The sequence below is a fragment of the Pempheris klunzingeri genome, chromosome 21, assembly GCF_042242105.1.
Source record: "Pempheris klunzingeri isolate RE-2024b chromosome 21, fPemKlu1.hap1, whole genome shotgun sequence".
Taxonomy (NCBI): Eukaryota; Metazoa; Chordata; class Actinopteri; order Acropomatiformes; family Pempheridae; genus Pempheris; species Pempheris klunzingeri.
Window position 1 is genome coordinate 16232808 of NC_092032.1, and position 142423 is coordinate 16375230.

At 41.2% G+C, this 142423-nt stretch overlaps 9 protein-coding genes and 1 pseudogene across 10 annotated transcripts; 5 read left to right on the top strand and 5 right to left on the bottom strand.

Annotated features, from left to right (window-relative positions):
* Window positions 1–17320: 17320 nt before the first annotated feature.
* On the bottom strand, window positions 17321–21096 carry LOC139221276 (inositol monophosphatase 1-like). The gene is made up of 9 exons (XM_070853210.1): window positions 21018–21096; window positions 20237–20335; window positions 19908–20047; window positions 19679–19783; window positions 19129–19174; window positions 18924–19032; window positions 18484–18592; window positions 17674–17825; window positions 17321–17534 (listed from the first exon to the last, which is right to left on the bottom strand). Exons 2-9 carry the CDS (start codon window positions 20297–20299, stop codon window positions 17407–17409), a joined length of 852 nt encoding a protein of 283 aa, XP_070709311.1. The 5' UTR covers window positions 20300–20335; window positions 21018–21096; the 3' UTR covers window positions 17321–17406.
* Window positions 21097–24688: 3592 nt separating this feature from the next.
* Window positions 24689–30900, bottom strand: LOC139220862 (inositol monophosphatase 1-like). Its single transcript, XM_070852718.1, has 9 exons — window positions 30877–30900; window positions 30444–30559; window positions 29628–29761; window positions 28719–28823; window positions 28422–28467; window positions 28113–28221; window positions 27802–27910; window positions 26982–27133; window positions 24689–26023 (listed from the first exon to the last, which is right to left on the bottom strand). The coding sequence occupies exons 2-9, from the start codon at window positions 30504–30506 to the stop codon at window positions 25905–25907; spliced, it is 837 nt and encodes a 278-aa protein (XP_070708819.1). The 5' UTR covers window positions 30507–30559; window positions 30877–30900; the 3' UTR covers window positions 24689–25904.
* Window positions 30901–36240: 5340 nt separating this feature from the next.
* On the top strand, window positions 36241–40338 carry LOC139221290 (ADP-ribosyl cyclase/cyclic ADP-ribose hydrolase 1-like). Its single transcript, XM_070853228.1, has 9 exons — window positions 36241–36351; window positions 36458–36581; window positions 37205–37331; window positions 37431–37566; window positions 38379–38461; window positions 38582–38655; window positions 38753–38845; window positions 39400–39486; window positions 39636–40338. The coding sequence occupies exons 1-9, from the start codon at window positions 36243–36245 to the stop codon at window positions 39733–39735; spliced, it is 933 nt and encodes a 310-aa protein (XP_070709329.1). The 5' UTR covers window positions 36241–36242; the 3' UTR covers window positions 39736–40338.
* Window positions 40339–42161: 1823 nt separating this feature from the next.
* On the top strand, window positions 42162–48799 carry LOC139221252 (ADP-ribosyl cyclase/cyclic ADP-ribose hydrolase 1-like). Of its 2 annotated transcripts, none has more exons than XM_070853172.1 (8): window positions 42162–42223; window positions 43119–43269; window positions 43386–43521; window positions 44685–44767; window positions 46745–46818; window positions 47648–47731; window positions 48226–48309; window positions 48406–48799. In XM_070853172.1, exons 1-8 carry the CDS (start codon window positions 42198–42200, stop codon window positions 48461–48463), a joined length of 696 nt encoding a protein of 231 aa, XP_070709273.1. In that variant the 5' UTR covers window positions 42162–42197; the 3' UTR covers window positions 48464–48799. The 2 variants fall into 2 exon arrangements, with proteins under 2 accessions (XP_070709273.1, XP_070709274.1); XM_070853173.1 differs by having other exon boundaries at window positions 42175–42205.
* A 1430-nt stretch (window positions 48800–50229) lies between these two features.
* LOC139221426 (TNFAIP3-interacting protein 1-like) lies at window positions 50230–56708 on the top strand. Its single transcript, XM_070853352.1, has 10 exons — window positions 50230–50259; window positions 53557–53630; window positions 53740–53818; window positions 54064–54138; window positions 54232–54297; window positions 54408–54559; window positions 54652–54760; window positions 54901–54978; window positions 55198–55323; window positions 55435–56708. The coding sequence occupies exons 1-10, from the start codon at window positions 50230–50232 to the stop codon at window positions 55567–55569; spliced, it is 924 nt and encodes a 307-aa protein (XP_070709453.1). The 3' UTR covers window positions 55570–56708.
* LOC139221427 (cocaine esterase-like) lies at window positions 55580–59944 on the bottom strand (annotated as a pseudogene).
* A 445-nt stretch (window positions 59945–60389) lies between these two features.
* LOC139221184 (F-box/LRR-repeat protein 7-like) lies at window positions 60390–81301 on the bottom strand. Its single transcript, XM_070853098.1, has 4 exons — window positions 80876–81301; window positions 76972–77061; window positions 62907–63524; window positions 60390–61812 (listed from the first exon to the last, which is right to left on the bottom strand). Exons 1-4 carry the CDS (start codon window positions 80910–80912, stop codon window positions 61076–61078), a joined length of 1482 nt encoding a protein of 493 aa, XP_070709199.1. The 5' UTR covers window positions 80913–81301; the 3' UTR covers window positions 60390–61075.
* A 1376-nt stretch (window positions 81302–82677) lies between these two features.
* Window positions 82678–87626, bottom strand: med1l (mediator complex subunit 1-like). Its single transcript, XM_070853021.1, has 17 exons — window positions 87585–87626; window positions 87305–87396; window positions 86150–86225; window positions 86005–86059; window positions 85680–85806; window positions 85574–85602; window positions 85322–85393; window positions 85143–85217; window positions 84830–84906; window positions 84695–84757; window positions 84414–84531; window positions 84205–84329; window positions 83948–84063; window positions 83635–83821; window positions 83429–83524; window positions 83141–83243; window positions 82678–83035 (listed from the first exon to the last, which is right to left on the bottom strand). The coding sequence occupies exons 2-17, from the start codon at window positions 87392–87394 to the stop codon at window positions 82678–82680; spliced, it is 1767 nt and encodes a 588-aa protein (XP_070709122.1). The 5' UTR covers window positions 87395–87396; window positions 87585–87626.
* Window positions 87627–87904: 278 nt separating this feature from the next.
* Window positions 87905–94242, top strand: ralaa (v-ral simian leukemia viral oncogene homolog Aa (ras related)). The gene is made up of 5 exons (XM_070853022.1): window positions 87905–88065; window positions 89953–90193; window positions 90325–90533; window positions 90768–90942; window positions 91043–94242. The coding sequence occupies exons 2-5, from the start codon at window positions 90080–90082 to the stop codon at window positions 91163–91165; spliced, it is 621 nt and encodes a 206-aa protein (XP_070709123.1). The 5' UTR covers window positions 87905–88065; window positions 89953–90079; the 3' UTR covers window positions 91166–94242.
* A 937-nt stretch (window positions 94243–95179) lies between these two features.
* cdk13 (cyclin dependent kinase 13) lies at window positions 95180–104051 on the top strand. Its single transcript, XM_070853020.1, has 14 exons — window positions 95180–97260; window positions 97741–98304; window positions 98414–98572; window positions 98672–98811; window positions 98906–99076; window positions 99184–99373; window positions 99473–99529; window positions 99642–99743; window positions 99856–99933; window positions 100377–100493; window positions 100616–100747; window positions 100854–101050; window positions 101580–102083; window positions 102519–104051. The coding sequence occupies exons 1-14, from the start codon at window positions 96116–96118 to the stop codon at window positions 103217–103219; spliced, it is 4257 nt and encodes a 1418-aa protein (XP_070709121.1). The 5' UTR covers window positions 95180–96115; the 3' UTR covers window positions 103220–104051.
* Window positions 104052–142423: the final 38372 nt, after the last annotated feature.

The following is a 142423-nucleotide window of genomic DNA, read 5'->3' on the forward strand; positions in this document are numbered from 1 at the left end:
CATGATTTCATTAAGCCTGTGTCAATCGCTTTGTTATATATTCTTTTTATTGATTCATCAAGTTTTCTGGAATATTTTAACTTTTTGTTTTTTTTAATTTCTGGAATTTCCTCTCAGGCATTTTAATGCACTGATTCAAAATGCATATAAAACAGGTGGATGAAAACTCATTTAATGAGTTGTTAACTGTTCCACAGAGCGATTCCCCCTCTAGACCTCTCCGTGGTTTCATTTAAATAAGTGTTCTAAGCCCAAAGAGCTAAAAGTATCCAATATTTCGCAGAAAAGCAAAAATGAGAGAAATGTCTCCAAAAAAAAAAAATGAATGCAGCTTTGTGTAGCAGAACATTCCTCTTTTTTACACCGTGAATCTTTTCATGACCCTACAGATTTATTATGTGACCTTTAATGGGGCCCGAACCTCAGGTTGGGAACCACTGGACATAAACCACCCATAGTAACTATATACAGTATAATGTAGTAAACATTGGCTCCACCTCGATCAGAAACAACAATAAAAACGCTGCTTACATATTGATGGATCAGTATTAACAATCTAATATTGTCATATCTAATAATGCATCAGTCACAGGGGCTTTTACTTTTGAGGCTAAGTACATTCTGCTGTACCTTAACTTCAGTGGGATTGTGAATGCAGGACTTTTTACTTTGTGGCACTGATACTTTTACGTAAGTAAAGGATCTGAGTACTAATTTACCTTGACATCTTTTCTGGTACGTGGCCTCTACATATGTGTATGAAGCATGTTGTTGCATATAATTACAATATACAGTGGGTCCAATTCATAGCACATTGAGGTAGATATATGTTATATGCTGTGTCCATTAATTATATCCAGTAGGCTGGTTTTGTGATTAAATTTGATTAGTTAGAGTGGCTCCTGATTTATTCTCTCCCGTGTTTCCACCAGATGTCTAATAATCACAGTCACATTGCTTCCAAAGTTGCAGTGATACACCCATGCACGTCTTCTGCTATAAGATCTGTTGCCCAGATGCATGATTCACTTCAGGAATTAGTGTAATCAGCGACGCATCTGAATCAGATGTGGCATATAGCTGGTCAGGCTATGTGGATTTCTACTAATTTACAGCTTACATTGCAGTGCAAATACATAGAATTTAATTCCCTGGATTACTGACTGAACGCATCAAAATAGCATATGATGGGGATCCAATACAGCTGATGCAGATGCAGTTTGCTTCTGGGTAATATGTTGGGAAGGGGATCTTCAAAATTAATCCTAAAGTGGCATTTTGCTCATTTCTCCCTTATTTTCTTGCCAGATGTGTACAGATTGCAATGGGATGTAGTCAACATGTCGTATACAGATACCATTTGGTGGATTATATGATGCAAATGGTAATTTTTAGGAGGTGCTTGCACGTGAATTACAAAGACAAATGGATACAAAGAGAAACACATGCTTATATAGTGTCTTCTGTTGTGTATATACAGTAGCTGCACACCACTGAGGGGTAAATGAATGAAAGAATACACTGAAAGAAATGTTTATCTTAATTTGCTGAACTCAAACTGTGCAAATTTGTGGTAGAACAAACAAAGTGAATTTGCTGCAAATACAGCTGGATGTTCTGCAATAGTTGCTTTGGGGGGAAAAAAAGGCAAAAACTAATCAAAACAAATGCCATGCATTAGTTACAAGTGTCCAGACCTTGGCGGGCTTGCAGGATGTTACAGCCCAATGACTTGCTCATTTAAATTATGACCGTGCAGAACAACAACAACCCAAGACAGGCCCACAACCAAGACGCATCAGGCCACAGTCCAAAGGAAAAAAACGGTTCAGGGAACTTCAGCATATACTCCCTTAATTCTTCCTACTCACAGCAGTGCCATTTTCTTGTTAACATGACTAATATGGCTGCAGAGTTGATGATCTGATTCAGCTAAAATTAGTAGTGATCATGAGGAGTTATAGATTTCAGCCCATAAGGTGATCTCATACAATTAATGAAAAGCGGCATAAATGTTGCATGAAGAGAATGTGAAAATGGGCTGCATAAGTCTCTGCAGGAAACAGCCGTGGGTTTTTTTAAAAAAAAAAAGAAGAAAAAAAGCATGCAGTAAAGCACTACAATTCCTCTCAATTCTAAGGGTAAGCGATTTAGTGACTTTCAGCCCTTCTTACTTTAATCACTTTAAAAATGAAGCTGATTAACAGTGGTGGTAGGAGGCACACAGTGCAGCGCATTTCTCTCCCTGCACAGCCTATTCTTTGATGTTGTTGTTTTTGTTTGTTGCACCGCCCCATCATTTGAATATCACACGGAGAGGGGGCTCCTACTCGGCCACTTGCTGCGCCTTTGTTGCCGTGATTAAAGCAGGTGTCGCGCAGGGTTGTGTTTGTTAATGACAGTTTGCATTTAAATAGCTGTCACTCGTCTGTCAAGGGGAGGGAAGGAGGGGAAAATGTTTGTTTCCGGGCCTCCAACGTACTCAGAATGCATCTCTTTTACATAAGCTTAACCTAGCTTTGCAAATGAGGAGGCAAAGTTTTGCAGGAGTGTACCTGTAAAGACTCTCCACTGATGTTGGCAAGTGATGAAAGTCCAAACTTTAAAGGAAAGCAGAGCACAAGCTAACCCAGTTGGAAGTATTTGTTTACAGCATATAGACAGCACAACATAGTGATAAAAAAAAAAATGGACATAAGGGCCAAAGAGAAGGGCCTCATAATTTAAATGAACCCCTGCACCCCTTAACATCTACATATGCTGTGCAAGTGTCCCTCATTACAGATTCACCAAACTAAAAGGAATAATATGATCCTAGTCTGTGCCTTTCAAAATTGTTGCAAATAGCTACGACAAAAAAAAAAAGACAGCTTTCTGATCCGCCACCTGCTTAACATTTGGTGAGGCTCAAAAGCTGCCAAGTTAAGGTCAGAGAAAGATCATTGTCATGGTTAAAAAACAACACTGTGGCTGAAAGAATTGGGTGATGTACATGTAAACCAGTGATGTAACTGGGAATTTATTTTATCCAAGGAACTGATTACTTGATTCATCACCTCGGCCAGGTTAATGAGAGCAGTGAGGGTTACCCAGGCTGGTGAAGCTGCAGCCCAAAAAAACAAAACAAAGCAAACTACTGAAAGACGATAAAACACCTCATAGGGTTGAAGGGAACTACAGAGTCAGGTGACAATTCTCTAAGAACTATATATTTACACGTAGCTTATTATCTTAACAGTACTCTGCTTTTGATCTGCTTAATAATAATGAAAATACATTGTCGTGTTATAATTTAAAATCATTTTAAACTGAGCCAAAAGCTTCTTTGCCTTTGTTTATCATTAAGGCATTGAGCAGAGACTTATTCTACTTGCAGCTGCCACACATCTCTGTATTTCACAATAAATTTGGAAACCTAGAAGTCTCAGATTTAATGTGCTGTGCTGTGTGTCATGTTTCCTAAAGTTTTCCTGCATTTTAACACAAGGTCTGAAAACAAAACGTGGCCCACAGAGAGTGCATCATGGCACCGTGCAGCATCCTTTCAGAGGGAAGTGACAACCAGGAGGCAAACATGACATTTTCTCTTCACGAAAACAGGTGATGTTCCTGGATTGTATATAAAGTATGTTTTATAGGACACTGGAAGACAGTGGTAGGAAGAATAATGGCAAGAAAAAGTCAAAAGAGATGCCTCGCTGAGGTATTGACTCTAATCAAGGAAAGACTGGTGTAGGACCCATATGTCAAGAACAATTGCATCGTCCTTGAAAAGCAAATTCCTCTTTACAATAATGGCCCTGCAATTGCACTGTTTGATTGTTTAGCCGCCCTTGATGGGTCAGCAACAAACACTCAGTCATTCATTCATGAGCCACTTTCATCATAACAAAGTTGGTAAAACAAAGTGGAGCAGGCTAAATTGCCTTCTGGAAGTAATTAGCCATAATCATGCTGTTGCTGTAGCTATTGGTGGCATTAGCTTACCTTCGCTCTAAATCACTGTTTGTTTATAAGCACCCAAGGGTCTTGAAAATTTAAATAAAAGATAGGGCCGGAAACTTCAGAGGTGGCTTTATGGAGATGTATGGATCATTTTTAAGCAACAGAACAGAGGGACCTGAAACGGCTTTTGGTTGAAATTAGTGCACTTTTACTCACATTAGCATTGCTAGCAGCTAAAAACAACTTCTTGTGTGTATCTGACAAAAAGTAACTACCATTTCATGTGTGCATGCCTAGCATGTCTATTGAAATAATTAAAAAAAAAAAGATATATGCACCTCAAATCCTCTCCCTCCATTGTTTTCCAAATATGTATCCAGTCTAAACCTAATTCTATTTATTAGCACTGAGAAGGAAGGTTGCTCATTACACTCACCTATTGATCGTCTCATCCTGACAGAAGGGAGATTAGCAGTCAACTTTCAACACCTCAATCAATAATCATCTGCCTAATTGGGTATTAGCAACAAGAAAGTGGACTTACTTGTCACACAAACAATGAAAGAAAGACTAAAATTCAGGGTTTCCATGCAGCTGAGTTTTGGCTCTTATTCATCCGAAGCTTGCCCTCGTAGCTTTAATTTGAAATTACCAATCACTATTCCTGTTGCGGATGAGGATGTGGAGTTCTTTTTGTCTGTAGAATAAAATAATCCAGGACTTACTGAACACTGCTCCAAATCCCATAGGACATGCAGGCGCATCCCTATTAATTTGCAGACTTTCTTCTGTGGTGTTCTGTTTGGGTCCGGGGGAGTTTCATAGGCCAGTTGTGGTGTGACAATCTGCAGTAGAGAAAAACACCACATCGTGCGACCCTAAGATAATTTTAGGGTCAACATGAAATTCAAAAACAAAAGTTGTTTGGTATTTTTCAGATTTCCTCTTCACAAGGTCAGTGACACCCAAGCTGAGTGTCTTCGATTGACTCCGAAGCTACTGAAAAGCCTTTGCATTCTTTTGGTGCACATGGCATTTATCTGTAATTGATTTGTCTCAGCCACTGTGAATGCCATACAGCATGAGCACATTTGCAAACCATCTCTCTCTCTCTCTCTCTCTCTCTCTGTCTCTCTCTCCCTCTCTCTCTGTATGCCGTGCTTCCCATCTGGCTTCCCATTCAATCAGAAAAAGATTCAAGGAAAGCACCGAGTCGCACAGCTTCTCGCTCCATCTAGATAATTGTAACAAATGCTCGTTTGAAACCAAGAGTGTCTGCTTAATTTACAGACAATGCGACTCTGAAGCATTTTTGGAGGCAACAACTCTCCATCAGTATGTCCCATTCATAAACGCTAACAATGTAGCTGCACTCAAAGCCAGTTTGTAGCGAGAAAAGAGCATAATGTAACAGATGAAGATTTTCTTGCTCCCTGAAAAGCTGACAAATAAACAGAAAACAGTGATCAGAATACATTAGTTTTAATTGGAGTCTGGTCGACCAAAATTTTGTGAAATGAGCACAAAGTAGGACAAAATACATTTTCCCTCTAAAGCTTGCGATAGAAACAAGCTGTAGCTAATTTGACATTGATGGTAGAAAGTGGAGGTGTGATGGTTGTGGCTAGAGGTGGATGTAAGGAGATGCGTTACTCCCAGCTAACACATAACGCTCCCATAACATGTGCAGAATGTTCTTTTCAGGGTTTTTTTATTTGGGAACCCTCCCACAGTGCTCTAAGAATGTTGTGCAAATGTTTTTGTTTGATGTAACACTGCCACAATGCTCTAATAACCACACACATTTTTCGTGGGTCTTGTTTGTGTCGTTGCCCTGAGGTTCCCTGTTGGCAGCCTGTTAGCTAACTCTCCTTTTGAGAATGTCGTGCAAAGGTTTTCGTTCCCGTATCATTCCTTAAATTCCCCTTAAGTTTCCCTGTCGGTAAAAGTCAAAGAACATTGAAGTAACTTCCTTGGAACATTTTATTAACCCTTTTAGAACTTTATGGAAATATAATGATCCCACTGGTTTTACGTGAGGAAAAACTTGCAGTTTTGACATCTAGGGAACGTTAAGGGAGAACGTTCATGTAACCCTCTGGAGTGTCTGGGAATGTAACAGTGAAGTTGGTTTTAAGTGAGAAAATCTTGCTGTTTTACCGTTTAGGGAATGTTAAAAGGGGCAGCATGGTGGTGCGGTGGTTCCCACTGTTGCCCCACAGAACGGTTTGAACCTGGGGTCTTTCTGGGTGGAGCTTGCATGTTCTCCCCATGCTAGCGTGGATTCTCTCCAGGTACTCCGGCTTCCTCCCACAATGCAAAGACATGCACATTAGGTTAATTGGAGACTCTAAGTTGCCCGTGAGAGTGAGTGTTTGTCTGTCTCTATATATGTTGGCCCTGTGATTGGCCGGCAACCAGTCCAGGGTGTACCCCGCTGGGATTGGTTCCAGTTCCCCCGAGACCCTGACGGATAAGTGGTATAGACAATGGATGGTTGGATGGAATTTTAAAAGGGGAACACTCAATAAAGCGAATGTTTCCAAAGAGTCAGTAGCACAAAAACATTTCTTGCATAAACCGTATGAATTAGTCTTCCTGTGAGCCACTGGCTAAGAGGGCTATTGTGACTGACTAGCATTAGCAATTATCTGTTTTGTTTTAAATGTTTTATTGTATCATTTTAGCCTAAAGCGTTTTGCTTCTGTGTATGAAACGCGCCCTGCAAATAAATGTGTTTGCCCGTCACTGAGCTGTACATTCTGCCCCCCTGACTTTATTTCTTATCACTGCTATCATGTAGAAAGAAAGAAAATCACCTAACTGGTTCAGTGTTTTTCTTGGGGTTTTTTTGCATTTCCTGTGATGTTCAAGTCACCTAACATGAACTCAGAAGAGTGTCTGGTTTATTTTGAAGCTAAAGCCTGAGTCCTGATCAGACTTTGTGGGGGACAGTTAGGAGGACTAGCCGTCCATGCCTTGAGCCAGCGCTGATGGTAGGGGAGCCGCAGCACCCCTTCCCCTCTACCGGTTCATCCGGCTCCCAGAGGACCGCTAGTAAACACTGCACGTCAACCCCGAGGCCAATTAGCCTGCAAGATCAGCCTAGTGAGAGGCCTGCTGGAAAGGGGAGGGGGACTTAATTCAAAGAGCAGACTCTGTGAGAGTTCGGCTATCCTAATCGCTAAAAGAGCTCAAGTCCCAGGGGTACCATTCAGGCTTTCAGGAAATATAAAGGAGTTTTATTGTTTGCAAAAAAAAAAAAAAGTGGTGAAATAACGCACCATGGTGATTTCATTTAAAATATGAAAAATAACAAGCAATCGAGAAGTATCTACAGAGAGGTTGTTAGTCCGCGACCCTAAAAGGCAGATCCACCCACAAACTGAGCTTCTATCCACAGAACAGCTTCACGTCCGGTTTCAGCAATTTAGGCACTGATTTGAGAAATTGAATTTTATCTTCAGTTTAGTGTCCATCACAGCTCAGAATGAGGCTTGTAAACTGTAATAGCGTAGCAAGTGTGGGAAACAGAGGTTAACAGGAGAGCATGCGAATCACAAAACTGTTAATTAGAATCACACAGTATCCAAGCAACAGTAACAGGGCACTGAGTGAAATTAGCTATTTAGCGGGGCACCATCCTGCTCCTGTTGGCTCTCTGTTGACCTCTGCCCAGGACACCCATCCTGTTTTACTGTCAGATACTGAAGCCGGCATGCCACAGCAACACTTTCACATTGTTACTTGATTTTTTCTTCTCTCAATAAGTTATTTTTTCCTCCCAAAACACATCAGAGCTAAACTAAATGTGCTCGAGAAAAAAACAGAAGCAAGGATTTAAAAATGTTACGGATTTGTCACTTGCAGTCATTTGAACTTGAGGCAGAGGGAAACAGAGATCATGCAATTATGTGAGATCCATATCTATTGTTATTTAAGAGCTGCGTGCCCATTTACACACACACACACACACACACACATATATGTGAATATATGTTACCACTTATATTATACATTGTGTCAGTTAAAGTACTTGGTCATTCTCACACTTATTCTAATTATTCTTTACTGCATACTAACCTTTTTAGCACAGCCTCAAGGGTATGCCACCCTGCGTTTTACTGCACATTTTATATGAGCATGTGACAAATAAAACCTTTAAATCTATGAATATTGCATCTTGATTGTGGACACCCTTCTCTACATTGTACATTTATGTGCTTCTGGGCGAGGAACACTAAAGCCTATAACGATATTTTAGACAAAAGTGTGTCCAACTTTGTGGCAACAGTTTGGGAGAGTCTAATTCACCAACGTAGAAATCATTTTTTGTGAAACAATTTAACTGAGCCTTGACCCCCATCCACAAAGTTAAGGTTGAACTGGAACAACAACCACGATCCAGACCCGATCGACCGCCTGCGACCTCTGTGGCCGACCTCACTAACACTCCTGTGCTTGAGTCCTTAGCTTCCAAAATACTGATAGTTTAGGCTGTTATAGCTGCAGAAAAATGCTCATAGATTTGGAAAAAGATGTTCAACAATCAAATCTAGGAGTGAGCGTTTTTACCTCTGTATGCTCTTAACACAACACCTACTGTGCACACACAGTTGTTCCATAACCACATCCTGGGTCAAAGGAAAGAGGATTAAGGGGACTGGAATTGATTTGACAGCCTTTAGTATCAAGTGCAAATTTGGAGGCTGAGCTCTTATTCTCACCTCCAACACTGTCCTGATGCTTTGCTCGATGTCATTAAAGTTTTGGGCAGCTCCTCAGACACTCTCAGATGCTGCTGAGAGGATCCATCCACTGTAACATTTTTTTGTTATCCTCCGTGTCATAATAGTTGATTGTGGACTTTTTGCTTGACACAGGCCATAAACCTTCACAGACACAAGCAGCCTAACAAGACGTAAGCATGTCTGCTTCAAGACGCCAAACCAGCGGCTCCTCTCTCCGTCTCTCTCTGTCTCTCTGCTTTGGAAAATGAGAAGAGCTTTTCAAAAAGAAAAAAAAAAAACTGTGACTCTATAACAGTAGCCTGTGTGTCCCCAAGGATACTGAGCTAGCACGGTCTGCCAGTCTATCACACAGGAGCACACTGCTTTTGTGACAAACTGGCAGACTAACATCTTTCATTCCTGTAGCTCCTCTGTGCTCTTCTTCTTCTTCCTAGACAATCCTCACAATAACCTCGGTGGTGAGTGCATGACTACACAGTGTTCCCCGTTGCTTTCTGTTGATTCAGTGCAGCGCACTGGTGGATATCAGCCCTCGAACACTCCACATTCATTTAGAGAATGTGTCGAATACACAGCAGAGAGCTGTCAAAACATCACAAAAGGTCAGAGTACAGATTTAATTACTTTTTATTGTGCATGTGTACGACACTGAATAACAACAAATGTGCCCGCAAACCCCCAGATCATTTGCTTGCAGCAGAAAAGTCATGCTTTGTCAAAGTTTGCCAGAGGATGGGTTTACATACAAGCTCTATTTTACCAGGTGAGCAGCCTGGCTATCCTTAAATCCTTCAGAGGCTGTATCCATTACAGGATCCATGAGAGGTGGGTAAGAGGCAGAGAGCATGGAGGGGCTGCTTCACTGCACACCACACAACCCCTCTTTGCACTCTAACTGGCAATTGTTAAATTCACACTCATGTCAGTCTTCTTCACAATTTAGAGCCCTGTCAGGTATTTCCTTGTGGACAAAACTTCCCCGCAGCCACTGATGTCTCAGAATGAAACAGCGAAGTAATTCTGCAGTCTGATGGCATCGCTGTGGGTTTTTTTTTCTTCTTCTTTTCTTTTCTTATTACACAGCGGCCTTAAAGATTCATGAGGGAACTTGCATTCAAACAAGCTTAATATCCATCCTGTTTCATACTAGTAACAACACAGCCTGGCAGAGGGAAGTGAATCATAGTGCCCCAGTGACTTGGAAGTGCCCAGATATGCAAATGTGTGAGTTTGTGCAATAGATTATTCAAATGCATAGATGCTTTGCCTTTGGGGCCGCCCCGCTGCCGAGCTGTGGTCATTCCCCGTGTGTAATAACTCCCTTGCGCCGTGGTTCCTCCCCAGAGTCGGAGGAGTGAGGTGGAGGGGATTGGGGGTGTGGGAAGGGGGGAGGAGGCGCGGGTGACACAAGGTGACACGGTCTAGCCGATGGCCTGGAAGGCCACCCACACAAGAGCGGTATGGATGAAAGGCTGCTCCACACGCCGTCTGGCTTTATTGGAAATAAAACTGTGCAAACTCATTTTGGCATAAAATAAGCTGCTTTATTTTTTCATCAGATGCAGTGTGGTTTGAGAGAACAGGAACAGAGAAGGCAAAATCAAGGAAGCGGTTTAAATTATAAAGCTAAAACCATTTGCCGACCTTGCGAGAGTGTCATCATGTTGCCTATTCCCAGGATGAATAATCTCATATCTTCATAAAGACAGTCTCTCATTTTGAAATTGGAAGACAGATTTGTTGAAGGAAGGTTAGAAACTCTTGAAACTCACAGAGGAATATATCAGGCTGTAGCAGACGATTTTTGTTTGGATCAATTCATTCTTGGTGGGATTTGTTCGAAATGAGAAAATTACAGAATGTGAGCAGATTTCTCCTGTACTTCCTCCGTGTAGAGTTCAAAACTTTCGTGAGATCCACCACTCCTGTCGATTAAAAGTGCCAAAGTGCAAGGTGAGGCTGGAACATTTTGCACGGTTATTTGTCAAATTAGCGACTAATGGGAAACCCTCCCCCACTGCAGTTTGATCCATCTGCCACCGGTCTAAGGCTGTAACTGCTAATTGCTAACACCTACACAAGCACCAGGCAGGGATATTGATTCTTTATCCTCACATCGCAAACATCATGAATGACACTGAGAGACCAGTAGCGATGGGCCGGTGCATTACGGGGCATCGTGCTGCCGGGGTTAGGGTAATTCACCGGTACTATGTGCACACATGCACGTACTGCTGCGCTCGCACTTAAAAAACCCCTTCGACTGTAACACATGACGACAGATGACAAGTGCTCGGCGAGGAGGGAGAGTGCGAGGAACATGCAAACTGAGACCAGAAGTACAGCATCAGCAGATGTAATTAAAGCTTGGGTATTATAAAGCAAAGATTAAGAGTGTGTTTAATGGATCAATAATGATGGACAGACAAGACAAAGAAGATTAATCAAAGTGCTCAGAAAATAGAGCACTTAGGCGAGCAATTAATATGTCAAGGAAACCTCGCAGGGACAAAAAATCTGTTAAACTAAATGTAACTAAACGGCTTCAAGGGCTATTACTTAGGCTTATCACCATTGATTTTGTCTATATCTGTGTGTGAGCGTGATGTTAATATCCCTATTGATTCACAGAGTTTGAGCAGCTTTTGATAGACACCGCTCACACGTTGCCTCTCATTAAACTTTCAGTTTTAGATTTCATTACAATGTCCGGACCGTTCCCTCATTTCCTCAAGGAGGGTTATGAATATCGATCCGCTCCAGATAGATAGCTTAAGTTCAGCACACGCTTTGATGAAATGTCTCAACTTTTTTTTTTTTTTTTTTTTTATCAGCGTAATAGGGCATCAAAAACAACTGGGACTGGGAGCCCCCGAGTCAATATGGCTGCTGGCCAGGACAAGCTAATTTCTTTGGCTTCGCTTCAGATGTTTTGCATAACATGACTTAAACTGACGGACAAAAAGTAGGAGGCGGAGAAAAAAAAAAGCAGAACTGGAAGCAGAGCTTGACTACTTGTGATAATCACAGCAAATCACCAAAAGGGAAATGAACTGCACTGTATATTATCGATGTACAGCGCTGGGTGTTGTGTTTTCGTGCACTGATAGCAACCACAGGCTTATGATGACAGCTAATGGTAACAAGCACAAATTAAAGGGTTCCTGCCTTTTCCACTTTGATTGTAGTTATTGTTGTTTACTGTGGTTTTATATGCTGGACCCACAGGATCTACAGACTCAATCTCCTGCAGCCTGGTTTGTTTCTGGCTCTATTGAACCAGAAAAGATGGACTCTTAGTGGATATCTGGGGGCTTTTCTGCCTGTGATGGCCTCTTTTTTCTTGTGTGTTCCATTTCATTACACTTACTGTCACACTTCTAGACATTAACTGTATGAAATTAGGAAATCAAGCAGCACAGCTATCTCAGACCATGGCTTAGCCCTCTTAAACTCCCCAGCATTATTGATTGCAGAGTATAATATACAGTCTGCTATTGATTGCTGCATATATACATTATAATCTAACTGTTACATCATATATAATTTCAACAGATTGGATGATTGGTTCCTCCTTTCCTTGAACATGAAAGAAGAGTTGAATAATTTTATCTATTTATCCTGCCTGACAAAAATCTAAAGTCATGGCTGCACTTCATTTGAACCTGCCTTGACTGCAACACTTTCTGTGCATACCATGTGAATAACGTGCTGTCATTTCCAGGTCTCAGCTCTCTAAATTTGAACAGTAACTTCTCGGGCTTGCTTCAGCCACCAGCCCTTTGCCTTCCCTCTTTCACAGTTTCCCCTGTCTGAACCCATATGCACACAGTGCTCTCTGTAATGGCATGCGACCACTTTAACGAAAAATGATGGAGAATCTGTCAACCGGGCCACTCTTTGCTTGACAAGATGATGCATGCAGTGGCAAATGCAACATTGGTGCATAAAGAGTGGGGTGGAGATGCCGAGTTGATCAATCAGTTAGTTAATCGATAGAAAATTTTTCAGTGGCAATTTAAATTATCAGTATAATCAAATCAAGCTCTTCTGCAAGCTGCAATGCCATTATTTGATAATTCCAGCTTCTCAAATGTTAGAATTTGCAGCTTTCCCTTCCCTAAATTGTAGAAAATTGAATATCTTTGGCTTTTGGACTGTTGGATGGACAAAATAAGACGCGAGGACACAATCTTAGCTCCTAGAAACAACATTTATATGCAACTAATTTGCAACAGCAGATATGTTTTGAAAGAAACGTAATGTTGACTGATTTATGTTTGCTATTAACATAATGAGGAAATGTTTTAAATTACCATATCTGGCAAGGCACAAAGTGGCGTGACTACAGCACTATTTCCCTTTTTTATGGTTATGTTTTGGCACTGGCAGCACTTGGTTTAAGTAATGGTCTGTTTTAATACAGACCTTGAGACACAATGTGCTTATTAACCTTAACCAAAGTGCCCACAGACAGAGCTCAAACCCCAGACTCTGCAGCACTCCATCCAGTCTGAAAACTGTTGTCTCTAAACATAAGACATCACTTTGGACTCGAATGATTATTTGCTGATGTTTCATAGGTCAGACAGTTAAAAGATGAATCAATAATCATCACTTGAGGCTTTAATAGAGAGCCACATGTCGGCTTTATCAATGTAAAGCTCTGCAAGGTTTATTTTGTCTCAGTCATAGAAGAGTTCAGGCAGATGTGGCAACCTTAAAACTTCAGGACCCAACTCTGCCCAAATGTTTGGTCCACGCTGCCTCCGCTGTACAGCTCTGTTCATCTCCTGGTCCAACCGAAACTGCTGCACTCACCTGAAAATCACTTGATAACATGATCCACACAAACTGCATCTTCAGTCAGGCAATCCAAACACCAACAAATTATTCACTTGGCTTAATCTTGTTAGAGATTGTACCTGCCATGCTGGCTATTGATTTTTTTTTTCTTTTCATTTTTTCATTTTTTGAGCTTGTTTTGTGAGTTTTTTTCTTGTCTGGTACTACTGACGTGCCAGACATGAAATGTTCTTGTAAGCGAGAAAAAATTCTTGGAATAATTAAGCGAACTTGCAGTTTTGAATGTAACCATTAAAGAATCCGTTTTTTTGTTAATCACAGCTTCTCTTAAGTGGATCTGAGCCGCAAAGGGTAATGGACACACGCTGTCTCTGTGGGCTGAACAAATTTGAGGCCAAGCATCTTTGTTTGAAACCCTCCTGGTTTCATTTCCTTCGAGTCGGTCAGCGTCTGTAACTCTGTGTGTTCAGATTTTGGTGAGTGTACTTTATGTAAGTTAGGTCCTCTGGGTCAGGCGCTCCTTCTCACTGCTCTTTAGTGGCCTTGTACCTGCTGTTTTATTTCTGCGCTAATACTGTTCGCAATTAGCCACTGGAAACCTGATGTTCTGCAAACACAAATAATTAATCTCTCACCACATGTAGGAACAATTTGGATGATTTGTAGAGCCATAAAGGTTGATTATCATGTTTCCATATTTACTTTTAAAATGGTACACCCTACTTCTACAAATCGTTTACCACTTTATTACTGCAGATGACTAAAGCCTGCATCACTGTCAACCTTATAATGAGGTTGGCTGGCCCTCTCATTTTAATATATCCATCAACAATTCTAACTTTACAACGCATAATTATATTTAAAGATATAGGCTATGATTTGGAACAGATCCTTACAATGTGTTGCAAAACATGTATTAACTGCTTCTAAATTTATTTAAAACTCATGAAAGTTTTGTTCTTCACTAGGGAAACTGAAGTCTGAAAAGAAAACCTTTAACTCAAGGACCCCTCACTAGATTTCTTCTGAAGCTTTCAGCAGCATTTCTTGGCCCTCAGCAGCGGATGCGGTTTGCTCGGTTGTCAAGAAAAGAAAAACAGTCAGTACACGACACAAATGCTTCATATTTCACGTTCTTATAAAGTGCATGTTTTATATGATTACAAGCAAGTTATGTTATGAATCATTCATTATCTGTCAATGCATCACCTATAGATGCTTAAAAGGGGGAGACATGCATTAGTAGAAAATGTCCATACATATGCTTACAGCTACGTTAACGTATATTACAGTTAGGGATGTAATGATACCAAAAACTCATGGAACAATAATATTGTGGTAGAAAGTATATAGTATATAATAAGTATTTTAAAAAGGAAAAAAAAGATTAAGAAAAATTATGACTTGGTATTCTTGTTCAGAGCTAGTGGATATTTGATTTACTGCAACTGCTGCATATTTCAAAATAACACACAGGCCTTGAATTTATTTAATATGTAGACGCTTTAACTTTAAAAGACAACATCAGCTCAGAGGTAGGACTGTTTAATTATCAGCTGTCCCTGGATTAGCCCATAAAATGATTTAGCAGGAGGAAAACTCTGACAGCTCCAAGTAAATATGCTACATTGACTTTTATTAACTTGTGTGCGGTTCTCTGACCTCTGTGGCATTTACTGTATTGTCCTACAAGGCAAATTCCAGCCATCTGGTACTTCGGGCAAGTTCAAGCAAATGTTAAGATGTACTGTATTTGCAACTATTATCCGACCCGCTCCACTGCAACACATAATTTCATCCCTTTGCCCCCATCCTACATAATAAGGAAAGGAGCTTCACATTACAAAGCTGATGCTTAAAGTGCCATGGAATTAGATGCTGCCATTTGAAAGACGGACAAACAACATCTCTGTTGGAACATCACACATCACCTCATCATACACTACAGTAGTGGCAGATGTATAGTAGCCTAATTATACAAAGAAATTGCAGTTATTTATATTTCAAAGGCAGCAGTTCAGAAGCGTTGATAGACTCCTCACCGCCTCCCACCCCCACCCAACCTCCTGCTGTTATTGTTGCCGCCGTTGCCATTGTTGTTCCTGCTGTTTGTGTTGAAGCTGCTGCTGCTCCTCTCACTGGCGCTGTTGGTTTTTCACCCCCGGCTTGCTCCTGCATGCGTTCTTCATGTGTGACCGATGTCAAAACCACATGTTAATTTGCACATCATAATAAAGAATAAGAGAGCAGAGCAGAAATTAAAAAAAAAACATAAAAAAAAGATCACCTCTCTTGGTTGGGGTCTTTTTGTTTTCAGTGTGAGGCTAGAAAATGTGTTGATTAAGCATAAAGGGACTTCAGAGTATGCTGTCAACATCTGGTGAAGTAGAGTCCACACAAACTCATAAAAATTGTAAAAGAAAACTACAAGTTCAACCAGCAAAGTAAAATGACAACGTCTGAAAGATCCCACCTGATTGCTGATGCATTACTGGCCTCTAGTGGTGTAAAACACAGACACTAGTGTGATACATGGTGAAAGCAGCCATAATGCTGAAATACAGGCCTTCAGGCAACTTGGTGGTGTTCACTGTCAGTAAATTCTATGACACCAGACAGGGCCAGAGTTGAGATATTCACTTCAGCATCGACTCGATGATGCCTCTAATGAGGGTAACCACCCTGGCAGAATCTTACTCATTTCCATCAGGTAATTACACATTAGAGTCACACAAGAGGGGGGAAGCAATAAATTCAGTGATAGGAAGTCCAGTCAAAATAGCCCTCAGTCTCAGACAGCTTCTCCTGCGGTCTGCTGTGCTACTGTGACTGCTTTCCAAATTGCAAACCTTTTATTTTTGCTCATTTGGACTTTTGCATGCAGTGTGCATACAATTTGGACATACTACTTCCTCATACCTTGAACTTTGACCCTCTTGCTCATGCATCTGTTGTAGTCAGAGTAGTGTGTGTGGGTCAGAGTAGCCAGAGAAGCATGCTGGCTTGCACACTGCAAAATGGGACTGCATGTATTAGGACATCCTGGTATTTTTGGCATACTACAATTCACGCACCACGCACTGGGACATGCTAAATCTTTTTCTTGCATAATAAAGAGTATGATAATATGGGTATTGGAACCACAGCCTAAAGAAGAATCTTTGGTCTGCAGCTGTCCATGTCTGCATTTGATTTTATATTCGACACAAAGACTATGTGCAAATTGCACTATGCTCAAAATACAAAACAAACAAAAAGGCTATGTACAAAATTACAGCTGTTTCCCACTTTAATCATCAGTGTTGATTAGCAAATAACAGAGGACTACAACTAATAATTATTGTCATTATAGATTAATCTGTTGATTATTTTCTGCATTAGCTGACTGACTGTTTGGCTTATAAAAATTCTGAGTATAGTGATAAATGCTGTTGCAATGACCCAAAGTGGCATTTTCACAATGCTTGTTTTGTCCAACCAACTGTCGAATGAGTAACTGATTAATGGACTAACAGTCTCAACTGTACTTACTACTAACTTAAGTTGTCAAGTAACTGAAATGAAATGCTGGGCGTCCCTATGACAGGTAATGTAGAAGAGTAGAAGAAGAAAGTAGCATGAAAAGAAGAGTTAAGTGAAGTACAGGTGCTTCAAATTTGCAGCTAAGTAAAGTACTTGGGTAAATTCCACCAGTGCAAAAGGCTACTGAAATGAAACCTGGCGGTCACATCAGTTGGTGTCTGACTTAAAAATGATCTCTTTTGGTGAGAAATGTGCAGTCAGTGAGACTCACCCAGCATGCAAATGAAGAGTGATGATTCAAGCACAGTGACTTTATTCACGACATACAGCTAAAGAGTGGATTTATCTACTTGTACTCATTTCGAAATGCATTTGGATGTTCTCATTGCTTCTCAATCGGAGCGTCGTCCCTCACCACCGGGAATATTTCAATTTCCTTGATGATCCGCTGAGCAATGACATCGTTGTTTGCAGAAACCATCCTTCGAGACATCAAATCAAACGGTCCCCCTAAATGATCAAACAAAGCCTTTATTAGGGGGGCTTTCGCCAAAAGATAAGCCACAATATACACTTATAACCTTCGAAAGAGAGCTCAGTGCTGCATAGTCACTTGATGCTCTGCGATCAGATTGGAAAGCATACACACCATCAACATCCAGTAGTATTCCCCCGGCTTCTTTGACAATAACCGCTCCAGCAGCAATGTCCCAGCAGTGGATCCCAATCTCGAAGAAGGCCTCCACGGCCCCCGACGCCACCAGACACATGTTCGTGGCAGCTGTCCCTGACCCACGGAGCCTGCCAGGACAGATCAGTTGGAGATGAGTGAATACAAGAGGGCCATGCTGCCCTAGAAAGGCAGCCAACAGTAACTGAGGATGGCTGGCAAAATGTGTAACTGATAGAAAAGTTGCACTGCCTTAATTATGTACTTTTTTTGGCTGATTATATCACCCAAATGAATAATTGCCAATATACAAAGTGCTTAGAAATGCAGATACTGCAGTCTGACTTCGGATACCCCTTAAGGAAAACGTATTATTTATGAACAACGTGAATTTTTTCATCTGTCTTGTCCATTTGCACCTGTTTGTCTAAGATAATAAAGTTCATCTTCACTATTTACAGTATGCAGCTTCTTTGCCAGATGTCTCTGTCTGTCTAATATTTATATTCAAATCAATATAACAAATTCATTTACAATTTAATACATGTAAATATATGATTTCAAGGTAGCTTAACCACATCAAATTGCATGAATTCCACTAGTATCAAAAGCTTACATGGTAGCTACTCTGCTGAGCTCAATTTTGTAGTCAATGCAAATTTTATTGTTTTTGCATTATCATTTTTAATGTGGTAAAAGAAATGGGAGACAGTCAGACTCTGGTCTGTTTTGCGGTGCAGGGCGGTACACATTGCAATTATGAGTCCATGTATGCATGTCAGCACTCACCCATGCACTGGGATGCAGAGGATCTTCTGCATGGTGGAGAAGATCTTGGTTACTTTTTCTTTGCTCCTGTCGGTTCCATGCTCAGAGATGATAATAGACTTCTTGATTTCTGCAAAGACAGCATGTCAGAGGGGTTACTATCATATATAATTATAGGTGTGATAGTGACTGTAAAGGTGCACACGCTTGCACATACAGTATTGGTGAAGAGTCCTCCAAAGTCAGTGTATGTGTCACCTTTTTGATCCAGGGGATTCTGCTTGAATGCTTTATTCATCTGTTCTTAGAAAACCTCGAGGTCTTTGGTGTGAAAGTGATGACTATGTATGGCTGTGTTTCTAGGTATTACATTTCAAAAGCCGGGCAAAAGAGGGCATGGACATTTCATGACTTAATTTCCATTTTCAAATGTCTATAATAGAATAATATGACCACCCTACCTCTTACATCAGACACTTGAATTGGTTCATCATCACAGAAAGCTCCCTTCCCCTTCCTGCCTTTATACATCTTGTCTTCCAAGCAGCTGTACACCACACCAAACTCCAACTGAAAAAAAGGCGACGTTCTTTCAGTTTGCACGTACATGTATGGACAAACTATTTTTACTGACTGTAAAACTATCCCTTTTTTGAGCCGACATACCTCCTTATTGACAGCAAAGGCAATGGACACAGCCACAAATGGGAATCTGTGAATGAGTAGTTTCAGTGTGTTATTACATAGACAGAAAAAAATGTATGAACAGGTATTTTTTTGAAAACAAAGTAAAGTAAATAATGAAGAATAAAAAAGAAAATTACGCCTGTTCTGTTTCTTGCTGAGATTCGTCTCTTAAATACATATGAAGCTACAGCCAGGGGACAGTTAGCTTAGCTTAGCATAAAGACTGGAAGCAGGGGGAAACTGCTAGCCTGGTTTAGCAGGTTTCCCCCCTGCTTCAAGTCTTTATGCTAAGCTAAGCTATCTACTGTCTACTGTGCTGGAAAGGTTGATCTCATTAGTGAGCGTACCTTCAAATTACATACAAATATGTTAGAATATATCCATGTGTTTGGCTTTGTATGGAAATATTGTGAAATTCTCCCAGAACTAGTCATTTATGTAATTTTTATCTGGCTGTGTCAGAGAGATGACACCTACAACAGGAAGTGTTTGGTTCGATCAATCAACACAACAAACACTGACATCTTACCCATGTACAAAGTTCGTGGTGCCGTCCACAGGGTCTATGATCCATGTAGGTTTGTCGGTTAGGATACACGCTTCCCCCTTTGCCACCGACTCCTCCCCGATGAAACTGAAGCACAGAAGAAGCGATGGACCAATATCAAGATATGACAGAGCAATTTTGCGCCTCTGTTTCAAACATTACAAGCACACAAAGAGTGATGTATAGGTGTGTGTCTGTGCTCATGTCTCACCAGTGTGTGCCTTCTCCGAATTCCTCTTTAAGAGACCCGATGATGATTTTCTCCACCCTCTCATCAGTCTTGGTGACAAGGTCCACAGTGGAGCTCTTTGTCATGACCCTTATTTCACTCTCCCCGGCTTTCCTAATTTCCTAACAAATGAGTTAAATATTCCCTCTGAATATTAGTGTGCATGCTTGGGATCTGGAGGTTAAAACAGGATATATTTTCATCATCACAAAATCTTTCAAAAATCTAAAGCCAAGTCTCAATTTTACCCAATGGTGCACTCACAAGAGAAGAAATATATTTAGATGATATCACAGATGGCTGTTGCTTACCGCTCCAGCTTTTCTTGCCACTGTAACAGCAAAATCATATGCCTTCTGCCAGGGGTCATCCATTTTGTCTCAACGGGAGGGGGGCTTACTGAAGAGAGCCTGTAAAATGAATAAAGCTTGTAAAAGTGCAACAAAGACTCATATAATGCATAACAAGCACAATGACGTGCAACTTAAATATAAAACAATTAGAGGCTGTTTTAAACACAATGGCTTTATAGTGTTAACGTCCTTTCTCTGAGGAGCACAGCACAACACTTCCAAACCTGCACAATTGGCACACATGTGTTACAAAAGAATGGGTTGTGCAACACTACCGCAGCTGGCATCAGCCTGTCCTGCATTAAAGCATTAAAGAGTGCTATTTCTAGTATTTCATAATCTATGAAATAACACAATATTTTGGCATGTGTCATATCATGATTAACAAATCAGTGGTAGTCTAATAAAAGAATAAATGCAGTAAATCGGTGTGTTAGCAGTTAAAACCACATTTTTTTGTTGTCGATAGAGACCTCATACTTGTTAAATACTTTCTTTTAAACACACTGTACTTCTCCTCCTCATAATATACTTTATACGCATTACCTCTGCTATTAGAAGTCGTATCTGCCAGAGTAACGGTTGCTTTATGATATGATAATCCACCCTCAAAGAGTTTTTGGTGACAAGTTACATAATAATGTCAAAAAATGGGTATGATGACAAGCACACATCTTAACACCATTTATGCAAGCACACATTATCATCTATATACTGCTGAAATGAATGAAAGCCTTACCTTGTGAAGTCAGGAGGGGCAGACAAAGGTGGCACCTAGATGCTAACGCGCCTTCTGACAAACTTAACTATAAGTTGTCTCATTGGAGAGATGAGGCAAGTAAAAAAAAAAAAAAAAGTTGGCATGACAGAGGGGGAAAAGTACTAGCACCGCCCTCACGTGTTTCTTCATAGCAACCTGAGAGAAAAAAGAAAACTTTCTGTGAGACTCACGAGAGCAGACCTGCAACAACATGATGCCACATTTGCTGCATTTCCCAGCGCATCTGTGGCTGGTTAAATGAGCAGACATTTTTTTTGGGTATCTTCGTAATTCTCCTGAGGTGACTTCACAGAATGAAGTGCAGATGTCACTTGAAGACACACCCTGCTGTGTACATTTCCGTGTGCATGCAACTCCTGACATGACTAGTTATGAAGAACAGTGTAGAACATACTCTTAGTACTGATGGCAGCTCATGAACCTGTAACTTTTTAATAATAAGTGTACATTCCAGCTCCTGACTTAGTTTCAACATGGGATTTGACATGACAAACAAAGCTCCTGTCAGTTTTATATTTCCTGATAGTTTCACAGCTGTTGAGCTTTCCCTTTATATCGTTTCATTGTATTGTACTAGTGGAAAATGCTTTGAAAGGTCCCCCGGTGAGTCAGTCTACATTACGGCATGTGTGCATACTTGCCCGTTTCTCACTGCTCCCGCCGAAGGTTGGGTAATGTCTCTACTATATCCTCTGAATGGACTGAATGGAAGCATATAATGCAGATGCACAGATCTAAATGCTTATCTGGCACAACTGCTCATTACTGCACGAGTTAGATATATAAAAGCGCATATTCATCACATCTCACTGTAAGGTGAAGTAGCTTAAATGCAAATTGGTTCATCTTCCTGTGCTCCCACGCTTCATTCACAGCACCCCACCCCTTAAAATATACCATGAAGTGTACTCAAGTCTAGAACTGAGATGCAGTACGTGTGCTTGAATGTTTTGGCCCTGAAGTGACAACATTTAAAGGCTATCTTTCATTCAAACGCCTAGCTGCACCGAAGGCCTAAGGGAGGGTAAAAGACTATTCTGTGATTTTTCAAACTACTTTTCTTAAAACACCAAATGCTTTTCGCAGGAAGTCATACCTTGCTGCAAAAGGGATTGTTCAATTAGTGGTAAATGCTGCATGTCGCAAGAAAATTGCATTGTGCCTCTTACTTGCTTGCATCCTGAAGGGTGATGGTAATAGTAGTATGTGGCTCCTTTTAGTGTTTGGAAAGGCAGGAGCACTTGACCATGCTGAACTGTAATTGATTCTGATTTCAGTTTTTTTGTTATTGGAGAGATTAAAATGTTAAGACACTGAATTTCACAAACACTACACTACATTACACACAAGATATGCATCAGGCATTATCTCTCATTCTCTTGTCTGTTAGTGAAAAAGCAGAAACAGTCTGAGTGCTTTGCCGTGGCTCGTTCAGACATGATGCTCATCGCCGCCACGCCTTGAAGACCTCAAGTTCATGTGTTGAAATAGCTCTAAACCTGTTTTGGCAGTTTGCTGTTGCACCAGCAACAACAGGATGAGTGCTAAAGCAAATGTTAACGTACTACAGCTAATCTTCTTCAGAAAGTTAGTCATCTTTTATCGACTGCCGTGTGCAAAGATAAGGTTGTCAGAAAATGTTGTCATCCTACTATACAAGTTAGTGGATTCACAAACCGTGCAGCTAAAATAAACAGGGGACTGTTGAACTTCACAGATCCTTATGGGGTGTGATGAAGGCGCGTTTTGTTGGAAGTTGTTTGAGCAGGAGCAGCAGGAGAGCAGTTTTCATCCCGTTGTCCTCGTCGTGCACTAAATATAAGACGCTCTCTAAAATGCTGGGAGACAGGCTGAGGGAAGTGATAGGACAAGCAAAACAAATACATCAGTCCTGCTGTCTCCCTGGCAGGTCCGTTATGAATAATTTATCCAGGATGACGGATGTTTTGGATGTTTGGTTCCCCGAAATCACAGCTGTAACTGAGGCCTGCCATGATGCTGAAGTTGCTGAAGGTCAATGGTGCACCATGAAGGATGAGCAGCAGCTTCAGACAGGTTATTTCCAGTCTGAGGTCCTTTGTAATCTTGCCGCCAAGCCCCTCTGGAGTTCCACAGCCATGCTAGCGGCTCTGTGACGCTGTATTTTAACCACCTTAGTTCAGTGTGCTAGCAACAATTGCTCATTCACGTTTTGTCATGAACCAACATCAACAAAGTGAAATTTTGACCTGAAAGTGGCGCCAGATGAAAAGTCAGGAGATCCTCAGGGGAACCTTAATGTTTGTACCAAATTTTATGCGAATCTATGCAATAGTTGTTGAGACAACTCACCAAAATGGAAAAATGTCATCCTAAAGGTGGCATTAGGGGAAACCTCAGGGGATTGCCACACTCAGTGGGCTTCACCCTCTGGGGACAATGAATGTCTGTACCAAATTCTGTGGCAATCCATCCAATACTTTTTGGGGCATTTCACCAAAAGCTAAAAATTACAATCTCATCTTGGTGCTATGGGTAAAGTCAGAGGATCATCAAAGCCAGACGGCTTCATCCTCTGAAGACTGTGAATAAATATGAATGCAAACGTCATGACAAACCATCTTATAGTTGTCGTTTCTTTCTTTCAAAGGTCTTTTTATTGCTTAATAATGGACAAAACAGTAACTATACAGGGAAAGAGGAACTCTATAACCACACTGGTAAGATAAATACAGGAAATGCTTGCTCACACAGGGCCACATCAAGCCAAATGAAGAGCATAAAAAGACAAATTGGCGTAGAGAAAGAAAACTGAAAAAATAATTCAACCAAAGAGAAAACATACATTCTAATAAATGTCTACAGAGCTTGGCTCTCTGGTCTCCGGGGGCACATTTTGGGATGTGGAGCAGGAAAACGCAGCCTTGCTGGTTTTTCAGAGAACAATGGTTGGCATTTCCTAGCAGCAACCTGGACATACAGTAGAAGTATAAGGCTGTGCCATTAGTGACTCTGTAGACAACATTAAAAAAACATTAACAATCAAAACATGGGGAACCAACAGGACTTGCTGAGCAGTTTTTCTTGTAAAGGTGGAACTGACAGAAGAAGACTTTCAGCTGACTGACTCCAGAAATCATTCCCAGCACTGGTGATTACATCTGAACCTCCTGCTGCAGACAAACATGGACCATTGATTTCAGTGAATATGGGGGGTGGAGCAGTTTAAGACCTGGGTTTGCTCAAGTGAAGTGTTTTAAAACCATTTGTTAGTCATCAGCAAACATAAGCTAAGAAAAAAACAGACACAACAGTCCGAAGAGAGCAAAACTCAGAGCTATTTCATAGAGCACATCAGCCCGGGGGGCAGTGTACCGCTCTGCATGTGGAGTGTGTGCAGCACTGAATGAAAGGGCACGGGAAATGCAGCAGAGAAGTTTACATGGTGTAATGGCTGTGAACGCTTTTATCTCTCTCCTAAATCACGGTAGTAGTCAGCGTGTTTTTTTTCCTGGTGTTTTATAGCATTTCAGAGGCCTGTTTTTCGGTTTATTTGGTTCCTGTTTGCCACAAGAGACGATTTGCTTTCCTAATACGCTCTACTTTATAGACTTTTATAAGGAGAGGAGACAGTTCACCATTTTTCTAGGTCAGAGCAAATATAGATGTTTATTTATGCCTGAGCACAGGGCTACAATTCACGATGGTGTTCTAGAGCTTGGCTGGATATTGAATACAGAGGAATTTTCCATTTTCTATTGTACTCCTACATAATATCACATTTCAGAATAGAAAACTCTGGTAGAACACTTGCCAACTTCACTAAATATAGCTTTCATAATTGTTTCTCTTTATTTGTCTCTGTTGGTGTGGATAGAATATTCACATTTCCAACAGCAAAGTCATGAAACTGAACTTGGAATAGAAATGTCAGCATTGTACTGCAAATATTTTCCTTCTCAGACATCACTTCGCTTGCCAGTGATTGTCTTTTGTCAGTTTACGAGCATACATGCGGGTGCATGCTGACACTTGTCTCTGCAGGGCTTTAGCGACTTGAATTTATCCATCTGTACTGTGTCAGAGAGAGGCTGGGCATGAGCAGGAGATATTTATGGTGCATTTTGTTGGCTGCCTTTATTACTTCCTTTCAAAACAAAAAAAACAAAAACAACTTAATATCAAAACACTTAAAACAGAGTGCACAAATTTACGGGAAACCCATCATTGTATTTCAGCCTGGATGGGATAAAGAAGCAGTTGTACAGTACAGTAGTTATAGAGACACAAAGTCTGTTGTACATGTTTTGCATTAACTATAGTGCAAACTAGTGATGGCATTACTGTATGAACAATTATGTTTAAATAAATCTAATTAAGTACAATAGACTATGAATCAAACACTCAAGCCTTAGGTGTAAAAGCAATAACACGGGTCAAGACCTGAACACATTTACATTAAAACTACTTCAATAGTGCTGCGCTGAGGTATTACAGTCAGTCAGATTGCTTGATCTTGTTCTGACCACATTGTTCACATAAATAAATATAAATTATGGCTAAAAACAAGTGTGTATTAGGACACAGACATAATTCACCATTTATCCTAACATTACTATCCATATAAACTATACAGGAGTCGAAAGGAGTCTGAATCTGTGAATAGCAAAGTGTAAGAATTTAACAATGACTTATAAAGAAGGTTGAAAGTCTAAGTGCTGAATATTAAACAAACCCACTCTGCTGTTCCTCAGAGGTTTTTGGTTCTTAAGGCAAAGACGGAATCGTGACCTGTTAAAACTCAACCCAGTTGGCCCTTTAAATAACTGTTCGCTAAGTTCACTGAGGTGATGATGGAAAAACTAACTAGCCATCTGTGTCGTCCCTGCCGACGTGATACTCTGTTATCTCCTTAGCGATGCGCTCGGCTATTGCTCTGCTGCTGGCGATGATCAGCCTCCGAGACATCAGATCAAATGGTCCACCTGGATGAAAGAGAAGTTGAACATGTTTTATACATATTGTTTATTTAATCAAAACGTCATTTAAGTATGGTTACATGTGTTAGAACACAGCAGCGCCCTGACAATGCCTCTGAGTGACCGGGTAATTCAAATACACTGTAAATACATTCCTCAGAGTTCCTGCACCCTTAAATGATAAGGCTTTTTTATTACTTGTTAAGGATAAAATAAAACGATGCTACTCATTACGGTAACAGCTGAGAACACATGAGCCAGTGGTATTTTCTCACTGCCATAAATCTGGCTCATTGCCCTTCCTATTAACTGCTACAACAGCTATGTGCTAAGCTGGTCATGAGTGGGAAGTTATATGTTCAGTATGAAAACAGACGGTGAAGGCGTGCAGACTAATTTCGAAGCTTCGGTTATCGTGTTGGACACAGTTATTTTAACTTACACCGACTGCTTCATGAGTGCTCTCCACCCTACAAGCTTGCTACACCACACATGTACTCCTCCACTGTACATTTCAGATGTACAAAAAGGGAGTGTCTTAGCAGAAATCAAGGATGTGCTTGCTTTTTTAACAGCACTCCCATTGTCAGCGGGGCAGGTTAGACTTGACAAGGCATCCTAGATCTCAGGCCAGGTGTTACGCAATTGGCAGTGTTGCCAAATTCTAAAATCAAATTTCTCAAACCCAGCTGCTTCCTTTTTCTAGTACAGAGCAAGTAGCTGCCCCGCTGCCCATCTCTGACTGTTTCACGGGCGTTTGTGAGCAGATAGAGGAGGAAAAACCAATAGCAATGAGAATTAGTCACAGTAAATTATTTATAAACGTTAATAACGTCTGTTGTGTTTGCGCTGAGAGCACAGCAGCCCGTTCTCGCTGCTTTGTTCTTGTAAAACAACTTCCTTCAGCAATCCTGCAGTTTTTCCACGAGTCAATCATCCTGGAGCTTTTTTCTGTGTGACTCACCTGAAATGTCCATGATGACTCCTCCAGCTTCGGTAACAACCGCTGCCCCTCCAGCCATGTCCCAGCAGTGGATGCCCATGTGGTAGTAAGCATCAGCTGATCCGCACGCTACCAGACACATGTTGACAGCTGCACTGCCTGGGGAGCGTATGCTGTGGATAGAAATAGGATGCTCTCTGTATTTGACTGACACAGTTAACCTCAAGTGGTGTTAGTGCGTGTTTGTGAATGTTTAATGTTATCACACAAGATTTCCATAAAATCAGTCCCCTTTTGTGACACTATTTACTATTCATTCGTTCTTTTTTTTTTTAAATATGAGGACACAAAACATTGCAAAAAATGTGGTATGCGCCTTGAACATTAGGCTACTGAGGCACCAACAGTGGTGCAACAGGATTCATACTGCCTTCACACACAAGGATCCACAGGAAACAATACCTGTTTACCACTCTCGTACAGCCATATCAGAGCTTCACATTTCAAGTGTTCAACTGGTGAAACACGATGTGGGTTTCACTGTGAAGCAGGAACAGGACACGACACACAAAGTGCAGGTCACAGAGGTTAGTGAGGAGGCAGCCACAGAGAGCGGAACATGACAAGCTGCTTACCTCCAGCTCCTCAACTCATAGTGCCCTGCTATTGTGTGGGAAACTATTGTGGCTACGATGTTTTCGATTGACTTCTTCTCATCTGTTGCACTTCTGATAAAGTAGCTGCTCAGGGAGTGTTTGCTGAAGTAATAACCACAGGAGTCACTAAATCAGCCAGAGCTGGAATTTTTAGGATTACAACTTGTGCAGAAGTATATATTTACCCATGCACAGGGATGGTGAGGATGTTCTTGATGTTGGCCAACATAGTTTTGAAATGCTCAGGATCCTTCTTGAAGCCCATTTCTGTCAGTACCAGAGACTGGCTGATGTCTTGGATGAACACACAAAACCAGAAAACATCCTGTTTACTCCTCTGAAGACACAGTCAGTTAGTAAAGTACAGCTACTGTCTCTGAGGTTTCACTGTGTACAGCTGATGGTAGAGCAGAGAATATTGCTGTAATATCGTCTCCACCTGGTGGATTTCTTAAAAACTGCAACACTGAAGCCTGAGAAGATTACCAATATGTACCTTCTTGTCCAGACACTTTGATAGGAACTCCATTGCAGAATGCTCCTTTCCCTTTCCGTGCTGTGTACATCTTGTCCTCGATGCAGCTGTAGACGATCCCAAACTCTATCTGAGACCAAGAAGCAGCAGAGAAAACAGTAGTGATTCATATGGTGTAGGCAGAGGGATAAGAATAGAACAACAGGCAAAACTACTGTTCTACTCATCAGACACTCCCTGGGTTAATGAGGTACTTACTATATTACTGTTATTTATAATTAAGATGTTACAGTGTCAAAAAAATATGTGATTCCAAACAATAAAACCTACCTCTTTCTTCACAGTGAAGCCAATTGACACAGAGACAAACGGAAATCTGCACAAAAGGAAATTTAACATATAAAACATTCGTTTAATGAACTCCCTGTAGGTTTAAGCTCAGAGGAATCAATTTCCATTATCAGTTCAGTTTCATCTATGTTGTCTAATTATCCCTGACAGAGAGGACAATCCAGGAGAGAACCTAATTAAAAGATAAAAATAGTTAAGGAGACACAAAGATAAAACAAATCCAGCGCCGTATCAGCTTTCTTGATGGTTGGCACAGTAGATAAGTGTGGGCAGTACCTGTGAACAAAGTTGGTAGTACCGTCGATGGGGTCGATGATCCAAGTGGGATCGTCTGTCAGAACACTGGGAGCACCTGCAGCTACCGACTCCTCACCTATGAAGCTTCAAAAGCCCAGAAAGAAAAAAAAAAAAAAACAGTGCAAAGTGTGATTTCTATCACTGTAAAATGTATGATACTACTACTGCTGCACTTTATACTGCCAACCTGCTGTGTTTCCTGTCACTTTGCTCATAGATTCTATTATATGTGATATTTGGGACAGTTTCCATTTGCCTGCTTTGACATAGCGACCACTGAGAACACCGAGGTCATTTCTCTCAGTGTTTTTTCTTTAATTTCAAACATGTCAGCATCCTGGAGCAAGTTTATGCTCTGCAAATACACTTGGTGGACATTTGACAGGCCGATTCCAGTATTTCAAGGCTATAAGAGTATATTTAATTTTGAATAAGTTTGGTCCAATAAAAACAAATGAATTAACAAATAAAAGGATTCAGCATTTCCCCACCAGACCAGAAGGCTTTGAAACAGCATATGAACTTCATATTCACCGTTAACAGAGTAAATTAAACTGATCATTTAGAAGTCTCGTTTCAGTATCCAATTGTTTTGTGTTTGTGTGTTTGAGGCTTATGTATTCATGTGATATCAGTATTTCTAAATTCTTGGCTAAAGCTCTGTCAGGATTAGTGATAAGAAAAAGAGTGTGAACCTGCTTCATCATACATCAATATCACAGAAAACTATCATCCACAATGTAAAGTGAAATGAAGCATTACATATCATATTAATCTCTTGAAAATAAAAAAAAAATAGCGTGAAATTAGGGACCATACTTTGAGAGACTGAATAATAAAAGCACACTGATAAAACACCCCCCCTCCCACCATTTGCTGTTCAGGTACCTGTGAGTCGGGTACTTTTCCTTGATGGAGGATATAATGAGCTGTTCCACTTTCTGGTCCGTCTCGGTCACCAGGTCAACTGGTGAGCTCTTCTGCATGACGGCGATGTCCTTCTGGAGCGCCTCGCGGATCATCTGGCAGTAACACAACATTGACAAACTCAGCAAGGGGATTTTTTGGATGACTGACTTCATCTGCTACTTTAATTAGCCTAACATGTTGGGTGTTATTGTTACACACCATTGTCAGTGATGGGTCAGAGATGATTAGGCGTAAGCTGTAAAAACCAAATATCTTTGTGTGTCGTCTTTATCAGGTTTTTTTACACATAACTATAACTTTATTTGAAATTGTGCCCATCCTGTGCAAATGGTACATTACATTTCTCTTCACGTTTTCTGTTTTGATGACAGTGCACATGTATCAGACTCACTACTGTGTCAGCCTGATCCGGTCCACTATTAACCTCTATGTTTCATTTTGAATACTGTATCACAAACTGATCAACATCTAAATCTATGTGAAATCTGTCTATGTCTGCAAATTACTCTCTCCTGTATCTAATAACTATTGACAAAAACAAAAATTAATGCAACTTATGCCTATCAGGTTCTTTGTTATTGTGCTAACACTATATATGATTATTGTTAATACTTATCTTTACTATGTATTAACAACTTTGCACAGTAGTTTTGGGCAGGTTATTCTGTCTGTTTGTGGTACCTACAGGTCCCTACTGCTGTAGTACTGATTAAAGTGAATGTAAAACTGAAGTTATGCCATGTTCAACCACAAATAAAGTGATTCCTTGCTCACCTTCCCAGCGTTTTTGGTGACCTCCACACAGTGGTCCATACACTCTTGCCATGGATCACTCATGTCGACAGGTAGGACTAAATATATTCACAGGTACAGATTGTAACGTTGGGTTCCTGATGAGATACAAAGCGACACTCATTCATTCACATTCAGATTGTGACAGCAGCTACAAATACAACCGATGAGCCACCGGTTGGAAAACTGGGTTAGCTGGATAATTAAGAAGAGAAGCGACCGTTGGCTCTTTAGCTAAATTAGCTCCTTATGCTAGTTAGCTTTTCTACGAACAAACGGGTGCTAGCATAATGACAACTAGCTACTAATAACACACAGCTAGTTGTTTATCCAGGCAGCTGTGTAATGGCACTTAATTTACGTTGCAATGCACGACTATATAAAGAGTTCCTGGGCTAAAGCTAATTCAACCCACCTCCAGACGGGTTGACTTCACTGTGTTGACTTTTAGCTAAGAGAGGGCGGGACCGAAGGGAACTCTCGCTCTCATTGGTCAATAAATGCCGCTGAATGTGAAGCCGCCGCTCCCATTGGCTAAAAAGCGTTGTCATTTATCCGTACAGGAAACCGCGAAGTCGCCCAAACAGGAAGTGGAGTTTGATTCAGTAAAAATAACTTTTTATGTCGTTTGAAGGAGAGGAAGGAACAGTGGAGAATTTCAGCAAATGTGAGTTTTTCTGTCTATGCTTTGATTTAATGGGAGCTCATGAACATTAGGTTAATAAACAGTGAACATGTATGCACTGGTGGCACAACTTTCCCAGTAGTATGTGGTAGGAGGAAGATGGAGGAAATATGATTAATATATTAACCTGGCTGGCCTATGATCTGATAAGTACAGGTAAGGTAGGCTATGTACTCTATATGTGCGCATCTGAGAGTATGAAAAACAGCAATATCACTGTCTTTTATGTTTCCTGTAAGAGGCTGGAAAGATCTCTCTCTGGATCCAGACATCACCCCCCCTGGTGTCAGCCTCTCTGAAGACTCTGCATTGAAGCCACATATGTCAAGCACCCTCCGTCAGTCCCCGTCCTCCACCCAGGGAGAACTGACAGCTGGGAGGATGGACATTATTACTGGGAGTGGAAGCAGAGAGGGGAGCAGGTTTGCATGGCACTGTCGCAAAAAGGTAGGCTGTCTGTTAGGAAGGAATCAGCCTTCCTGCAGTTTTAAACTTTCTGGCACAATAATGAACACACCGTCATGAAATCATCTCCATCTTCAAAGATAGGAGTGTTCCTGGACCATAAAGTAGGGACACTGTTCTTTTATAACATCTCTGCCTCAGCAGTTCTCATCCACAGATCCAGGCTTTGGGTTTCCTCATTATGGAGATCATGTTAAACTTTGTCATCTGAAACATCTGGAAGTTTGAATGGCTTTAATGAGTATAATAATGAGTATTTTGAGAAAATCAGTTTTTTAAGTACATTTTTAACCACCTTAGAAAAGCAATGCCACACTTACATCACTGTCTCAAAAACGAAATATGTGGTTATGCTACAGCTGAGATGAGGAACATGATAGCTCTCGCAGTTGCTGGTTGTCATAGCAACACACCATGCTTTCCACCATGCTTTAAGTGAGCAGCAGGCAGAAATATCGACCATCTAGAGATTAGAGATTGTAAATAGACCTCCAAGAAATGATGATACGATACGTCTCACCTCGCAATTCAAGTTCAACCAATTTTACTTTTGAACAAATGAAAACACTTTAACTACTTATCACACTTCTCATCTCCTCATTCTGAGTGTACATGTTGTTATATATTAGTAGTGGTATTATTTGTATCATTATTATTATTATAATATGGTACAGTGCCTCACTCTCAGTGTACATGTTGTTATATATTTTTATTAGTAGTAATATTATTAGTATTATTAGTAGTGGTATTATTGTTATTATTATTATTATAAGACTCTGGACTCACCTGGTGCAGTAATTTACCTCTGTGTAATAATTTGTAATAATAATTTTTAATACATCTTTTTTTATTCATATTTTTATATATTTATATTTTACTTTGTGTTTGAAGTTTATTCTTATTTTTATTCTTTTGGAGCTGTGTGTAACAAAAAGCAATTTCCCCCTGGGGATTATTAAAGTAATTCTGATTCTGATTCTGACACTTGTTCATATTGTTCATAGTTTACTGTAAGTTCCACATTTAGATATAAATCCACACTTTTCTATTTTTTCTGACACCTGTATTATCTCACTTAATATTAGTGTAGGTTCATGTGTCACATACTTTAAATCAGTTTTATTTATTTACAATACATGCTTATAATAGGTATCCAAGCTTAACAATTCATTTAAAACATATCGTAGAGGGCTCAGACCATGAAGGGATGCTGTGGTTTAAAAAGTCTGGGTAGTTTTGGTAGATGCACTGGTGAGAAACATTTATGAGACCAGAAGAGGGCAGCAGCGATAAAGCACAGCTACAGCATGTTGGCTCCCTCTTGTAAGAAGAGCTACAGGTCAAACATCATAAATGTGTGGAGGCTTCTGGTACTGCAGACCACTTTGAGCGTTGTTTTAATATTGAGCTGGCATTTAAAGATGCAATCCATGTCAAAATGTGCTCCTACCGACCTAATAAAGCTTAATATACAAGTTCATACTAACACATTTCATATCATTTCTGGACAATGAGGGTGCTTTTGGTCATTTTATTTGGTAAAATTCAAGACATTTACTGGTTATATCTTTATGAATGTTACAAGTTGGTTTAGTTTTCTGTATTTCTTAAAATGCCATCATTTAGAGCTTGGGTAACTCACAGAATTATTATTATTATTTTTATCTATTACTTAAGTTGCACCCATGCCTTAGAGCCATGGATTGATGCTGCAAAAGAGCAGTACTTTAGGTGTCACTGTGTGCTTGACTACAGTCAGAGGACAATCATGAGCATCATGCAGAGCACCATGTTTAGGTGTACTAAAGATCACTGTTTTGCAGTAAAGGTGCACTTAATGGTTTGTCTCTGCCTCAAAGTTAATTAGTTGTCTCTGTTTAACACATTTAGACCACGTCTGCAGGAGGAAAATGACAAATAAAAGCCCCTGAAATCAAAAGAGCACCATCCTCAGTGACATTACACATTTTTCTAAGAATGATCCAACTTGCTTTATCATTTTGACATTTTTCCCTTCAACTATTGATGATTGCAGAATAATTATTATTGTGTGTAGACACACTGAATTGTTGACTTTTTGTGACAGTGTTATGTGAATATTAGCATCTAGTGGTGCCTTTCCTCTACTGCACAGACAGTAAAACACACTCTGCAACACTTAACACTTGCTGAACAGACATGACATAAGAAGTAGCATTGAGGTAATTAATATTAAGCCTCCCTCTACTTTAGTTAATTATTCACTCCTCCCAATAGTCTAATATGTTGGTTTTGCTTCCAAGGTAAGAATTTTACACATTTATTATATTATACAGAGATAATAGTTATTAATATTATAGAGTGTATATAAGCATATTTCAGTTTCATCAATACAGCAGTGAAGAAAAGCTCTTACTTTAAAGTCTGAATCAGGTTTTGGCTTCCTTTTCTATATTCGTCTACATAACCTCAGAGCGTTTTATGTCCAGGCAGCCCTGTGTGAGCACTGACAGCACAGTTAGCTTTAAAAACACGATCTCATCCATACAGACTTTATCTCACAAAGACATGGCAGAAATTCAAAACAATAATATTCCTCAAGCAGTTAATGAGATGTCTGGCAACAGTTAGACATACTTTAAATCCAATTCCTCTTAAAACTAGAGCAGCTGTTTTTGGTATGTTCTAAGGCAAGGCAGAATAATGATAATCACAGTCATCCAATCACAATTAGAGAGCAATTCTTTTTTTGTATATTTGACAAACAACATAAGATGGAAGTATGGAAGCTCTTCCTTTCTGTGCATACTACACATATCAGGACAAACCACAAATAAAAAAGTGTTTAATGTCATGCGACTAGACTATGGGAATTCCTTTACATTAGTCAGTGTACAGTAACAATCTGAACTAATCTCTTATGATTATTATTTAAAAAGAGAGAATGCAGTCCTTCATAGCCGTCTTTGACAAGTACGGGATGTCACCTAGTTTGGGCCATTAATTGCAGCATGTCTGTTTGGCAAATCAGTAATCTTCTGAACATGCTAGTGAGCACAAAGTAGTATTTCAGTCTCGACCAAAGGAGTAAAAGTATTGTAACATTTAGGAGTTAGTAACTTGTGCAGTACTTCATACTCACAGAAAGTGAGGGTTCTTCATCAATAAAGCGAAGAATAGATTTGTTATTCATGATGGAAAAGTGCTCTAGTCCTCTTTTTCTTAAGCCAGTGTTTCCCAGTCCTGGTCCTGCAGCCCACTGCCCTGCATATTTTAGATGTATCCCCGTTCCAGCGCACCTAATTGAAGTGGCCAGCTCATCATCCAGCTCTGCAGAAGCCTGATAATGAACGACCTGCTCATTTGAATCAGGTGTGTTGCAGAAAACATCTAAAACATGCAAGGCAGTGGACCTCCGGAGCCAGGATTGTAAACACTGATTTCAGTAAAAGTATCAGTAACAGAATGGGAAAAAAATCTCAATGGAGAGTCCTGCATTAGGAATTTAACTAAAAAACGAGTAACATTTAAAATTATGTGCAGTAACTGGTACTTAAGAAGCACAAGTAGAAGAACACACGTAAAGAAAAGAAAGAAAGTAGCACAGTGTTACATTATAAGAAGAGTCCAACTTTAATGTAACTTAATTCATGCACTGTCTGCTGTCCATGGGAAAGACTGAAACAACTTTAGCAACAGATTTAGATAGAAAAAGAGGATAGATGGTCTTTTATAATGATGAAAAGTGCTTTGAAGGAACAATTTGTCACACTGATGTATCTGAACAAGCACTTTCATGTTCTAATTTTATGGGAACGCTGATGTAGCTTCTGTCAATAATACTGCAATACATAATATTGTCCTGTGAACAGATCTCATTATATTTATAGATATAATCCAATGCAAACAGCCGCATATATTTGTTCCTCCATGTCCCAGAGAACAGCGCACTCTCTTTGTGTGGAGATTCTTAATGGCGCCATAATGGGAGTCATGTGGATCTACTCTTGGCAAATAGGAGGCTGGGGGGAAAAAAGCATCTCATCTGTGCTGTAAGGAGGTCTCTGCGGGTTGGGAAGGAGCCGTGTTTGTCGACAAGCCTCTCGAACAAGACTCCCATTAGGCCTGAGAGGAGGGCACACATCAGATCACACCACAGCGGGACCAGAAATCTGACCAGAGCAAAGCGTTTCACATCACACAACCATGGAGCCATTTGTTGCTATTTAACCTTCTCTGTGGAAAAGGTGAGCTTTTACTTCTGCATTTTATCACTGAATTGCAAAACTGAGCATGTCTGCCTTTGTATTCACTTGATATTTTGAAATTGCATGTGCTATAATCACTGTAAGTAAGTACGTCTTTTGTGTATGTTATTGGAGATGTATTGTCCTCTAAAGGTCAGCTATCATCATTTGGTAACAAATCTCCTAGATGGTGTTTGAAAAGTTATCAGGTTTGACAGCTCTAGTCAAAAAACAAACGTGGGAGGAAGTTTTGCACACACCACAAGAAAATTAGATTTCAGTCAGCTATGCAGTAGCGAAGACACTCCTTGTGAGTTCCAGGGAAGTACCTGCTGGCTTAGAACAAGTCCAGTGCAGATTGAAAATGTTTTTTTGCTGCTGTTCAACAGTGAGGTGATTTAAGGCATGTACAAACACGCATCTGTTTTGAGGCGCAATGAACCAGTGCAGGGTCTCACTGTCATGAGCTCCCTGAAAACATCTGCATCCTTTGTAACTATCGGCGTGCCCGTATGTAAGTACTTCCTCCTGACATGCCAACTTTCTTTCTTTTGATTTGCCCTTCCTAAATGTGATGGATAATGTCTTCTTTTTTTCTATCTTTGTGTCTGTTTTCAAAGGGTTCATTGTGCTCCTGCTCTGCCCTCGTCAACAGGGAGCACAGCTCGGGACTACCCCCAACATAAAACACATCGTGGTTGGGAGGTGCTACAGTTACATCACACTAGTTAACCCCAGCTTGAGGTAATGTGCCTGTGACTTGAGCCTCAAATCTCGAGAGACGTTGATTTTTCTGCCCTAAAGGGCAGGTTGGAAAATGCCACCTTATATTGTAACAACTTGATTCGTAATTAAAGGATAAAGCCACCAGACTCTGTTGACAAAAACAATATCGTGCCACTTTGGTGTTTTAAAGGGTTTGTTCGGATCCAACACAAACAAACTAACCGATTGAGGCAGCAGTAAACCAGTCCGGTGGGTTTGAATACTTTATCATTTTTGTTGGATCTCAAAGGCTGGGAGGCGTTCAGTAACATTCCAGTGCACTAACTATCATCCTGTTGGTGCTCAGACTTTGAAATGCCATTAAGTTTAGTAAAGAGCGCTTTGTGACTGAAACTTGAGTTCTTGGGATCCAACTTGAGTATTGAACGTAAACGTTTTGTTTGAAACTTACAGGTGATTTGCACAGTGACCCCCAAAGCCCAAGGTGGCATCTTAACATGTTTTTCCCAAAATCTGAAGATAGCTCAGTTTACAATTGCTGAACAAAGAGAATTTTTGCATATTTAACAATTCACAGATTTCAACCGATGTCAATCGACTGATCGCTGCAGCCCTTAGATATATTTCATCCTCACCTGTAGGCATGACTGTGAGGAGATCTGGAGACAGTTTGAGGAGGCGGTTGTCCGTCAGTCCTCTTGTAACGTGACGGCTGAGGATTACCATCAGATGTTTTATGCGATGCCGCAATCCTGGCCTTGCGATAGGGTGAGCAAGCGTGAGATATAAGCTCTGAAATTTGGGTTTTTTCATTGGATGGAAAATCTTTGAGTCAAGCTAGATAATATTTCCCTTCACCTCTTTTAGTTCCTCTTTTGGAGTAAAACCAGGACACTGATGCACAGCTATGCAGCTGTTGTACGTCACTTCTGGACACTGGAGGACACGCTGGTCGGCTACATGTTCAACGACCTTGTCTGGTGTGGTCAAGAGGAAGACTCCGGTAGATCTTTTCTAGTTTTGACAAGGCAGAGACTAATTACAACATAATGTTTGCACAAGCTGAGGAAATCCTTTAAAAAAAAAAAAAAAAGATTAACCTAGCAGTTCCTTGGATTTTCAAAGAGGGATCATCTCCTCAAAAAAAACTTCACAAGGGAAAAAAAGAGTATAAATACATGCAGAACCATTGTTTTCTTCTTTGCTGCCCAATGAATTATCACACAGTCTCTCTAATTGATCTCATGAACCATTTAAGGGCTCTAGACCTTAAGCAGATAAACACTGCAGTAACTCAATCATGATGTAACATTAGCTGTAACTGAATTGGGGCATCATGGGGAAACATTCAAGTCTACTTATTTAGATAAAACACATAAAACTTAACAAAATTTAAGTACAGTGTAATAATTAATTAGTTGTTAATGAATGAGTTCATATTTTCAGCTCACTGATGTAGCCTACTAACAATAACACTATTATATACATTGTCATGCTTTTAATGTTATAATTAACCACTAAGTGTTCTCTATCAACACTACAAGCTTTATTAAATGAGACTGGAAGATAAAGTGGGACAAAATGTGCTTCTATTGTTGTATTTTAATGAAACCTCACTGCTCAGGCAGCTGCAGTTGTGCCTTCAGCGTGTTTAATTACAGTCGTAGCACTGAGCGATTAACCTGCCAACAGCACGTCGTTGCATGTGGACACACATTTGTTTTCCTTAATATCCATCCATGTCTCATTTGGATACAAACAAGTCGACGACACTCCCCTGCTCCTTTTTAACTGACAGCTGTGAATTTGACACAGGCTTTGATTTCAGCTCTTGTCCAGAGTGGTCAGCATGTAGAAATCATCCAGTGTATTCTCTGTGGAGGCAAGCCTCACTAAACGTGAGTTAAAGGCCCAAAGTGCCGACACAGCTGTGTTGTTTATCATTTATGTGCAATATGATGTTCCAAAACCAGCAGCAGGATGTTGTCCTCATGCGATTTCCTTCACCCATTTGCTAGTTTGCAGAGACGGCTTGTGGCAACATCACAGTATTGCTGAATGGTTCTATTGCCAACGCCTTCAATAGGAAAAGGTAAAAAAAAAAATAATAAATTAAGATGAATGATGAATATTTTAGCAGTGGTGTTTGTTGATTATATATTACATATATATATTTTTAAATCTTACAGCATGTTTGGAAGTGTTGAACTGGACGGGCTGAACCCACACAGGGTGGATTATGTCAACATAAAGGTGGTGACCAATCTAGGAGGACCCTTCATGTGAGCATTAAACAGCATAATTGGTATTATGGTAAACATTTCTAACAAATGCACAAAGTTACTATTGCATAAAACAATACCACTTTCCAATAAATCACCATTTCTAAAGGGTTTGCACGCTGTAACTAATGACTCACTAATCATTTCCTGCTTTATGGATCAGCTGGTGAATAAAAACAACTTTTGGGTTGCCAGGTTGAGACCCTCTAAGACCCCTGGGCAACTCCTGGAAAAAGAAATGTGGAGAATTTGGACCAAAATATATGTCTTACCCTAAACTTGCTCATTATAAAGTTTGAAACCCACAAGATCATTCAAAACTTGACTGTGTTGAAATGACAAGACTATGCTTTGTTTCATGCATGCGCGAATAATGGCAGTAAAGCTGAATGTAATGGAATTATTACCATAGATAGAAGATAAACACCTGCCAGAGGGATTTGCAACCCGATGGCGACCCAAGATTTGTCCTTTTTTTATGGCCCATAATTCATCTATTGTGTGTATATGCATGTATATCCTTAAATCAAGCCCCCTGTTTTTCACCTCTACAGAGAGTCATGTAGTCAAGGGTCCATTGTAGACCTGATCCAGATCCTCCAGTCCAGAGGTTTCCGCTGGACTTGCACAGACAATGACCAGTAAGTGACATCAAACAAGTCGAGCTCTTAAGCTCATTCTATCCGACAGGCGGACAGACGTGAGACTTGACACAGATGTGGTTTATGGTTTAACAGTGAACTTCTTGATGAAAACACCCCGCAGTAACAGATAGCATCTTTGTCCACAGGACCCTGATGATCCTTCAGTGCATCCAGAGCCCCAAACAGCCCTCCTGCCAAACATGTGCAAACAGCCTGTCGCACAGAACGGGCCTCACGTTTGACTGAATCACCCACAGCTTTAGCGTGTATTCTTTGTTATGTTGTTTTCTTACGCTCAATGAAGGAGCATTAAATCAAACTGGCTGCTGAAAGGATTTCCTCTTTTAAAGCACTACAGTGGCTTTTTTTTTTTTTTTTTGCATTGATCCCATTGCATTAGCAGTTTACAATGTGTTTCATGCCACAAGCTAATAATGTACAATAAACTGGCTTCTGCTAATTAAATTGAGATCTTAGGGGTTGAAATGCACCACTAAAGCTGTATATCAGCTGGCAAGATAACGGCCTCATCGTTAGCTAATTTTGAAGCATCTTTGTCAAAATCTGCTTTTGAGAGCGTATTTTTATCAGCTTTGTGTTGCTGATGCATTTTCTCAAATGCATGTATAAGATTACACGCATACACAGCAAACCTGATGCTATGTGTGAATCTGTGTACATTTCACAGGGGTCAACTGGGGTCCAGCAGCTCATTTGTCGCCCTGAGCCTCATAGCAGTTTAACCGGCCCTGTCTGAAACTCGTGTCTGTGTTTATGAAACCAAAGGTCGGCAGGGAATCACTGCAGACTCTGAACTTGTGTAATCTAAGAGTTAAGCATCGCAATAAACTGAAATATCATGTCATATTTTTGATAGTCTGACATAAATCAGATGTTGTTTGGCTTCATTTCAGTGATGGAATATTCTTATTTACGCTCCCTTTGTTTAGTGTGCTGTGTATTAACCCACAGGCGGTGACACACCCACACTGATGAGCAACATGAGCTCCTTTCTTGTTTTGCTTCACAATAGATGGATCCTGGTAGTATGAAAGCCACAGTCTGGACTTTGTTACGAACTTGGAACCATAACATACTCGTTGATAATCTGGTGCAAGATAATTCTGGTGCCACAGACATCCACCAAGTGATATTCATGTATTATTGGATCATTAAGTCGTTACACATCCTGCAAAACAGAGATGAAGAACCTGTTTACTGGAACGGTTGACCTTTAGTTTTGCTCTACCTGCTTGTTCTCAAAGGTCTGACATTTCTCAACATGTTGCCTATTGGTGGCTTTCCCATGACCTTTCCCCTACAACCAACTTTCAGCAGCTGGTCAATGTTTAACTGCATGAGCTTCGCCCGGCTACTGTAGTGTAAACTTGGTTTTACATTAGGTGAAAGTGAGAAATGCTTTGACATTTCTTAACGCAGTGGTGGAAGAAGTATTTTCACAATACCACATTCTAAAAATACGTCCTGTGTAAATAAAAGGGCAAAAGTCAGGTATGTTCGCAACATAAAGAACCGTACAGGATTAAAAGTGAAAGCACTTCTTATGCAGAACTGCTTTTGTCAGTGTTAGGAATGTAATTAAAGTACTTTAAGCAGTACTTGTGCTTCATATACTGCACGGTAGTTTAATTCAGAGCAATTCATTATATTGTATAAACTGTTTTGTTTGTATTTGTGTGTATATTTCTCTCCAAAATGCAGTATAAAGAAATAACAATGGTAGAAAGTAACAAAGTACATTTAGTGAAGTACTGACAGGACTAGAATTGTGAGGTACAAATGAAGATTTTATAAAATCTGATTTTTTATTTCCAATAAAGTAGATAAAAGTATAGCTGAAATAATTAGACAATCAATCGATTACTATTTTGTTGTCATTTCTCATTTAAGAACTTTTCATGGTTCCAGCTTCACAAATGTGAGCATTTGCTGCTTTTCCCTTAAATTATTCTACTGATCTTAATCATTTTCTAAAAATTATTTAGCGATCTGTACTGTTGGTTGGCCAAGGTGTCACTTTGGGCTCTGGGTCATTATGAAGACATTTCTCACTATTTTCTGATCAACCAATCGATTAATCATGAGCAGATTAATCAATCGTGACAATAATCCTTAGTGCTCCACATCAGACAACTCCAACAGTAAACTACATGAATTGTAGTATAACTAATAGCACCACTAGTGATAGTACTAATAGTGCTGGTAATATTCACAGGGGAGGTTTTCATCTACTTTTTCACACTTTTCCTTAAAAACTTTGACTTGTAAGAGAGTATTTTTACCGTTTGCTCTCAGTAAGTATCCGGATCCTTCCTCCACCACTGGTTAAGCGTTGCCACAAGAGTAAAGTGTCCTCCAGCTCCACTGTGACACCCTCCTGCTCCGCACCCTCCTGCTCTGCACCTTCCTGCTCTGCATGGCCAAGAGCCAGGGCACGCGTGCACGCGCGCTGTTTGCGCTCCTCCATAAATAGAAGCATGAGCGGCCTCAGACAGTGACAGAAAACATCAAGTGTGACTGCCCAAACTTTTCCACAGACGGGGTTGAATAGGTGAGGGCGCAGAATGGACAAGAGGCGCTGCATCATCATCATCACCGTCAGCGTCCTGCTCATCCTCGTCCTCGCGTTCATTGTCGCGTTTACACGACCGTCCTGGCGGAACAATGGCGGATTTGAGTCAACATTTATGAGAAGGTGTGAGAACGCCACACGGTAAGAGTCTTCACTTTTAGCTGTTTATTCAAACAAGTGTAGAGGAAGTCTAAACTGGAGATTAGATTAGATTAGATTGATTAGAACACGATTTAAGATGTGTTTAATATATGTTGCATTAAGTTTGGTAGTTTATTAGGACACAGCAACCTGCCTGTAGGTCATAATGGTCAGTTCTTCCTCAAACAGCTGGAGAAAAGATGTTGATTCAGCTTTATTATCATTTTGGACAGGTGGTCCTTCACTGAAGTAAAAGTACTAACACCACATTGTGACAATACTCATCTACTAGTAAAAGTACTGCCTTCAAATAATTGTCTTGAAGGATCAAAAGTGAAAATATAACAAATTCTAAATATTTTATTCGAATCTTCTCAACCCGTAAAGGAACTTCACTTTATCACAAACAAATTCAGAATGATAATACTGTGTGAGATGTGTGTTTCCAGCGGACAGGAAGGTGGTGAAAAATCTGACAAGTAACTAAAGCTGTCAGATAGAGTAAAAATAGCACACAAACCACATCCCCCAACATCCTCCGGCAAAATAGTTGCAACCAACAGTCAACCCTTCATGAATGCAGGACTGTGTTAGTTTTATCTTGCCGTACATAATAACAGACAGACAACCTTGATAACGAATTGAAATGCGGAAATTGCAATTTCATGAATGGGAATCACAGTGTGAGTGCTTGCTTGCAAGCTTGAGAAACCTTGGAAAGTATCAGTGATTCACACTTGCATGTTAATAAAGTGGGTGAAGTGGTGTAATTGCAATAACTGCTATCCAGGATGAGCATCTGGAAGCAGAGTTCAGCGTTTCGTCCATTTGGTACTTTCTAAACTACCTGATTTCGGTTCTGATTCGGTTCTTCTCTTCAATTTTTTTCCATCAGAGTGACGCTGATCAACATTCCTGTTAGAAGCTGTTCTGCGATTTGGGCTGCATTTGAACAAGCCTATGTAGGGAAGGACCCTTGTGAAGTCCCCATGGAAGCCTATGACTCTGTCGTTGCCGCGGTCCCCTTCACACCTGCATGCAACAGAGTAAACAGCGCCCATCACAAGACTGTCTGCGTGCACACAGTCCACAGTCCACACTTTGTATGAATCAGAATAACACCTTTAACAATCTGATACTAACTTGGTTTTTTTGGGGTTAGATGATGTTTTGGAGCAAAACGAAGGATATGGTCCAGGATTTTACTAAGAAGAAAAATTGTTTTGTGAGGCTGGAGGACAGTCCGTTGGGATATATGCTGGATGGTCTCACCTGGTGTGGGAAGGAGGGCAGCAGTGGTAAGACTCCTCAGGAAATAGACAACCTATGTAAAGTTCTACTACTTAAAAGTATGTTACTTCAAATGTGTTTTTCATCATTTAAGCAGAGGACCTCACGTGCCCTTTATGTGTGTTTCACGCCTCTGTGACATTTCCGTCGTAACGGCTGGTGTTAGAGGCGTTATTGGAGTTATTATCTTATTTAAAGCATGACAAGTCACGGCAAGTTGTTGGAACCCAGCAATCACAGTAGCTCAAAGTGGAAAAGTAAAAACAAACTTGACACGCGAAGTATGCATAACACCAGAAGACATAATGTGGTTTTATCGTGCTGGTAGTGAGAGCAGCCTCACCGGAGCTCGAGAAGCATCATCAGAAGTCATCAGCCAGGAGGTAGCCATGCCTTGCTAAACACCACTAGGCTATAGAAGGAAGGACATAAGAGTCTAGAAGACAACTCTCTCCCTTCCAATTAGGTATCTTTTCAACTTTCTGCCTTCTTTTAAAAGACAAAAGAATATGAGGAAGGTCAGGTCCTGTAAAGGTACTTTTCCAGAGGCTTTTCTTCCCTTTAGCTTATTATCCTCAGTCATAAGATAATGTAATTGCATGTAGGATTAATTGCAGGAGTGTTTTATTACTGTATTAGTTATATATAGGCGTACCTAATAAACTGGAAACTGCGCATATGTTCTCAGACAACCTCTAAAACAAATCAAAATGCAGAAAGTGCTTGGCCAACCCTGGCGAGTATCGTGCACGGAGGGGTGTAATTGCAGTAACACCTTTTTAAAAGACTAAAAAGTACGAGGAAGATCAGATTCTGTAACATCACTCTTCCAGAAGCTGTTTTCAGAGGAAGAGTGTTGAACTATTCCTTTTATTGTCAATACAGCAGCCATAAGATATTGTAATTGTATCTAGACAATGATAGACTTCGTAGGTGGTTTATGGCACTAATAGCATCTCAATGGGATGTTTGTGTCATTAATGTATGTCTTTATTTTTATATGTTTAAAGTTTGGCTGTGATCATTTGTGTTTTTGCCACTTGTCTTCTGTCTCAGTGTGGGTTTGCGATGTCTGTTTTGCTTCATATGCTTCATATAAGCAAATTCTTACTGACTACAGTGAAATGGCAAAAAGAGAAAGTACTGAATGTGTGTGTGTGTGTCGTCGTAGAAACGCTCACTGAAGGATGCCCAAGATGGACAAAATGTGAGAACAACCCAGTTCGCTCGTTTTGGAGAAGAGCCTCAGCCAGCGTAAGTTATCAACAAGAATTCACTAGTTTTGCCAAATAATGGGATCAAGCAGTGGTTAGAATAACATACATGTGGAGCACAAGGTGAAGGAAATCCCTCCTGTGCATAAGTAATTATTATGGGACAGAAAGAAAAAGCTCGCCCTGCCTGATTCTTCATCAATGAGGCTTTGTGCTGGTCTCCATGGAGCCACATTGTGTAGCAGCCCACACATTCAGAGGAGTCCTGGAATGGTTTGTCTGGGTTTTTTATCCTGTTAGAAAACTACCAACACATAGCGCTCTTCTCCACGTATTCACAAAACAACACATGCGCACACGACAACACACAGATTCAGTCCAACATGAAACATGGCCATGCTTACATGTATAAAACTGAAGCACGACGCAGGAGAAAAACACCAAAAGTAAAGGTTACAACACAGAATCACACAAGCTGCTGCTGGCATCTTTAGGAAAGTGCAGTGGCTACACAGTTGGTGCGATGTGAGCAAGATCCAACTTTATGTCACCTCAGAAAGTTTAAGGTGCAGCGAGACAGATTGTCACGTCTTGGTTAGCAGCTAAAGAGACAGATATTTCCCTCAGGGGCTAAAAGGAGAGTGAATATTGTACTTGTGCCCTGTAATCACTGGACGTGTAATATCTCAGTGTTTTGTTCACTCTTCTTCTGGTTCAATAATAACAGTAACAGTGATTCTTCATTTTGATTTATGAAAAGTAGACAGTAGACACAACTTATGTATATCTATAAAAAGCTTATTACTCACTTTGTTGGACTTCTTAGATAAACTTTAAAAAGTGGAGGAGGCTTTAATGGCTACTGACTTTTACTATTGATTTAATTATGTTGAAAATGCAGCTGCTGAAGTGGCACGCAGCCAGCATTAAATACCGCTGCAGCCATGTGTGTTATATGTTTTGAAAAGGCGTTGAAGAGCATCTTGATGTCGGGGGAGTGTGTCTCCTCATCCCTGCAGCATCTCAGCCACCGGAGGGCAACACAAGCAACACATTTTTAGCAGCTCACAACAACATGAATTCTGAGAACACTGCAGTACCACAAAGTCAGACATATGTACATGAGGAGATGTCTTGCAAATGAAGCACTGTTACAGATCAGTTGCTGCCGGCTAAAATGATATTGTACAAGACTGATGCACGCTAACTGTGCTGCTTGTCGACCAGTGGAGTCCCTAGAGAGCAGAAAGGCCTGGCGTCGCCGTTGTGCTTGGAATGTGTGGCAGTTAACCGGCTGATTATCTCCTGTGTGTCATATCTCTGTATGTGGGGAAAGTGCTCCAAACAACCTGATTGTTTTTCATGACATCAGTTTGAGGGAAGGATGGATCAGAGCATATAGAGGAAGAACTGAAATGATAGTCACACTTTGACAGTTAAACTATTTTGTAAATGTGACCGTTGAATCATAATAATGCTCTTTTTATTCAGCCTCAGGCCTCCTGACAAAGACACACAGGCAGTAATTAACATATTTTACAATCCAGAGACTTTTTAGCAGTTTATTTAAGAGCATTTCAAATGACGTAGGACGGAGATGTCCAGTTGGACGTGATTAGATAGCAGCACTGTTATTTTACTCTACAGTACATGACACTTACATTCAACATCACTCTTTTACACTTGATAAAAAAGCTTCACCCTCACACCCAGAACATTTTCATTACAAGATACAATGGATTGTCCTGCAGTATTGTAAGACACTGTGAGAAAAAGACATTTAACATAAACTCAAACTGGCCCAAAGGTGCAAAAAGAATCACATTTCCACTAATAGCACAATATTTCATTTACACAGACTTAACAGACTTCATGAAATAAACCTGTGAAATGGAATGAAAGTCATTTTTCCAAACGCTCTGCTGCATTATGAAAGAAATAAAACGTGTTACTCAGGAAAGAAACAGTGGTATAAATCTCAAGTGCAGTTTCTTTAACATCGTCTTCGTGTCTGTAGTTTGCAGACGCCGCCTGTGGTGACGTCACAGCAGTGCTAAACGGATCCATCCCCATGCCGTTCAATCCTACGAGGTAAACTCCTCTGCACTTCTTCTGTTGACAGCTGATGACTTCTCACTTATCCGTTTTTCGAATGTTTATGCAACTAAACATTTTGACAGTGGCAGACGCAGCACTAAAGATGCATCTGGTTCCTTTGTCAAAACATCTGGGCTGTAATCTGGTACAGCACCAGAAGCTCGCACATGAGGCTCATTTTAAACTATTTATTTTCAAATATTTGCTATTTATCATTAGCATCTCAGTCTGGTCAACGGACCAACACCCTAAAAGTCTCTGACATGACCACACATCCTTTAGATATTACTTTAACAGAGTCTTGTCTACGAATACTTTCAATCAACTGAAAGTCACATAGTTGATATCCATAAGTTTTACTTCTTTCATATCAAGTTATATCACATCCTGTATATTACATGTTTCTCACCCCTATCTGCTGTGTATTGTTCTGTATTTTGTTGACTTACTGTTAGAAGGTTTTTCTCATGTAACATGATTCTGTAGGAACTTGTGTCATACATGGTATATAATATGTTCCTCTCAAGTCAGCATTCTACTCTTCCGACTCCACTTTGTCTGGACAACTGGTTGTTCTAACGAAAGATCAAGTCCATCTTGGGACATGCTCTCATGTATCTGAAACCAGATATAGCTTGTAGAATCCTATAGATGTGGTAGCTTTACTCTGTATTCCTTAGCCTGTGATGTTGGACTCGTACACCTACATAAACTTCTTGAATGAATCTTGGACTCCGATCCCTACACTTACCTACTTGCTTATCTGCCTGTCATGGTGAGTTGGCTTAATACAATCTCTCTAACTTAAATTTTTCGTCTGCAGTGTTTTCGCGACCATCGAGGTGAAGAGGTTCAAGTCCGCCACGATGAAAAGCCTGACTGTTGTTCTTGTCGCACAGAACTTTGTGTAAGATTTCTGCGACACTATTGTCCTTTTATTGTTCATTTTCATCCATCCATCCATTTTCTATACCGCTTATCCGTCAGGGTCGCGGGGGGAGCTGGAGCCTATCCCAGCTGACTTTGGGCGAGAGGCGGGGTTCACCCTGGACTGGTCTCCAGCCAATCACAGGGCCACATACAGACAGACAGACAGACAGATAACCACTCACTCTCACACTCACAGGCAATTTAGAGTTACCAATTAGCCTAATGTGCATGTCTTTGGATTGTGGGAGGAAGCCGGAGTACCCGGAGAGAACCCACGCTAGCATGGGGAGAACATGCAAACATGCAAACAGAAACACCCAGAGTTCAAACCGAGCTAACCACAGCACCACCATGCTGCCCTGTTCATTTTCAACGTGATGATATTTGGGCTACAACACGCAAATATGCAGAAAGACAAGATTGTTCCTGAGGTCGTGTTTTCTGTGTCCTCTGTGCATTTCACCTCTTCAGGACAAACTGTGCAGATGCATCTTTAATGAATTTACAGAGGGAGCTGGATACAAGAATTCAATACAACTGCAAGGAAGTGAAAGAGTAAGTGCAGCATGTTTGCGTGAGAGGACGTGACAACATATACATTTCTGTCCTCACACAATATGTCGACTTGGTGTTGTCTGTCTCTCTCTGCAGAGCTGACATCAGGGAGTGCATGTCCCATAAAGACAAGCCCTGTGGACCCTGTTGGTGAGGACGTGCCGAGTGAATGTCAGATTATACTGGCAAAGACAAGAAACACAACAAAAACCAGCTTTGAAAATGTTTGTTTTCATCTCTGTTAAGTCTGTGTAAATGAAATATTGTGCTATTAGTAGAAATGTGATTCATTTTGCACCTTTGGGCCAGTTTGAGTTTATGTTAAATGTCTTTTTCTCACAGTGTCTTACAATACTGCAGGACAATCCATTGTATTTTGTAATGAAAATGTTCTGGGTGTGAGGGTGAAGCTTTTTTATCAAGTGTAAAAGAGTGATGTTGAATGTAAGTGTCATGTACTGTAGAGTAAAATAACAGTGCTGCTATCTAATCACGTCCAACTGGACATCTCTGTCCTACGTCATTTGAAATGCTAAACTGTTAAAAAGTCTTTGGATTGTAAAATATGTTAATTACTGCCTGTGTAAAATTAATATATAACATATTTGATGAGGAAAAGAGCCCCAAAACAATATAACACAAAACTAGATGAAATTAAGTAGAGTTCACTAAACTATAACAGAGTCAGGGGATACTCACTGCACGAATGCTGGTCATCATGTGACCGAAATTCCACTTTCGGGTCATGTGATGACGCCTGAGACGGCCGCATTCATTGAACAAAGATCTGATTTGTGGCTGAAACCTTCGAAACCAGTGGGAGAACCTTTGACCCTGGATAATTACATTTAATTTTTTTTTTTACTTCACTGAATTAAACATTAGATAATTATTGACTCAGTAATGCAAGTTATTATGTATCTGTGCAGCACTTTGTCTTTGTCTTGAGTTTATTTTAATTTCTTCCAGTGTTTGCGAATGAATTAAGTTGCAATCAAATTTTTATAGACTCAATTAATATTTGACCTTTAATATCTAATGCGTCTTTTTGAGCCCACATTGATTTACATTCATCACACTAGCTTTTTTATTTTAAAAGGGACCTGGTTTTTAGTGCAGAGACGTTTTTCTCCTCCTGTCTGAAAGGATTTTGTCGTCCTATACTATCATCAGTCCTGATATAAACCCACGTTGAACTGATAATCTCTCTTCTTACTTTGTGGCAGACTTTGAAATGATTCACATAAGTTTTGAACTGTGATGTGAAGTTACTGTTTGCGTTCGATTTTGACTGACTGACTTTGAAATGATCTTTTAATGGCATAATGGACTTGTTAAATAGGCGATCTGAGCAAAAATGAAAGCACGATTGGTTTGTCTGGTTTGATTTAAGAAAGAAAACAAGCAACTGAGAGAAAAGCAGTGACTTTTGTCAAACCACACATGAAGTGATTTGCTGATTATCTCAGTTGTGGCTAAAAAGGCTTATTTTTCAATACTAAACACACCGTTTTTGCTTTCTCTTTTGATTCACATGAAACTGTTATCTGCTGTCTAAGGTTCAGCTTAGGTGTATGCAAATATGCAGAACCACTAAACCACTGAATAGAATAGAAAGTGTTATTTAAAAAAATCACACCTGCTTATGGTTTTAGATTTGTAGGCGTAGGCCACAAAATGTCTTTTCTATCATGCGTGGGAACCGAGGGCGTGCGTGCGATGACACAGAGAGGAACTTAAAGAGCGTCCTCTACAATGAGATTGTTGGGGCAGGAAACAGGAGGCTCATCTTTCCTTTCTAGAGGCTTGCTGCTGTGTCACACGTACCGTAAACGGGCTCTGCCGGTGCTGGGAAGAGACGTCCGGGTTTCTCTCTGCACAGGTGTGACATGAAGAAGGCCCCTTCTGTAAAACCACTACATGGGGTACTATGACTGCACTGTAATGCCGGTAAACAGCGCTTGAGTTTCAGTCACTGCCGCTGACACTACACTGCACTAATAATAATTATCTATATATGTCAATGCGGTTGCAGTGAAACTAGTCATTTTTTTTAACTTTTGAACTCACATATTGCCTGACTGAGGTTTAAAGTGAGAGAACCTTTAGCTTTTTAACATCTTTTAGAGGACTGTGAACATTTTAGGAATGATCTTAGGTATGGGACTCTCAGTCACGCACAAAAGTCCCAAACGTCTCTATTTGTAGCTTGAAACCAAATGACAAAGTCTGATTGTATGGGAGTCTATGGAATAAGCCAACTTCTGATTTGATTTGTTACCTCAGTAACCATTTTCCTGCTGAGTTCATGGTTTTGTAGCTAGCTGCTAGTTTCAAGTCTCCTTCAATACAACATGATGTTAATTTTGTACATTTTGCTCCCATTAGAGGAAAATAGTCCCATTTTACAGTGAAATAAAATAGAGTAGGACTACCTTGTGACTAACCAATCCCGTGTGGTCACTGTGGAGTGGATGTCACTCCGGCCATGTCCACTTTTTTTTTACACAGTCTACAGTTCCAGTGTTATTTTATCCCACAAATCTTCTCAGCAAGACAGCGAACAAGCATATTTCCCAAAGTTTCAGACTATTCCTTTAAGACGTTCCTCTACAGTAGGAGCCTTAAGGTGTACCTGAAGTTCCCTGAAATCACCTCAGAAGTTACACAGCACCTCACATGTTAACTCTAATGGACTTTAAATCATTAAAAACAGCAGTGACTTGCAACTCACTCATCTGCACCGTCATCTGCACTCAGCTGTCTTGGTTTGCTCTGACATACAGAATTCTGACTTTTAAAAGAAGTTCTTTTGGTGAAGTGGGATATCCCAGAATATGAATCCTCTGCACAAGGCGTGCTGAAATTAACAGGAGGAAGCTTCCACTTCCACAAAAGTCTCATTACTGTAACAATAAAAATGTGTTGCTTGGTGTGAAAAGTGTCTGAAGGGGTAATGAAGCAGCAGCTATGGCGGGAGGTCTGTCAGCTTTACATGTGAGAAAGAGAGAAATAGAAACTAATAGAAAGAGTAAATGTGCAGCCTTGTGTGGTGATGACTGGAGGAGGAGCTGCGGCGTGTTTTCCCCTCTCCTCCTTCCCTGAAGTGCGCTCTGAGTCAACGCCTTTGAGAACAGCCTGTGCGATGATTGAGTAATTTGATAAACCTGCGAGATGTGTGATTTTCCCACTACCACCACAGTTCAGCGGACGGTTTCATCCTGATAAAACGTTTTCCGGTTTCTACATGTGCGCGGTTCACCCACCCAGGGAGATGTGTTCACACGCTGTCCGCTGTAAGAAATGACGACTTGTGGCCTGCAGCAGCAGACCAGATGTCTAATTTACTGGTATTTTATCTTTTAAGTCTGATTAACGTGAAATGATTTCAATTATACTTCAGTGAAACAAAACTGTAAATCTTGATATTTCTTTATATAGTCCTTGTTTTGAAGCCTTTCAGAAACATACAGTAGAAAAAAATATAAATATTCTTTTGAATTATTGTCTAAAATATCGTCCTTAGTACTACTAATGGAAGAGTTAATAAAAAATAATAATAACAAATAAATACATAAATATATATATATATATATATATATATATATATATATATATTGCCTTCATGCCTTTACTACATATTTATGAAATCAAATGATCAGATGAACATTTTTTTATCTATTCCATACAGTTGAAAAGCGAGTCTCTCTTTAAAACAATACAATCAAGTAAATGAATGAATGAATGAATAAATAAATAAATAAATAAGTATAAACTATAACTATAAACTTTAAGGAACCAATCAGCCACATTGCAATGAAATAGAAATTAAAAACTAAAATGATACCTCTAAATAAACAGACAGTCTAAGAGCAGTAAAAGCTAAAGTCCCTGGCCGTGTGTCATTTCTTGCAGTGTGGAGGCACATTTTTCTCTTCGTCATCGATTCGTACCATAAACACATCGTTAATTACCGCTCGCGCTGCTCATCAATAACTTGTACTTTCCTTTCCTTCCTTAAACTCTGTGGGCGGCTCCGCCACCTGCCTGGAGAGGGAATCCCTGCAGCTGATTGGACACGGCTGGTTTTGCCACGTCACGTGGGATCCTCACTATAAATACCACGCAGAGCAGCCTGAGCTTCAAAATCCCAGCTTTGCTACTGGACCCCAGAAAACAATAATATGGTGAGTTTGCTTTCTGAATGCTGTTAATTAATCATTGTTTTATATGAGTGTGTGCATGTTTATTAAGCTCCTGTAACTATCAAGCTAGAAACATGTTATTATGTTGAAAGAAATGAGCCAAAGAGCTTGTTTTTCATGTGCTTGGGATGATGAATGACACTGAATAGACCCACTTGAATACTCTCTTTATTCAGCTGAATCAGGTTTTACTCTCAGGTTCATCTACAGCAGCACACTCCTTCTTCTTCTGAGTCTGTTTGTTCTGAAGTGATGTGATACAAAGATATTTCAGAGCTCCACGTGCAGCCTGAGTTTGGGCGATAGCGTGGAGATGAGATAATTCACATCCTCTGCGAGGTGTGAATCAGCTGTCACGTTGTGAAATTTTCAGCAGCCGCTTTGCATCATCAGCAAATGTGCCATCACGCAGATTCAGGCGTGAAATAAATGATTAGCTGCAATTCATATATAATAATTAATCTATTTATATTTTTGCGTGTACTTTGCAGTGAAATATAGGCACCGAATCCTCACATGAGAAAAGTGTTTGCCATTGTTGCTTGATAAATACTTCATAGAAAATCTTAACCACACATTTGCAGTTGATTGATTTTCCATCAAGCAACTAATTGATCTTTCAGGATAAGATCATGTGGCTGTGTAATCGTTTGGAGGGGAATTTTACACCTTTATTACACAGAATCAGAATCAGAATCAACTTTATTGACCAAGTTTGTAGAAGCAAACAAGGAATTTGACTCCGGTGCAACTTTCTCTCTCTTTATGTACAGTAAAAAGTAAGAAATAAACTAGAACAATAAGAATATGAACAATATAAGTACACATAAACAGCAGTATAAAAAAACACGCAAAGTACCAGAGAGCGAAGTACCGAGGCGACCGTCCGATCATCCTGATACACAGAGTGTAACTGTGGATGTTACACACTGACCCCTGTAGACCAGCAGAGCCCACAGGATTACTCACTCTGTCATCTACATAGACTGATGTCAGAAGGGAGGATTATCTTTAATGTGCGTCCTCCCGTGTGTTTCAACAGTCCCGACATCAGGACACGAAGGACACGCCGCCTGTGGTGCGCAGACTGTATCCATCACTGCCCAATGTCGACAGGTGAGGCGCATCACATCATTTTAAACAGATATTAATACGCCCCATGATCTGCTTGGGATCTGCTCTGTTATTAATTAAAGGCTCAATAATGTTCATTAAATGTTTTCAGGTATGAGGTCTGTGTGCCGAACTGCTCCTCTAGAGAAAAAGTCCCTCCAGCAGCAGTGTGTGATCCCGACAGCCTACAGGTAATATTGACAGACGAAACCTTGGAAGATACGTCTGACTGTTATTCCCACACTGTCACCGTCTGATTCCCTGACCGCACGGAAACTTACTGGAAACAGTCCAAAGCAAAACTTCCAAAAATGTGTAAAAGGAAGTTAGTGGATACAGTCGTGTTGCATAAGTGGCCGTGCAGTCACATTCTGATGAACGGACTGTGTGCCACACTTCAATAGTTCCTGTTTTTTTTTTTTTATATTTGCTTCAGTCAGAAGTGTCGGCAGCCAGAGGTGACGCCAGAATGAAAGCACAGATACTGATCTTGGAGGAGCAAAGGCAAGAGGTGAGTACATTTCAGAACTGAGATTTATACTCATCCCCAAACACATGCACGTATCATTGCTAAGACGTTAAATGTTCTTTCTGATTCACTCAGCTTCTTTCTATTAATGAGAAATGGGCTAAAGAGTACCGAACGATGAGACAGTACTACAAAGAGAGGGTAAGAAAGGGACAGATCCGCGGTCCCGCTCTTTGTTTGTTCGATTGCTTTGCTCATACGTCATTTCGGTGCTTTCTGCTTTGCGTCATGTGTGCTTTCCTTTACCTCAGGTCCAAGATTTAAAAGCACTGCTGCATCATCATCACCTTGAAGAGGAGACAAGTGAAGAAACATTATCTGAGAAATTAAAATGCAAGAAAGTCACAGATAAAGAGAGCGCAGGGGTAAATGCAGCTGTCTCGTCACTTCCAGATACAATTTAGTCACTTTAAAGGGTTCGTTCTGTAAAATGTGTTAATAATAATTTGATCTTCGTGGAAACATTTTCACACAGACTGGAGATGGTGACGCCAGCTCAGCGTTACTAAGAGCAGAGAAGGAGGCAAAAGAGCTTCGGGCGCAGAACAGCACTCTGATCCAAAGAGAGCGGCGTCAGCACGACGAGATCAGACGACTGAACAAGGTGAGTCATGACACCGGCTCCTGTTGCCGATCGAGGGAACAAAAGAAACGCACCTCGCTTCGACACAGTTCTGTGGAAGAGCCAAGGTGGTTTGAGTGTTCAACACAGGTATTATAGTTGTTTTTTCTATGTTGGTGCAGACTCTAGAGGAGGCACTTCAGAGCACTCAACCTCGTGACCTGAGCGGTGAAACTCCACAGGATGTCTGGAGGCATCAGGTAAGCTTTGCTCATCTTCACAGATGTACATTTTCAAAAGATAGAAATGATCGTGAATAAACGATTTTGAGAGTTAGGTCAGAAAGTTGGTGCCACTCTCGTGTCTGTGGGTTAAATATGAAGCTAAAAAACTGAAAAAAAATAAGTGTGTTTCCAAAGATGTCCAAAAAAGTTCCCTTTTGAATCCTCATATCATGTTTCCCTGTTGTTCATTTTTAGGCCGAAGTCTACAAGGAGGACTTTTTGAAGGAGCGGAGGGACAGGGAGAAGCTTAAGGGGAAGTACTTGGAACTAGAGAAGAAGTTTAGAAAAGTTCACAGCGAGTTACGTGTCCTCAAACCTCAGGTACACCTCACCGTGTGAAGTTTGCTATATTTGCTTGTACCTGCCATGTTCACTACGGTTAAAACAGAATGAAAGCAGTAAGACTTCAGCAGAGTGTTTCTGTTTCTCCAGGTGGTTCGAACACCGCAGTCCGTACTTGAATGCACTTGCACAAACGGAGCCAGATGTCCCGACTGGGAGGTCCGCCCGCTGAGGCAGCACCACGTCCAGCTGCAGAGACGTTGCACTCCCGATAACAAACCTTGAAATTCAGTGCTCAGAGTTCGTCATAAGCAAGATTAGTCTTCGCCAGGTTCTCGAGCAGGACGACGTCCAGGAAGCGAGCTCTGCTCCGTTTGAGTCCTCGGCCAACCGTCTGCCGCAGGTTCATCTGCAAGTAGTTTTCATCGTGGTCGTAACGAGGCCATTCCACCAGTCCGGGCCCATTAGGCGACCTACGCAGAGGAAACACACACACAAAGAACACTTAAACAGCCTGTGAATAAAAACATTAAACTCAAGTATAAACACGTCCAACAGCAAAAAAAAAGAAGAAAACACTCTACCCATTTCGTGCAAAGTTTGCTATGTAAGCCATGGCGGGCTTGCTCAGCTCCTCCTCTTCTTGTGACACAGGTCCTTAGGGAGATATTAATTATAGAGCTGCCCAAACACTATTGACATGGATCATGTTTATCAAAGGATGCAAAAAGACGGAGGGATCTTCCTGTTTCATGTACCTGCAACCGCAGTGTGCCCAGTACAGAAGGAAGAGCCAAGAAAAAACAAAGTATCATCATAGTGATCTGCTTTCACAAAAGAGGGCCTTGTTCCGCTGTGCATCAGGGGTGAGTCCGTAGACATACACAGGCACACCTGCATCTATCAGGAGGAGAGGAAACAGAGTTCACGTTGCGACCACAAGGGATGGAATTGTTCCAGACTCGTCCTAAAGTACGCTCACCTCTGTGGTACGTAGGTACTTTAAGAATAGGAAGCACGAGGACCGTGTCGCCAAGCATCTCCGTGAAAGCGTCCCGTATGTCGTCTGGAGAGTCGTTCTGCTGCAGGTATTCATTCAGTATCTGTTCATTCACACCTGAGGCCTGTCAGGGAGGAAAGGTAGAGGTAGTGGGAAGAAGAAGAAAAAATATTTATAGATAGGAACGTTTCTTTTTACAGTGTATTGATGAATTGTTTTTATTCTTTTTAATCATTTATTTATCAGGAGAATAAATCATTGAATGTGCATGTGTGTTGAATGGCGGGGCTGTCACTTACACGGGAGGGAAAGATCATCACTGTTATCACGTCTTCCCTCTCCATGCCTTGATCCCATCCAGGAGGTCAAAGGAGCTAATCATAAGTGCATGCAATATGTCATTGAAAGGAAAAACGCTATGCTATATCACTGGAAACACTTTATATACTTTGTATCAATAAACACATTACATGGTCAAAATATGTATATTTTATATTTTATTTTATATATTATATGCTTTTTTTTTTGCTGAAAACCTGACACTGAAATTGACACTATAATTGTGGGCTGGACAGCTCATTGATGTGAAGCCGATAGGAGCTGCAGATTCAGGCAACATTTCTCTGTAGGTTCACCACATCACATCATGTTTTAAAATAACATCAAAATGTCCGTGTCCACCCTACAGATCCACTAACACGGCTGTAGACTCTTAGTCTTGTTTATTAACTCTTCAGAGTCTCGGACCGCCCGTCGCCGTCAAAGACACAAACACAAAGAAAGCAAGCTAAACAGTTTTAATGGGAAACACAAAGGTAAAATGAAAAGTAGTAAAAAACGGCCATTTTACCCCAAGACTCTGGAGGGTCAACAGACATTGAGGGCACATTTGATAAATATCAATGCAGTTACTTCAAATTTAGTTTCTACATCACTATTCACACATCACATTATTTGTACCCACCACATCTGTGAATATTGCTAATCACCATACTGTCAGGCAGAGAAACTAACTAGATACAGAATACAGACACTGAGTGCAGCTCCTCACTGTACCTTTTGCATTGCGCTCAGTATTTCCACCTCAAATCTGCCTTTGACACACTGGACAAGTTTCTCATTGTCATCACTCTCACAGGAAGACAAATTGGCAACCATCTGCAGGAGTGATGCTTGAAATTAAATGATGTCAGCTGTAAAAAAAACTGACCATGGTTATTATTGTACTGTATGTCGGTACCTGAGCCATAGACAGTGGGTTGCCGGTGTAGTGGGCTTCCAGCAGTGCCACCCCACTCATAGCTATAGCTTTGTGGAACAGACCCTCGGCCGAAGGAGACAGCACCTGCACAGGGACATGCATAAAGTCTTCTGTATATCCTGAATGAAATAACTAAACCAACCCTGCATGCTCACCAACATAGAGACACTGATGCCTCCTGCAGATTGTCCAAAGATGGTGACAGAGTTTGGGTCTCCATTAAAGGCCGCTACATTGTCACGGACCCACTGAAGGCCGGCTATTTGATCCAGGAAGCCCCAGTTGCCAGGTGCATGTTCATCTCCAGTGCTTATTTAAAAAGAGCAAAAAACAAGCAGTCACATGGTTGAGTGGAAGTGACCAATGTGATGACATCTAGCACCTCTAGCGACCTCTACTGGCAGACTGAAGGAAGTCCAACAACTGACTAATAACTGAAATGATAATAAAAATTTGGTATCTGTGTAATAAGAGATACTAAATTCTTCTTAATCAGCACAATTGTGCATTTATAAGCAGTACATATATTAATAAAGGTTCATAACGCACCATAAAACACCATAGAGTTGTAAACAGGTATAAGTACGTTGCTAAGTGTAAATGAATGTGAAGCAAGTGGTGAATAAATGCATCTATAAATTGTTTTGAACCTCCTTTACATGGGTACAAACCGTCAATAAATTCCTTTATTATTATTACTATATTATTATGCACTATATAATTGTAGTAAGCAACTCTTATTTTGATTCTTCATACGATGGACACTTCACACCCTACTTAGGCATATGGAGCCATTCATCCATCCACATCCTGGACAATGAGGCTAAAATATTAAATGCATTTCAGTGTGATATGTAGACGATGTAGACGATACTGGAGGACGACCACAACCACGTGCTGATAAGCTGCCAGGGGTGAGCCATCGTACTGGAAGGCCCCTCCTGAAGCCAGGCCTCCCCCGTGGATCCACACCATCACCTGGACAGCACATCAAACCAGGAAGTCATTCACTCCTCCCAGGTGAGCCGTACTAAGATATCTCTCCTCTGTTGCCTGTATAGCTGAATCATTCTGCATGTGTGTGTGCACTAACCGGTAGTTTATGTCCAGAGGAAGTCCCACTGGGTCTGTACACATTAAGGTGAAGGCAGTCTTCTGACATCTCCACTGATGGATATTTAACAGGGAAGGTTTTCCAGGCTTCCTGCACGGGTGTTGTATCCTGTACACACCTTTCCGGAAGAGACTTCAATTTAAACACATCTAGGAGTCTTCAGCCAGTGGTGCTGATGCTTAATATCTATGAAGATGACCACCCTCACCATCTTCAGTGTGATAGTATCCTAACATAACTACAGCTGAAATACAACTGAGGCTGATGTGGATGTCAGTAGTTTTGCAGGTACAGAGACACAAAAGTAAACTAGAACTTCTGGATTCTTCAAGTAAGAAAATCTCATTCAAAATCCCATTGACATTTGTAATAATGCTAATAACTAAAAAGCAGCCATGGAACAGAGCCTTTCTCTACAGTATGTTGTATAGTTAAGGATTATGATTTTTATAATATTATTCATTCAATAACTTTGTTTTTGTTGGCTTCTTGTGAACACAATTTCCCATAAGCCCCAGACGGTCATGGATACGCGGCTCTTGTTGAATTAAATGTTGAACTAAAGATTGCATTGAGTCAAAGAAGCTAGTGGATCAGACGCTAGCCCGGACATGACATCATGATGACCGTAGAGGAAAAGTCAGCCAAGTTATTACAGTTCATCCTGAAGGGCACTTGGGTGTGTGGGATCCTGGACTGCTGAAGTTTCATACCTCCTCCTGGATATTTTATGGATATTACACGTACATTTTGCCCCACTAATAACTGCTCTGCATGCAGACATGATTACTGCCTGATTGTAACCATGAATCCTATGCCAAACACAAAACCAGTGACCAAATAAGCTCTGCAGTGACCCTCTACAGGAACCAGTGTTTACTCACATTTTAGGCATTTTGGTGGCATCCCTCACCCCGTCCCAGGGCTCAGCTGGACGGGGGGGCAGCGAACCGCAAGGGCCCCAAAGGCGGGTGAGCAAACAGAATGCCTAAATACTCCTCCACCTGCTGCTCTGCACCTTTCACTGCGCTGTAATGTCCTCGCACAGCGCCGCTCTTTAGAGCCACTACAGGTCCAGAGCTCTCTGATACACAGAAGCACAGAATTTGTAGCCTCCAACAAAACTACATTTAAGACCTAAATTTACTCATTAGCAGTGCAGATCGGTTTGGAGATATTCTTGTTTCGCTTTGTGTTGCGATTATGTCATATACTTGCCTGCTTGAGCCAAGGAAAACTGCAGGAGTCCAACAATCAAGACCAGGTGGAGGAGAAGTTTTCCCATAGTTGGCAGATAAAGACAAACCCAACTCACATTCACCAGTAACAGTACTTTCATACAGAAAGAGGAAATATGCAAACTGCAGCAAAATGAATTACTGGCAATTTCACAACTCTGTCCCAAACCTCAGAGTGTTAAGTGTGTATATACATACATATATATGTATATGTAGGTGTGTGTGTTCTCCACTGTGTCCGCTCACAAGCAGGTTGAATTCAGCCAATGGCCTCAAAGCAGGAAGCACCTTTACCACCCACGTGCACACTGCCCTTTGAACCAACACACGTCGGTCTTTAGGAAATCCATATATGGTATTCCTAGATATCCCTCAGTAACATTAATGACTCCCAAACATGTGCAGGCTTAAATCCTCTAAGACTCTAATGAGGGGGTGAGTAAAATATTCACAGCGGTGGAGGCAGATTTTGAAGAAATTTATTGGCACAGCTATAGCAGCAATGTGTTCTTGTTTATTTTCAACAACGATCCTATAACAGTTTTTTTTCTATTTGGCAGTACAAAAAAAAAAAAAAACATCATCTCTAAATTGTAATTTACAGCAAATCAGTTGACGAATTGATGACACTTTGAGCTCAGTTGAAGTGATTGTCAGCATATTTGTATAAAGTGCATATGCACACAAGATAAAGGAAGTGAAACTGAGAATAATTTTATTTCACCAGATCTGCTTTAGTTGCTGCTACATTCTTAGTGGTTTAGTCTGAAGATACTTGCGGTTTATAAATAGACGTAGTAATGTATGATACTGATTATGCTTCAGGGCCTTAAGGTGGTGACCTTTAAAATAAAATATATTACAATGCTTTTAAATGGTAACACAACTGTACCCAGTGCTCAGTGTTGTAGCATGTTGTTACATTGTGATGTTGAAAAAAAGTAATATACTGAAATACTGCACTTCTCTGCCTTTTTACAGATAAATATGTTAAATACATTCTATGGAAGTGTTTTCAAATGACAGCATCCAAGTGGATTTAAAGAGACAAGTTCTGGCCAGTATTGCACACCAGTTTTCAACCAGTTCTGACACATCAGCTGCTGAACTCCGCCAACTCCATAGCAGGAATATTAGAACATCCACTTGTCAGAGGACCAGTCCAAGAACCCCCCGGCTCAGTAGAAAGCGGGGTTTGTGTGCTCGATGACGCAGCGCCGGCAGTGGCGTCTAACGAACCGCAGAGCCTCTGGCGACACCTCGCAGTCCTGCACGTTGAGAAGCTGCAGCTCGCAGCAGTTGGCAGCCAGAGCTTTGAGTCCTCTGCCTGTAACGCTCTCGCAGGCTCTGAGACTCACTCGCCTCAGGCCTTGGCAGTACATCGCCAGCTGCTCCAGGCCACTGTCCGACACAAGCGGGCACTTACCCACATCCAGGGACTTGAGTTTGGGGCAGCTCCTGGCCAAGTGGCTAAGGCCGTGGTCTGTCAGCCCCTCGCAACCCCTCGCGTTCAAGTAGCGCAGTCTAGGGCAGTAGCGAGCCACGTAGCGCATGCCCACATCGGTTATGCGGGTGCAGTGGGCCACGCTCAGGTAGCGCAGGCAGCCCTCCAGGCGGGCGACTTCGCGCAGGCCGAAATCCCCGACCAAGCGGCAGTCACTAAGACTAAGCTCTCTTATCGAAGGGCAGTGGAGAGACAGGTGGCGCAAGGCTTCATCCGTCAGTCTGGTGCAGCGGCGCAAATACAGATGGGTCAGCCGGGGGCAGTGGGAGGCGATAGTTCTCAAGCCCTCGTCCTCAAGGGAAAAACAATCGGTCATGTCCAGGTAGTGAATGGAGATCTGCTGGCCGTGCAGAGGGGACAGCTGGAGCGAGGCCTCCTGGGTAAGGCTGATGCATGTCACCTTGGAGCAGCCTGGAGGGAGAGGAAACAGAGGCTGTAAGCACAAAGACAAACTATTTCTCCACAGTAGATTGTTTTTATTTAAAGGATAAGTTTGCTCATTTTCAAGTCTGACTTGAAACAACAGGCTGGTGCATTTGTGAGCAACGAAACAGATTTTATTCCCTATGTGCTTCTAATTTAAGCGACTGGGGAAGAAAAAAAGTCCAAAGCAAAAATGCATTCCATGGTTTAGCTGAAGCTAAGCTGAGGCTTCAGCAGTCTGTGAGTCTTTTCCAAAGTATGAGTCTTTTTAGTACAGATTTCCCTCTTTGAATTAGTCACTCCACCACAAGAGAGGTAAAAAAAAAAGAGGAAAGCCTGATATTAGCTCCAGATAAAACCATTTTCCAATGAACAAGGAATTTGTATTAGAAGCACATGAGGAGGGGATCTCTTAGTGGCCAGTATGAACACGAAGAATCAAGAAAAGAAATACATTCAGTGCACACACAGGCCTGTGGGTATTGTTGTAAGGCAGACTTGACTATTTCTGAGCTCAATTATAAAATGCCACTTGAGGGCGCCAGAGTGAAACCTGCTGTATTTGGACACACGCCTGCAACTAGAAGCATGAAAATGTTTTGAGTGCAAACAGCTCCATGAAAAGCAAAATTGTGGTCAATTTTCATGGAAAAATAAAATCAAAGGCTGATGTCCTTCCCTTGATTCCATTATTTCGTGCCTTTTAAATAAAAGCCACAAGTTTTTTAAGGCTAACAAAGAGCTTACTTCCTGGTGCTAATGGTACAGACGTTGCTCTGCCACCACAGTCCTGTCCAAGTCAATGTTATTTGTGTCACTTCCTTAATGAAAGCAGCAGACCGCTCTCCTTACTCACGTTGAGGTAAGTTCTGCTTTCAGCTAAAGAAAGCCTTTCTTCTCCCACATGGGAGCTTAAGGTTGGCAGAGCTTCTCCTGCTCCTCTAATGATTCTACCAGCTTTAACAGAAATGACTGAGGGGGACTGAGAGGAGGAATTCTTTGAGGTAAAGCCACATGGCCTGCTGTCCACCACCAATCAGAGATGGTGAGATGGCTTTGATTTCAAGTGTATTTCCTTTTACCTGAGAGGTTCAGGTGCTCCAGGTTGGGGCAGCGGGACACCACTTCAAACACAGCCTCATTAGAGATGTTATAACAGCCAGCGACCTCCAGGCGACGCAGCTCCGGGCAGCACTGAGCCACCACGTGCAGCCCCCGGTCGGTGAGCCTTTTGCAGCCGTTCACCATCACCGTCTCCAAGGTCAGGCACACGTTCGGGGTGTCCTGGCACAGCCGGTGGGTCAGGACCCTGATGGCACGGTCGGCGTGAAGCAGCTCTCCCGTTAGCCGGACGGTGCTCCACAGCCTCGGGTCCCACGCCAGGTTGTACCAGCGGCGGCACACGCGTGCGCAGCGGCACAGCTGATTGGTGGAGAGATGGGAGAAGATCTGCAGAAGGGTGTGGTCGGGGAGGAGGTCGATGGGGGCGTGGTGGTGGCTTTTTGGCTGGCGGGAACGTGTGTGGGTGCCAGGTTGAGGGTGAACCACGGCGACGGTCTCGGCAGGGGCAGAGGAGGAGGAGGAGGAGTTGGTCTCATGGCCGTTGCTGGAGAGGGCAGGTGAGGAGAGAGAGGAGGACTTGGATGGCAGGATAAGACCGGGGCTGGGTGTGCTCAAAGTCCGTGTGCTGGAGTCCAAACCTGAGTAAAAGGAGGACAAGATATATGTGGACAAGGGGAAAAGAAGACGAGACACTACAGTGTTTTAAGCAGTCTGTTCAGTCTACTTGTTAATTTAGTCCTGTGGTCTTAGAGCTTCTCTTCATCTAATGTGACCTGGAAGGAGAAAATACAGTGAAGTCACCCTTTTTGGTTTTTTGTTAAAAACAAAAAGGGTGATTTCACTAAAGTAAAGGTTTCACAAATCTGACAGTGGGTTTTAAACAGTGTTAAAGCTTTTAAAATTAAGTCTGATTTGACTTTTCCCCAACAAATAACATAAGCCAAGGTGCAGCAGACTGCTGCAATGTCTATAAAAGGGAAAATCCACCCTAAGGAACATTTTTTAATCATCAATGATGTTGAATGCATTCCAGGAATAACTTTGCAATGGAAACTGTAAATTTTTGCTGTGCTTTCCTGAAATCTGACTCATGAAGTTTTGAATTCCTACATTTCCCAGAATGATTTTTGACAACTAAAAACACATGGCCTCAATGACTATCCTGTCATCTGTGGGCAGCCAATGGTGACTCAGCTCGTATGACCAAGAAGGAAAGACTTTCAGGGAAAGTTTGCATCTTAAAGGGGTACACCAGCACTTCCATACAGCCGGGGGACCTTCATGGTACAGACTGAAAATGAATGGCAAAAAACTGAAGTAGCCAAGAGTGAGACACAGAATTCTGGGCAACAACTGACATTGTGAGATTGTAATCCTAGTTCTATTGTTTTAGCCCTTTCAAAACCTGCATCACCCACAATGCAATGCTCAACCACTGGTTGGAGCAGCAGGTAATGTAGCTTCGTGCTGCTAGCCTGAAGCTAACAAGAGATGAGAAAGAGCTACACATAGATGTCCTAGAAGAACCACTCGGCCTTAGGTCCAATCCCTGCAGCCCGGAAATCATTTTCCCCATAGAGCACCACAGACCTTGTGATGGCAGCCGATAGTATAGACCGGAGTCACTTTAACCCGTGAACCGCATTAATGCGTTAAATTGGTGGAATGCCTCTTTAAAATGCAACATGCGTTGTGGTTGCATTGCATTCTGGACCTTTAAGGCCATTGTCTGTCTGTCTTTCTCTCCTGTGATGAATTCCTTGCTGTATGACTCAGTGTGTTTCACACTGAAAGACTAACTAACTCTTCTTTTACCTTTGTGGTCATTGAAATTACTATTTTCCAATAATCTTTACTATATTTATGCCGGAAATGACAGAGTGTCACATTATATTTGCCAGGTATTTGTGGGAATCAGAAAAATAGACAAAAAGCCAAGAAAAAGGGTGAAAAAGTGCAGCGTTCACAGTGATGGTGCCACAACCGCACAAGCTTTTATCATCAGTGAAGAGGAGTTTCCATGGATCTCGTTATCATGTTTTCAGATGTTGGGGAAAAAATGTGTCACATTTATCTTTCTGGCATTTGCGCAGCAGTCGCAGGGCCTCTTCATCAGATGAACTCTGTGACTTCAAAGCGGCCAGCTGAGGATTTTGGTGATGGGGCTGACAATGTTCGGTTAGCTCTGTGTAAACACTGAGGCCCTCCTGACATATGTGCGCTGATTTGCCGCCATGTCTGAGGACGCAGCTGTGAAAAGCGCTGGCTGGATCCCATCACTGTGGCGTGAGACGGCGGAGCACTTCGCCTCGTAAGCAGGGGCGTTGGACCTTGACTCATCTCACTGGGACACTGAGTGCTCTTCTCTGATGCTATCTTCATCTCCTCATCACCCCTCCAATTGGTCTTGTCCAATCTGCAGGCGTTCAGTTTGACCGATAGCCATCACTAAAAGCATTTCAAGTAGTCACATGTATGATGTCACGTACAGCTGTTCGAGGTTTCCCAAGGTGTTCAGGTTTTATCATGTTTCAAACTAAGGATAATTCTGTATGTTTGAGTGCAGGTGAGGACAAGGACAAGCCTAGAATGAATTCATCTCTAGTTTTCAATGTTTTCATCTCCACTGTAAGTATCAAAAATGTGATGAATTCAACAAGTAACAAAAAGACAAAATGGCCTTTGTCAACTGCAGGAACCTCGGTTACCAAGGTTAGGTTTAGGTTTAGGTAGATTTAGAGTTCCCACCCCTAAAATAGTCCATGCTGAAGTACTTTCTGGTGGCCCAGGAACTATTTGAGTGGAATTGGCAAACATTGCAGACTGGTTAAACACTTGTATCCATATTAGGACTTTGGATTTCTTGTAATGTTACTGAGGTTTAAGCAAAGTTGTGGAGCTTAAATTCGGCTCATTAAGTCTAAATAAGAAATAGTTAAAGAGGGAAAACACAACAACAAAATGCTGGTGAGAGTAGTATAATTTAATTTGCTAATTGTTTCAGTGTGATTATATACAAAACAGTGCAAAAAGTCATTTGGCAGATCCTTGGTAGAGATGCAATGATTACCCTGTTGCTGTTGTCTCAAACAAACTTCCTAATCCTTCATCAGCCTAATTTGTCTAATCTTGTTTTGTTTTTTTAGATGCTGTTTAAGTGGAAACAAGAACAGGCTGAGAAGGACTTCTGGTGCTTCTTTTTGTGTCCAAGTTGTTAGTTGAACCATGTTGGTTTATGGATCCTTCAGGAGTGACAGGCAGCTGCTTCTACACAGTGTGTGTCGGCCCGCTCATGACAAATGGACAGCGTCCTGTCTGTCATGTGGATTTGTGTGCACTGACAGGCAGCTGGGCAGCGGCACCGACCTTACGACTGCCTCGAGGATCTCTATTCCAGACCTTGGCTCGGTCCGCCTCTGATGACATCCACAGTCTCATCCTTTCGGGAGCATGTCCACCGAATCACGGCTGCTTTAAAACTCCCTCTCGTGGGCCTTAAAATTCTCACTCGCATCCAAATTTGAGCGAACCGACAAGCTCCGCTGTCGAAAACGCACTGCACTATAAAAATCTGCATCAGACTTATTTAACTCAGCTTAGGCAGGGATGTTGGGATTTAATGGTTCTTGTGGGATGCAGCTGACCTCAGCTTGGGTTTAATGCATCACATTGTTGTGGGTGGTCTGCCTATATGATTAGTTTAACTTTAAATGTGTAGGATTATTCCTTTTAGGTCATCTAGCTTATCTTGGCTTGTGTTTTTAGCTTAATACAAAGTATTTAATGGTCTGAGGTCATTATAAACACCTCATCTATTTTGAATTTAACACACCTGTCCAAATATGTCGTGACAATAGTGGTGCGGGGGTTTATATGTTTATTCAAGTACACTGCAAATATTGCAAGATTCCTGAGTTAATACCTAGTGATTGTGGATTTATCCAACATGGCTGGAACCACGTATTATGCAACACAGAGCAATACAAACACGTGGAAAACAGTAGATTTTTGCCAAGTGGGCTCATGCAATTGAATTTTTTATTAAATAAAAAGAGCATTAATGATATGAGCTCATACATTTATGGTAAAAAATCTGAATTCAAGTATCAATCCTGTGATGTCACCACAAAAAGATCTTATGATGCAAAAATCAAGACGCCCAGGAGAAGATCAGATTTTCCACAGAGCCACATTTTTTGAGTCATTTGTTTTGATGGATGATTGAGGCGTTTCTTTATTATCCAAGTCCAAGCTGATGCGCTGGAATCTGCACGCAGGAGACAAATTCATCTGCCACTGGCTAAGGAGCAACTTCCAAATTGCGTAATTACATGTGTCCCTGATCAGAAGAGTACTGCAATCCCAGAGAAACACAGTGCTACTAATTAAGACTACATCCTCCCCCCTTTCCTTCCTTCTCTCATCAAGTCACACTTACATGCAGCTGGTGGGAAAAGTTAATTGGAGACAGCTTCACAGTTTCTTAGTTGCACTGGATTTTGGATAGATAGCACCTGGGTCTCTTTAAGGACATCCAGGTGTTATCTATCTATGCGTTCTTGCTGAATAAGGCATCTGTTTATCCAATCACAACTGGTTGTTAATGCTGCTCGAACGATAAGCACGTTAACCTCGCTGATAAATGATCTTATGACGGAGAAATGTTCACTTTTCTTTCAAATTTTTCACTCTTCGTCACTTCTGGATATGAAATCATTTTTGCCTCTGAGGACACATCAAATCACATTTTCCCATATTCTCAAACAGCAGACATTTGCAAAGACACCAGACTCAGCAATCACACTCTGGGCCCCATCTCTAGAATAATGCAGACAAAAAAATATGAATGCAAAAATGCAACTAGGCATGACAAAAAACTCCAGATGAAGAATAGTCATCAGGTGCAGAAAGTGCATTAAGATTCCTGAGAAAGTTAAAAGCCTCAAAGATGGAACCACATTTGTCTCTGATGTGCCATAATCATTGGGACAGAACAACTGGCATACAAGTCCTACACCACCTAACTATAAAAAATATTCTCAATCATCAATTTCAAGTTCAACTTGAGTTGAGTTGTTAATTCTACTTAAATTTCCACGAACTTCTTAAATTATAAGCCAACAGTCATGAAAAGTCCTGGAGATGAAATCATAACAGTTACTGAGCTTCCATGTCAACATACATATCTCCATGCTAACTGAGCAAACTCCAACAATAAGAACCATCTGATACAATTAAAAAGATCCAGAAAAAGCCAGTAAGTGGACCTTGAGTTAGGATTGTTGGGAACTGAGGACAAGTGTAAAACGTATACCTGCAGCTCCAAACTCGAAACTTTCTTGTAACACTCAGTTACTGCTGAAGCCAACCGGTGGTGTCGTGTTTTATATCTCTGTATCGCTGCAAACCTATCATTAACAGAACAAATACCATGCAGCTGTTAAACTGCTCTTAGAGGCACTGGAAGTGCAGATGGTGGAAGATTCAGTTTGGTTTAGGAAATCAAAGGAGAAACAGTGGAACATCTGGTCTTTACCCTGGACAAAGAACAACGGAACAGTGGTGAAATGAAAGAGAAACTCATGCATTTTGAATGTGCGCATAGCCACAGAAAAGGCATACTTGGCAGAAATCATTTGCCACTAATACCCAAATCTATGCTGATCCACAGCAGTGCCGCAGCAGGATCCCATTAACGTCGACTTAGCCTTACTTCTGAGACACATCTGGATCGTGCTTTGATACCAGAAGTTTAATGTAAATCAATCGAAGTGATCACTGAAAAGACAAGATGCCTGCGTGATGAAGGGGCGCAGCTGGAGGTTCGGATTGATGTCGTCCTAATGACAAAAACCTGATGAACTTTTTTAAAAAGCAGCGTACAAAAACAGATTCGAGGGAGTGATTTGAGGGCCTCGAAAAGAAAATAGGGGCAAGAGGAAAAGAAAGAGGGAAGATAAATTGGCAAAAGAGTCTGCAGACTTTACCAGAGACAGAGACAAGTGCACAGGCAGGGTCAATCCAGACTTTGACGCAGTCTGGTCATAAACTAAAGCTATAGGGATCCTTTTCAGGATCTTGCAGCGCTGTGAAGCTCTGCTAAGACCCCGTCTGGAGTTCGTAGGATTATTACTGCTGCATCTGGCAGAACAGACCAATCCATTACCTCAATGCCATTAGCCCTGTGACATGTTCCTGCTCTGCAAGCTTCACTGTGCTGCTCGCTGCCAAGGCCGTGACAGGGCGGTGCACTGCATGCGAGGGACTCGGAGTTGCTCGTTTTCTACTCAAATCAAATCCAAATCAATGCGAGAGGGGTGAAGAGCATAAAAAGAAGAATCGGCTAATAAAAAAATGACCAGGCAGCAGGGATTTGACTGAAAGAGAATCAAAAACACAATTGATTTATTAGCACTAAACGGTTACGTGCTCCAGTTTTTTTAAAGGGAAACATCCGACTGAGGGAGAGGACTCCTGGGATAAAAAACATCTGTGTCTGTCTTGGGTTTTATTGAATACATGGAAGTTGATATTACCGTACAGTGTGGCGGCTGGGCTATCAGCGAAGCCTTCACTACAGGAAGGTCTTACGTCACTGGACAACCTGAAAGACAATAGGGCCTGCTGGTTCCTTTACAATGTGCACACTTGGACAGGAAACAGACTCCTCAGCTCCGCACAACCCCCATAACTCCACTACTTCTGGACTGCAGCTATTCTCACACTCACTCAGTCTTCAGATTCATTTTTCGAAGCTCGCGCAGCAGCAGATTCGGCCGTACCTGCGCCAGGAACTATAACAGTCTTTCAGCACAACGCGACTAATTTCCTCACGGGAGTTTTTCTGCTTCTCAAAGCCCTCAGCTGAGGAGGACTGAGACGCTTAGATATCTTAAAGCCATATTTAAAGGCGCGATCTACTCAAAGGCACTCCTTCAAAAATGAGCAGTTGTGTGTCCATTCGTCACAGCACAAATTTTCCAGAATAGAGATGACAGTTCTGACTCCAAAAGCAATTTGGCATCATACAAAACTGTTCCAACTTTTGGCAAAATCACTGACATTCAAGATGATGTCATTTTTTGCAGGTTGTTAAATCAGGATGTCAACGATGGGGCGACAGAGTATGAGAATCACATGCACAACATGCCTCTCTGTACAGTTTATGCCTTTTGGCAGCGGTGTGTGAGGAGGGTTAGAGTGCGGAGTGACAGTCATGTTAAACGACTGAGGAGGTTAACGTTGGCTGCACACAGCACCGAGAAGCACTGCACGTCAGGCAGGAATGGAAAAGCGAGCGCTGGCGTGAACGGTTGATTTGGTTGTGATGAGGAGCAAATGTAATGATCTCATGTGGTTGAAGCAACAGAGCAAAGGAAGTGCTGGAACTTTTGCGGTTATAAACCCTTGACAGAAAAGATTTCACTTCAACTCCAGAGAGAGGCTATTTTGTCTCACTAACAGCGCTTTGGTCCAAGAGAAAGGCCCTCAAAAAGGTTCTTTTTTTTAAAGAAAAAGGCGCAAAAACATGACTCGTTCTGACAAAGACATTTTTTATTATATGTGGTTTGTAATTACTTGAAGGGAATGGTTAGAAATTTGAGGAACCTTGCTTATTTGTTTTATTGCCCAGAGTTAGATGAGAATATTGATTCCATTCTCATGTCTTTCTGCTAAATATGAAGCTACAGCCAGCAGGTGATCAGCCTAGGTTAGCATAAGACTTCAAGCAGTGGGAAACAGCTAGACTAAGTCTGTCCTAAGTTTAAAAAGTTTCTCATAAACCACAACTTGTCCAACCAAGACCCCTTTAAGAACAGAGAGAAATTTTCCCCTCATTTTTGTGCCATTGCAGTCTCAGCCACAACTGACGCTTCCCTGCTTACGTAACGAAACAAACCACAGCACGAAAAGAGGGGAGGGGAGGTCCAATGTGTCAGTTCAGCTGGTCCACAACTGTAGTCATATTGCCACATTAAAGCCCAGAGACCCAGGTGTATCACAGTAAAAACATCACCCGCGAGCCAAAATCTTACAGGAAGCGAGCGCGTGTTTCGGCCAGGTGGCGTCTTTCCCAACTCCTGTCAAGCGCGCTCCTGTAACAGAACTGAGAAATGTGACCGTGTTGAAGGAAATGGCAAACGCATTGAAAACAACAGGGCCAGTGCTTCCTCCCCGAGACGGAGAATGAGAAGACGGAGCAGTAATCAGAGAAGAGTTATGGGATGGAGTTGCTCTGCTCACTGAGCTGCTTTTCCTTTGCTTCCCCTCCTCCTCCTCCTCCTCCTCCTCCTCCTCCTCCTCCTTCTCTAAACTGCTTTCACTTGTTTTCTTTTTTCTTTCGCTGCCTTGTTCTCTGCCTTTTTGCTCAGATTTCCTGGCTCTAGGAGCGGTAGAAAGGAAGGGGGAGGAGCGAGGACAGCTGATGGAGAAAATCTGGGGAAAATAACTTTGGCATTCTTTACCTCACTGTGTTCTCTCTTTACGTAGACAATTTCCAATGAGGATTAGGAGTAAAGCACTGACATTTCTCAATTGCAATTGCTATAGGCTTGTTGAAAAAGCCTTAAAATAACTGCAGGCCACTGCTTTGTGTCATAAGTCAAAATGGTAAACAGATTGTTCTTACTAGTGCCTGCATTTTATGAGTGCAAACATCTGAAGGCTGCGGATTTCTGTGCATAGAGTGAGAGCATCATTTCCGCTAATGAGTCAATCACATGCCAAACATTTCCCTTAAAAACAGATACTTCTTCATCTAAACAAACCTCCCTGCCTGTGTGAGAACTTCCAACACAGCTGTAGAGCAGCAGAGCAAATGCAGCATTAAGTTTCACCAACTATTCAATTAGATAAATTTGTCACACCGGCTCAAAGTTCGCCCGCAGTTGTTTGGCTTATGAGATATACTGCAGTAATGACTGCTGATGAATGATAAAAGTCACGTTTACAACACGAGTGGGGGACAACTGCTTAAATCTTCCCTCCGTGGGGAAAATGTCCCAACGGCAAAGACACACACACACAAACACCTCACTGCAGCCTCTTTCGTATTTGGCACAGTGAAAATCAACACTGAAACACTATATATCTGCTTGGGTAAACACAAGTGTATGGGTGAGGTTAGTTTACAGATGAAGTGTGAGGGATTCGTCGCGGCAAAAACATCAACATGTTGGAGACAGGAGCTTTCGAGGGTGGGGGGGGCTGTTTAGACTGCGCGGCTGACCCCCACGCTGCCTTCACAACAGCACAGTGGGAATAATGTGAACCGATCAATATAAGGAGTGTGTATCACTGTAATATTATCGTATTAGACTGCGTGTTTCCCTCATTTTCTTTTCCGGTCAAATAAAAAAACATTAGGTTTTTATTAGCCAGAGTAATAAGAAACACCTGTGTGAGTGTGCAGAGCGTTTATCGCAACGGAACTAGTAAGTATAGCTGTCAGATAAATGTAGAGGAATAAAAAGTACCATATTTCCCTTTCTGTAAAAGTATAAAGTTGCATTACATGGAAATACAACAACATTTGAGGTTACTTTTGTGTCTCTATTATGCAATCAAACCAAATACGTTTGGTATTTGGTTTGATTGCATAATAGGAAAACTTTCCAGACTGTGAACAAAAAAAATTATTTGTGGGTAAAGCAATTGGCACTGCCATCAAAAAACTGTATGTAAAATAAATGTGTGATGAAAATGTGTGTGACCAGTGTACTGCAGTACCCTCTGACATCACTGGTGGGCGTGGTTATACCTCTGACCACACCCAAAAGGTGAAAAAGAGCCTTAAACCTTTCAACCGGAGAGGGCGGTCTGTTTAGGTGATAATTGTGCCTTTAACTCCGTCCATGACTTCTTTCACAACCTGCTTAACATACAAAGTTGAATGGGTCTCACGGCCATGTTTACATTTGTGCACTGAGGACATTGTGGTGTGGAAGGACAGAGTAAGCTTTTCCCCACAACACTGTTATCACCGTTTCTTTGGTCCTTGGCAGACAGAAAGGAAGTCGGCATGTTCATTGTTCCCACCATTCCCTGCTTCTCAGCGACCTTCCTGGTGCCATTATAGACGGGTGAAGGAGCTGACCCCAAAGCACGGCTGCTTGGACATGATCAACGCCCCCGTGAGTCTGTGTTCCATCAGCGGCTAAAGCTTGGCGCAGGCTCCGGCCGGTATAGGAGGATCAGAACCATCTTTAAGAGTTACGAGACGCAGGCCGAACATCTCAGGGTGTTGTCAGTTTTGCTCCTACCACGTCTAAGCCGCATTCCTAAAGTACCCTCTGTTCGGCTGTGCCAAAGCAAACCCCTGAGGCCCAGACAGGGTCACTGCGTAACCCCTGCTGGGAGATACTCAATTTCATCCCACAGGAAGGATTTACTGTCCAGGACTGTGCCTTTCAGTCTGCAGCTAATAAGCAACTCAACTGGGTCAGGCCACCGCAAACCCGTCTAAATAATAAATGAAAACAGAGACACGTTGCAAGGACTTGCCAGATGACTGCCCGCCTCGGTTTGTTTTCAGGAGCGTAACTTCCTAATGTTGATTTTGTGGGAATACACATTGGAGCGGTGAAGGAGAGCAGGCAATGGCCTACTTTCCATCTGCATGCTGATATTAGGGCTGGACAATAGTTCAATATTATGATTTATTGACTTTAGAGCCACTTATGTGAAGAGTTTTGAGATGATTATAGCATCTGTCAGATTGTTCTGATGGCACAATTTTTTGTTTGTATGAAAAAGAAAAAGTTCTGGTTAGAACTGGTGCTGTCTCCAGCCATTCATTCTCAGTGGCTCTGGTTTGGATCTTACATGTAGGGCTTTAAAGGGGAGGTAATATATCTTTTGAAAGAGAAAATAAGAAAGTTTCCCATACAAATGAAAAGCTGAACTGAACAGAGTATGAACACACACTCAGTTCTCAGTTCATTACACTTAGAGCTTTTGCAGATACAACCTTACTTGGTCTGGTATGACCAGCAGCTTATGGAGGATAATGTGAGCTAATGTTAGTTAACTTTACTGCTGTGTGACTGAGACAGCTTGTTGGCTCGATGACTCTTCTCTACTTGACCTACTGTTACACTATGTTATTGACGTTTGCCATTCACGTCTCATCTCTTGTGGCCAATGTGGCGCCTGTTGAGAGAAAGTTATATAGTGGAGCTTTATGCTTCAGCTGTCTAAAGTATCATTTCAAGCGCGCTGTCATTGAGAACGAACAAAAGGAGCTCTTAATGGTTTTGATTTAGAAGTGTGAAAAGTTTTATCGGATGTATAACATGATGCTGAAGCACAGTTCTTTGCATGAAACATCTGTTTGTCTACTTTAGATGTGATTTTGCAAACGTTTTTCATACCCTGAAGCGTAACAATAATAAGAAAGCAAACTTTTTTTTTTTAATATTGTGATATTACTTACTCAACCACACTGCCCAGCCCTATCTGATAGAGAAAGGTATTTCATTTATTATCTCAATGATATAAAAATGACTTTGTTTTGTTTAGTCCTTTTTACTGGGAACCACACAAGATGTTGTTTCATCAGATAAAACAGAAATAGACGGCTATTCATGTATGAAACATCTATTTATTCGTCTTTCTTCTGCTATTCGGCGCACATTATTTTACATTTTGCATAAAGACACAGTAGATGTACATATAAAATGAATGCAGCAGTCCCATTGCTGCAGCATGGGGATACTGTGTAAGCCCTAATATGAATACTCCCAGTGTGTGGTGGGGAAACAGCCCAGACTGCTTCCTGATTAGTTTAGTGGACCACAGGACGAGGTGGGCAAGGACTGTGTGACCTGCCACTGTGTGTGAGTGAGCGAACGCCAGTATGCATGTGTGTGTATTTGTGTACTCGCATGTGTGTGTCTTTTTAAGGAGGGGGGATTTGACTGTGGCCGTGGTGGTTCCAGACCATGTAATTACTCCCACTTAGCATGGAGAAAAAAATAACAATTTCAGTCATAACACAGGAGGGAAATTATGGTGGGGAAGCCACTGGCCGTGGTCTATACTCTGTCTATATTTCTATCTGCACAGGTTGTTCTCCAAGTAGACACATTGAGGACGATTATCAATTTCCCCAAAATACTCTGGGGGCACTTCCAGCAGCTCCTCAATGGACAAGTGAGTCAGCATTTCCAAAGCGAAGCCGAATGAGCAACATTAATCTGCCTCGTTCTAATGCACACTCACAAGAGGGCCGTACATCTAACTCGATATTTAGTGAGGTTAATCAGTGAATTAACCTCACTAAAACAAACTAGCCTAATTGATGCACATCTTGCGTGAAACCAAAGGCCCGTCTGATGTCTCGTGAGGGCTTTGTTCTCTCTCCCCCTTTTCTTCTCTCTCTGAGAAACACCTTGAAAATCTCCGGCTGAGTGGCGGCTTTAAACACAGGCTGGAGCTGGTATTTGTTTTCTTGTGGGCAGCTGCGAACCACAAGAATACTACATTCATCACGCCAGAGCAAATTTAAGATTGGTGATGACAATGCATGAGAGGAACAGGGTATATATGTGTATGAGCGTGCAAAACGGTCGGTGAGTCACAGGTCAACTCGAAGAAAGGCAGAGGAGACCACAGCTCAAAGAGAGAGAGACCATGATGTACCCGTGGGGAGTATTGATCATTTTCATCAAAATCAATGAGTCAGTGAGTCGTTTCACTGTCTGACTCCCACTCTTTCAGCATTTCCTGCTGAGTGGAAGTTTACCACAGTTGTTCGACCTGAAAAGCACACTGAGATATTAAGTAAATTAGCACATTAGCAGATTAAAAGACGCTATAAAGCTAATGAAAATTAAAGTGCTATACCGAAATGCTAAAAGATATATTCACATTAGCAATGGATCAAGTTACTATGTGTGATGTGATGTGATGTGAGATTAGTCGCTTGTAGTAACAAGCTCGTCTTTTTTGTCTCGTCCTTTGTCTTTGTCTGCTTGGTGCGAAAATAAGCAACTGCTTGTTAACACATTTGCTTCCTTAACTTTATAAGCTTTTAATACGTCCATGTTGTGTTTCAGGTTGCTTTGGTTAAAGGAACCCAAAGGTGAGAGGGGATAATAATTGTGGTTAAGCTTGTGGACATGTTTTGCTCTGGATTTTGCTCCGTAGGCAAGTTTATTGTAAAAATAAATAAGTAAATTAAAACACAGATTGGTTGAGACCATGTGGTATGAAATCTTTTATGAGTATATAAATGTGTTTTATGATAAACTATGATTTCCTAGAGAGCACAAGCTTTTGAGTGGTGGGACAGTCCGGATGTAGGAACTTGTGTGTATGTATGTACTGTTTGACTTCGCTATGAGATTTTGTTGCGTTCTCTTATGATAAAAAAAAACAAAAAAAACTACTGCTTTGACTGACAGATTGTTAAAAATGTGTCAGAACTATCCACACTCAAGACAACTGCTGGCAGGAGGCTTCTGAAGGCATCTGTCAGCTGTAAAGTACTTTTGAACCATTACAGGGAGCATACAGTTTACATTGGTAACACATACACTCCTGTCAAAGAGGAGCCGTTCCCCACAGTCGCTCTGCCAGGGTTGAAAGATTGCCAGAGCGGGCAGGAGACTGGGGAGGCGAAAGGGAGCCGCATGGAGAGGAGTAACAACAGAGTCCGAGAAGAAGGTAAAGCTCTGTTTTCCCATTTTCACTCCCCGCACCTTCTCGGCCTCCAGCCCTCACCCTCCTCTCTCCAGCACACGTAGCCTACCTCCCTCCCTGGCAGCGCTTTGAGCCTGATACGACCACAGTTTAGATAAACATTCTTGCACAATGAGAAGCCAGAAGTGTGCTTTTCCTTTTTTTTTTCTTCTCCTTCTTCTTCTCAAACAAAGCCTAAGAAATGCCTTTGGTTTCTGGGTTCTGATGGGAGCCGTGAGTTTGTTTTCAATTTAGGGTTATCCCAGGAACACGCAGGTTTCTCTCCAAAAATAGGCAGCACAGAAAGTGGATGAGGAGGAAAGAGAGGGGTGGGAGGAGGAGAAGAAGAGAAGGGAATGAAGAAGGGAGGGGAGTTTGGTTAATGAGCACCAGATGCCTTACCTTCGGTGGTAGCCACATTCTTTGGAGCTTTAGTTGGTGTGTGATCTGTGCTCGAACTTATGTCAGAGGAGATGCTTGAGCTCCCTTTACCTGCAGGGGGAACGGGAAGAAAAACAAAAGTGCTGGGACACAGTATGGCAACTCTAAGATGACAAACTGCAGTTATGATTCGTTGGTTTTTACCATTTTTGCTTGAGAGAAAACACTTTTTAAACTTAATTCCTGAAGAGTTTCTGTCAGAGATAAGGTGGAATTGCACTTTGATGATGTATTTAAGGCGGTAAGGAGGTATGAAGTGTAAGGAAATATAATCACATCACTCTCTGCTCTCATGACTTTTATGTTCCCCAATTTTGGATGAATGGTTAGCCTTGGCACATGCACAAAGTCTGTGCTGGTTTGTTTGAGTAAGTGTCCATTTTTAATATTTGGAGGAAGAATAAAAGTCTGCTGAAAGCTTTGACTTCCACAGAGGATGAGTGAGGAAACGTTCCTGCATTAAATACTAACAATCACCCTCTTTAATGATGAATTTGAATAAAATATATCATCAGCTGCATTCTTCTTAGGTCGCACAGTCTGTCCTGCCACATGAAAGTTATTTCTTTTCAACTCTTGATTTGTGAGCTATCCTCGTATTATTGGATTTAAGATTTGGATTTTTAGACAGTCACACAGGAATGCTAATTTTCCAAAACAACTTTGACTGTGCGCCTTTCCTGCTGGAGTACGACATGCTCTACTACCATGGTGACTGCAGGCTGCCTGCGGAGTAGTTGTTTATGGCATTTCATTCTTCTGTCAGATCATAAATGCAGCTTTGTGGCTTTCCTGAAACTAAGTATGTGCCTTTCACCAAGCACGACAGGCTGAAGAGGTATTCCCAAACAGTCACAGCCACATGCACATCAAGTGCAGCCACCTAAACAGACTAGACAGTTCCCGAAAGAAGTAGTAAATATGACAGCTTGCGTAGAGAGAAAAATGCAATCTGTGACTCCATTCTCAGCCGTACAAGACACATGATCAAACGGTGCATATAAAATTATTTTAAACGAATGCGGCTCATATGGTATGAGTGTGAATGACATTTTGTGGTGACATCACTGAGCCGGCACATCTGCTATGGTTCTGTCGGTCCCCAGAAATGACTCAGAAATTCATGAGCAGCTTGCAGATGTCAACCTGACACCACTTTTCTAATATCTAAGCAGAGCTCAGAGCAGAAAGCACAAGACTGAGCAAACATGAGCAAATATATTCTAATATTTAGCTGGTTACAGCATTCTTTTCTTCAGCACAGGGAACTCTGCAGGGCTGTTCGGTTGACGTGTTCGGAGCCATGCAAGGCCAATTGTTTTCTGTCTTTCATGGAAAAACAACTTTGAGAAAAGCTCCTGCTTCCTGTCTTATGCTTATATAATGTGTTGGTGGAGAGTTCCTGCATAGTTGTGACCAGTGTGTAATTAATTGTGGAGTCACACTTGAAAACAGATGTGGACAGACTTCTAGACTTGTTCTATCCACTGGTTATACCAACCAGATGATACCATAAATACTAAGTAATACTTTCTTTTGTAAAACAAATGCTTTGTTTAATATTGCCAGAATTAAAGCTACAGTCTTTGATATGTTCATAAAATCAATCCCAGAAATGATACATTTAATGATCAGCATTTTCTCAGCAGTAGCAATCCAATGTATTTACATACTATATGTAACTGCAATGCAACAGAAACTACTTGCCAAGTACTAGATTGAAGTAAATACTTCAGAGAACATCTGAGAAAGTAAAGAGTCATACTGTGGTGATGTCACAGCCATCCGCTGTATCAGACAATGTGTACTGACCACAATGAACCCCTGAAAAAAAGACTGAGCGCACACAACATCATGGTTTTAAATGATTAGTCATCATCTTAACATCTAGAAAAGTTACAAAAAGCTCAAGTCTGTGTTTGTACCTCTTTCATATACAACATGAAATAAAGGCATTGCACTCTAAACTCGGTATAACTATTAATGCAATCTTGCAAGTTCCAGATTTTTTTTTTTTCCAATGAAAGGTACAATTAAGACCCTGAGAAACACTAGAGGTAACAACAAAAATATAATCTGCATAGCCTACATCATATTTTTGACACCGATTTGGAAATTCAGCCCAAGGATGGCTTGAATCCCAAATAAAAGACTCAAATCTCCGATGGAATCTGCTCATGTACCTTAACAGGCTGGATTCCCAGGTGGAGCTGATCCACTTGTTATTTTTAACATCATGAGTTCCAATCTTTTCTCTGCAGTTATTGACTTAGGAGGAGAGCACACTGGAATGTTATTTATACAAACATTTCGGCCCTGGAGACAGAAATAAAACGTTCAGTAGAGTGGGACCACAGTTTTTCTGAATAAGTAATGTTGAAGATTAGAACTTAGATGAAATAGGACAAAGAAACGAGGGATAAAACGAGGATCAATATTCTGAACTGAATCAAGAGTAATCATGGCAATAGCAACGCAGCGCTGAGCTTACAAGCCAGGCTCATTAATGCCATGGTTGGAGATTTTATCAATATTGTGGAATACATAGAGGGAGTCTTCTTGGATTTTGGTTATTATAATATCACACAAAATGTCTGATGTTGTTCCCTCACGGACTTAAACTGCATTCCAGTTGGGTGGAACAGTTTTCTGAACCCATCTGATAGCTGAGAGAGATGGACGGTCTGCTGGGCCATCGGCTCTACATTACTTTTTAAAAATCTTATAGACTTGTACGGGTAGTAGTATTGATTGAGGTCATTCGTATTTCATATTTTCAATATTGCTTCTTTTGGGGATACACCCAAATTACTTTTGGGTGTATCCACTAGAAGAAAACATCTAAGCTCTCACTGCGTTTCTCATTAACTTAGCTATTTTGTGTCTTTGAAAGATGTCTACTTGCATATTTTTGTTTACATATGGATCATATGGCATGCACCAATAGGCACAAAATGGCTGCCAAACCAAACAACAATATGTTAGCAGATTGTGGACAAAAATGTCTGGAATTGGCTCTTAGGGAGATAAGAATGACGGAGTGCTCACACACCCAAACACCCCTGTCCTTTGACCCACCTCCACTAAACCTGCAGGAATAAAGACAATCTGCTATAAATTAGGCCACTTGGTGTTGCCAGGTCAGCTGTTTTGGCCTGATTGTGTGAGATGATGTTTGATTTCAACTGTCTGCATTGTTGATCTGAAATGTCACAATTTCAAATAAAACCTGTGCATATTATGAGACATGGTGCCTCTCACACTTTAATTATAACTTAATGTAAAATGTCTTTACATGAAGCTGAATTTAGTGTAATTTTCTGGAGAAAATGAATGTAAAAAAAAAAAAAAAAAAAAGAAATGGCTGCACTGAAAGCAGCTGTAATTTTAGTTTTTAACTGAATATTATTAAACAGTTTACTTTAAAGCATTTAAAACACCACCACCAGATGTCACTCTATCTGATATGAAGAATATAAACGTTGGCACATCATAATAAGTATAAAAAGTAGACATTTTAAATACAAACGCTCACATCAGCTCCACTGTGGCACACGTCCTACAATTAGCAGATTTTTGAATGAAGTCTGGTGTATGTTCAACTCCACACAAAGTGAAGCAAACGCTTACTGCAGGAAAAATTAAAGATATAGAGGGAATAGAGCTAGTTTGAAGCTAGCTCACTAATGTTCAGAGACAAACTCAAGCTGGCTACAACCACAAGAAACTTTGTAAAGTTTCCTGTTTGGCGTAAAGTTGGACACCAGTGGCACGCTGTCGCTATATTAGCGTTTGATTGAAAACTACTTTCTTCCCAGTGGAATTCACATAAAACGTGTTTTTTTCAAGCAAATGTGGCACTTACCCTCGCTTCCATACTGTTTTCCATTGTTCGCACCCATTTTAAAGAATACATAATCTATGCGCAACACTCGGTTAATCAAAAAGCGTTAAATTCCAGAGAAAAGGGCAGTCTTTCCATAAAGATAGGCTAGACAGTCTCAGTTTTGTGCAGGCCCGCTAGCTCTGACTCCAAATAGTTAATCCAGATGTTGAACAGAGGACGCCTCAGCATTACGCAAACCTTGAATCCGCATTTGAGTATCCAGTGGTGCGGACTCTCTATACGTGAACATCCACAGACGCACGCAGAGCCTTGTGCACAAAAAGAAAAAGCCCGATTGGAGGAGTTTGGAGAGAAACTTTTGAGAAGTGCCCTAAATGGTAAGCAGCTGTTTATCACGCTGAGTGCGGGCAATCACAGCGGCCAGACAACTTCGTGAGGACGCGCAGCTCTCGTCCTCTGCCTTTGGATTTAAAGAGACCGCAGACCAGAGAGGGAGATGTGGATATTTAAAAAAAGATAAGGCAGAGGCAGGCCGGGACTGTGACTCAGACACTGTGAAAGCTCAACAAATTGCCACACTTTGTTGCACACGAGTAGATCCTACTTTTACCGTGCAAATGCTCTGAAAAGAACACAGACTGCTCCTTTACATAAATAAGCCTATAGCTATTATTGCTGAATAAATGAACCATATTCTATAACTCTGATGTGAAAGAATGGGTGTTATTTTCCATTACATACCTCATTAATATTTAACTATGCCAACACAGGTGTGACTTTTGGAGATTCGCAGTCAGCCAATCAGAAGTGAGGACGCATAATCTCACAAATATTCTGAGGATAGAGACCCACTGAAAGAGGAGAATGGTTTAACCACACATGTCGGAATGCTTCTATGAATAGCAGCTATACAGGTCATTGGATACCAACAAGTAAAGACACTGGACAAAGCCAGTTGTCTGCTGTTGACAGGTGACCTAATATTCTGGATACACGTTAAAATTCCTTTCTAAATGCAGACAGCCTCTAGATCTACTTAGGGTAACATGGTAGTTTGGTCTATATTCGATTATATTCTCTTTAATGATGTACATGGTTAATGTAGCACCACTGGTTTGATCCCAGATCTACTGGTCACAAAAAGTCAAGGGTGACTTCTGTTGCAAATTTGCATGATGGAACTTCATGTGTGGATATTTTGCTCATCTCTGCTACATAATAACATCTTACAGTATATGTGCTGTAATGGGAGTTTGAACCACTACACCATCAGGCCATCTGCCATGTCTATACTGTCCAAAAAAATAATTTCAAAAAAGGAAAAAATAAATCTAAAAGTCACGACACATCTGTGATGTTTGTTTGTTCACAATCAAGTCTGATATTATTAATGAATCCAGCAGAGCTCTCCCTTATTTTAAAGTGTAGTGTGTCGATCTCTACTTCACTCTGTCAAGAATGCATTATGTACTTTACCAGCGTTTGATTGGCTCACATGGTACCAATCAACCGGGCTCTTGGCTGTCTGAAGAAGGGTCAAGCGCCAAACCTCAAACCTTTGCAGCCGGCAATCTCTGCCACACTGGAATGCATAGTAGGAAACACTTGAGCTTTGTGCCGGAGACGGATGTGATGGTACACAAACTGAATTAACAGTTCCACGGCATGTTTAGGGGGACTGAATACAAGTTGCATGTGACGTGTTTCATGGTAATTCTGATGTTATGTGTGAAGAAAACTGCTGCTTTACCAAAACATTTATTAAAGTCTAAAAAATGACATTTTTAAAGGCTCAAACTCACATGTAATGTACGCTGGTTTCAGATCAGCTCTGACAGTTGGCCATTATTGCTCATCCAGTGTGGAAACACACCCACGGGATTGAAGGGGTAAGGGTTGATAGCAGGGCTTGTGTTTATTTCAGGAAGGAGCTCAGATTTGGCGACAGACATGGCGTAGCGGGCTGAACTAGGAACACTGAAGCTGTGCTCTGGCACAGATGCACTCTGGGAGACCGCGGTCAAGGCGTTGTTGGTGTCGGTCACGGCGGTACTCGAGGGAGATGAGTGGTCATTTTCTGCCTCTGTGGGTGCAAGGCGGCTAGGAGAAAGTGGGGCAGAGGTGACCTCCTCTAGCTTGCTGTACAATGTCCTCAGGGTCACGGGAATGGACATACACCTGAGAGACAGTGTTGGACGAGATGGGGCAAGAAAGCAAAGTTTGGTGACATTTACATTTTTAAATTGGTGATCTTGTAGGTAGATTGAGATTAAAAAGCTATACCTCTTCACGACAGTGGAAATGTATTCCTCCACAGAGCGATCTTCTAGTCCTGCTCCGAACAACCTGCAGGTGATCTGATGAGAATCAGATACGTTCACCAGCACTGTGTCCCAAAAAAGAAAAAAAAAAAAGCACCAATAAGTTCTATTCATCAGATTTCTGTCATTATTTTTCATTACCTTAACATTATTTACCCCCTGAGCTAAAATAAACACATAAATAAAACAGGTTTAAGCATCAGTGATACTGAAGCCTCAGTAGAAACTGTATTCTGTGGTGAATACTCACAGACAGCCAGAGAGTCGGTGTGAGGTCGGTGGAAGGTCACAGAAAAGCTGGTCTCAGACTCCGGAAGGACTTCAAAGTGAAGGTCACAAACTGAACCTGATGGAATAATGGACTTATGATGATCTGATTTTTTCCCCGTCAACTTTGCATGGATGGGTTTGTCCATTACAACATATATCGTGATGTTCTCCCACCCGTTTTGGCACACTGGGAAGCGAAACAGCTCGTCAGCAGGGTGTTAATGGCACACTGATGCCGCAGCAGCTCCAGCAGGGCTGGGACGTGGGCGGGGTGGGTGAAGGGAATACTGTCCACTTCAGCCCCTCTCTGGCTGGGTGTCCCCCAAGCAGCTCCAGGGAGAACATAACTGTGCAGCACGCCACCGGGAAGAGGCTATACAGAAAAAGTCCTTTTGTGTGGTATAGTGCATCCAAAGACCTGCTCAATAATTTAGCTTGAAATGAACCCAGTTACCTTTTAACACAAGTGTGTTGATCTTTAAAAGCAAAACATGCATACCACTGTAAAAATAGCATCCTGCTCATCTGATGTCTCCCCATGGCCGTTTGCATGTCGTCTCATCAGAAGCTTGGACAAGGGTGCCCACTGCAGGTCAACATCTGGTATGGTCACAGCTATGGAATATCAGAAAGGCAGCGCAAGAGAGCATGTGATGGGGTGATGCTAGTGGGATATTAGTCCCAATAAAGAATTTTAAAAAGTAATCTTTACATAAACACATTTCATTTCAATATTATGGTGAAAAGTGGCCCGACCAGTAATTTGGCTGAGCTTGTTTACAAAAACCAAGCTGACTGGTATTGCTGGCTGCACTCTGAGGAGGAAGCAGGCAGGCAGAGTCTCATACGGCACCTCACCCAGCGGCAGGAACACAGGAGAACTGCCACAGGACACAGTTTTGCTATATTAACACCACTGGCACAGACATTCACGTTGAGTGAGAGATTAAACAGTAATACGTTACCCCTGGGGATCCAGCTGTGGTGGCTGTGGGAGCACAGATGCCACCTGAAGTTTGTGGGTCACCTCACTGACGCCTACAGTCACCTGGGCTGCCTGGACGACTGAGTGGACCGTAATTTCTTTATTTAAAAAAAAATAATGCTTTTCAGGAAAAGCTACAATTACCAAGACTTTACACATGCATATAGGAATGTGCTCATGCATTCAAACATCCATTAGTAAACTGTTTTAGTTTACCAACCGGCTGAATCGGAGTTTATTTTGGAAGCTTTGACACCTTACGTAAATCAGAGGTCTTTATCCCATCAGTCGGGTTGATGTAGAACTGGATAGTCAGGGGGGAATCTACAATGATAAATTCAATATCAACTGAAGACTTATGCTTCACTTGTGCTACTGCTTCTTGGTGATACGTACCTTCCTTTCCAGGTATCAAACACCCAATCCTGCCATTGTTAATCATATCCACTTGGGACTCGGAGTCCTTTGACACCCTAAAAATCAGAAAACCTTGTGCTGACTCCAGTTCATATAAGGGCTGCATCAAAGTGAAGTCCTTATGTTACCATTTTATCCAGATAATCAAAATCTGTAATCCAGAAAATATTTGGCCTTTTTTGCTTTGAAAAATGGCAGTTGATTATCAAAAATAGGTGCATATCAATTTGTTTTGACCGACAAAATTAATTCAGCTAATTGCTGTAGGTGATTGGGCATTCCTGTTTCTTACCTTAGCAAGTGTGACATTTGCTGCAGGTCTTTCCAAAGACATTGTAGAGATGCAAACAACTTTAACTTCATTTCACTGAAACAATACAAAATCTCAATAGCTGAATCACTGCAAGAGGCAAACAATTTCAAAAAAAATGTTAGAGGATATATATAAGAATTAGAATTAGGAGTAGGCACTTGTCTCCAGGGATGTTGTACTGGGTGAGGAGAGCAGCCAACTTCATGGAAAACTCTGCAAAATGTTTTGATCTGTGCCAAAAAAAAAACCAAAGAGACCCACACAAAACAGCAACATCATCATCAAAACCATTTATCTTCAGATGCAATCATTTTAAATAGCACCGTCATCTCTGTAGTTTAGGGGATGACAGCACCGCTGCCTGCAAGCAAAATGTCAACATTTTAATTTACCGTGGCTCCAACGCTTACCTCAGCAGCTGAAGAAGGGACTCACTGGGCTGCAGGACATTTCATTTTATCAGTAACAGAGAGTACTGTGAACTGACATATTGGACAGGCAGTGTCGCCCACTTACAACAGGAGCTCCTCCATGTGGGGCCACTTTTACTTCCTCCACCCCACCACTTGGCAGCAACACCACCTCCAGGTAGAACAAATCTGCTGTCAGGTAGCATGTGGCCTCAGTAATGTGAAAGCCCATTCTAGGAATGACAGAATGCGAGTATGGAGGGACATTTGTGCCATCATATTACAATCAAAGAAGTGATGCTCTATAATTAGGAACACATTGTCAAAAGAATAGAAGCAGATGTGAGAAGGCTGTGAAGTCAAATATCACAAGCCCACAATGTCACAAATGACAAGGAAAGGAAAGCGTCATTAGTAAGTCAACTGTCTACCCTTGTTGTTTGGCAATCACTTCCAGACGAGACTTCATGGTATTCATAGAGGACACTGAAACACACAGAGACCGACTTACTCACAGGTAAAGCAATATACATGTGATAAAACACACAGAGAATCATTAGTATACTGTTTGTTTACCATTAAACACTTCCTGGAGCCTCTCCAGAGATCTGACCAGCGGCTCACAGGGGTTGGATTCATCTCTGGATTTGTCCTATTGGGGTACAAAGGGAAGGAAGAAACAACAGCAACAATGGACCAGTTGTGTGGCAATGTCATCCTTGTTTAGACAGGCTCTGGTCCTCCCGGCCCATCCCACAATGCAACACACAAAGTGCACGACACCATGGTGAAGGGAAGTGTTTACATTTGGATGCTTTGCACTTTGGGATGGGTTTGTTTTTACAAACCAGGGAGGCTGTCGCACCTTGATGCTTAAAAATACATCGCACATTGCCTTCAGTATTTTGTTTTGGCAAAGTCTGGTCCCACTAAAGTCCTCTTCAGCGTCACTGCTGGCAGGAAACTGTATGACTAACCCCAGCTGCCTTATCCCTTTGGACCACACATCACTTCAGACCACCAAGTAATCAAGTTTCTTTACCAGACTCAAGAGACTGACCACTGCCAAGCACCTACTTTGTATTAATCCTAAAGTATTATCTACCCTGCTGCTCCACCCATGACAAATCTAAAGAAAACTAACTCACCCTCTCATAGCCTCAGCATACAAGTTAGCATAGGGATACTGAAGCCTTTTTGTTGAATGTAAAAGACATCAGAATCTATTAAGCTTTTGCATGTTTGGATCCCTAAACCTGTAGCCAAATGATATCAATCTGCAAGTGGAGCTTCCTCCAAAGAATGGAGCATTAAGAAATGCCAGGGTAAATATAGCAGGAGCAAACAGATAGTCTTGCCAAACAGGATACTGTGAAATATATTCGAGACGGAGCAAAGGCCGTAAAAACCAATCAAGTAAGTTTGTTTTCTTCCAGAGAGCTTACTGCTCATACTATGCCATGTGGTTGAACACATCTGCTGATCCATCAACAAAGACTTGTGTGTTTCAGGACAGATGATCTCACTCTCAGTGCATCACCACACCAGTTCCTGAGCTGTAGCACATCATCATCATCATCATCATATTAGAGAAGCCATGCAGTGGCTTATAAAGGGGCGCAATTTACAACAATCCTGCCAATGGGAATCTTGTGTGGCCTCCATGATTTGCAGTGTGGCATTTAAAACGGGTTAAAAAGTTAAAAATACCAAAACAGGAAGTTGTTTTACCATGCATCTCCGGACAAGCTGAAAGGTCTCATTCCAGGTCTTCTCTGCAAATTTCAAGTGCAGGTTGGAGATTATGGACTGGGGCTTCATTTCTAAAGCATAAAAGAAATGGAAAAACAATCACAGTCATAATATTACAATTTTAGTATCCACATCTTTAAATTTGTACAAGCCTCTTCTGCAGTTTTAGGCTGTTTTAAAGTACATTTCACAGTAGACAGGCATATTTTGAGTTGCAAATGAACAGCTACTTGTGTGTTAAGATACAATGAAACACTACCTGGTTTCTGAAAGCCTTTCTCATTACTGTTACTCGACAAAGAGCCTCCTCCTGAACAAACGTGCCAACATTTATGCGGATTAGCCAATTAATCAATTATCTGCCACGTTCACTGCCCTTAATCTGTAGCCTACCTCTAAACTCAACCACGACGCAATAATGCAAAATAACTCTTAAATTGTATTATTCTACATACAGCTGTAGTTGGTATTTTTTTATTAGAGAGGAATTAGTGATGCATCCAGGCAAAAAGTAAACCTGTGTGTTGTCTGGTTCTCCCAGGCGGGCGGGCGTTGTCAGACGGAGCCCAGCCCACACTACGTGCAGTCAGCCTGCTGCTAACAGCTACCGGCCAAGTCTCCGGAGTTAGCTTGGGAGCTAGCCATGAGCTAACAAGCAGCTAGCTGGGTCTTCTCATTTTGCCTCCATAACTCAGCCTTCGTGTAACGTCGTGCCAAGGTGAACACAGTATAATTTCCCGGTAGGTGCTGTTATTCACGCAAATGCTGTCGCAATACCCGCTGGTCATGTTTATTCTGTTTATTTTTTTTTGCGTTGCATCATTTTAGTTGTGATTAGCTGCTCGTTATCTCTTGCTAGCCGTTGGGCTGTGTGGCCACCCGAGCTGGCTAGCGAGGAAGCTGCTGAGTTTGGGGAGGAAAGGATCGACTGAACATCTGTTGCTGGGTGTCCCGTTTTTAAGGATTTGCCTTTTTATGCCTCAACACAGCCGCTACCTCCTGCTCTGAACTTCCTCACATGTTAATGAACGGACAGGTGGCGTTAACCTGCTCCCTGGGTTAGTTAGCTTGTTAGCCACATCGCCCACTGAAGTCAACCTGCTAGCTAGTTCACCTGCAGTTTGACATGTCACCAGCTAACTTGCTAATAAGTCAGCATGATTATTAGAGCATTGGTGTGTCGTTATTCGTGATTTCTGTCGTGTTGTCGTACTAATACGGTGAAACTGCCATTTGCTTAGTTGACAGTTTAAACGATATTGTTGTATTCTTGACGTGTGAGTGTTTGTAACGTTGTTGATTAGCTAATTTCATGATCTGATTAATTTAACGAGTACAACGACGCACCTAATTGCAGTTACATGTCATTTTTAGGTAAACATTAAAGCCTTAATACTTGTTATTGCCATTGTATTTCTATTCCCCCTGTAATAGTTTCACATGGGCTTCAACTTGGCTACTTTAAATGTTCCATATGGATAGATCTGGGTTAACATAATATTTACTCAGAACTGTTTAAGAGCCATATTTCCTCCCTGTGGGATATAAATGGTTAAGGTAATAGCACATTGTCCTCTTAACTAAATGGTAATATTGACTTTCAGTGCTTAGACCCTTTTTTTTGTTAATTTATTTAATGACCAACTGGCTGCATTCCCATCTGTATCCCTGATCCCCAGAGCCCTGTGTGGGCCTGTGATGGGAAAGAGCATTACCACTCTCTTCTGGACATCATGGTATTCCCGCAGACTTCTTGGACTGTCCAGCATGGGAAACTGACCACTAAATGGCTTTGGCATGTGTCAGATTTTATCCAGACCTGTCAAAGTTTGGAAAATACTGCCAGATGTTACTCAGAAGCTTTTACTAAATGGCTTTTGCAGGTGTCTCTCGGGTTGGTGGAGTTTGCCTACAGTTAGTCATGATGTACAGTAGTTACGGTTGCTTATTCATATGTCATTGATGTTGCCACGAGCAGTAATTTCCCACTGGTTTTCCTGTTAATTTTGGGTGATCTGTCATTAAGCATGTGAAAGTTAGCTTCATAAGGGAGGTCCTGATTTGATATTTAGCTGATATATATAAGCTTGATGGTAAATGAACCTTTCTTCCCTTCAAGCTGTCATGTTCAGCGATATCTAAGGGAAGCAATTATGGATAAAGAATGAAAAAAAACAAATACTCTCAGAATATTGTTTGGGCAAATGCTGCTAAAGTATAATTTTTCCAGCAATTAAATCTGTTTCTCTTCTGACATTACAAAGAAAAACTATTAAGTGGTCATTGTTCACTATAGCCATGTTAAGGGCCATAAAATCCTTTTATGGACACATAGCTGGCTGCAGGGAGGAGTGATAATGTAGAATACTCATTATAAAGCAGTTTCTAATGCATCAATCTAGTGCCAGTGGTCATCACTACATTTTATCTTGCTGCAGTCTTAATCGAGTACAGAGAATAACCCTCTGCGCTACATTTGTGGTCTAACAGCAGTTTCCTTTGGCTTTATTTTATTGCTACAAGACACACTGATGGCTATGCAATCTAACTGCAGAAATGGAATCCGTCTTTGAAATGATGATGAAACATCTCAGGATTTCCTCTCTCTTTTTTTTTTTTCTCCCCAGGAATTATCATTGGTCCTTTGTTGCAGCTGAAATCCTCTGACTGATTTTTACGGTCTCTATTTCACAATCCTTTTCTCCACCTTGAATTTTTTCCCTTTCTCACTCGGACCTCTCCGTACACAGAGCCATGGCAGCTGCTAAGCCAAAAGGGCAGAACTCCCTAGCCCTTCACAAAGTGATTATGGTGGGCAGTGGAGGAGTGGGGAAATCAGCCCTTACTCTCCAGTTCATGTATGATGAGGTGAGCAACTTTACATCTAGTAGTTAAGTAAGATTTAAGTTTCTGAGGTAGGAACGTTTCTCTTGTTTGCATAATGGATGCCCAAGTTTACCACAGTTGTTAACATAATGTTGTTGTTTTTTACCTCGTAGTTCGTTGAAGATTATGAGCCCACCAAAGCTGACAGCTACAGGAAGAAGGTGGTGCTGGACGGAGAGGAGGTACAGATTGACATCCTGGACACAGCTGGACAAGAGGACTACGCAGCCATTCGGGATAACTACTTCCGCAGTGGCGAGGGCTTCCTCTGTGTATTTTCCATCACAGAACTGGAATCATTTGCAGCAACAGTAGACTTCAGGTCCAGAAGCATTTCATTACAGTCCATTAGAATTTAATGACAGTGACCATTAGGTGTCTTCCCTCTGCTAAAACGCACAAGCAATGAACGCTGTTTGACATTTTGGAACCTCATCCGAGGCAGCTGTATTTTCTACAATTCTACCTCATTAGCATAATGCTTAAGGCTACTTTAGCAAGCAGCAGTCCATTTATTTACATAATTCATGGCTGAGTGACATTTCCTGTTTTGCAGGGAGCAGATTCTGCGAGTGAAGGAGGACGAGAACGTGCCCTTCCTCTTGGTTGGTAACAAATCAGACTTGGACGACCGACGGCAGGTTAGCGCAGACGAGGCGAAGGCACGTGCCGAGCAGTGGGGAGTGTGCTATGTGGAGACTTCTGCCAAAACCCGTGCCAATGTTGACAAAGTAAGTTTGACTAGCTAAAGACGGGCATTCCTGGCTTAATACGTTCATGCCGCTGATATTGAGCAAAAAGATAAATCACCACGTTTTTGTTTTTAAACAGGTGTTCTTTGACCTGATGAGAGAGATCCGAGCGAGGAAAATGGAGGACAGCAAAGAGAAGAATGGGAAGAAGAAAAGTAAAAGTTTGGCCAAGAGAATTAGAGAGAGATGCTGTATTTTATAGTGGTAAAAGAGAGCAGGGTAGCTGCTTATGTACATATACATTTCTCAGACTTTTGCATTTATTTTGTGCCCATACCTGACCACGACTTTGAGTTCCTGGCTAACAGGACATCTGACCGTGTGTCAGGGCGTAGTAAGGTGGCACTCCATACACCATTTATAGCTCTAACTTTTTATGTGCTGACACTCCAAATAATTTATGTACTCTCTCTCTCTCTCTGTTACTCTGAACACATAACAGAGTTTAATAAATGGATGGTGTTTAATTTAGGTCTAAGCTTGACCAGAGGCTAAGCCCTGAAATGTTACAAAACCTTTCAATGTAAAGTTTGATGTGTATAATATATTCAGACAACTGTGCAGTTCAAAAGATACAACTGAAAGTGTCAGAGCCAAGGTTTAAATGGGGAATATGTAACTGGAGCTTGGGTAGGAAAGGTAAGTTAACAGACTCTGTGTATTGTCAACCCAGAATTCATCAAGTGCCACCAAGGAAATGTACGTTGCACTGGTGAATCTATGAAGCATTTTAATTGAACGATTGTCACGTTAATTAAGCCACAGACGAAATTTGATGCCATTCCTATTTGTTGTTTTACACTTCAGTTTTACTACATCGTATGCTTGTGAACACTTTTGATTTGTGAAGTCAAATGTTTTATTTTCTCCTCTTACCATATCAACCGATGTAAGATAAGCGCACTAATGTTTCCACTCCCTTCCCCCTCCGCGTCACTTTGTTGAGTCCTCTCAAATGCACAAACAACATTGATCATTACCCTTAAATCTGTGAGGGATTTTACAACACTTGAACTTTTTTTTTCAGTTCTAACATTTCAGAAGTTTTACCTCACTCGGCTAATGACTTTCATTGCCTTTTTTTTTTTTTTTTTTTTGTTTGCGGTAAAGGAATCCCTGGTGCTCTGATATAAGGCGATTCCACAACACTACATCCTTTACAAGCTGTCGTTAACACATCGTCAAGTTGACAAAATAAATTGCTTCCAGTCATGTAAAGGTTTCTTTTGCCAACTTAAGTTTTCCTGGCTCAGACTTTTAATAACCAACCTTGTATTCCTGTATCCCTCTTTTTTTATTTAAATGTATTTCTTAAGTGAGAAGAAGTTCATGGATAGAGGCCCTGTAAGGCATAGAATATTTAAAAAAGATAGAAGTGAGGCGGTACCTGTCCAAAAAAAGTTGCTCTCAGTCACCAAAGAAAAATGCTAGCTATCGCAAACAAGTGCCCACTTATTAATGGAAGTGAATGACAACTTGCTCCAGTAATCATCAGAATGAAGCACCGCTGTGTTTTATGGAAAACTATCTTTGTAAAACTGATGGAGGCAAACATGAAGGGGTGTCTAACTTGAAGAATTTAATTCTGAACAGCCTGGGATAGAAATGTAAGGTTATGAAGGATTTAGTATTTCATGTACAGTGCATCACTGTTGCCTCTCTGTCCATTGTGAATGTGAACAAACCCCTCCCCAAACAGCCACCCTGTCTGGCTGTAATCTTAGGCTGCCATGATGTGCAGAGTTTAGAGCCCATTGACATTCTGCTTTGTTGCGTTTTGTGTAAGGCTACCCGGTGTTTTAATGCTGTAGTAGCATCTCAATGAAATACCTGCTCATGTACTAATGATTTAAAGAGATGATTGAAGCAGTGTAAAAAAAAAATTGGCAAAATGAGAATGTTATAGACGTTTATCGGCAAATTTGCAGACCTAAAGACACTGTGAAATCTGCCCCTCCATTTTTGTAGTTTCCCTTTACGACTGAGCCACGTTTTTTTTTTTTTTTGTTCAAGCAGAAAGCTTCTAACTTATTTAAGATAACTTATTTTATTGTTTTCAGTTGTTTTTAAAGTCTTACCACCTTCCAGAGATTGTTGCCACGTTTCACTCTGATCCAGTTTAAGTCATGAACGCGAGGGTAAATGTGTGTGTGTGCTGACAGACAGTCACAGCTCACCATTTACATGAAAGGTTTCCTCCACCAATAGGATGGCCCACACTGGAGTCTATGCAAAAATGATTGTTGTAATTGAAGAAAAGAAGGAGAGACTGAAGCTTGGAAACAACTTAAAGCACTGTTAGTGTCTATAAACTACTTTTAGTAAGACTTGAGTTTGATAAATGTGAACCATTTTTTTTTATTTCACAATACTTAACATTGTCTCATTGATTCCCTGAGTTAATACATGAACGCTAAAGAATCCCTGGCTTTGATTGCAGACTTTGTCATGTATATTCATTGTACAAAAAAAAAAGGCAGTAATGCAGAAGAATGTCTGTGGTATTTCTTGCTAACTGAAAAGCACACAGTGTAGAGAGTTTAAAGTTGGGAGATGGGATATGTGAGGCACACTCCAACCCAAACTGTTAGAAACCCATGGCAGCAGAGTGTTTGGAAAGTAGTTAGGGTTAATATATTCTAAGGGCTAACCTCCAGTTCATCACACCATGATTGAAGCACCCCTGAAAGTTAAAGTGAGCGGTGCATGAACTGACATCTAGTGTAAGAGTCACAGCGTACCTTCAGAAGCTTACAGCCATTACATTATCTGCTGTGTGTCTTCATCGTTTAGGACTGCAGAAGCTACTATGCTTAAAGTGACCACCATAGTGCTTGCTTACTGTAACATTGGCTTAACGCACTCTAATTCTTGTTTCAGAGCAAACACTCATGATCATTCTAATACTTTTCTTTGTCTTCATGTATAATTCGATAGACTTGATGGCCCAAATATTTTCAGTGGGATTAAAGGGGTGATACTAAAACAGATATTTGTGTGAAAGCTATGAGGAAACTGTCCTACTGGGTATTCAAATAACTTGTTTTGCCTTTTATATAAATACCCTTGGATTTAAAAAAAAAAAATAGATATCTATGTCTTTGATTGGATGGTTGTATGTATGCCATCAATTAAATGTTTCCTTCATGTTTACTTATTTTGAACATAACCACTAATGTAGCCTATCTGTTTGTGAATGCAAGAGGTGAAGCTTACATTTCAATTAATTTTTTGTGAGTTCTTTGGAAATGGCAAATAAAGTGGATATTACTAATAACATTTTCCAAATGTATTCAGATGTTCTTTGTGAGACTGCGTCACCAAATGCGCAACTTCTTCTGCACTGTGACTGCTGTTGATCAGATTAGTCACACAAGCCAATCTTTTCACATTGTCATTAATTTCCTTATGACTCAACCTCAAATTTATCAACTATGTGGGCAGTTTTTGAGGCGAAATTTAACTGCACTAAATTGCTGCTCTGTAATGATGGTGCAGACAGCTTATCTCTGTGTTTTCACAATCACTCTGACTCTTTATGCTGCATATATGGTCCTCCTAATGCTTGGTTATGCCAATGTCATGGAGGAGGATAAGAGGAGCTATTGATTTACCAGAGTACAGAGTGGATATATTGCAGCTGCTGCATGCTGTTTTATAACAGCGCAACTTGATAGGCCTGCATTGCCCAATACAGACAACCTTTGATTACTACAGAACTGGGAACATGCACATTCCTTTAATATAAGCACATTTTATGAATACATATTTATTAGATGTAAAAAAAATACACTGAAAGGAGTGAAGCGCTAATGTACACGGTTGAGAAGTGCACCATATGCATCATACAAGTAGCCTACAATAATTTATGTTACATCTTAAGCGTGTAATGTAGCAGAAGCACATCAATCTTTCATTGTTTCTGTTTTATTATTCTGGCAAATATGTGTATGATGGTTGTGAGAGAATCCAAACAAGTAGGTTAATGTCTGGAAAGCCTGTTTTCAAATGCTCTAGTATGTTGCTCATGGAAAATCAGACACTACCTTTTTTTTTTATAACCCTTGTTTGATGAGGACATGTTTATTTCGTGTGATCTTGCTGTTATTATTTAGAATTTATTTTGAAGGTAGGGGTTTCCCTTGGTGGTGACGTAACCACTGATCTGGATTACGCATACGGGTACCATTGGTTCACACCGACGCACAAGGCCTGTAGTTTGAAAGCTGTCTGGGCCCAGCGAGTTGTAGCCACATTGCGAACAAAGTTACATTATTTTGGAAGAAATACAAGGAATTGTTGAGCCATTTTGCCCGGAAAGACGTTTGCTACTTTTGTACCATGCGGTGGTAAGAGGGAGCAACAACCCGGCGGGATACGTGGAGGCAGACGTGCTTTTTTTCAATGCTTTTAGTTGCATTGAACTCCAACGCAAGGAGAAAAGAAAGCTAGCTGGCTAAGGCGCTAGCGGCTAGCTGGCTGGCTAGCTAGCGGCGGCTACTCAGCCAACTCGTGTGCTATTCACTTCCTTGTTGCACATTGGAGAGTGATGGAAGGCGAGAAGAAGTTTGTGAGAGGGAGACGGAGTTTTTTACTTCCACTTTAACATCATCTGGTTCATGGATTTACGTGCTTGCACGAACCGCAACATTTCGGAACAACTGGATTTTAAATTCAGAGGCGCTTTGGGCCTGTGCTTTGACCATGAAATGGAATGCGACTGTCTAGCTGTACAGAGTTAGCAATCGGAGGCTAGCTGGCTAAACCGACTACCATTAGCTAGCCGATCTGGGAGATGTCCGTCCTGGAGTACAATGGTTGAGCATCAACTGTCTGTAGAGCTAAACACCATAGTCTGGATTTTGTATGACGGAATCTGCGGGCATCAAGTGTCATGATTCACCGTCTAGGGTAACTCACTTTTTTCTGGAGCCTCGTACAAGCTAGCTTTGCAATGCTAATGTTAAGCTTGTGATTTGGCTAGCTAGCTAGCTGACTCTCTAATTGTGAATTTGCTGTAACGATAGCTAACTAGCCTGTTACACAGTTAGCCCAATGTTTTGTTCCACAACACAGCAAGGAACATAGCTTATAGGCAAAGTATATAATATAAAGATAATTCTCGTGGCTGTAGGGTTTATTTAGTAGATAAATGCCTAATTCGGAGGTGCTTCGTGAGGGTCGGGGACGGAGCCCCTCTGCACAGAGAAATGCTAACAGGCAGGACAGGCGTAGTAAACCAGGGAGCGGTGCTGCTCAGCGAGAGAGGCACCGTGAGAAGAGGCGGTCATCTGCGTCCAGAAGAAAGAAACGCAGACAGGCCAGGGAGAGAGACTTGTGGCATACCGGTACAGCAGAAGACCCTGGCAACGGCCGAAAAAGCACTTTTGAAAAAGAGGCTGAACTTCGGACACTGGTAGAGTATGATGATGTGAGCTCTCAGTCGGAGCGGTTTTCTGGGAGCCCCTCTCCTAAACTTGACCCCCATGCTGACAGGCTCTCAGTGGAGCGACTCAGCGATGCTGAGTTTGACTATAATGGACCAGCATCCCCAGACAGAAGTCACCCGAGAGACCGGGAGGCAGTATGCATCAGCAAGGACGAACAAACAAGAGGACCATCCGAGAAGAGCAGGCAAGAGAAGGAGCAAGGCAGGAAAAAAGACCGCCAGAGCCGTGAGAGAGACTCCTCAAAAGCCAGGAGTGGGGGTAGCCTGAGTGGCTCCAAAAATCACAGAGACACTACAAGGAGCAATGACAGAAATGGTAAAAGGACGTCTGCATCTCAGTCCTCACAATCTGCAGATAAAAGGGATTCAAAAAGGCACAGAAGTAAAACAAGATCGGACAAAGAGCCCCCGTCTGCATACAGAGATGCTCCACAATCTTACAGAGATGACCGTGAAGACCTCAGGGCATACAGGAGAAGTCCTGGTTTCAAAGCAGAAAGTCCCTATGGGACATCATATTCATATAGCTACCAGTCTCCTGGTGGTTATAACCAGCTAATATCTAGACGAAGTCCAACTTATGGGAGCAAAAGAGCCTCTCCCAGTTCTACATATTACAGTCGGGATGCTGATACGTATGGGGCATACGGTATGGCAAAGTCACCCAGTACATACTCCAGCAACAAAAGGAAGCGATCCCCCGCGAGCCCAGTGAACTGGAGAAGGTCCCCAAGCTACGGCCGACACAGTCCGTATGAGCAAGGAGAGTTTGGCTCAAGTCCTTATGGAAACCGCAGGAGATCACGGAGTCCGTACAGGAAGTCCCTGAGCCCAAGTCCTGATGTCAGGTGAGTTCTTATGAAACAGCTTATAGGATGATGTGTTTCATTTGTTGGTTGTGGTGTATTTATATGATGGTTTATAATAAGCAAGCTCTGCTCAAAATTTGTTGGTTTAGCTTCATGTAGTAATTTCGATTGAATAAAACATTTGTAAACTCAAACTTGGCTCCACCAAATTCAATGCAGATTGTATTTTTTACAGTTTGTCCTTGTAGGGGCTGCACGATTATTTCAAAGTTTTTAACATTTATATTTAGCGTAGCCTCATGTTTTCTTTCAGTGTTAGCTGAATTGACAGTCTATAAAATGTAAAAAAAAAAAAAAAAAACTTGTGCCACTGCAAGTTTTAGGATGCATGTAACAACTTGATTTCTGTGTCTATTCATGCAGCAGCATTCTTCAAATATAGATATCCACTGGATTTAAAAAAAAAAAAGTCACATGAAGTGTGTGATGTTGAAAAAATTCTTGTCATTTTCTTTCCAGGCGTTCTGCTAGGTCACGTAGCAGAAGTCCATATTCATCCACAAGGCATTCACGTTCTCGCAGCCGTCACCGCCACTCTCGCTCTCGCAGTCGCCCCTCTAGCCTCTCACCAAGCACGCTCACCTTCAAAACCAGCCTCGCTGCTGAGCTCAGTAAGCAGAAAAAGGCTAAAGCTGCAGAAGCCGCTGCCAAGGCCAAGAACTCCAGCAACACATCCACCCCAACCAAGGGTTCCTCATCTGCTCCCCAGCCCAGTCCAAAGTCCAATCACTCATCCAGAAAGGGCCGCCCTCCATCTCCACCACAGCCGGAGAAGGGTCCCAGAACTCCCACAGCGAGCCAGCCTCAGTCCCCCTCAGACAGGTCCAAGAGGGTCGCGGACCACCAGACCAGCAGGGACAGAGACGGAAAGGGGAAAGATGACTCTGTACATCGTGACAAAAGGAAAGCTCCTGCGCCTGGACAGAGCAAAGACAAGGAGCGAGCCACTATTCCACTCATCTCTACTCTAGCATCCCTACCATTACCCCAAACAGTTCTTGAGCACATTGATAAAGGAGAAAGGTATGGGCGTGTTGTTGTGCCAGTTGACCTAGAATATTTCTGCAGCTTTATACTTCATTGTCAAGACTTACACTCTGTATCTCTGTTTTTTTTTTTCTCCTATTATCAGCTTGAAGGACAGCTTGCTCTCAGGGAAGAAAAAGTCAGAGAGGAAGGCCCGCCAGCTTCTCACTGACTTGCCTCTCCCCCCCGAACTTACTGGTAGCGCGTCATCCCCGCACAGCCCGCCTGAGGATAAAAAGGCCCAAACACTTCGCCGAAGACCCAAGTATGTTATGGTGCATGTAGTGCCGTGCTGTCTTTTCTTCTGATACTGTTTGCTGTATATTCACTTTTCTCCCACTGAAATATTTCTTGTAATTCCCAGAATCTGTGGCCCAAGATACGGTGAGATTAAGGAAACTGAGATAGATTGGGGAAAGCGCTGTGTGGACAAATTTGAGATCATTGGAATCACAGGTGAAGGCACCTACGGTCAGGTGTACAAAGCTAAAGACAAAGACACTGGTGAGTTGCACAATCAGAAACACAAGCCGGCACTGTCTTTAAGGAGAGACCAGCTCATCAGCCTTGACATGCTGTTCTTTCTTCTGTTTCACAGCTGAAATGGTGGCTTTGAAGAAGGTTCGACTGGACAACGAAAAGGAAGGCTTCCCAATCACGGCTATCAGAGAGATTAAGATTTTGCGACAACTCAACCATAAGAGCATTATAAACATGAAAGAGATCGTCACAGACAAGGAAGATGCTCTAGATTTCAAGAATGATAAAGGTAAATTATGTTTTCATTCCTGTCAGCTCTGTGATTCTGCCACACCACATCTTTTTGTTTCATATATGATATTTTCTGGTGACTAAGTCTACATTCTCTCATCTCAGGCGCTTTCTATCTTGTATTTGAATACATGGACCACGACCTGATGGGTTTGCTCGAGTCGGGCTTGGTCCATTTCAACGAGAGCCACATCAAGTCTTTCATGCGACAGCTGCTGGAGGGCCTCGATTACTGCCACAAGAAGAACTTTCTGCACAGAGACATCAAGTGCTCCAATATTCTGCTCAATAACAAGTGAGTCTTCAATATTTCAAACAGAATGGACAGTTTTTATGTTACTGTCACATCCGCTTTCCTGACCAAATGTAATTTGCTCTTTCCCCTCCTAATCAGAGGTCAAATAAAGCTTGCAGACTTTGGTCTTGCACGGCTGTATAACTCTGAAGAGAGGTGAGCCTCCCATGTTCTTGCTTAACACCAGTTAATATTCACAATTATTTTCATACTTGTGTGTATGAGATAATAACAAATGTACCGTCTTGCCTTTTGTTCTCGTTTTCAGTCGTCCGTACACCAATAAAGTGATTACACTATGGTACCGTCCCCCAGAGCTCCTTCTGGGAGAAGAGAGGTACACGCCAGCTATTGACGTGTGGAGCTGCGGGTAAGAGCAGGACTGATATTGACTTACTTTATTTAATGTATGTCTCTTTATTACCCACTCTGTATTCTTCTATTATTATTTTAATGATTCATTGTATCTTATTTCTTCACAGATGCATTCTTGGAGAACTGTTCACAAAGAAACCAATTTTCCAGGCCAACCAGGAGCTCGCCCAGTTGGAGCTTATCAGGTAGGTTTAGGCTAAATCAGGAAAAAATGTTGATATTTAAAAAAGGAGATTTTGGTGGTTCCCACACAGTTTCCAGCATCTTAAACAGGAAGAGAAATGTTGCAAATTTTTTCCACTGATAGTCTCAATCGACTATAATGCTACGCAGCCACATGATGTGTTTTGATTAACAGGCCTCACTTGTTTCCTCATAACTGCCCTTGTTAGAGGAAATGTGGAGGTGGTGTTTTAACAGATCTTTTTTAGCAGTGATTTCTGTGTCGCACTTTGCAAAGTACAACATTAGTGGTGGCGAGGGAGGAGAGAAAATAGGCTCTAATGAAGGCAAATATGATGCTTACAAATAGCACAAGGCAGGCTAGTGCTCTGGCTGTTCACTGTCACTGTTGCCTATGGTGTCCTCACACTGCTGTGTTCAGCGTAACCACATTTCTGTCTTTTAGCCGAATATGTGGAAGCCCCTGTCCTGCTGTCTGGCCAGATGTGATAAAACTTCCATTCTTCAACACCATGAAACCAAAGAAACAGTACAGAAGACGGTTACGGGAGGAGTTTGCTTTGTGAGTTAATATAGATTATATAGTTTATATATAATGTACATTATGTCTGATTTAATAGTTAACTAATCAGCAGCCTCTAGCTGTGCATTGTACTGAAATCTTGAACTTTCGTTTTTGTCCAGCATCCCTCCATCTGCCCTGGACCTGTTTGACCACATGTTGAACTTGGACCCCAGCAAACGCTGTACAGCTGAACAAGCGTTAGGCAGCGAGTTCCTCAAGGACGTGGACCCAGACAAGATGCCCCCACCAGAGTATGTTTGCTCCATGTTGCCTCAACATGTTTATCTTACAGTTTAATACCAGGATTACAGAATGCTTAACGCTCTTTCTCTATGTTAACTGTTCCCGTCCCTCCAGTCTTCCACTATGGCAGGACTGTCATGAGCTGTGGAGTAAGAAACGTCGGCGACAGAAGCAAATGCCAGAGGAACTGGCAGCTCCCAAGGCGCCCCGTAAAGAGCTGGGCCTTGACGACAGCCGCAGTAACACCCCCCAGGGCTTCCCTGCTCCTGGAGGTATCAAAGCTCAGAATGCGGCTGCTTCTGCGCTGCTGGGTGAGTTAAACCTCTGTTTGTGTTTGTATTGTCTTATTATTAACATGTCACTCACAGGGAAAGAGGTTTCAATTGCACTGCTGTACATGATACATGGGTAACTTAATACTTGTATTTAAGTTTTAGAGGTCATAAAAGCTCTGCTGGTTTGTAGAGTAATTAGTCCTCAATGCAAAACACTTCTCTGACCTAGAATGTAAGTCATTCATTCACTTACTGGCTTAGCTAATCTGTGTTTTGCATGTCTTCTGAAGCTCAGTCGATTCCTTTCTACAGTACTGTTGAACTGTGTTGCTTCTTCATACTGGTCTTGGTCACTGTTTTCTTTTTTACATTAATTTCATGTAAGATAGTGATTGTGAAGGTAATTTTAGTTGGCATTAAATGGTGTTTAAAATATATTGTCACAAAAACATTTACTGCCCATCACAATGAGTGGAAATGGTTTTAAACTGGAGCTTTTCATCCCAGATATGTGTTCCCAAGGTTAGCTCCTTACTCGGGTTAATTTTCCTAGTTTTTCCTACAGATGCAAAGGGTCCAAACTCCCAGTTAACCCAGGAGCAGCTGGCAGTCCTCCTGAACTTCCTCGGCCAACCCAAGAGTGCAGTCAACACGGCCCAGTTTGTCCAGTCTATGAGCACAAAGGTCAATCAGGAAACATTACAGCAGCTCTCCAAAGCCCTAGCTCCAACTGACCCAGCGGAGCCGCCTCCTCTTCAGCCTACACCCACCAAGCCTCCCCAGCCAGCTGCTCCTGCCGGAGTGCCCCGCACACCCCCAATGCCCAAGCCTCCTTCGCCCCCCATGTCTGCCCCATCAGGTATTCCAGAAGGAGAGGCCGCAGCTGCCACGCAGACGGCCATGACGATGCTGCTGGCTCAGCTCCTCCAGGCACAGCAGGCTCAGAGGCAGGAATCAAGTGATGGTGGAGAAGGGGTGGAGAGCACCAACCCTGCAGGAGGAGCACCAGGGGGGCAGCTTCTACCTCCAGAGGTCAAACAGCCTCCAGAGCCAAGCCCGGTCTCTCCAGGTAACCCTCGTCCTATTTAATCTTTTCAGTCAGACAGCTTAACACAGTGTGGAGTATCCCTTTCTGCTTGGGGTCCAGGAAGTTTTTTTTAAAACTTTTTAACAATATGTCAATGAGAGATTTATTCTTCGGTTTAAAAGACATTAGTTTACCAAATGGAATCGTGTATAAAGACAACAGATTGCCAAGAATGTACCCAAGGGAACATAGTCTACGGGTGGACTGTCTGAACTAAACAAGTGAAGTACATTAGGATCACGGTCTGTCAATTGACGGTTGTGGAAAATAAGAAATCAACACCTTTTCCAAACAATTTATTAAGACATTACAGCAGCATAAGAAAATAATCTAAATGGTTACTGAACAAAGAAAATGAATACAACAATAAGAAATACTATCTACTACCCAACATAATGTTGTAATTCTGTATTTCAGTGTCTGAAGTAGGTGGAGTGTCCATCCTGCCCCCTGACCAGAGACCACCTGAGCCTCCAGAGCCTCCTCCACATGCTGACCTGGACTACCGGCAGCCACCACCTGAACCCAAGACTGGCCACGCTCCCCCTATAGCGTCTGCAGGTGGAAGTGATGGAGGGAGACCCCCAGAGCCAGACTACCCACCTCTCCCCACTGCAGAGGGGCCTGGATACGGGGGAGACTACAGCCATCCACCCCCTCCACCCTTCACTCCTGCAGGCTTTGGCGACGGCTACATGGGTCACATGTTAGGTGGAGGCCTGCCACCTCACGCTCTGAGAGAAGTGTTCAGCGGACAAGGACAGGCTGCCGGCTCCTCGTCTGCTGCAGGCGCCCTGCCCCCGGCCCACCCCGACCCCTTCCCTCCAGGCGCTGGAGCCACTGGACCCAGCAGCATGGTGTTCACTGGGGACAAGGACCACCGCTTCAAGTACAATCACAGCCCTTTACCTGTGGAGGGACAGCCTAACCCCAGTGCTATCCACCTGTACAACCACGCCATGGCTAGAAAGGACGGCGTACCTCCTCCCCCACCCATCCCAGCACCAGGACAACCCTGGGGCTCCCCTTCTCAAGTCGGGGCTCCACCACTACCCCTCGGCTTTGTCCCGCACGTGAACTCAACGGCAACAATCAGAGGACGAGGCCTGCCTTTCTGAAAGACTGGAAATATGAAATGGCAGTTTGTAACAATGGACGAAACGCCAGAGGACTCAGCTCTGTGGCTGAAGCCGCTCAGGCCAGACCAGACGGATCTGGAGATGCACACTCAGTTTGTAATAACTTAAATCTGTGTAAGGCATTGTATTCCTCCTCAGTCTGGAATGTGGAGTCTCTTGCAGAAGGACAGCTGAATAACACCGGAGGAGCTTTTCTTGCTCATACCATTTTCATATTTTTTTGTAAACTATTCTGCTGTCTTTTAAATTAAACTTTTACCTTTTTTGAGTGTACATTTATCAGGCCGGGTAAATTTTAAATCTCTACCTTAGCCTTTCTGTAATTGCTCCAGGGCAGACTAGTATTAATGTTTTGCACTACTGACTGAAGTAGGCGGAAACTATTTTAGCTATGAAAGGAAATGTGCTTCATCTGCACAGTTAGGAGTATGACCAGTAATGTAGTGTCCTTCTTTTATGGCCATGATTATGTTGAAACAACGATGGCTCAGTTGATTGGGTTGAAGGCTTAGGTATCAGCACAGGGAGCTATTTGAGGAAAAGGACTGGTCCAGACAAACTGGTAGCACTTGGACGACTCCAGCAAATCTGATCTGACTTCGTGGAGAAAGGCTGTTTTCACTTTAAATTCCACATGCCTTTTTGCCAATAGGTGTTGTAAAATCATAAGCAGAACAAAACCACACGTAACCCCAGTTCAAAAAGAAAACTGTCTTTTTTTTTTTTTTTCTTTTTTTTTTTGTACTAAAATGATTTTGTCCCTCTCCCTCCTCCTTTGGCAAATGTTTATTAAAGAAATGCCAACAACGAATCAGTCTGTTTGCTTACTACAAGTCTTGTTTAACACACATTGTAAATGACCAGCCATGTCCTCATAGAACACACCACTGGATGGCAGTGTCATGTCGAGTATTAACACACTCACTCTCCTGCTCATTGCAACAGATGAATATGGTTTCTGTGATGCAGATTGACATTCAGTGCTGCAACTGTAGTGGAACGCACTCACTTGTAAGTCTCACTCAAAACCAACAGACTGTAGCAGCCATGATTTCTCTGGCGCTAAATCTTGACACTCCGAGCGTATACGCCATTCATAAGATGACAAGCTCCTTGAGTCAGTCGGCATAATGCAAATAGACATTTTGGCTGTATTCTTGGCAGGAAAACCCTTATCGTTTTAAAAAGACACTGCCAGGTTAGTACCGCAGAGACTCTTTATCAAGGGAGACATGGCCGAGGAGATAGCAGCGCACATCAAGTTTCAGACAACCAATATACAACCTCAAATACAGATACAGAGCAGTGCGACTGTCGGGAAGAAAGAAAATGTTCCAGTGGCAGACAGCTCCCAGTGGAGTCAATCTTCAAGCACTTAAACTCATGCTTTGAACCTAATGGAAAACAGTTTTGCAGAGATCACAAACCAGTCCTCCTGAATGCTCCCTCTTATTGCCAACTTTGTTAAAAAATTTTACTGTATGTCAGCAGAGGTTTTTGCACTTTTCACCCAATTCAAATCAAATCAGAAGTGTTGTTCTCAAATAAAATCCAGCTTTTTTAAAACACCTTGCACATGTTCAAAAGAAATGACACTTTCAATGCCATTTTATTATAAAGAACGAGTGTGTGATACAACTCATTGATCATAAGGTGTCCACATACTCTTATAAGATTATATCAGGTTAACACAGACTATTTTAAGTAAAAGACAAAAGAATTCAAAGATGGAAATTAAATTCCTGTCCTATCAGGTTCAATTGAGTATCATTAAAAAGCTCCACAGTGTCAGTCCACTCCATTTGACTACATTCAGTAGGATTCAAGTGCAAGGACTTGTCAAATGTTCAAATATCGGTAATTGCCTTTTAAATAGGCATGAAAGGCTGCCTAACTGACCTTAAATGCTAGAACACACTACATGAAAGTAGTAGATTTGTTAAACAAAAAAACTGGAGGCTCAAATGGCAGAAGCATCATCCATTGTGTATTCTGCATGCAGCTGAACAGAGGCACAGGAAGAGACGCACATCTGTCCTTTGTTTTAACTGCATTCCCACATCTGAATTTGCCACACGTCACATTGCTGGTGATGAATAAGTGATTATCTCAGAGGGATTCCGCTCTGCAAAGCTAATTCAGAACGTGGATGGCAGCTAGTCTGTGATTAATATGGCGTGGATGATGGATTGCTGAAAATTTACGGTAGCTTCAGTGAGACTGGCGGCATCATATTTTTCGTGTGAGCGATTGAAACAACAGTGAGTAAAATTTAAAGGGAACATGAGACGTAGGGGGAGGTTTTTATCCACAGCACCACCAGTCACTCTTTGTTTGTTTTTTAAAGTCCTACTTATCAATTATGTCACATTAAGTGAAACTCACCATGGATTTTTGGTCGGCCCCAAATGTTAACAAGATCTTTGACATTTTAGCATCACATTAATTGAAAACAAGGTCCAAACATCTCACCAGTTCAAAAATCCCTCAAGCAAAAAAAACAGAGGCTTTGCACAGGTGGGCTAATTACAGCAGTCACATGACTTCCTGCCAGGTAACAAAAAAGGAAGTCTGTGAATCCTCATCTACAAAATCCAAGGAATAAAACCAGCAGTATTTAAACTCTTATACCCTGAACGCTTCTTAAAAGCAGCTACATTTTTACTACTTGAAAAGATTCTATGTGCAGAGAGCTTGATTTGAAGCTAACAACAGCAGCTGGTTAGCTTAGCTTAGAATAGGCTACATTCTGGAAACCTGGGAAAGAGTCCAAAGGTAACAAAATCCACCTTTAACACCTTTAAAACTCACTAATTAATGTGTTATATCTTGTTTGCCAAACCCACACTAAAATGTAAAAGTTAAACCTTTGGTCAAAGCTAGGCTAGCTGTTTCTCTGTGCTAAGCTAAGCTAAGCTAACTAGCGGCTGTTGTTAGCTTCATATTTACCCATACAGACATGACAGCAGCATCTATCTTCCAAGTTGACTCAGCAAAAAAAGCAAATACACTTATTTCCTAAAATTATTCCTTTGATTGAAGCCATTCAGTGGTGTTTTTAATGAGTGCACATTTCAAACTACTGGAAATATGTTTTTTACAAATAATTTCAGACATATTTCCCTAAAAAATTTGTCTTAATGTAAGACACCATTAGTGTTTTAAATTAACCTCTGTCGGCTTCAGTAAACCTTTGGCGCACCCGGCAGATTTAAGAGGTTAAGAGGAGCAAACTCCATCTGGCAAGGGAATGAAAAGGTCAGTAGGATTGTTTGTGCTTTGTATTTTTTATGTTTCTTTTAAAGAAGATAGCCACTTAAGTAATGTCGGGATTAGAATAACAAATGCAGATGGGTTGAATTTTTCTTTTTTTAGGTAAGCGTGGTTGCACAGAGGAGCACTCTGACAGGAAAATTGGCAAAAAGCAAAAGAAAAAAAGCTTAACAAAACTGTCTCATCACATAATTGGTCACAGCATGGTTCCTCTTTTCTGCTGTATGACAGTGTTTTCAAAGTCCTGGTTAGTTCCTATCAGTCTCCCACTCTTTGTCACTCACACACACACACACACACACACACACACACACATTTGTGTTACTATGCTTGTGAAGGCCTTAAATTGTCTAGATTCATTCACTAACTATATGCCTAACCTTAAGCCTCTAAAAAAAACAAGGATCAGCAAAATGTCACACACACTTAACTTTAGCACACATGCACATAGCAGGTCTTTGAGGTGCATGCACACACACACACACACACACACACACTCACTCTAACAACTGTACTGCCCTCTTGAAGCACAGTGTGGTGCTGAAGGACTGAAATGAAGGCCGTGAAAATGAGAAGCATCTCAATCCATCAACCAGATTCCATAAAACTCGGAAAACTGAAAATTATGACCAAGATATACCTTTCATCCTTGAACCAACGCCTATAAATATGGACACATGCCCATTAATAGTGAAGCTGACAAGTAGAGCTGACAGAGTGAATTCATTTTTAGTTGAATGCCTTAAATGGATGAGGGAGCTGCTGGAGAGCTGGAGACTTTCTTTAACTTCTTTAGCTGCTGGCTCTTGTTGAAAGTGGAACGTGGCCAATTTCATTATGATCTGCAAGCTTATCATATAGTTGGCTAATCAGAGATTTACCTCAACATGCGCTTGTTAACTCATTCCAAGGTGGCTTGAGGACAGGAAGAGGCGCTACCTGTGGTAACTGTTGACAGTCAAATGGGGGAGGAAAATAATTAGGAGTTAAGGATGATTTATGGAAGAATTAATGTGCTGACTTTGAATTAACCTTTGAGATTTTGCAGTAACTGAACCATAATGTGACCCACAGTGCATCGCTGCGCCTCGGGCCATGCTGCTCCTTGAAGAGGTGAGTCAGCTGAACTAATGGCTGTTTAATGGCCACCAGTCAGACGTTGTTTCTTTCTTTTTTGTAGGCATGTGCGTGTAAAAAAAAAAAAAGAAAAAGAGCAAAACGGAAATGCATGCAGCCGACATTTTTAGATAATGTTTTGTTTACAATATTTGGTTTTTCTTTCTGAGTGATTTCCTCCTGGGGTTCTGTTCAAAGTAAGTTTTTAATTAAAATGTAAAATCTAAAAGTAGTGGCAGTGAAACAATAGTCAGCCAGTCTTCCACATGCATGCACAGCAAAAACTTTCGTGGTATACGCCTGCTGCATATTATTTAAATCCTATTTAAATAAATTATTAAATGTATTATTTAAATGAATCCCAACCATAGCGTTACTACATTACAGGGTTTTAATCTCTCTAAACGAGTGGGTGCTTTTTAAAGACTCTGCATTAACTGTGTAATTTCAGAGATAGTGATTTACTTAATATTCACTGAATGAGGAGAGAGGAAAGCCTTCAGAGCCGATCAATCATGATGGAGTGTTTAAGGGCAGCTATTCCGTCCCGCTGCTGTGTATCAGGTCTGTGTGTTCAGTGGCAAGGTGACACTCTAAAGGTCACGCTGTGCTGACCTTTACTGTGCTATAGTCACGCATGGTGGCAGAGATTGGTCATTGGTCAGTGAAAGCATCACCTCATGGAGACATCGTGTGCTTGATCTCCACGAGTGTCAATAGCTGCTGATTTCTTATGCACATGTTCATCTTTGGTTCCTCCCTCCCACTGTTAGACATGGCCTCACCTTCTCCCTGACATCCCCATTAACTCCAACCATGTAGACAAAGGGCGCTCCAATCATTTATAGCAGATATGACCCATAAATGTCATGCTCAGCTTCACTTCACACCTTACCTTTGACATGTGAGGTCAGGCTCCAGTAAGTCATTATGAAAGTGAATCTTGTCCTGCCAATCTGTACCAACCGTCTTGACCCGTGGACTTCTTTCAGAAGGGCACATTAGAGCTAATTCAGAAAGTTTGACTTCATGAAGCTTAAAAAGACAAAGCACGTCTGCACCGTGGAACCAGTTCTTCCATGTTTGCACTGAGAGCTGTTTGCACCTCACAAAAGCAGCATTAATGAATTAGGAGACTGGTTGAATTATGAGATTGTTTAAGTGCTGCCATCTTTTTACCCCTCTGTCTATACACAAACGTATACTGATCAACACAAAGGATAATGTATAATTACACATCAGATATTTAAAGCCAGAGTATGTAACTTTTATTAAACAGCAGTCACTGTGGCCACAAGTGACAGTTACAGGATAATGGCACACTGAATTCTCCTACATTTCCCAGGATTCTCTTGGGTTCATTGATTTAAAGATGTCGTCAAATGAACCAACATGTAGTGTAACCGTAGCACAACTTGGTCTTAATTTCCGAAAACTGACTCAGTGATTTATACGAGAACAACAACATCTAAAGTAATCTAGCTTTGGATAACATTAGCCACAGTAACCTACTGGTCAGAACTCAGGCTCTAGCCAGGGTCCAAAATTAACTTGGTCTAAATGCCAATGGCTGGCAAACTGAAAAACAATTTTCAATTGACTGAAAGGATTAATCAATTAATTGATTAGTTAATTGATAGAAATGTAATTGGCAACTATTTTTATAATTGTCATTTGTCATGTAAAAACATTTCATTGCTCTGAAACATTGTGCAGGCGTCACTTTGAGTAATTGTGATGACATTTATCACTATTTTCAGAAAACAATCATTGCACCATTTACATTTGTCTTTGAAAGAATACAAAAATAGCCAAAATAGTGATGAACTCTTGCTGGTCGCACATTCTTCCTCCACCAGGAATGAAGTATGGATTGGGAAATACACATACATGAAATACCAGACTGACTGTAGAATGAATAGAAGCATGCTTGCATCCACGGTAATGTGATGATGCAGTAATACAGCTGACAGCATGTACGAGGCCTCATAAATTCACTGCACAGCAACAACACCTATGCATGTATTGGAAGTGGATCAGATGATTGATCATAGATCATCTCGTTTTCTCATGGCTATGTGATTTTTGTTTTGCTGCCAGTGGAAGCACGATGTGTTGTAGTGATGAGAGAGGGAGTTTGTGATGAAGTAGCTTCAGCAACAAGTCAGTGGTTACTGACCTCATTTATGTCATTAGCCGACGTAGAATTTTATTTGCACTTCATTGATTATGAATTTAACTTATCATTTGTAAATAACTCTGTAATTATGACTATATTTTTGTACAGTACTTTCAGAGAGCGGTGGGTCTGACTGCAGTAGTGATTGGTTGTACTATTGATGATCTGCTACTGTATTTACTGTATGATTCTATGGATCAGTGAGTTTCTGCTCAGAATAGAAAGAAGCAGTGACAGCAGCAGTAATGGCAGCGTTTTGTCAAAATGTGAAGTCTGTGTGTTCATTTATCGCTGCAATTTGTTTTCTTTTAATGAAATGTTTTTAAAGGATTATAGTAAATCGTGTTTGCAGAGTGGACAGTTTAATGCTGTCATATCAGTTAATCCCTTGCTTTAGGCCATGTAAACTCTCATATCTCCAAGGTGAAACAAAGCTAGATGATCTGTGACAAAGGCTACAACAGTTTTTATAAAGCAACTTCCCCCATATTATGGCTGTCCAAGCCGTAACAAAAACAATCTCCAGAGCCATTAACGTAAATTGCGTAAGCAAACAGAACTGCTTTTCCATAAATGTGGAGAGAAATATGAAATCAAGCGTGAAATGTGAGAGCTGCAATCCAGAGAATTATTGTGTCTCAAATTGAAATGGCGTAGTGGCATGGATACAAAACAGGCAACCACTATGACAGTTTAAAGGTCGATAAGTCAATAAGACATCTTGTTTATGATTCATTGCTTGCTCTGTAGATTAAGCCTTGCCCAAATACTGCGTACTCCAAGCTCAGCAGTTCTGTTTACCATACTGTAAAACCTTGACACTGCACTGGAAGAGATATTTATACAGTAAGTCTACAGTATATCCTGTTCTGTGGCTTGTTTCTCCACCGGCTCCTGCAGAAACACACTGTTCTCATGTTGAGTTTAAGTGTAAATTCAAAGTGAATATGCTGAAGATGAACCGCTGACATCTTCCTGAGCAAACAACCTGTCAGAGGAAAACATACCACCTCACACCAAGGACGCATATTTACCTGGAGGGGAAACTCACCCACAAACTCTTGAACCCGTCAGGATGGAGAAATGAAACAGTTTGGAGGTGGTTGTTTATGAAAAAGTAAAATACAACAACAGTGATGACGACTGACACTTTTTAGGGAATATTCCATCATGCTGAGGGAAAGAATTCAAATACATTCATGATGTTTTTTTCTAAAAATAGCTGTGTCAAAATGATAACACGGCATATGTATGCTTACATTTCATACATTCAGCCAGCAGGTGAGAAAACAAGAAAAAAAGCAATGGGCAATTAATCGAAAATAAAACTGATGTAATTTCACAACTCACAGCAATATTTTATACGAAGTGTGAAATCAGCACAGCAGTATAATTCAGGTGGGTGATGATCAGATCCAGCTAATGCAAATAGATTAAAAATGTCCAACATATAACCAGTATCATGTTCAGTTTCCAGCGTTTATAACAAACCTAATTTCATGAAAATTGGTTCAGAATTAGATGAGATTGAGTTGAGAGTGATCTTCACATCTCCAACGTGGCGGCACGGACGCACATCGTATGAACAAGCGTGGTATCTACGCTTCTATACCTGTGGTTGGACACACTGCCTGGTAAACACCAACATCTTTCCAACTCCATGCCCCCAGCTGCAGCACAGGATTTCTGGTAAGATTGTACAGTCTCAAGTGATGTCACTTTGAGTATTCTTTTCTCAGAAACAGACAGAATCTATTATATAACTGTTTTCAAACACTGTGTAATATTCCCATGAGGGCCCTTTGTGGGGCACAGTTCCCAGATTTCCCAGTGGAGTAGAGTCTCGCACTCATCCTTTTTCCTGAGGGATGAGGGTGAATCTTGAAGACACAATTGTTATCAAATTAAGGCCCACGCCTGCAGTTCTGTTTGGAGATATATCATTTTTTCAAGCAATAATCAGAATGTCAGGTGGGCAGAAAGAGCAGACATTTGATATAATGCAAAACAATCCACATTCACACACATAGCAGGTAAGTCCTTAGACAGAAAACAGTATCTCAAAAAGAGTGTTTGGATTCCATTAGGGAAGCCACTGTTCCAACCTCATTATGTTTGCCTGTGAATCATGCAGCAGTAAGGGCTTATGAGTTTAGGTTGCAGGTAAATGACTGCCCTTAGGTTGGTCTTTGAATGTAGAGGCTGATGTGAAGCAGGGTAATTAGAGTACGTAGAACACAAATAGGGGTCCCTGTTCCAGTGTCCTTGTTCTTTCTAATCATATCACTACATTATGTATCACTTCATGAAGTGTGTTTCTTTTCGCCGCAACTTCTCCTCCCAAGAAGACCTGATTTGACTTGGCATTTGAGTGGTTAACTACATCAGGCGCATTGCCAATTTATCTGAAGTTCTGGTGTGTGTTCACAGACTGTTGAGCTGATGAACGTTCCCTTCTGAATCACAAATATCTTCCGCTGTCTTCAAAATGAAAATTATTGGTACCAGTGAGGCCGGAGGGGTGAACGCTGTCTGCCCTCATTACTGGAACTGCTTTTTCCATGAAACAAAATGTGCCTATTTGCATCCTTTGTCACCCGTGAGTTCGCAAAAGTTCATTTATGCTGCTCAAGGTTTTACTTAAGGTTGATTGGAGCAGAGTTTCCATTCAGTCTTCAATCAAGAAACAAAAACAAGATGTGTTTTTTTCACGGCCTGCCTCTGCGGCAGGCAAGTTTTTTGGTTGCCACTCAGACATTTTTATCTGCTTTTGAAATCTATGTCAATTCTGTAGTCAGAAAACCATTAAACCAGTGCAGAAGAAGAAGGCGCAACAATATGACGCACTTAAAAGAGCATCAAAGACAATGTAGAGATATGACATTTCTGTTTTAATTTCAGGGAGATTTCAGACCCATCTATTTAAGTTAGCTAATAAATCAAGCTGTCAGACAAAATGTATGTCAGATTGTTATTGTTGATAAAGTATGCGTCTTTTTAATTGATTGGTGAACTTCGACTGTCAGTCAAAATGAGAAAGCTTCTATGGCGAATAGCGTTGCTGAATTGTAGCAGTTGAAAGCGATTTTCAGCTCTATCCAGTCACGCGCTAACCTTCCTGAATGTGTCTTTCCGATGTGAGTTTTCCCCTCTCCGCCAAAGTGATGGCCACTGCCTACAATTTACCCGTATTTGATGGTTGATTTGGTGGCAAGTGCTGGTAGCTCCAGTAGGGTTGGTAAAGGAAGCGGAGCATAACAAATGGTTACTGGCATAACCAGGCATTAAACCTGAGATGTGTTTTAAATCCTGGGGCCATTTTTTAGCGATGTGTAGGATTAAGGGAGAAACTTGTAGCAACATTGAATGCTATAACAATATAAAGTAGCATCCATTGAAGCTCAAATACTATGATTAAGATGTAGTTTATTGATAGTGAGACTTTAAAAGGAGGAACATATAACACATTTTGTTCCCTTTATTATGTTCATTTAAAGACTAAGAGTTCGTTAGCCATTGTAAGTGAGAACTTTTTGCTAAACTGAATGGTAATGGTAATGTGCACAGAATACTTGTGCAGGCCCAGCGGTCAATGTTTTAATCAAAGAGTTTATTTGTAATGGGTGTAAGATTTTAGATAAATGGTGGGGAGGGATTGTACGCCTTGTGTATTGGTAGGATTACTATAACGAGAACTAGCAAACCTGTAGCCCTGCTTATGAGTCATTTATGACCCTGTATGGTTTTCTGCTGTAATAGCACTTTGTGTGGAGTGCTGAGATGAGGACAAACTGTATATTTAGTGTTCGGCCCAGTCTCTCGCAGTGTGATTAATGAGCATACAGACAGACAACCAGGGTGCATTCTAATCACCCACAAGGACAAAGAGTGATGGAGAGAGACAGAGAGTGTGAAAAAAGCCTCCTTACTAATGGCTCCAGCAGCCTGCAATTTCAGGAGAATTAACTGAATCTGTAAAAGGAAAATTCCACACTAATGATCATAAAGATAACACTCTCATACATTAACAAACACTTGCCCTTGGACAATTCGGTCTCGTTCTCGTAAAAAATAAACAAATAGGCGAAAGGGAGCAATATTGTGGTCTAGCAAATCATTATGAGATAATATCTTGACCTGTTCAGTTACAGGACATCTCTAACATGATTGCAAGTTTAGTTCATTATCTGAATTTCTCAAAACATGTTTTTATTTATTTATTTTTCATAAATACGATGCTCTTCTTAACACACTGTTGAGCAAAACAAGTTCATTTTTGACCTTGCAAATAGAAGCTTGACACACAAAAAATGTACCTGAAGTAAAAGGTAAATTTTTTTTGGTTTTTCCAGAGCTTTCAACTACATTTTGCAGACTTCACTCGTGAACAGAGTTTGTTGTTGTATCAGAAATTTTCTTCTTCTTTGAACACCTAAAAAGAGGATTTTGTTGTTTTTAATATAATAACACAGATGCACCTCTCTTTACACAGTAGACAGTAATATGATAATATGTTAATGTAGATCTGCCTTTCTGTACATTTTATTCATCGTGATATACATTTAACAGTAGTCATTTTTTACATTGTTGATAAAAAAATTTATTGATTAATGCCATTTTAAACTTAACTTAATTTAATTCTGTTGGGATTAACAAAGTGCTATCATGTTTATTTGATCTTATCATATTTTTCAGTGCCTTATCCTTAATTTAGCTGATCGACATGCACCCAGCCTCCACAATATTTCCAAGCCAGTTTTCCCATAATAGTCAGAATTACTTTTCAGGCTCATTCACTCTCAATGACTCCAACATGGCACAGTAAACAACAAGAGCTGCTTTCAATCACATTTTCCAAAGCTGCAGCAGAAAACCAATATCAGGTTATACATTTGAACATTTTGAAAAACTCAATTTCAAATTAATGTGCACATTTGGGAACGCAGCAAGAGCCAAAGGCATCTTACTTCCAGTTTCTGCCTCCATGATTTCCCATATTTTTTTTTTCGTGCTCCAAGACAAATATTCTACTGTCAGTCATAACCCAGTGAAGCCAACCGACAAATCAAAAGCAGGATGCTTCCACTAGCTGTAATCTGCAGAATAAATGCAAAATAAAGCATTATAGTATAAAAACAACTCAAAATGAGTGCCCTCTTACTTACTGTAGGGAAGAAAAAATATTTAAAGCATCATTTAGATGGGGGAAACACTCTAATGCAATGCAAATCAGGATAAGGGTGCACCAAATCTGAAGAAGTAACCCTCAAATCATGCTGGAAATGTCCTGAAACAACGTTGGAAATGTTCAGTATTGACACTAGGATAGTAGTTTTGACGGCATGACTATATTTACAACCGAGAAACCATGGTTAAAAGTTAAAATGCATTGTTCAAGAAAGATATCCCAAGTTGTGTCTCTAAATTTGCGCAACTAGTCCGAATTTACAGTCTTGAGATATGTTTCCATTATGATGTGCATCGGTCGCCATCTGTTCTGTAAAATTAAGACTAATTTAATGGCAAATACACTGAATCTGTACTTTGTTACTAGTATTAGAAATAATAACTCCCCCACTCTCTGTTTATCTCCTTAATAAAAATTAGAAATTGAAACTGTTCCGAGCGGCGAAGAAGTTTCAGGTTTCCGAATCTCTTTCATCACTCCTTTTTGCTCCCAATGAAAATTGAGTGTCCATGTGTGGGATGTATTGCCAAAAGTCACCATAGATTTAGGTGATGTATCTGCTGTCACTTTGTGCATTAACGCCCTGACCTTTTCTTCCTATTTCAGAAGCAATGTGGCCCAAGCTGGTAAGAAAGATGGATACATGGAGGATGAAATCTGTCACAAGCAAAGAAATTGAGCAGGCTGGCGCTTCACTGTGATGGTAACACATATACACCACTGCAATGGGACTCCAACTACCACATGCTATCACACAAACCAGTAATATAGTGGAGTTGCATGAGAAAATGGACTTGAAGTGATCTGGAGGAACAAGAACAGAAAGAGGAGGGAAACATTAAGGAATGAGTGAGGACAGTAAGAAAGAGTGAAAGGGATATGGGTTTTGCAGCGGAGGAAAAATGGACTCCTTCCTTCATTTGTGCTCTTTTGTCTGAGCTGTTACATAATAGATCAGGCCAGAATGTGGATTGATTACGTTGTCATTGCTAGTGTTATCCCCCTTTGAATGAATTCAATATTTGATTCAGTTTGTTATTCATTCGCTTGATTCTTTGCGATGCCATTTGGTTCCACTGTCTCTGTCAATTCATCTTGTACCGTCTTCACTGTCATTAGCTGAATGCAATATTGAAGAACGGGCTCGTTTATAGGAATGGTGGACTCCGTTATTTAGACTTCTTATTTTGTTTTCACGTTTTCTATTTCAAATAATCTTTCTGCATTGAAATGAACAAACTGTGCATTGCATTTTCAGTTTCTTCTACTTTACTTGAGTATTATACTTGACCTGCAACATCCTCATTGATGATGTTACAGATTCAGAGCAGACATCCCACTGGAGTGGATGTGGCCCTGGACTTAACTACCCACAGTAACTGTATATGAAATATTTAAAATGAGCTTACAGTAAAATGCTGCTTATACAAATAGACTGTAAAAGTGAAGCCAATGTGGAAGTGCTATAAACCTACACTCTTTCTAATGGCCAGCAGGGGGCTTCAGATTACCCTTCAAATGACCCTACTCCTCACTTGATTTAATACCTCAGTAAACACTTTCCTAATACGTTTATGGTCCCAGTTCTACTATAATAACAGCATGATGTTCATTAGTGTGAATGCTGCTGATTTAGAAAATTATGATCCCATTTAGAGTAAAATACACGATAAAGCAGGGTATGTTTGTGACCAACCGATCAGAGGTGGCTCATGCACAAACCTAACCGATCAGAGGCGTGGTCTTTGTGGAATGAACGTCACTTCTGGCTCTAAATCCAAGATGGCGAGGGCCATACCAAACCTGAGGCTTCAAACCAACGGATGATGTCACTGTGGCTTGGTCCGCTTCTCACTTACAGTCTGTGTTCATATGTTGATGCATCAGTATTAAACCAGTAGTTTTTGTGTAGAATGTGCGCTGTTACTTCTGATACTTCAGTTGGAATTTTGTTGACACTTGAGCAGTTTTACTTATCAAAGTGAATCCTTGAGCACTTGTTGTTGTTGTTGTTGAACACTGCAGATGTCCTAAACTCATGCATAAACTCCAACTCAAACAGTGAGGCTGAAATTATCATTGTTAGAGAAGCAATCTTCCAAATGTCGCCAACCTGATTTCACTAAATCCTGTGTCTTTGATTGCAAGAAAAGAGCTGAACACTTTTCTCTGTGTTGTATATCCACTGCAGGGTCATCTTGCTCTGGTTCTGTCCTCACTAACTACAGAAGGCCATGCTGTATTATTCTGTTCTCTCCAATCAAAAGGTATTTACTGCCCACAGCACCAGACACAGAGCCACATCATGACATACAGTAGCTGAGTCAAGCACCACTGGCGCCAAAGAGAAGATTTATTCATGTAAGAGCGCCATGAGGCCTTTTGTAGTCCAGTTCAGTAGTGAAATAAATCATTTACATTCATGGAAATGTGCGTCCAAGGTGGCATGGGGTAATTGGATGGAGAAAATACACTTATGGCTAAAACGTAATCCTGGTTCAAACTAATGGAAAAAAAAAATAGATCTAGTTTCAATCCTCAGATCTTGTGATAATGGCTTTAATGTTACACTGAAAGATAGATGTATAACCTAAAATAATCCTAGCACAGAAAACACAAACAGATAAATCCCAAACTTGTAACTTCATGGATTTCGAGGGGATCAGGAGAAGAAACCAACTCTGAAAATATCCTGTTGATGCACACACATCAGAGATATGGAATCTTTACTTTGTGATGAATAATTAATGTGTTTTTATCTTTTCATGCTGTGGGCGACTTGCCATGGGGAGAGGGCTGAATTCGTCCATTGCAGCAGCTTCTCGTTTTTTTTTTTTTTCTGGTGGATTTCTTCTCTGAACTGGAGGGACTTGGATATGTAAAGCCCAAAGGATTTGGGTGTGTAAGGAATGCAAGCACATGCTGCGCTAGTTTCTTGGCACCTGAATTCCCCTACACGAGCATATGTACGTTGGAACGGATGCATGGCTCCAGCCTGCTGAGAGGTGATGCTGCATGCTGGGATGGCTGAGGGCTGAGAGAGTCTGCCGGCTCTCACGTAGCCATGGCAGCAGAGGCTGCGGTGGCGGTGAAGGTAAGAGGCAAGGGTGCTGTCTCTTCAGATGACCTCCATTTGCCGCGGCGCGAAGCGTGGATGCCAGCTGTCGTCATGGTATCCGGCGGCAAACTTCCTCAGTCAGTTAACAGCCGGGGGGGAGGAACCGTTCAACAACACGAGCTGCAATGAGGAGGCAGAGGAGTAGCTGTGAACCATCCACCGAAACACACTGCATCAGGCTGCTTAAACAAGATACGACACATGCCTCATTTCCTTATGCCAGCCCATGACAAGTGATCAGGCAATCTCATAACTCATGCAGCGCTGTGGTGGCTGGTGCACACATTTAAATATATCTCCATATACGGCAGCTCTGCTTCATTATTTCAGCATTTAAAGCTGTGATAGCTTTCTTTGTCACAGTCTACGTTACCTTTTCTTGACAAGGAAATTTTACATTTGTAAACTACTTCTATCAGTCGCCGTGCAAGGCTCCAGAAATAAACCCAGAAGATGTTACCAAAAGTATTTGAGAATGCATGAGCCGTGACCTGGAATTTCAAATGTGATCATATAAACTGCAATTCATATTTGATGGGGTAATAGAACATGAATTTTTCACTCAGCGGAGAGAGAGGGGAGAGAGAGAGGGGAAAGGGGTGTGTGGGGGGGGAGAAGGAGATCTGTGTGGTTTGTATTCATTTCACTCTGCATTTCACATTTGGCTTTCGCGGCTCTGTAGCATGCAGACACACAGGTACATGCACAGAAACCGACCCTCACACACACACACACACACACACACACACACACACACACTCATAGCTGGCGACAGTGTGGCTCATAACTGATACCACTCTCATGAAGCTGCTGCCTCCGGCTGGTTAGCTTAGCTTAGCATAGCAGAAAGACCTCTGAACCTCACTAATCAACAAGTTATATGTCATTTGTTTGAACTATGGGAGCTGTGTGCCTGACTATTTCTTGGTTGGTCCCAGTAACTTCCTGCTGGCTCTGCTGGTGGTCGGTTTGGCCCTGTTTAACCCCATAAAATGGCAAATTGTCTTTTTAAGTTTCTGTTTCCGTACAGATAAAACAAATGAATACGCTGTAACGTCTGAGCTCTAAGGGTGGTGGTGGGCTGGTTTTGTTTCCTTTGGAGTCCAAAGGCTTAGCTTAGCATAAAGATAACCGCTAACTGTCCAGTTAGCGGTTATCTTTATGCTAAGCTAAGCTAATTTTCTCCTGACTGTGGCTTTGTACTTACAAAAGCTACAGACATTAGAGTAGCACTGATCTTATTGAACTCGCAACAAGAAAGTGAATGAGTATATTTCCCAAAACTAATCCTTTAATGCCGCATAATGCAATACAGCGATTATGTGACCATACCTTATGCATTACTTGCCGCGTGTGGCGATGCATCTTTTTAAGAAGTACAGGTTACTGAGGACAAAGCATTTGTTTTCAGATAGGCTACAGGTCCATGAAGAGAAAATAGCCCGAGATTGTCTCCTGTGAGGAATCTGTGCCGAAGTGGTTTCATAAAAAGAAATATTTATATCCAGGCTGCTTATCACCCAGCAAATGTCGAGAAGTATTAATATGTAACATCCTGCAGGGCTCTCCAGGACACTTGCCATAGCTCCAAAGAGGGAGAGAGCCCGGTGTTATCGAGGCTTGGCAGTGTGACTTGGTGATGGTATCAGCCATACTGACTGGATTCCATTAGGCAATGCCCACATCTATGTCTACTGAACATATTGGCTCACACTGCGGGGGGAACGCAGCGAGTGATAGGCCTGCAGTCATGACACATGAGCTATCATCCACCATCCTGGAAGGCATATCAGCACATACACATTAGTTTACTGCAGACCTGCAGAGCTTATAGGAAGTCTTTCTCATATAAATCATTCTATACTGAAAAAAGCTGCATTTAGGAAGATGGGAATATTCTTCACAGCCTTTTCCCTTTTTACACCCTGACTACTTCCCCAAGTGCCCAGATTTCAACACTAATAGGACGAGTCATTTTTTTCCCCTTGCCTTTGTATACACAGAGCTGCTGATTTAAGCAGAACATTTGCATTGCAAAGACAGTAATAGAAAAATTCAAAAAACAGAACAAGGGTATAATGAGACAGCAGATAAAGGATAAGTAATGAGAGGCCGATCCCTGTTAAACGCGGTGGTCCTTGGAGGTCATAGATGCGAGTTTGACGGCGCTAAGCTGTGCATCTGCATCGCGTTGTTGTTTTAATGAGCCTCAGACTCACAAAGTCATCAGCAGTTGATGATAACCAACGAGTTTGTATTAATTCTAGTCACCTCTTGAGGAATGGCCACATCAAAGTTGTTACACGGGCAATGATTACTAACACATTTTACTTGCAACATGATTTATGAAATGTATACTGAACATTTATCTTTATATAAAGTCACATTTTAAAAATACATTTCATTTTTTTGCCCTCATTGCTTATTCACTTTCTTGCGTCTTTCAAATGATGTAAAATTTAACAAAGAATATGATAAAAGCACAGAAATTCTTACACTCTTCACAGAGAAACTTTTGTAAAACTTTAACTGCTGGACAAATGCAGGGCTGAGTTGGCACACTAAAGTTTTTACACAAACAGCCACCAAAGTCATTTCTCTGCTGTAGATCGGAGCTGTTCTGTGTGTCATCACTTGAACAGCCACCTTTCTGCCTCTGTTTTTCTCTTCCCGCCTCTCTCTCTTAAAGTGTGCTTTGTTGGGAATGTGGGTGTTCATTCATTTTCTTCTGTGGCAGCTTACAGGCTCAGGCTTGAGTTCACAGTTCTCCCATAGCTCAGACAAACACATTGTGTAGCCTGTTAGGATTATCTACAGTGGCAACAAGCTTTGGAGACACTGCCAAACAAAATCCTAATTACGCCGAATGCACTGTGCTCCTCTAGCAACATGGTGCCTCCAAAATGTTCCTACATGAGCAAGTGGGCCCAGTGAAGTGTTTTTTTTTTTTTTTTTTAGCTTTTCATTAAAATTACAGTTTGAAAATGACACTTCTTACATGAGAAAATTCTTGATATGAAAAGAAATTGTGTTTTCTATTTCAATTTTTAAACCATAAAAACCACATGGAAACGTTTGGAACCTCGATCCAAGGACCCGAGGTGCCAAACCAAAGAGAAACCTCTGTCACACAGTCTGGGTGGTTGTAGCATTTACAAGTTCAGGCCTTTAATTGTCCAGTGAACTGTTCAGCTGTTTGAAGCTTCGCTATTCTAAATAATTGACACTAGGACTGTGAAAGTGTGTAAAACTGTAACAAAGGTTCTACAGTTAAAGTACAGCTGCAGAGGTGCACTTCTGATAATATAACTGGTGATGCTATTTTGGCTTTTTAAACGCTTTCATCATATGGAAAATATGCAAATGAGCAGAAATTGGAGTTTGATCTGTTTAGGTTTAGTGAGTTTGTCCCAAAAGTCTGAAAAAGAAGGCAAGATGAACTGTCTAAATGGTATTTAGTCTGATTTCTCCAGTATTTATAGCAATCAATGAATTTTGTGATAGAGATAATAAGAAAGGTCTGAAAATCTGATTATGAAAATAATTTGGAGTAATGCTTGAGAAGGTTTTCAGAGCATTCTGGATCTGGCATTTATTAATGTATGCTTCCTTCATTCAACTATCTATTAAATATTAAAAATATAATAGACAAAGTTCAACTTAAACGTACTCTATTGTGCATGTTGCTGTAAAAAGTAGCATAATATTATTAGAGGAGGAGCAGAAGACTGCATGCTGATATTTACGTGTGTGAAAACACAAACAAACAAACTAAAAGAACCCTTTGGAGGTAGGAAAAGCATTCAGCATGTTTGCTAGGCTTAGACAAACGGAATATAAACAAAACCCTGTATTCATACAATGATCAAGTGGTTTAAATGTAAAGTAACCTCAGAATACAAAACAAAAGTAGATTTTACTTCTGCTCTCGAGCTCTCAGAATAAGCCGCCCTCTGTACCCAGGCTTAGTCAACATGAACACATGCTGGAACACCACAGACATGCCTCTGCTCCTGCCTTATCTCTCATTAGGATGGTCTCGCTCGCGCCCTCAGACAGTCAGACTATCAGGTTACCATGCTCCTGGACCTGCCAATAGCTGATGTGCTTGGCTGCCTGATACCGTCTGTTCCCTTCAAGAAGAACAGGAGGCTGACACTGGAGACGCCATCCAACAGTAGGCTGCACATTTGTTACAAGACATGGAGTGCCTTGCGTGTCCTTATTTTGGAGCCGTGTTTGCTTCGTGGACTGTCACAAAACATGGGGGCAGCGTCTCTGACATCAGCCACCGGTTTGTGAGGAGGCCGAAATAAAAGCATTACATTTCAAAAACCAAAAACACAAGAGTAAGGAATGGGTTTAACTGTGTTTATAATGTACTGTAAGCTGCAATCGTCAGGATGTCCACTGAAACTATACTTATATGTTAAAGATAAAGTTGGTGAACCTGCAAAATGCTCCATTTCAAAGCAGAGAGCAAGACACATAGGAAATTCCACTGGTAAGCTAACAGGCTAGCGGCCAAGAAAGCAGGTCGACCAAAGTGGGAACAAGCACTTAAATTGTCCTGGGTAGCATATTTCTTGCCTGAAATTCCCTCGCTTACAGCTTTAGGTGGACTGCTCAGGAGAAATAAGTCAAACTTTACATGGCGTTCTGAAACGTCTCTGTTCATACAACCGTAAGCGCCTTGCATTGTGGGACACAGTAGGTGAAGTAGACTGGTCCCATGCATGCTGCAGATTTTGCTTTTGTTTGCAAACTGTATAAGACAAACTACATTTTGTCCTATTCAATACAAACTGCCAGTCTAATAGGCCATTTCCAGTACAGCCCTAGTCTTTTGTTGTGTTAAGGCTTTAGCCTCTTATGTTACTTCACAGGTGATTTTTTTTTTTTGTGTGTTTGAAGTTTATTCTTGTTCTTTTGGAGCTGTGTGGAACAAAAACCAATTTCCCCCTGGGGATTATTAAAAGAATTCTGATTCTGATTCTAATTCTAATTAAAGGAATTCTGATTCTGATGACAGTTGGCCACCATGTTGGATTAGTGACCTCACAGATGATGTCACAGTTGGTTGGAATGGTGACCTCACATATGATGTCACATATGATGTCACCAGTTGTCATACGGAAGTTTGTATATAGACCTCGAAAAGATCAAACCCACTGAGTTGGAGTCGACCCGACTCCCTTAGATGGGATGATGCAGCGGGTGTCCCTCGACAAACAGAGGCCTCGAGTTGAGCCGCCGAGTTTCTGCAGGGTGTTCCCCCCGCTGTCAGATTCACTCGGCGTGCAAGATCGGGTATAGGGGAAGCCAAGCTTGACTCGTTTCCGTAGCGCTGCCTCTGTTTGTGTGCCGCCTGCATCATTCCATCTTCGTATTTACTTTTCAACTATGAATTTTTATCTGGACTCGGGGCTTGGTTTGTGGACCGCCACTTTGAGGCCTTGAGTCCCGCTGTACAGGCGTCGCCATATTGTTTTAATGGCCCTCGCCATCTTGGTTTTTAAGCACCAGAATAGACAAACTGCAGCTAGTTTGTTTAAGGAAACAGGACAGGCAGCTGAATCCACGGACAGTGTGATACAGAGTTTCACTACTGCACTGCTGCTAGTTTGATGCCATTCATCACTAGATATCCTCTAAGGAACAGCTGAGCAGTCAGACAAAATGAAAAGAGCCTGTCAATCAGACCCAGTATCATTACCATCAACTTTCTAAGAAACCAGTGGAGCCTACAGGAAGTCACTGCAGCTTTAGATAGAGCCAGGCTAGCTGTTTCCACCTGTTTCCAGTCTTTGTGCTAAGCTAAGCTAAGGAGCTGATGGAACCAGCACAAGTGTAGTCTGATCAGCAACTACATTCATATATTAATGAACTTTAGTGACTTTTCAATGATCACAAACTACAGGGGAGAAGTCTGAGCTCTGAAGCTCCAGAAACTTCCATCACAATTGTCACTCCAGTTTTGTGAAATCCTGAAGATTAAAAAATGACAAATTCCAGTGTAACTTCCACATCGTACGTTCAGTGCAGCCACCGGCTGTATGCAGTAGACTGCAAGCTAATGTTCCCTAACTCTCTAACCTGTAGACAATACCATTATGTTTACAAAGTGTGCACAGAGTTCTATTAATTCTTAAAGCCTCATAAGATGCACTGATGTGGCTGTGAGCAGGAAAAAAAAAAATCAATAATACATAAATGTGACTCACCAGTGACTGACTGGTGAAGTTTCCCTTTCAGAAGTTGCTTGTTTTGTACATGGCTGAGGGGAGAAACTGTCCAGTCATCCAGGAAATAAGAGAGCAGCCATGTGATTTAGAGAGGAGAGCCTCTGTCAGGCATCCAGTCCACCTGAGACCGAGATCATTCTTGGTGTTCAGCAGCCCGTTGATGGATAGACACACTTCTTTTATTGCTTTTTCTGGCCTTTGATCATCCCATTGTGGACTTACTATTTCATGTTTTATCTGCGCTGCAACATTATTTGCTATATATTACGTTGTATACCAAGAGACCTGGGGCAGTTTCAGAAGGTAACTTCAAGGAGAGTTGGGTATTTTCCCTCACTGGTTCCAATTTGTGTGTGTGTGTGTGTGTGTGTGTGTAAGTGTGTGTGTGAGACAGGGAGAGATCATGCCTCTGGTTGATTAAACCTCTGCAACCCAAACCACCTCATGGCCTTGGCGTTTATTGGCAGGCACTTCAGAACGATGCACTCACAGGTGCACGACACACACACACACACATCCCAACCCCCCCCCACACACATGCACACATGCACACGCACACCAAACCATACCAACGCCCACAAATTCTATTGAGCTTTGCTTTCGTAATGAGCATCTAACGGTAATTTAAGGCCATAACACTGACACCCATATTGATCTGGGTGGACAGGGCATGAAGAACACCCACAAATCAGCGCAGATGTGTTAAATTGCCTCTCTCATCAGATAAATCTGCACTGTAGAATAGCCATAGGTTTGTGTCTTCTCCATTGCATCTCAGCAATTTTTCTATTTTGTGTCATGTTTTAACACTCTGCCCCAAACTGATTTCTATCCCCGGCTTCCTGGCAGTGACTGCTACATTTATTTATTTATTTTCTGCCAAATCGGGCTGCTCTTTTATGTGATTTTGTGGGGTAAATTGTCTTGGACAGGTTGCGATAATTTGAGCTACTTTTTGTACCATTTCCACCACCAAAGCGTTGGGCTGTATTCCAAATCTATTGGCCCCTCCTTTCACATTATTAATGTGCTCTGATTGGGCCACTTTTTGCCAGTTCGATCTGACTGCTACCACGTAACCAATGAGGGGTTTAAATTCATCCGAAAAATGCTTCAACACTGACGGATGCATCCACAGCAATTTAGTGAGTAACACTGAACTACTTCATTGCAAACCTTTTGCCTCTCTTGTCCCTGTGATGTGAAGCAGCGCGGGCTGATTAGTAAACAAGGGTGTGCAGTGTTTCCATCAGGTTACATGAATTCTGCATATACACATTTTGCAAACATCTTACCTCCTGCTACCATCTGGAGCTGCCGGTGTTCAAAGCTGCTTTGTGCAGATTCACATGTAGTCATGAGTGGTGAACTGTGAAAATGTCAACAAGTTTATCAGAAAAGGTGGCTGCAGGTGAAATGAAAAGCTTTTCTTAAAATGTTTTCTTTAAGATCGCTAATTAGGATATTTTTTCGAAGCTCTTGAATAAACTTCTTGTGCAGTTTTCCATCGTTGTGTGCTGTTTTTCTAAACAACATGAGTCACTCTGCCCAGATTATTGCCAAGGCAGCCTTCTGTCGGGCTGTAAGAACTCATAACAATGACAAACGCACTCATATTATCACCACTGACAGCAATAAAACAAAAGAGAGTGATATTTGACATACAGGAATGTTGTCATTTTTAAAGTCATTATGTGTTTGATTTTAAAATGTGTCACTTTGCCGCCCTCTGGTAGTAGTATCAAGAACGATTACCGCTTACAGCCCTACAATTAGAAAGATATTATAATCACAAAACATTCAACATGTAGCAACTTTAAAATGTATAGTTTGAAATTGTGAGTTATCAGTCCTACATATAAAACCATGGACATAGACTTTGACAACTATTTTGCCATTATGTTGGTAAAGGATAATGTACAAACTGTGCAATATCCCACTTAATTACATGGTCTTGTACGAAAGAAATCAATAATATGACAAAAAAATATTGATTTATAAATGATTTTATTGATTGAAAATGATTTTATTGATTAAAAATGATGATAAAAGTGGTCTGTTGAAATAATAACAGACGGTAGAATGCTGAAATCAGAATTGAGTATTTTACAAAGCCATGTAATAAAAAAAATAAAACCCATAATCCATGATGGTGAAATACATTGTTAATACATTTAAGGTACCCAATGAAGTTTATGCAGAGCTTTTGTGGGTCATTGTTTCTCTTGTGCAGACGCACACACACACACACACACACACGCACACATACACGCACGCGCACACACACACACACACACACACACACACACACGCACACACACACACACACACACACACACAAGAAGGAAAATAACATTGTCTTTGTCAGCGAGAAACACTGATTGTTTCTCAAAACAATGTATTCACTTACAAAAGCGAAATCCACAGAGTGCCTTTAAATACACCTTTGCATATTAATTTATGTTGATGGAGGGGATACGACAGCAGCGCTGCACGGTTGTTGACGCAGATCCTCCAGCTTATCAAAATCTAGCATTCTCTTTGACCACGACATAAAAAGAACACGATCATCTCACATCACGACATGTAATTACTTTGCTGCATTGTGACTATGGTATAAACATGTCATTTACTACTGAGCCCAGTCTTGTAACGCACTGAATTCAAATTCTGTGACACATTGCTGCGTCTGGTAGCATAAAATCTTCCAACACAGAGCTTCTCTATTTCTCTGCAGGAGTTTTCTCTTCACCTGGAGCAAAGCTCATTTCACTGGAAAATTGGCTCTACCACTCAGCTCCCCACTCCCCCATTCTCTCCGCCTGCCTCTCTAAATTCAGCCGTTATTGTAGTGCCTTAAGCACTAATCCAATTAGCTATAGGAAGCAAATGAAGCTATCTCTCATTTTAGCTTGTCACCTGTGCAGGGGGCAAGGGGAGGGGAAGCAATGAGTTTTATGGGGATTGTGACTTGGGGGAATAGATGATACCTGGCATGCAAATTTTTCAAGCCTGTAGACGAAGAGTTCTGACATTAAAGCGAACCATCAACAGAAAATGACTTGGCAGTTGTATTAAAGAGGGGAACTGTAATAAAAAGTGAAATCACAAACATGGCTCTGCCACCTTATTTTTTTCCCGACCAACACCCACAAATACCTTTGCTTGTGGTTTGAATTTTCATTTCGTCGTTCAACACTTCACTGCTTGGTGATTAAACCTCAACATTTTACTCCGCAGACTTCTGTGACCCTTGTCTGTGGCCTCAGGTGGACGGTCAGATTCCTGGCCCTGCGCCGACCTGTTAGACACTGCAAACATATCTTCAACTACAAAGCACTTGCCCAAGCTGCCCTGGGCAGTCAGACATCAACGCAGCAGCCATATTTCTCAGAGTTCTTCACTTAATGCCAGATGGTGTCAGTGCTCACAATGCCCTGAAAACAGTGTGGGTGGTGAATTCAGAATGTACCTGCAGAGAAGATTTTAAAATGAGTAAACGGATAGGGCTGACTACCACTTGACAGTTTGGAGGCACTGTGAAAAACAACTATTTTAGGTCATTAAAATGGTAGTATGTGTTTGGCTTTATTAAAGCATTAATCAGCTTCTCTAGTGCGACTTGAGCAAACGTGATTTGGGTAAATATGGTCATAAACTGCATAAAATTGTGGGTAATTTGGTTTTACGTGAAACATAGATTTGAGTGAAATGCATTTAAATGGGTGTCTCAGTCTACCTGAAGTAAAATCACTCTACATCTGAAGATTTTAATCTACAGTATGTTAGACTGCTAGTCTTTCAATAGTTAGTGAATTTTCAGTGTAACAATGACCAAAACTCATTGTGTGCACTTCTGAGATCTAAAAGTGAATTTTCTTTCTAACACAACACTTGCAGAGCTGATTTTTTTTTGGTATAGATTTTGCAGTATTCATGTCAGGTTTGATTTAACGTAATCTACTCTTTACTTTAGCTAAATAAGCGAACCACTCATCACAGTGCCTCCTGTGAAATGGAGCTGATTTTAGTCCAACATGTTGCAGATATAAATACAGACAGAACGCGTCCCTTACAGCAGAGCTGTGCCCGAGATCACTTGTCATTTTAATGTTTGCAAATGCATAATTGCTAAAAACTGTCAAATGAACCAAAGCATTGCCTTGACTTTGATACTAATTTTCAAACTGGCAGACAACACTTGAAGCTTGAAAATGAAAAAAGAAACAAGGCTTTTGCATCAGAGTTTGAAAAATTAGAGCAAAGTGGACTCACCAGTTTGATGCATATGGTGAGAGAATGCAGCTATTTTTGGTAAAACAAAGACACAGTCAATCAAAAGCAGTGGTCAGGCCATGTCATCAGTAAGCTGTTTGGCATCTAGAAGGTTCTGACCTTTGAGCTTTTTTTCCCCTTGCAGCATGTAAAAATACAATACATCAGCTCTGCATGACCTGAGAATGGAAGGAGCACCGTTGTGAGTGACAAAAGAGATGTATTTCTATGTGGAGGCCTTTACCTAATGCACGTTGCCTGCTGCACATTCCCTCTCTGTCTCTGATATTTTTGCATGAAGAGCTTTGCCCTGTTCTGACTGTCACCAAAATCATATAGCAGAGGCAGACCTTGCCTGTAGTGCTGCCTGCCCCTTCGACACCCCGGTGCCCTGTCATGATGACAGGTCCGCCTTTTGCCCCCTCTGAGCTCTTGTAACCGTGAATACCATCATGGTGGTTTGTAACATGACAAAATGGTGGCTCACGCTGGTGGTTTGTTTTCTGTTGTAACTGCTACATGACTCACTCTGGACGGGTCAGGTAAGGCTCCCTCTTGACTACCTGATGATATTTTTGAAGCATATAATACTCAGACAAGCACAGTACTATATTATTGTCTGTGTATGAATGTGATGAAAGCTAATCTTTCATTTATTTGATTTGAGATGTTTGGTTGTTCTTTTATGATGCAGAAATACATTCAAAAGTACCCAAACACTGTTTGATTATGTACAACAAAGCTAGGCGTGGGCTTGTGGCCTTCCACAGACTGAGCATTGATGGGAACAGCAGCAATAAACACTGAAGACAGAGAAACAAATTGTCATAAGTGACTTATCAAAAGCTGTCAGCTATCAAACCTCTATCAGAGGCTGCTTTCACACACAGCGGCAGATGTTACTGCTGAGTTCCTTCATCAGAAAGGATGCAATTTGTTTGCAGATCACAAATTCGACTGTGGAGCGATGTCAGACGTAAAAAATGAACGCTTTCACTTCAAAAGAGCCCTTTTGAATGTTTCCTGTTTTAATCTGTGACATTTCTGTTGTGTCAAGGAGACGACGGGCCCACCAGCTGTATGCAGGACAAACGCCAATCTCCACGCTACTGATGTCTTTGGAGAGGAAGGAGATGAAACAGAGCAGACTAATTGAGACAAAGTCCACCCCCTGCCTGTGCGAGCTGCCATTCTCTTGGCTGAAGACACTCACTGTAGGTAATTACAGTGCTGGGGAGCACCAGTCACTCAAGCTAATGTGCAATCACATGTTGGAACCTGGCATTAAAAGAGAATCTTACCATATTTGGTTCACATCAGCATCCTTCTAATATATAACTGCTGCGATCACTGTGTACCTGCTGCCTCCTTGCAATCACTCATTTGTGCCCCTGCAGTTTTGTCATTGTACTGTAGAGCAAAAAAAAAAATGAAACCACTTCACACCACACAACTAATACAGTGAAAGCACCCAAATGTGCAAAACACAACACGTTTTTTGAAACTCAAACATGTGGTATGTGTAACATGAAGAATACTGTATACACAAAGAAATGGCTCTCAATATTTGGCAGCTGTCTCACAATGAAACATGCAGAAAATACACTGTCCACATCAGCAGGGCACTCAGTTGTTTAGAAAAAGTTGAATGTAGTATGACTGTGATTTTCACAAATGGCTAACTCAGACTGGGATAATAAGTGCCCCTGTCATGCCAAGTCATTTTTGCACCATTCAGTCTTTCAGTCTTTAATCCATTCTTTCTTAAATATAATGAAACACACGGGTTTGACTGTTTATTTAGCAACCGCACACCAAATACTCAGAGCTGTGATCAACACAGCAGCCTTACAGGACTAACAGCATAAAAATCTTTGAGGTTTTGTATGCAGCGAGGCTCAGCTCAGTGGGGGGATATGGATCCCTTGAGCTCCCTAAACAGTCACTGGTGCTTTGTAGAGCATATTATTCCAGGATTTTCACTGATGCATGTCCTTTGTGAGGCAAGCTCACTAACTGTACAGTCTATTACAATACAAATCTGTGACATCAGTCAAAGCCCATGTCAGTCTAAATGCCTAAAATGTTTTTCCTCCAACTAGCTTTTGATAACATTGTCTCCTAATGTCACCGCAAAAGAAGCCCTATACGTTTTTCTCATTTTTCCTTGCATGTATTAGCCTACTGCAATTCCTTATTCATCTGCTTTGATCAAATGGTAACGCCCCAACGTGATAAACTCTTACTTAAGCACATTAAATATAGATCTCAGATTTTTACCAAGAATCTGGCCTTGTGGTGACAGACGGTGCTGCAGATCACAGGACGCAAAGGCCCATAATTACTTATAATCTGTAAACAATCGTGCATTTAATACCCATTTAGAGCTCTGATTACTCTTGTCTGAGCATCAAACCCTGAAATGACTCTTTTGAAATGATAAATATCGGTAAATCATTTCATGACATTCATGTGTGCGGATAGCCATGGCCATGGATAGCCATGTTGTCAAACAACTTAGCCGGAGAAAGACTCGGGCAGCATCGTCCGCGGAGCATGGTATCTATTTCTCTTCATACTCCTGTGAGTTTTACAAGGAGATATAGATTTCACTTCACAACTGCTGAAGCTAAACACAAACGTATTCAGGTTTGAGTTTGGAGAGAGGATTTACAAGCAATGACATGTTCACTGTCAGCAAGCTTTAACAGGAACATTTAAAAGCTTGAAAAAATATATATAAATTACCAATTAGAGAGAAAAAAGTCTTTGAAAAAACAGCTGCAAGGTCTTCAGCCTGCAGCCAAAAACAATCTTGAAAATTTCATAATCAGAACAAATGTCAACCAGCTGGCTTTGTTCATAGTTCAGATTCAAGTCAAAAATGAAACTTTAATTTCACAGATGTTGAAAAATATAAAGAAGAATTCAACTCTGGTTGAACTCCAGCCAGAGAAACAACTGAGTGACTGAATGGAGATTAGGTTGTTGACATAAGCGACTGCAATTCAACTGAGTTTAATATTTTTCCTGTGCAGAAGTAAATCAAGTTCATTGTTTTTCTTTCTAGATATACTGGGGAAATAACGGACTGCCCAGAGTTTTAACTTCTAACTACTGAGCTACTGATTACCATGGCTAACTGATGAGCCATGGCAAAAAAGATAAAAAAGGAGCGGTAGCAGAAGGTCTCTACATGCAGATGCTATGAAGTTCGACCTTCACCCTGGAGCATGAGCACTGTGTGGATGGTTTGGCATGAGATTCTGCAGCCGATTCAGCAGCCAAGTTGCTGCAAAAACAAACGGTTTTAGGCTGAGGCAAGGTTGGAGCGCTTGTGAGGACAGAGAGATGGTCTCACTGCAGGGCTCTCCATGGCTCAAAACACTGTTGGCTCAGGGGCTGACACATTGGTCTTCGACGGCTCGAGTTCTTGGTTGAAGATGGTGAAAAGTCACCACTTGTAAACAAGAAAATAAGCAGCCTGTCAGAGCGTTTCAAAACAAGCCATGAGCATTTTGATCAGGTTCCCCCAAGGTTAGGGAACTAAAAATACTTGGTTACGGTTTTCTTATGATCATAAGTGTGCCATATGAGTACTGCATCATGCATTCAGCTTGCTGTAGGTCATTCTCCCCTCTCTCTGCAATCAAATAAAGACATAAACTAAACTTAGCTAAATGTAACCTTGTCTAGAATTATATCTAGGCTATAGACAAAAACTTTTAGTTTCAGAAATATGTTCCCAGAATGCATTGCCTGAAGAGCTCAAGCTGGATACATTTGCATCACTTTTCAAAATCCATTTGTGCAACGAGGGCTTTTTTATAGCAGGACCCAGGGGTTAAAATCCAATTTCAGGCAGACACAGAGGCATAGAGATGGTCAAGCAGGAAGATGCTTAACTTAAGTCTTCAATGAACCTCAACTCAAAAACTCATTGAATGTAACAAAACCTCTTGGCGCTGGCACTGGGTTAAATTCACTAACAAGCACTGAGGATTCTATTGTGCGTATGAAATGCCTGTTCGTGTTGACCTTTGAGGGCACAAAGAGCCAGAGAATCTACCAAAGCTATATTAGCTTTTAGTTGTCTTGTTCTATCCACTTATTTAATCTCTTCCATCGGAGTATAAACTGCTGCGAAGAATGGTTTACGGTAAAGAGACAGAAATGTATGTTACATACACATCTTTTGATGAAAATATTGTCCTGTTGGCTACATAGACTATATAAAAGAAGTGAACGTAGCATTCGAGTCTGAAAAATGAAGCCAATGGGGATATGCCTTAAATCTGCATTCTTTACAATGGCCAGCAGGGCTTCACTGGCTCCAAAAGGGAAGTTTGATTGTATGGACTTCAATGTGAAAATGGTCTCAATTGCTAGTTTCAACTCTTTTTCAATACAGCATGATGTTCATTTTGTAAATCATGCTCCCATTTAGATTAAAACAGAGCAGGGTTTGCTTTAGGGTGGACTACCTTGTGACTAAGCAATCAGAGGCAGGTCATGCCTAAATCTAACCAATCAGAGGTGGTCTTTACTTTTAGTTCCAAAACTAGAAGAATGCAAACCTTCCTACCTTCCTACCTACCTACTTGCTAGCAATGTTTCATTTAGCTAACCAGCTACAGTATTTCACTAACTAGCCCTGTGAGGCTAACATTACAAGCCTCTAGACCCACAAATTAACTATACACTTTATAGTAGGTTCTGATCAATATTCAAGAAATTGATGTATTTCAAAAACAAACAGGAAATTATATGAGATATTAGATATCAAATTTAGAAAGCTTACGCCAGCTCAACTCATTTCAGTTTTTGTTTCCATGGTCTTCCTCAAGCGGTCTCCATGCCATGTGCGATTTGCTTGCAATTTTTTGCTGTTGCATGTTCCATTATTTGAGAAACCATGTCCATCAACATTACCCTCAAGCACATTCTGAATATTTGAGCTCACTTAATTTTGTCACTTCTCCAATGTGAACACGCTGCGCTAGACTTAGCATGGTGCATGAAAATGGGACACAGTGTGGGTACTGTGCACAAGCAAAGCACTCGCTCAGACTGGGGGACTCCACAGAGAGATTGCACCTTCTGGAAAGCCAACAGTGAAGGAGAGCAGAGAGATGTTTAAATAGGCCAAACAGCAGGTGCACCAAATCATCAATAATGAGCCTCAATTACCAGAACTACCACTCCTGCTAGGAGGGCAAGACCCTGCCTCTACCTCTGAAACAACCCACCACATTTCCATCCCTCCACCCACATGTTTTATCAAGGGTTTCCTTCTTATCTTTTATAATATACTAACGTTTTGAAAGGTGCCACATATATAAAGTTTATTACCTTGTCTAGTATTGTAGTTTTTACTGTGACACTATGATCCATTCAGGGTCAGTTATAAAAAGGCAGAAAAGTGGTGTATTCTGTGTAGTATGACCACAAAAATGGTGAGCAATACATGTGTGTATATCTCACTGTACTACACCAACACACACCCACACACAGTTTTAACTGGAATATTTTCAGGCTGCAAAGCTTTCAAATTAGAGTTGGTCCATCCCCGCCATTATGACTAAGAAATAAAATGCCCACAAGCTACAGTCATGGCACATTGTATCAGCGTCTAGTGTTGGATGATCATTTCGCTTAACATGAGTAATTATCACGTTCAACATGACTAATTTAATTGAACATAAATTAGTGTGGTCCTCCTCAGGCATCATACTCCATCTATGTTCATTTACATTTACAGCTAAGCCTAAGTCTCCAAATAAGATTGATCAGCAGATAGACAGATCTTTTCTTAGATTAAGGCTGGGGATTTTTTGAAATCCAAGCCTTTCTGGCTCTGAAATACGTCTTTTTCAGAGGAGACATTCTGAGCTGTGATTGCAGTAAAAGCAGAGGTGGAACTAATAACATTAACAATGGTTCAGCCCTGCAATTTCATTACTACCTCATCATCCGCCGTGGCACTAACCTTATAAGCAAATCAGAAAAAAAGCTAATGTGACAGCAGCAGGTACCATCTCTCTGACCTTTGTTTAATAGATGTTGTAACTGAAGACTCTTGAGTGTCTTTATTTCTTAAAATCAACCACCAAAAATGAACTACATTGGTGAGGAAAATGTTTTTTTTATCATTGAAAAGAAATGATAGTATATAACGACCTGAGAAACATTAGCAAGTGTTGACTTTTCTGATGCAGAAAGGGTGCATTTCAGTCAAATCATCATTGCAACAACCCAATAATATTGTTGCATTAGACACTTACAAAGTCAGAAAAGCTTCTTTGGCTACAGTAGACATTGGCAATGTCTGACATCACTCTAATTATCATATAGTGCACTATTTTTACTGTATGCCAGCACTACACGTCAGTAATAATGCAAAATAATGATCATTATTAATGACTAAAATTACTGCTATAAATACTTGAGTGTCTATTATAGAGGGCAATGATTTCCAACCCTGATATACCCCCACTGCCCTGTCAGATGAGCACAAGCTCCCCCCCAGTGACACCACCTGTCATGCTCCAAATGGTGTTGTGTGAATGCTTTTGCATGTATTCATGTATATTTTGCATGAAATGTTAACATGGATGAAGCCGGATGTTTCATGTTTTTGGCTAAATATTTCACCTTTCCACCACTCTCCTGCTAACCACTTTTTATTTACACTAAAGACCAACAGTGTCCAGGTGTTACAGCTGACTCAATATGTGGTCAACAAATCAGAATATCTTTTTTTTTTTTAATTACTTCAGCAACTGGACAATATTTGGCCCCTGGAAACTGCAGGAGAACCTCTTGCAGTGTAAGTACCCCTTGTTGGGAACCACTGATCACTAAAGAGCAATAAAATTTGTGAACAAGGGACACGTCAGAGGTAGAAAAGCACAGGTGTGAGTGATAACTTTAACGCTGGCTGCATTCCACTTCGGTGAGCCAGTTCCAGCGCTGAGCCATCATTAAGGTTATTAGTTACACCTGTGAATTTCTTGCCATGACGGGCCAAATGTCTACTGTGAAACTGTCTATTTGGCTCACAGGATTCAGTGAATAAAGAACCAGAGGGGCTTGGATTTAACCATCTATATCTAATCTAAATTTTAAGAAAAATCTTAATTCTGAAGCATGCACTTTTATTTCTAATAGTACCAAAAATCTCATCGCCACACAGCAAGTCCTTTTCCAGGTAGGTTTAACGTAGTTATATACTGCATTAAGAAGACCTGAGATCAAGATGTAGAGGAGCGGAAATTGACTCATTTTATTCTATTGCTTTATCACAACATAATATGTGGCCTCACTATGATTATTTGTAACAATACACACAGAAAGAGATGAAGGTGTGGGTTGAAAGAGGTGAAATGAATGTCGGCCGCAATGTTGTATCAGCCAACGAAGTCCAAATGTCAGCCGGGCTTTTTTTCTGATAAAGAAAAAGAGTTATCAAACTGCTTCCTGTTCCTGCTGCCATGGTGACAGGAAGGTATAGAAGAGGTGAATCAGAGGCAAGTGATAACGCTCGGAAATAGATGTTACTGCTGCATACACGCTTATGAAATTGTATATACCCACAGCCTGTTTTTCTTAGAGAGAAAAAATTATACAAAAGGCTGTGCAATGTGTAAGTACACGTTAGCCCCTTTTTGTATTTAGCCTCCTGGCGTGTTCAAAGCCCTTAGTTTGTATGTTGCACCTTGCGTCTCCAAAATGTCAGCCTGTTTTTTTTCATGCTGACCAAATTGCATTTTTGAGTTTATCCAATGGGATTTGAGGGGATTTCACATTGTCCAAGAATGGCAACATTTCTAAACCCACAGTAGACCACTTAATCCTTGTAGTGGAAACAAAAAAAATGAAACCATGCTTTAATACGAAGGTTTATAGTAAGAAAATATACAAAGAAAATCACCAATCTTTCTAAATCTAGTCTAATTTTATAGACTATATATAAAGTGGATAGAATTATCTTTCTCAAAATTGCTGCTTTCCCCTCTTCATGTTCAGTGATTACATAACAGTATTCAATGACAGACGTGTATTTCAAACTTTTAAAATAAACTGGAATGATGCAATATCAGCAAATGCTCCCCAGCACTGCACAAACTGATGCAAATATTACAGTAAGCACAGAATAAGTTGCTATTTTATGCATATATTTTCACAAGACTTAATTCAGAAAGTTGCGAAATCAGAAGGCTGTCAGGTATTCTTGACAAGTTTCAGCTAATGGTGTCATTCCTGGTGTGTCCTTCACTATTTTCTCATAATTTGCAGAAACTTGTGAATTCTTTCATTAAAGTTTATTTGATTTTTTATTTAACTTCAATGTCTTTAAAAATGTTCTGTGGGATGGAGATCGCATCAAGATTACCCCTAAAAGAAAGACACTTTAATTATCTTTGGCACCCTCCTGAAACAGGCAAGTTAAACCCTGTTGATACAATCACACATGAATTAGCTGCAGTGGGTGAACTGTTATTTGAAATATTTAGACCAAAAATGCCCGACCTTCAAATCGCTGCACTCTTTCCAGTTGAGTAATTGTGTTTGTTAAAAGCAAGCAAACAACAAAGGCAATTTTTCAGCTTGTATGCTCTCTCCTCTCACTCACTCTCCTTCCTGCTCTGTTGTTGACTATTGTTGCTGCTGTTGATGTTAACGTTCACATACAAGCACCCATAATCATGCTTGTCAGTCCCAAAAAAAAGGAAGTGTGGCTCCTTGTACAGTTCTGACAGGGATTAAGTGTAAACAGTGCCCTCATTCTTTCCTCTTCACTCACTAAGTTATCCCTCCTGACAATTTTCTTTTCTTGCTAAACTGCAGCTGAGAAAATAAAGCAGTTAACTTTTTAACAGGAGGAGGAAATGTGCAAGCACAGCCTGAGGAAATGTACATATTCTTTAATGATTGTTGAAAGACTGTGTTTGTGTGTCCCAGCTGGATAAGGCACACACAGTGTATAATGTTAGGTGTGATGTGTGTGTGTGTGTGGTTTAGTGTTGCCTGGGACCACTGTGTCCCCCATGTAGCTGTTAAAGGGTCACGGAAACTACAGAAAACATATTTTCCCCCCAACATTTGGTGACGCTGAGCCATGCACATAGTTCTGGTTTAATTAGTTCACGTTTTAAAATATGATTCATGTATGCAAATGTTTTTCTGCCTTTATTACAGCACAGTGGAGGTGGACTGGATTTTATTTAGTTTTGGAAAATGACCTTTACAAACTGTGACAGAAACTTTCCAGAAACTATTGGTGCCTTTAAATGGGGGAAGCCCTAGAAGTTAACTATTCAATGGATGATAAGTTTATATATCGTAACTTTAGTCGAGGAAAATGTTGATATGTTGGTGTCACACTTCCTACGTTAACATTACATTATCCACTAGGTAGCAAAATTTTTATCCTCTGTGGCTTCTAGATGTCGACAGCATGGATGAATTATAAGCATGGCGTCCATTTTACATAGCAATGTTACCCAGCAACAGTGTTCTCATGATGTAACCACTTGAATGCCAAACATATTGTGTACACGACTTCCCCTGTCGTAACCTCAAGCTCACAGGTTCCATTTAAAGGCAGCATATGTCCCAGCTCGAGCTGCTTTCTCTCAAAAAACTTCCTAGATTAGAGTCAACTTTATTGTCATTGTGAAGTTTGCCTCAATTGTGGGTGATAGTTTCAAACTCAGGCAAATAAAACAGAAACTATGTGCATTACTAGATATCACTTGGGGTTTTTGTCATTTGAAAAAGTTGCAAAAAGATATCAGAGGCAACAGCACCCCTGAAAATCTTTCAAAAAAAGCAGAATTTTATTTCTGTATGTGACTCACACTGCAGCACACGGGGAGCATGAAGTCAGGGCCAACTGGAAAAACTGGATTTCTATTACTTGCGTGTCCTCACACATACATACATACAGACAAATAAATTCAGAAAAAGCAAGAATGCTGAGTTGATTGGCGTCTAATTTAAAAGCACCATCTTTACGCTTGTTTATTCTGCGTTACTGTACAGGCACTGCATAATGATGGAGATGGAAACAGACCATGATGAAATCTAACCTCTCACTCAGCACTTCCATCTCTGAACACTGACTATTTATTTTCCCTCTCAGCCAGTATATACTCGCATGCGTTCTCAAACGTCCATAGAGGCTTGTGTCCTTCGGCTAGCTGCAACACATGTTGAAATGTGTATGTTTAACAATTGTGCCCTATTTCAGAGGAATAAAAGCAGTGACTCAATGTGTCTTTGATGCGCTGCTATACAGCCCTCTGATCTGTTACACTGAGATCAAGTGCATTAAACACGTCTCTCTGGCAACCTTATTCCAGAAGTGGCTTTAAATGGGCTTTGTTTCATGAGAAAAACTAGGCTTTTTGTCTGCACCGCATTTTGTCTTATGAATGGCAATTAGCTGTCTTCAGAGGCTCATCTTCATCTTGAGCAACAACATGACCTCGATGAACCTCACACTTAAAAACTGAAACTGAAAGGTTTGTCAAACGGCCTGTTGAAAATGGCAAAGGTCACCTGCTCTTGTAGTTGCTGTGCCCTCTGATTTGTTCAGCCGTGTTAACAGGCTGTGTTTGCCTCTTCAGAGATCAAAGGTGTGCGACTCCTGTCTCTGTGAGGACACTGTAAGAACACAGCATCCAGCAGACTAATCCAATTAAGTGTGTTTGTTCAGGTTGTGATGCGCCCGAGCCAAAACAGCTCATGAAGGTTGTGCCGTCGCTCTGCAGCAGCAGGAGGAGCGGCAGGCTGATTAGACTGATGTGTCCTCGGTCCATGCACGACCAGCCAAAATTGAGCTTGTGAGCATATTTACAGTGAGCGCACAAGGCAACCAGCAGCTCAATTATTCAGCATGCGGAAGAGATCTAATGACTTTCTCCTGTTATTAATGACCCACGCCTGAGCTTATTTATGAAGGGATACTTGTGTGTATTACGCAGAAGATGAAGGAGCATGAGATTGAAGATGTTCGCCTTTATAGTGATTCAGGCTTAATTAAAAAGTTTTTTGTGAAGTCCAAACAAATAGATTGCCTCTTTACACTTGCTCCTATGTACATAAAAGCTATTTTCCTTTCAATTGTAAATGCTAGATCGCTTCATTTCAATAATTTATGAAATACTGATTTTACTTTGGTTTACTTTCCTTGGACTTTTCTTTTGCGGTAAGCGAACTTTTGATCAGTAGCTATCAAATCTCCACTCCTGCACTGACTTGCATGCCGACGCAACAAACTTTTTTGAAGAAAAAGAACTTCCATTTATGTAAAACAGTGACCTACCTTTGAGTAACAAGGCTAAAAGAACTATAACACGCCATACGCAAAAGTGCTTCCTAGTCCTTCTCAATAAAATAAGATGCAACCTTGAAACCAGGGTGTCCTTGTTGAAAGGTAGCATGTTCAAAACCGCATTAATGAATAGAGTGGTGTGATGAAAGCAAAGTTTTCCTCAAGGCCCGAATCCCTATGTGGCTCTGAAAGTATTATTTCATCTCAAAAAATTGTCTTGTTGCATTTAAATAACTCAGAACCCACATTAGTAGCTGCTTATAATTCCTGACGGCAAAATAAACCCCCTCTTGTTTTTAATTTAAGGTGAAAGCATTCTAATGAAGTTGAAATGATGGTACTCGCAGGACTTGCAGAGCTGGTTGAGATTCACTTTGTCTCTATTAGATGGTCACTAAACATCCCAGTGGAAATGTTAATTATGGACTCACATGGCTTTAGATATTGCTGCAACAAATCCACACAAAAGCTGGCTGCGCTTGAGAAATGATTTGCTGATTCGAAAGATATGGTGCTGCGAGTTGAGGGCAGTGAATAAGGCTGATTTATCAATACTTATTGAGCTGTGGCCTAAACTGGATACATAGCCGAGTATCTGAGGGATAGGCCAGTACTCAGTCAGCTTGTTAAACTTGAGAGGAGATGCACACTGCTGTGTGTATCTATATACCAGCCTGATGCCACTTATGGTGTATGTGACCCACAGGTAACGATCCTGCATGGCCTCTGCATTGATGGTGCAACAGTGCTGTGATCTGAAAAATCTATTACGAACTTAAAATGTTATATGCAATACAAGAAAGCACTCATCAAGAATATGCATCTGCGTCATTGGTTATAAAACAAGCCAGCTATTAACTAACAGCAGAGCAAGAGTTAAAGGAGAAGTAAAATTCAACCAAAGTGCTGAAACTATGAGAGCTGGTCACAATAACACTGCTGTCTTCTAATCCTCACGTATGGCATCAGCCAGTAGTTCATGTTATAGCTTGCTTAGCACCATAGGAGCAACAGAGCAGCCACAGCAAAGCTGTACATCAACAGCATTTGGAATATCTTTCAGTACAGTTTGTTTTGTGCAGTTTTTAAAGATCTGTTTCACCAACATTAGTTCAGCATCGAACTTCATCTTGTCACCCAAGAACTGGTCTCCAAAGCCACACCAATGTGAACAATAGTTTGACGTCTCTTTATATCACTTCTTTTTGCCGACTAACGTGACTTCTTGCCGGGAGCAGGTTGTTGGGATGGTGATAATGATCGCTTGCCAAGAGCTTCAGCCATCGTTGTGTTTACTGTGCCATTCACTGACTAACCAGGGGCAATACCTTCAACATGATTAACAAGCCTCTGTGACAGCACTACTTCTTCTTCCTGTCATGTTGGACTGAGGGCAGACTGGACACTACAGTGGCTCACTATCCCCCCTGAGGTATAAAGTGGTAGATATATCTGCAACACAATCCATAGCCATCTATGACATAATGTCAATACTGTTATGTCTTCAAATTCTCTCAATATTGTTAGTTAATTTTTCAATGTTTTCTGGCCAAATCTTACACATTGCACCTTTAAAGGCACAGCCCCCTCATTTTACACATCAATATGAGTCTTCTCACCACAAGGACTTCTGTCCTTTTTGTTTTTGGGGCTCGACTCATGTTAAGGACTAAAAATCTCGATATTTCGGTCTCTACCACTTTGAATTTGAATTTTTTTGAACCTGTCTTTCCAAGTCCCCAGCTTTGTTAGAAATGCAATACTAAAGCCCTGGAGTATAAGCCTATAATCTACGTACTTTACTCTGCATACATTAGATTAGGTAACTTTATCAATCCTCAGTTGGGAGCTAGTTTAGTTGCTCATGCTCAGTCACAGCAGACGACATATGAAAGACATCCTGAAGCACTGCAAGTCAAACCAATTATAAAATCAGACTTTTTAATAAAATCCTGCTCCTGTTATTGGCAAACCAAAAAATAGTTTATTTAGCATAGGCCTTTAATGTTACAGGTGCTGCCCTGGCCTGACTGAATGACACAGCTCATGTTCACTGACAGGCTCCTCTTCCTTTCACATATCTCAGGAAAGGTTGTTGTTTTGTGTTCAAATCTGATATATTAATTCTTCCATTTCTCTCAGGTGCTGTCATATACATCACGCTGTGCAACCAGTCATATACAAATTGGAGCAGAAACACAGCTTGATGCGTGATTACCAGCATACGCAGGAGATTGCCTCAATCAAACATCTTGAGGAGACTCGCTGCAGCTGAGCCACCATGTAACCATTTTGGTCCATGCATCAGCCGGCCCAGTGAATAGCTCACGCTCACTCCTGCTCCAATAATGTGTGCTCCACGTAGCTAACCTCGCTGGGGTGAAGCATCAAACCCTGCAAAGTCAATTTCTCCCTGCTTATTAAATCACCCACGGCACAATCAGCAGC

Bases quoted from the DNA above. Each gene is read 5' to 3' on its own strand.
- med1l (XM_070853021.1), bottom strand. From the start codon at position 87,394: ATGAAGCCCCAGTCCATAATCTCCAACCTGCACTTGAAATTTGCAGAG. The intron at 86,226-87,304 runs GTAAAACAACTT...GTACCCCAATAG, and splicing joins AGCTTGTCCGGAGATGCATG to GACAAATCCAGAGATGAATC. The intron at 86,060-86,149 runs GTAAACAAACAG...TGTGTGTTTCAG, and splicing joins GCTCCAGGAAGTGTTTAATG to TGTCCTCTATGAATACCATG.
- LOC139221184 (XM_070853098.1), bottom strand. From the start codon at position 80,912: ATGGGTGCGAACAATGGAAAACAGTATGGAAGCGAGG. The intron at 63,525-76,971 runs GTAAGGCATCTG...CCTTTTACTCAG, and splicing joins GAATGTGGCTACCACCGAAG to GTTTGGACTCCAGCACACGG. The intron at 61,813-62,906 runs GTAAAAGGAAAT...CTCTCCCTCCAG, and splicing joins GGAGCACCTGAACCTCTCAG to GCTGCTCCAAGGTGACATGC.
- LOC139221290 (XM_070853228.1), top strand. From the start codon at position 36,243: ATGTACAAACACGCATCTGTTTTGAGGCGCAATGAACCAGTGCAGGGT. The intron at 37,567-38,378 runs GTAGATCTTTTC...AATTTGACACAG, and splicing joins TGGTCAAGAGGAAGACTCCG to GCTTTGATTTCAGCTCTTGT. The intron at 38,656-38,752 runs GTAAAAAAAAAA...TAAATCTTACAG, and splicing joins AACGCCTTCAATAGGAAAAG to CATGTTTGGAAGTGTTGAAC.
- LOC139220862 (XM_070852718.1), bottom strand. From the start codon at position 30,506: ATGAGTGATCCATGGCAAGAGTGTATGGACCACTGTGTGGAGGTCACC. The intron at 29,762-30,443 runs GTGAGCAAGGAA...TGTTACTGCCAG, and splicing joins TCACCAAAAACGCTGGGAAG to ATGATCCGCGAGGCGCTCCA. The intron at 28,824-29,627 runs GTACCTGAACAG...GGGCTTTTGAAG, and splicing joins GAAAAGTACCCGACTCACAG to CTTCATAGGTGAGGAGTCGG.
- cdk13 (XM_070853020.1), top strand. From the start codon at position 96,116: ATGCCTAATTCGGAGGTGCTTCGTGAGGGTCGGGGACGGAGCCCCTCT. The intron at 99,374-99,472 runs GTGAGTCTTCAA...CCTCCTAATCAG, and splicing joins AATATTCTGCTCAATAACAA to AGGTCAAATAAAGCTTGCAG. The intron at 99,744-99,855 runs GTAAGAGCAGGA...ATTTCTTCACAG, and splicing joins ATTGACGTGTGGAGCTGCGG to ATGCATTCTTGGAGAACTGT.
- LOC139221252 (XM_070853172.1), top strand. From the start codon at position 42,198: ATGAGAAGGTGTGAGAACGCCACACG. The intron at 43,522-44,684 runs GTAAGACTCCTC...GTGTCGTCGTAG, and splicing joins TGGGAAGGAGGGCAGCAGTG to AAACGCTCACTGAAGGATGC. The intron at 47,732-48,225 runs GTAAGATTTCTG...TCACCTCTTCAG, and splicing joins CTTGTCGCACAGAACTTTGT to GACAAACTGTGCAGATGCAT.
- ralaa (XM_070853022.1), top strand. From the start codon at position 90,080: ATGGCAGCTGCTAAGCCAAAAGGGCAGAACTCCCTAGCCCTTCACAAA. The intron at 90,194-90,324 runs GTGAGCAACTTT...TTTACCTCGTAG, and splicing joins TCCAGTTCATGTATGATGAG to TTCGTTGAAGATTATGAGCC. The intron at 90,943-91,042 runs GTAAGTTTGACT...GTTTTTAAACAG, and splicing joins CCCGTGCCAATGTTGACAAA to GTGTTCTTTGACCTGATGAG.
- LOC139221426 (XM_070853352.1), top strand. From the start codon at position 50,230: ATGGGGTACTATGACTGCACTGTAATGCCG. The intron at 54,560-54,651 runs GTCACTTTAAAG...TGGTGACGCCAG, and splicing joins TCACTTCCAGATACAATTTA to CTCAGCGTTACTAAGAGCAG. The intron at 55,324-55,434 runs GTACACCTCACC...CTGTTTCTCCAG, and splicing joins TACGTGTCCTCAAACCTCAG to GTGGTTCGAACACCGCAGTC.
- LOC139221276 (XM_070853210.1), bottom strand. From the start codon at position 20,299: ATGGATGACCCCTGGCAGAAGGCATATGATTTTGCTGTTACAGTGGCA. The intron at 19,175-19,678 runs GTAAGATGTCAG...ACTCATTCACAG, and splicing joins ACCACGAACTTTGTACATGG to ATTCCCATTTGTGGCTGTGT. The intron at 19,033-19,128 runs GTATGTCGGCTC...CCTTTTTTTCAG, and splicing joins CCTTTGCTGTCAATAAGGAG to TTGGAGTTTGGTGTGGTGTA.